We start from the raw sequence: 144,179 nt of genomic DNA on the forward strand, positions 1-144,179 counted from the left end.
GTAGCTCTTTTACAAGATGGATTAAATATAACTTCAGTATATTGGATTCCCAAAGCCTTATTCCTCAAATATAGTACTTATTGATTTCAAGGAGAGGGAGGAAACAGACCTCATTCAGTCCAGCTTTGATATTCTGGCCAATAGCCACCTGTCACATTAATGTAATCCACCTCCAGACAAGAGAGATATGCAAACGCAAAGTCTTCTCAGCATCTATACACTATATACTATGGGCACAATAGTGGACAACTTTGGAAGGTACTAGATAAAGCCTAATATTAGATTCAGCTGAACTTTACAAGTCATATTTACACAGAAATGGATGTTGTCCACATGTCTTACGTTGATATTGCTTCAGCATCTGTGTGGACAGAGAGATCACAGCGACTAAAACCCTTTCAACATAGGTGCACGTGAGTAATTCCCCATGACGTATGTGAACCTTTAAATTAGTCAGTTTTTAAGTTTTATCAATGTTTGATTGATAATACTTATTCACTTATATGAACACTGAGTTAGGGTTTAATATTTAAGGCAGGGCCAATGCTCACAGTTAACAATGCTACTGAAGTGGCCATCATGGGCCTTTTTGAGTGAAGCCATTTTGACATGTTGAAAACACAACTGTAAATAATACAATTAATGTTGGCTGAATTTCCTTTAGCTTCTTCAGTTTCAGGGTCACTTAAATAGAACAGAGCCATCGTCAGAGGAAAACGGACATTAGAGGGAACTAAAACATCGCTGCACGGGACGCTAGTTAACACTACACTCGACAGCAGGTAACGTTAGCCTACTGTTAGCTAGTTAACACTACACTCGACAACAGGTAACGTTATCCTACCGTTAGATAGTTAACACTACACTCAACAGCAGATAACGTTAGCCTACCGTTAGCTAGTTAACACTACACTCAACAGCAGGTAACGTTAGCCTACTGTTAGCTAGCAGCTGGGGTAAACAGAGATGTGTCACCTTTTTCAGCCCTTTTGAGTTTGAGGTATTATTTTAATATAATATTACATTCATTATGGCCTTTAGAAAAAAATAAAAATTGTGGAGGTGGGGTAGTGCAATATAGGCCCCTGTGGGGGCTAAGCTTTTGTCCTTAATGGCATTTTTTCCCCCTTACATTACTTTTACTTTTATACTTTAAGTAGTTTTGAAACCACTACTTTTACACTTTTACTTGAGTAAAAAGCTTGAGTTGATACTTCAACTTCTACAGAAGTCTTTTCAAACCCTAGTATCTATACGTCTACTTGAGTAAAGAATGTTAATACTTTTGACATCTCTGGCCATCGTTAATGTTATTAGTAACACAAGTCCAAATGTCTGCTGTGAGAAATGCCTTTTATTTTGGTGAGTACATGGTTATCATAAATGATAGAAAGGATGGTCAAATGTACAAAAATTAAAGCACAGTTGTAATAAAACAAAAATATATACAGTATAATAACCAAAAAACATAGTAGCACCTTCTACAGTTTTAATATTTGACTCAATATTAATTGAGTTAATTGTTAGAGTTTAATTAATGATTTATGTCATGCTTACTATTAACTCGTTCATTGGGTTTATTAGTTGGGTTTTATATTTAAGGTAGTGTTAATGCTTATGGTTTGCAATTCTACCTATGGGTGCTATCAAGTGGTGGCATGGCGGCTTTTGGTAGGTGAGGGGGAGACACTACACGTGATTGGGTAAACATTTTAACTAATGAATATCACCACGCTGCTTCCCCAGTTGATTACATACATTAAGACAATTATTAATATTATTATCTATTATAAGTTTTCTGAAATGTTATATTTAAAGATGCTATTGAGCCATTATCTTATTAAATATGTGCTAATTTGCATACATTTCCCGAAATCTGAACATTAGTGTCAATAAAGCAGCGATTGTACACACTATACAGTCCTGAGAGGGGGTCTTATTAGGCAATATAAGTCAAAACCCCTGCATGAGTGGGCTAAGTGTATGTAGGGCCTTTAAGGCAAATTTTACAATACATATCTTTAAAGGCAGTTTTCTTAAAATTTGTTTTTCTCATACTCTGAGCCAGAAATCTCCACTTCAGTAGCGCGTACATACACCAAACTTTCATTCCTATCTATATTCTGAAGGTTTGTACAGAGGGGGTTTCTTCATATATCATACATAGCCTAATATTTTATTATTTTATTCATAATTTATGGAGTGATAAAAAGAAAAATCCCAAATTTCCTCTGTAAAAACCATTTGACTCTAATATGTCAACAAAATGAAACAAGAATTTTGAACTTGGCTTTATCTTCCCTCCTCTCTTGCTTCGCACCTGCATAACTTTTGTCTTATTTTTTTATTGCATATAGAGTTTAGTGACATCTTCAACAACAACAACCTGACTAAAAGTGTAATCAGTCATTTAAAACACTTAAAACGTTGGACAAGTTGATACTTTTATAATGACTCAATTTAAACTTAACTCACAGTCAGATGTTACAAAGATGAGTAATAACACAGAACCTCCCAGTTAAGATTCAAGGTTTTAGTAGGAAGTTAAGAATAACATTTGTAGAATCAAGTAATCGTTTGATTATTTGTTTATCTTTTGTGTGTCAAATTTTATGTAGGTTAATAATTTCAATAATTGCATACATTAAAACAATGAAATAAAACAGAGAGAAACCAAAAAATATATGCTTAAATTATGGGCTAACAAAACAGGAAAACAAAAAAAAAACTGACTTACAATTTGCTTACGGTTTAGTCAGTCCATGTCACTTTGGTCATGGTTCAGGATGTGAATAGGCAAGGATTCATTGATTTACAAGTTCACCTTCAGTCGATATACAGGATGTTTTGGTCCTCATATGTATTACAATGCAGTGTTTTGTGTGCATATATTCAGCTGCGAGTGTACTGTACTGACGGTAATAGTAAATACTCTTCCTTTCTCCTCCGTCTCTTTTCCTCTGGGTGAACCGTCTTGAAAATGTATGTTATGGGTCTTGAGTGCTGAGTGCACTTGTAAGTTTCACAAGAACATCAAAACACAATCAAGTCGTGTGGATCCCCAAGGCTCGAGGCTGGGAGCTAGCACTTAGGGAAAGAGAGGATTAAGAGGAGAGAGAAAGATGGCCTTCAGAAACAGGGAAGCGGAGGAAGGATGTGCAGCAAGAAAATAGAATAAGCATGGAAAGGTTGGAATAAATGACTCTCCATCATTTAATACAGTTGAAACCAGCTGATGAGATATTTTAATACAAAACCTAGATTGCATGATATTGCATTGTTCATATCAGTTTTAATAATTATTATAAAGAAGCAGAGTTTATGACTAATTGTTTCCCTCATACATTCATTCAGTAGTTTTTACCATCATCTGTTAAGTATTGAGTTCACTGAATCGTTCCAAAGCTCAGCTGCAGTCCAGAAACCGCTTATATTACAGGTGTCACAATTCACTACTGAGCAGAGTGAACTCTTATAGGCAGAGAGGGGAAGTAAAGGAAATTAAAGTTTTTTTTTTTTTTATTAAGTCAAAAAATCCTGCTCCATTTTGCTTCCTTTTGAAGCCTGGGTGTGAGGAATGGTAATTGAGCCATCACTCCAGGAAAGAGAGAAAGATGAATAGACAGCAAGGAGACAGAGGGAGAAATGGAGGGGAGAAAGAGTGAGCCAGAATTCTGTGAGACCAGCCTGGTCTCACAGAATTCTGTGAAATGATCACAAACTGTTAACATTACGTGGTGGTGGCACGGAATGTGTGAAAATTCTGTGTGTCCATCACGGAAAACAATGCTAATGTAAAGTCAATGAGAAGATGACGTAGCATTAGGAACGACTAGGGTAGCGAGTAGTATGAAAGCTCGGAAATCCGCATAGGGAGATTGGTTGGGGTGGTGGATAGGTCAAACACAGGACTTTCACCCAGGAGACCACATGTCACGTTTCCTAAACCCAACCGTAACCGTCCCGTTCTTCTTTTCCTAAACTCAACCGTCCAGTTGTTGTCCCGCGTGTCATGGAAACGTAAGCCCACCCACGACCTTTTCCTTAACTTAAGGGGCCGTGTTCATTTTACTGAATTTTTCCGTGGGCCCATCGCAGAATTTTTTGCGATTCCGTGAAACTGCCACAGATTTTGAGTTAAGTTATGTCTTTTGAATTTTTGCTCATTTGCATTTACATATTAGCAAAACACATTTTGGGGAAAACACAATGATGCTAAGATTATTACTGATTACTGAGCGTGTCTGGAAAATCTACACTGCTAACTGCTTTCTATATCTTATCGTGGAGTGTGGCTGGGAAAAAATTGTTACGTGTAAATTCCTTGAGATGGTTCAATCAGGTGTAGAAGTTGGAAATTGTTATTTACAGTAAGATCAGACATGGTCGGGGGATTTCAAGTATTGTTTAGGAGTTAAGTTAAAGAGTTTTATCGTGCTTAATTAAGGGATCAAGAACTGCCTTCCGTCTCTGCCCATGACTACTGTGGGAGCCGTAAAAGTGCTGCCTCTTCTGGTTCATTGCTTCTGTTTTAACGCATTTAAGCAGAGCTAAAGAAAAAGTCAATTAACCGATTAAGGCAACTAATTTGCCTATGTGCATATTTGTATGCAGCACCATATTCTAAGGTATGTTTGTTTTGGTCAAGTTCTACTTGTTTGTATACAGCCACCGCAAGGGTAAAGGTTTCAGTGTGGCTGAGCAGCATTTCACAGCTGTTTCAGGAAATCTTAAACTCTCTAACTGTGAGGATTGTGCTCTCTTGATATCATTATTTTTTGGGTGACACTAGGAAAGCAATCTTGGCACCCACCAGAATGGATATTTATCTTAATTTACCAGTTCACTTTATTGTCACAGAGACATTTGTTTCTTCCCATTTTTCTGGAGCAAATATGATTCAGAATTTAAGACCACCGGAATTTAGGATGAAATACTTATATATTTATATTGTGAAATATTCAGTCCAAGATTTTTCTGATACCTTCATGTATTAATTTATCCTATCATATACAGTACAGTAATAGAATGGCTTACGTGATGATCTTATTGTGTGAAGTTATACTATTTCCCACTTTGTTTTTCATTTTGGTGTCATTATATTTTATATCTTATCTTATTTATCTATGTGATGCCACAAAATGATTGTTTTGCATCAGATTACAACAGGCCAGTGTGTGCTGTGTATCATTTATGGAAACAAACAGCAGGCTACATTTTGGTGTTTGGCAGGACACTGGAGTGATACTGCTGTCAACACATTTATTTCAGCTTATATGAGTTTTAAATCTGTTCCTCACTTTATTTGAATGTACAGCAGCATTACACACACACACACACACACACACACACACACACACACACACACACACACACACACACACACAGTATGCTTGTGATTAAGGGAGTCCAGGCCTGTCATTAGACTGTGCGGTGTGGGGAAATGATGTCTCAGTAGACCTCCTGCAAAAGGCAGAGCAAGAGTTAAGACATTAATAGGCAGAGAAACAGCATCACTGTCTACCTCTGTGCTAGGGCTGGCAAGATCAAAGGCTGACTCTGAGAGGGAGAGAGAGAGGGGGAGAGAGGACGGGGGGAGGTAGAGAAAGAAAGCCAGATATACTGAATAGACACAGAGGAAGGGAGAGAAAAAGTCATCCAGAGACAAGGAGACCGAGAGGAGAGCAAGTTCTGAAAGCACAGAAGGGACAGGGAAGCAGGTAAAGAATAAATCGACAGGGAGGATAAATAGAAGACATTTCCCTTCTGCCACCTGCCTTATTGCTGACTTCAGATTATGTGCTGCATTGGCCTCGGTGTCACCTTCTGTATGCCTTGTGAAACTCATGAAACAAGGCAGGCATTCAACCTGTCTGGTCAGCACAGTGACTACTGAGTCATCTTAATTGGAAATAAGCCTGCAGTGTTTTTATTGAGGAATGATGCATGACCCATTTTGCACCAATTACTGAGTTTTTTAAGCCACTGCATGGCTCTATCGATAGCGATGTCAATCTGCTGCTGTCCATCACTTTGGTCCAGACTGAAGTATTTAAAGAAAACTTAAGAATTGCCATGCAATTAAGTTCAGACATTCAGGGTCCCACTCAGGATGAATTAAATAATAATAACTTTGGTGATCCTCCTACTTTTCATCTAGTGCCACCATCAGGTCAACATTTCAATTAGTCCAATATCTGAAAAACTTAAGACATTCCCATCAGCCTCAGCTGTACTTCGTTTTTACTGCTAATCATCAAATGTTATCATGCTAACATCTTAAAAAATATGGGGATCACGATTTCGACTTTTGAAATCAGAAGCAGGATTGGCGATTGCCCCAGTATTTTTTTTCTCTCTCCACATCGGCCTACATGCGCACGTCCAAAAAAACATCTACAACAGACACAGCGTAGCTTACCAGCGAGTAGCATGCAGCTAAAGACACAGTAACGTTAGCTAATTGGTAGCCTGCAGCTTGACTATTCCAGACCCCATGAATGCTGGAGTCGGAGATGACGCAGAAACAGAACTAGAAAATTATCCTGCTTTCCTGAAGCCTTCCTGTGAGTGAGTTATGTAAACAAACAACGCATGTAAGTCGTTAAACAATTGCACTATATACTAAAAAAAACTCTGAGAAACTCAAACTGTTTCTGCAAATTACCCTTCTGCTAGTGTCTCTTATTGTGGCATTGCCATGCCAGTTGAAAAAACAAATTGAATTGAATTGTGACCTTAAAATCAAAAGTCAAATCCAGTTGTGGATTTGGAGAATCATGTTACCCCCACTAAACAAAGATGGTGAACTTGGCAAACATATCTTCTTCATGCTACCTAGCATTGTCATTGTGAGCATGTTAGCATGATGTTGTTAGCATTTAACTCAAAGCAACAGAGTGACAGTTGCAATAGACTATCAGCAAAAGTGGAGCCTCACAAAGCTCCTCTTGTTTCATAACGTGTCAAATAAATTTTTTGGAAAGTCTAAAGGAAGATTCATTGTATTGTAAGAAAACAATACCAGTACCAAACTGTATCATTAAAAGAAAGCTCAAACTTCCCAATGTAGCACAATCAGTGTCATTTTATCAGCGCCAGATTTCAAAGGCAAACTGTTTTTGTGTCATCAAAATAGAAATAAATGGTGTAACAAAATTGAGAGGAGAGAGATAGCATCCTGCAACACTTAACAGCTGCACACAATCCACTACGAGTGAATACGAATAATAAATATATTATGTATAAGTGCTCACATAAAATGTGATGAATAGAGTATTGAATATCCAATCTAAGCATTTTAAAGGTAGGCTCCAGGAGGGGTTCCATTATTTCTGAATTACTGCCAACAACTTCTTAATTTGAGGAAGTGCCACCCATTTAATCCTTTAAATAACGTCTCCCACTAATGTTTTTATGAAGCTTCAAACTGAAAGTATTGGTATGAAATCTATCAGTTTTAATAAGCCCTTTCATCCCCCCTTCTCCTCTGACTTCCTTTTCCCCCTTTCTTCCACTTTGGGTGAAGAATCTATTATTTATGCTTTTCCTTCACTCAGGGAGTGTCCACTTCAATGAGGTTTGAAGTCAGGAAGTTTAACAGAAGTGAAGTAAAAACTGAGATGAGGCAACTCAATCTGGGTACACCTTTTCTGGGTGAACATTTGATTCTTGGCGAATACATACCACAGCGATCCATATAGGGGTCAAATAAGTGTTAACACAGGACTTCAGTGTGTAGGCACCTTTAAGGCAGGATCATATATACATGAACTGAGAAGTACTGGAATGAGAGAGAGATTTTCGTCTGATAATTGAAGCATGCATTCCCCTGAAGTTGAACCGAACCTGCAGCAGTCTAGGCACAGAGAGTGAATGATTATCACGTTAAGAAGCAGAATAATATCGGGATATTGCTTCTCCTTTTTTTTTTTTACATTGCTGAGACCTAATAATTTAAATACATATGCCCAAAAAACTAAAACAAATTCCATGGATGTGTCTATTCAAGGCCTGTCTGGCAGTGTATCAGGTCCAAGTCAAATGGCATGGCCTAATTTTACAGCTCTGTGGTCCTTGTCTGTAAGAAGGATCCACATATCATTGTGTTATTTATGTCATTGAATAAATACATTTATATTAGTGATGTTATTCTGTAAAAAGAGCTGCATAGATTGACTTTCCTCTCACTGACATAAACTCAGTATACTTCACATAGGACGAATAAATAAATTAAGGACACCTTTAACAAGTGCAAATTTTAGAAAAACACTAGAGGTCAGTGCTTGAGATATTTACAATGTTATTTTGGGCCGGTCAAGTTATTTTATGATGTGAAAAAAATCATACTGTAATTCTGCTATACACGTTTTTAATCAGGCTTACATTGTTTTTATATGTTTTGCTTTATTTCCCAATTGTAAAACTGAATGGTTTAATGTTTATTTTGCTGTTTGCCATTCTGTTTCTGTAGCCAGACACATTGGTCACAGGTTACTGTTTGAGCGGTCTCACATCCTAAATTGCCATAATCGCTCCCAATGTTACTGATCTGCTGCTCCAATTTGCATTCATTTGTTGAAAAGGGATGACTTGATACTTAAAAGTGAAAAAAGACCTGGTAGTTTTCTCTCAAATCCCATTTCCCTGCAAGACTGTCCAAGGCTTTTATATGGTTTTTATATCTCACAATCAATTCTTTCTTTTCCTCAAAGGATGAATGAATGTCCAGGCCAGGGTAATCTGCCCTGCCTTCAGCCTGTTGAGCCTGTGCTTTGTCTTCTCATGCAGTTATGGATGTCTCCTTACTCGTAGCGACTGAGGCTCACCTTTTGATGGTGGAGTTCATTAGAGGCGACACTGCAGTTAGCCTTGAAGTGCTCTTGATGCTTGAGTGCTTTTTCCTTGAGTCCGTTTTGAAGAAATGGTGAACTTAGAAAGTCAGTAAGAAACTAACAAAAATAGATCAGCAAGCATTAGCCACCTTATGTTGCTTTAATACTTTGAAATATACCCAACTACAATTCAACTACTATAGTTTTATGTTGTTCTCTGAGACACTTCAATTATACATTTTCCATATTTTACCAGAATCCTCTGAAATGTTGGATCACTGCCTTCTCTGCTTAACCTCTACTCAAATAAAAAACAAAAACACTTTTACTTTTCTGTGGAGTTTCTTTTGCATTTGGAGGCAGTGTGCATGCCACACAAAAAAGTAGATTAAAGTGTGGAAATATCTGTTTATCTTAAAGTTCTGTCACTCACCTTCTTACTTTCCTTCCCATTCGTTTTCCTCTGGCATTGTGTGTCTGTGCTGACATTGATGCCGTCTGAAGTCTCCCCAGGCAATAAAACACGAGAGGAAATTTTCTTTCAGTCTGTCCTTTTTTTTTTGTTATGTATTGTATTTGGATTACACAGAAACTTACAATTAAGTTGTACTGTCCCTTCTGAAATGTCACTGGTCGTAATTTCACATTTGATGCTGGTTCATCATATACTATCTAGCTAGAAGTGGCAAGATGATGACTTTAGTTTTTTTTTTTGCATCACAGGTGTACGGTAGTTGGTAGGCCCACTCCTAGTCCATAATGTGTTTCCATGACTGCTAACCTAGGTTTTCTTGGCGGGCATGTTCACTCTTTGCAGTAGTGTGTGCTTTGGTAAAATGCTGCTGCCTAATTAACACAATTCCTGTGTTTTTTGTGTGTGCACATGGACAAACAAGTGAACTTAACCTCTATAAGTATTCCTTCTTTGCAGACTTTTTTCCCTCAGAGATTAGTAGTGTGGCAATCAATCAAGAGGAGCAATCCTGGTCTCTCACTTCCACTAATGGATTATTGACAAATGATGACATTTGAAATGATGGATACCCTAAAAGGTACTAAATCTATAGACCCACTTGTTAACTGTCTGGCACATTCAGTGTCAAACGCTTTAAGTCAAACATTTGTCACAAGTGGGAAAATATCCGATTGACAGTGTGATTTTTGTGGGTTGAATCTGATTGGATTTAAACGACATAAATAATGAATAAGCATTCACGCCATAAGTCAGTGATGTTCTATACAGTATCCTGTATATGAATATATCAGAATGTGTATAATATTGTGCCCAAAACATTCACTAACTTATTCACTAACCTATCCACTGCTCGTACTGAAAAGCTAGAGTACAATGGGTTTGAGAGCTGAAAACAGCTGCTAGCTGCTGGAAACGGGGTTAAAGAGAGCAGTGAGACGGAGCCATCCAGTACATTTACAGGCTGTGAGTGGAGCTTTAAAGCCTACACATACTGCTAAATGGCTTTCAGTATGACTAACATACATAGCTGCCTAATACCTGTTCTCCTGATGCATCTCACTGTGTACACCACTAAAATAGTAATGTACATAGCAAATAAACACAGAGTGACAGAGCTGAATGTTACCAGACTGAAATGAAATGCCATTCTGCCATTCAGCAGAGCTCAGGCCAGATTAGCCTGCTTAGCTATAGTGTCCTCTGGCATTTAGGACCATCCAATGCTCCAGATGTCTCTCTCATTCTATATACTGGTTTACAATTCCAACCTCTATTTCCTCCTCCTCCTCCCTTTATTGTCAATGACTAGGGTTTTAATGATTACATCTGGCGGTGCCACAAATTAATTCCTGCCTCTCTGGCAAAAAGCTGTTCCCCACCTGATTATGCAAAGCAGGCCTACATTCTCTCCCTTTGAAGTGGAGGAAAAGCTGCTCAGAGATTCTCCCCTTGAGGGAACACTGCAATATGAGGAACATCAACAAACCAGAGTTCGCACAAAGGTCAGCACCACGGTTAACCTCAATGAAGCTCCACTTCATCTCCACATCTCGCTACTTTTAGGTTGTCGATTGTGGTGGTGGTGTAATGATGCACTCGTATCAGAGACTGAAGCTACTTTTCAAAGACACGCAGAAATGCAGCGAAAGTGGGACAGCCAATAAAAATAGCCATATAAATGCACCCAATAATGCTCGTGTATGTGTATGGACACAGAGTAGTGGCATGAAACCGGTGCAAGGCTCTTGTAGCTTACCTATTTCAGTGTCTCATAGGCTGGCTCAGAACCACCAGCCATATATATTTGCGAGGAAGAAATAAGGGTTTTCACACATAAGTGCCTTTGCAACAGCATACTTTGTCAGTCTGTTATGTTCAAAAGGGTAAAAAATATATGAATTATTGTGTGTTATTGTCTACAGTTACTTTCAAAACACCTTTCGGCTTCTGGTCTGAGCAATCACAGCCTGATGAAAAGCTACAATACTGCAATGAAATGGTCTACTTTTCACTCAAGTGTGACACAAGAACAGTCCACCCAGGTAATGTGCCGCTAGAAGAGATGAATCTGCCGTCTCAATCACACTGAAGGGAGGTATAATGACCGATGGAAGATTATTGCTAGTGAGTCTTGTAAAGTCGTCTATCGTTCTCTAACTACCACTCAAACTACTCACGCCATAAGCACTTACTCCTAATAGAATACACTGTGAATTCATTTTTAATATTAAAATCTTGCATCGCAGTATATTGCAGTCTTATAGTATTATCAATTTTATTATACCATGAGGACACACTGTTATAAATGTGAAGCACTTAAAAAAAAAAATTCAGTCAATATCATTGAATCGTACATGTGCAGTGTCAGTAGTTTCTATAGTTGCCATAAACGATAAATCATAAGAATAAATAAAAAAGGGGTGGGTTGCAGAGGCTAAAAAAAACACAATAAAACCTACGATTATTGATTGTTTTTGCCATTTGGGGGCAGCAGAAAAAAAAAGTTGTTAACACAACACTGGTATATCAAATGTGAATTTGTAGGTTTGTCAGTTTGTGTGAGTGAGTTACATGCCAGTTCCATAAGATACTTTGCATCTTAAAAAACCCATAGATGACAAATGTTGTACAAAGCCAATGTGTATGTTTAGCCACTTGTTTCCAAACATCTTTTCCGCACAGGAGGATACACACTATTTCCTTCTTCTGATCCGAGACAAAAACATGGGCCCCCAGGTCTTGCCGGGCTGAGGAACGACTAAAATGCCGAGTCTGTGGCGATAAGAGGACAAAGTGCCTTTCTGTGGCTGCAGGGATGGCTTGTGAGGTTTTTGTCCATGACCAGGGTGAGCAGGGCTAAATGTAAAGTATTTTGCTAAAGGAATGGCAATCTCCTCCCACAGGTCTTCGGGATCCGCCTCTGGACAGTCATTCAGCACTGTCTCAACCACAGCACAGTTCTCAGAGCTGGACAGAGTGCAAGTTGAATAGACCACAGTGCCCCCTGGACGCACCGCTGACAGCGCAGACCTGTAGAGAGTTAAAGATTATTAGGAACACCTGTAAGATTTCTCGTTAATGCGATTATCTAATCAACCAATCACATGGCAGCTGCTTCAATGCATTTAGGGGTGTCGTCCAGGTCTAGACAATCTTCTGAACTCCAAACTGAATGTCAGAATGGGAAAGAAAGGTGATCTAAGCAACTTTGAGCGTGGCATGGTTGTTGGTGCCAGACGGTCTGGTCTGAGTATTTCCCAATCTGCTCAGTTACTGGGATTTTCACGCGTAACCATTTCTAGGGTTTACAAAGAATGGTCTGAAAAAGGAAAAACATCCAGGATGCTGCAGTCCTGGGGGGCCAAAATGCCTTGTTGATGCTAGAGGTCAGAGGAGAATGGGCTGACTGATTCAAGCTGATAAAAGATCAATTGACTCAAATAACCTCTCGTTACAACCGAGGTATGCAGCAAAGCATTTGTGAAGCCACAACACGCACAACCTTGAGGCGGATGGGCTACACCAGCAGAAGACCTCACCGGGTACCACTCATCTCCACTAAAAATAGGAAAATGAGGCTACAATTTGCACGAGCGCACCAAAATTGGACAGTTGAAGACTGGAAAAATGTTGCCTGGTCTGATGACTCTCGATTTCTGTTGAGACATTCAGATGGTAGAGTCAGAATTTGGCATAAAGAGGATGAGAACATGGATCCATCATGCCTTGTTACTGGCTGGTGCTGGTGTGGTGTAATGGTGTGGGGGATCCCTTTTACCTTCAGAACTGCCTTAATTCTTCGTGGCATTGATTCAACCAAGTGTTGGAAGCATTGTTGACCCATATTGATGGGATAGGGTCAAACACAGTATTAGTATGGTGTTCCTAATAATCCTATAGGTGTGTGTATATTGCACTTCATTAGAGAACTTCCTTAATATTACACATTAGACATTTTGTGGCTCCAGAGGGAGCTGTGCGAAGTCTGACAAATTGCCTCAAGTGATGGCACTTGATTCCGTGTCGGTTGGGTCTGAGGACTACAAGTTTGAAAATAGGAGAAAAAAAATCTGGGGGTGTGGAGTCAGAAAAAAGTAAGCTTACCAGACCTCTGTAGCCCGCTCCTCAGCTCTGCTCGAGGCTAGCAGGTCAAGCCTACATAAGCCGCTACTAGCGCAACATTGACTAGTTGATTTGTCAGTAATGTAGGCTACAGGTTTTGAAAAGCAAGAAGAATGTGTGGAACAAAAAAGACAAAAAATGATCTTCGGTTCTGTACTCTTTTAACATTGAAGAATCTATATTATCATTTCACACAATTCTACAAAGCTGTATTATATTAAGTTGCATACAAAAAAAAAGAAAAACGGGTATATCACATATCCTGAGTAATAACATGTAGGAAGATAGTAGAGTACCACAAGGGTAACACATATCAGACCCTTTTCTATGTTGGGGATTGGACTAACCTAAGCAGTTGAGCCTGGAGTGCAGGCAGCCTGGCTCTTTCCTTCAGTCTCTGTTCCCCCTGCTGGCTGCTGCAAGAATACAACCAGCTCCTGTCGTTAGAACATGGAGCATCGACTAAAACCTGCATCAGAGGGAGCAAGAAATGTGAGTAGTTCAGAGTCAGAGTTCAAGAGTGTACTGTAATGGCAGCGGGAGACAGGATCAAAGAAGAAAAGCAAAAGGTAAGAAATAAGAAAATGTAAATAGTTAATTAAGGTAAAAGCAGTACATATTTCCCCCCACATAAACGCCGAAACTTTACACCTCAGCTGAAAATGTTCCAACAAATCTGTCCTCTATACAATACAGCTTGAATCTGTGCAGACTTTTTGTACCGCTCTACTGCTTTTCTGTCTTTGTTCCCACTGTGTCTCAACCTTTTCATTCTGTGCTTTCCTTTTTTCTATTTTTTGGTCCATTATCAGTCACTTTGAGTCCTTTGAAACCTCCCGGCCATGTGTCTGCCTCTTTTTGGTTCCTATTTTGAATAAACGGTTTTCTTCTCTCCCGCTGGGCTTATTAGCTTCTGTTCAAAGGCTTGCTGTTCTCATTCATTTCTAACCATGGCCTTGAAAAAAAACTCAATTTGTTGGACACTGAAGAAAAAAATCAGTCACATGCTGGTATAAACAAGACTCCCCTCACCTTGTCATATGTTCCTGCTTCACTTTGCCCAAAAGACCGTCCATCCTGTGCCGACACAATCACTCTGCTGATTAGTGACTGAGGCAGAAAAGACTCCAGGGTTTTGGCCAGCCAGTCCCGTCTGTGAGAGTCGGGTTCATTACAGCAGAGAAGTGCTGGAAAACAACACAGGGGCAGCATTATTTGTTACCAGTGTTCAATGCAAATAAGCTATGCACAGCAGACATTACACAACCTAGATTCAACTGCAGCAACTTCAGGAAAATGTCATTTGGTGTGCTGTCGAGTCGACACCTTTTTACTAATACAGTAAGTTATGATTTGGTGTCATCTAATTAAGTATAACCATTACTATATATTAGCTATATGAGTTGATACATAAGAGTATTATAAATACCAATATTTAAAATGTAACAAGTCAAGTTATAACTTGATGTATACACTCAGCAGTGTATACATTATATTAATCTTATTTCATCTTCTACTATATTGTGCTAAAAAAAAAGAAAATTACTAAATCCACTATCTTATACCTCTTTGCATGATAAGAAATAAAATCTAATAAAAGTTTGCAAAGTCCTTTGAAAACACTTGTATTACCTGGGGTGGCACACTGTGTTATGGCTAAAGCTTTGCCCCCAGGGGCAGAGCAAAGATCCAAAACCTTCTCCCCATCTCTGACTTGCAAAGCCAGCACTGGAAGCAGGGAGGCAGCATTCAGGAGGTAGTACTGCTTCAGCTGGCCAGGCCTGTGAGCCTGAGAGGGAAACCGCAGTGGATATGGATGGATGTAACATTGTAATGTAGGACGGGGCAAACTAAGAGAAGGCTCTGACTGAAGGTCTTGACAGAGCTCATGAGAGGTGCTGTCAGGTTGGAGATGGGAGTCATTAGGAGGGCACTTGGAGATGTAGGCAGGTGGCAACAGATAGCCTGCTTGGTATTTAGACACTGCAGCACACGGCAGCAATGTGGAAAAGCCCTGTGATTGGAGAATCTGTGTGATGCCTGTCACAGTGGTGAAGCGGTTGAGCATGACCCCATACTGCCAAGAGTGAGGGTCCAGGAGCACTTCTCTGCAGGAGAAGAGCAATCCCGATAAAGGAAGAGTACAAACCCTGTCTGTGTGTCTGCTGCAATATTAATTTCAGAGGAAATTTACCTTGCAGAAGGCCACAGGTCTCCAAGTTCCTGACTGTACTGCTGGTCAAAGCGCTCCAGTACTAGCTGACATGAAGATCTTTCTTTTCTGCGCCTTTCTGTTACCTGTTACAAACAGACTGTAGTGAAAATGTTATCTAAAACCACTGGAAGAGGAATCTGAACATTCTAGTTTAAGGTGGATTTTCCCTATTAGGTTTATAAACACAGGCTGAAAAAAAAACTGCTGTGTTTTGTCTTGTACCCTCGTTACTCCTGGTGGATGTTGAGTGCAAAAGCTGTCCTGTTAGAAATTATTACAGATATATTTGGTTATAGAATTTAAATGGCTAAACGTAACATGAGTGCTCCATAAACCATTCAAGATTAACTGACCTACTGCAACTGGGCCAAAAGAAAGGCAGTTTGGCTATTTTTCATTTAATACAGTATTCCCTTTTCTTGTTTGTTCCACCTCCGGTTATAAATGCTGGCTATAGTAAACACAAGCAAAAAGTTGCGGCCCTAATTGGTCCTACTATACATTTCTTTAAATTGGGAACATGCGTCCACATTAGAGCAGGCCAAAGGCATTAATTAACTACCTCAACTAGCTTTGTGGGTGTTGCAGCAGCAGCTTGTTGTCTCTTTGGTGAAAAGTAACAAGAGCTCTGATGATTAACTTATCAGTAACATGATTTGGATAACTAAATGAACATTATTTGCTATTTTCACAAACAATTACTAAACCAGATGCTATTAACTTTGTTGGTCTCAAACCTGTGATGTCATCAAAAGTATAAAGTCTGGAGCTGCTCCATAGACAATGAATGAGAGAATGATTTTATGGACCCACAGAATGTTTTATTTTTTTGTTGCCAAAATGAGCTTTGTTCTATTGTTCTCAGTTCTGAAACAGAAAGTGTAGCCATATACTAACAACATTCCCCGGGGTGCTCTCAGTGTCCTCTAGAACATCTTTTCCCAATTCATTTTCTATGGAGCAGTTCCACACTTTTCACATTTTTAGCACTATTATCTTTGTGATCCGGGAGAGAGTTGTTTATGTTTACAAATATCTTTGGATTGCCTTAGATCATCATTGGGCACTTAGATCATAGGAATAACATGTATAATACTTTATTTATCCCAAGGGAAATTGCTTTGCATCAATACAGCAATTACAAAGTGGGAAGAGCGCAATTAGATAACAACAATATGGTGCAAATCCAAAATATATACAATATAAACAATGCCAAAACCAAAATTAAGGGCAATACCGTGCATAACTTAGCTGTATCCAAATTCAGCTTTATCAGTTCAGGAAATAGATTTTTAGTAAAAAAAAAACACTGTATTGCATTGCCACACCTATCTCTACAGTGCTGCGAAGGAAAACAAATACTGCATACCTGGCAAAAAAAGGTAACCTGATTTCTTCCCTGACGAACACACATTTAGCCAAACTTTCATAACTACTGGGGTTTTATCAAGCTAATATTCAAGCCAAACATTATTACTGTCATTATTACTATACTTTATCTGATAAAATAAAGAGCCTTTAAAACTTAAAAAGGATTAGTAGACTAGCTTCACGCTATAACCTTATGTAAAATGTGTAATTTGAACGCCAGCTAGCTAACTGCTTTCGAAAACTTCCCTGTGTACGTTATGTTTACCTGGTTATGGGGGGCTCCTAAAACCGCCTCGGGACCCGACGTGTGACAGTTAACAGACCACCACAGAGCTGTCGGTGTTGGCTTTGGAGTTTTGAAGCAAATTATCCTCCACGCACTGCAAGACTGCTGTATTGTGAACATATATTTAGACATTCGGATATCTATTTTACTTCGACATGTCCAATTACATGTATTATTACTGTTGAGTTTCTTTAAAATATCCTCCACGGGCACGCGTACGTTGGTAAAATCCGTCCTCCCATCCACTCTGAACGTCTTTCTTTGGTTCCACCTGACAAACGGCTGACTTTCCTTTCGTCGCAGCGTCTCATAGATATATCTAGCTATGACAGCGTCTTTACTAAGTGTAATAAAACATCACCCCTTCGTTGATGCCTCATCAAACCATTGACTTTAAGAATTGCTCACCTAGCTAGCTAAACAACACCGTTTGTGTTGTTGTGGTTGATGTTTAACTTTTCCCAATTTGCGACCTCAGAACTTCGTACACACATTGGATTCCTAACGGAAAACTTAAAATCAAATTCTATTTCGTTTCCAGTTATTCAGTATCTTAAAATACATTTGCGTGGTCCCACAGATACTCTGCCCAGGATAATAAAATGTTTGCCTGGGTACGTTTACGGCTGTAACCTCTGCCCAGTCCGTGCCGTTGCATCCGTACTGCTTCTTCTCTACGTTATTAGCTAGACGCTAGTTACGTAGCTAAACATTCCGCTGAAATTTGGTTAAACACTTCAACATTTCGCGTAGCTAGCTAGATTGCGGACATCGCTGCACATCGTTGCTGGACAACAGGTGACAGAAATAAGATAAAAGGTTTTTCTTTAGATGTAGCTATGTAGGGAACGCTGTGTGACCAACTTATGGAACTAATAAGTTAACGTTACTTTGCACAGTGCTGAGGTCACAGGAGGGGCTAGCTAACGTTGCGGCAATCTGAATCAGTAAAAATAATTTGACAGTATGTTGAACAACAAGACAAGCTAGCTATCCAGCCATGTCATTATCCCCAAAACAATACGACTTTTACGAACAATTTTACGTGTAACGTTAATGTCGGCCGCAGCCTGAAGTGGCAACCTAAACCGCGAACGGGATGTGAGAGAGAACGTTACGATAACGCTGAGAAACCATAGACAGTCTGGTGCGTTCTTTGTCTTGTAATCGCGACTAATAGCTCGAGTGTGACGTTACATCCATGTCGAAAAACGAATAACCGCGGGTTGTTGCGTTCTTTTTGAGAAAAGATGGATTTTTTTAACATTTAGGATCCTAATCACCCAGTTATTGACATATTACACAAATATATTTCACAGTTTGATACATGAACATTACGTTTTGATTAACGTTAGGCTACTGCTCTGCTTTCTGCTGAAGACTCGGCTTAAATCCATTGTTGTCATATAGCAACCGAGCGTCTCTAGCCATGTGTGAAACAAAGTCAGTTAACTTACTTCTTACAGCGTGTGTGTTAGCGCCATCCTGTGGTGTTCATAGGACGAGGCACTGAAGCAGCACCCAGTGTTCAAATTACCAGATTCACATTTCCTTTTTGTTTTAATGTAGTGGATTAATTTGGAACAGTAAACAGTCAGTTTCACCAGAACTTATTAAGTAGCTAGCTAGGTGTTCTGTTTTTTATAGATACCCTGCAGCCAATCAGAATCGAGTATTCACCCAGACTTAATGTAATATGTATATTTTGCGGGGTGCAAATATTCCGCCAGAACATATTCCTTGTTTAACATTCTGCAGAGCCACCGTTGCTGCGGCCGGAGTTTAGTTCCTCCCAAAACGATTGGGATTGGTTTAAAGAAATGTAAAACAACCCATACAGTTTTTATCCAGAAATGTATGTGTGAAGGGGCCAAACCTTACTCCGCAGAGGCCACAGCCACTTTGAATCTGAATCAACTTACAAAAATAACCCCCACTACCATTTACAAATATACAAACACATGATGAATTAAACATTTTACTTCTGTTGGTTGCATGTTTAACAAAAACATTTGATTAAATTACAATAGAATGGCAAAACCATCATTTTAAATGAACTGGGTTTGCCAGAGTTTCTTACATTAGTGGGTTCACAATCTTAAGAAATACCAATGAACAGGAATGGGCAACACGATAAAGCTGACATCATCGCATCTCAAAACGGCTAATTCTCATTAAAACTGTGATGTATCCCACTGCTGTATCCCACAGCAAATGCCTAACTGGTTTACATGGCAAACAGAATAAGGAATGCAACCATCAAACAGAAAAGACCCATAGCTTCAGACAGCGCGAAGCCCAAGATGGCGTAAGAGAACAGCTGCTGCTTCAGAGAGGGGTTCCTGTTGAGAAAGAGAGAGCCAACTGAGACTAATTGGAGGTACAAACAAAGTGTTAAAAGTACAACTGTCAGACATTTCAGTGAGCAGACAACCCCAGTGGCTTCCAAGATTCCCCATGAAGGACTTAGTACATGTACAACCCTGGAAAAGAAATTTGACACTCAAAGTCAACATTCTTTTCAATTAAATGAAAATAATTTCTTCACCATGTAAACATTTGGAATCAAGTAGGCTATGCCTCGGTTAGTTTCATAGTTATTGCTTTCACTATAAAAAAAATATGTAATGGCAGAAATCCCAGATATGAAGAATCACTAATTAATACTGAGGTTACGTTCTATGTTGAGGTTTCGGAACGTGTGTCGAGAAATCCCAGAAATTTTCCAAATTCACTGCCCTCTGCCCGATTAAACCATTGCCACTTTCCAGTTTTAGAATAATAATATTACCCCTCCTGCCATTATTATATTATGTCCAAAGATTCGATTAACACACATTTGATAGCCACATTCCTCTCAAGGCAATTAGGTTATTATACAATTATGTTATACAATCATTATATACGAGCAGAAAATACACACTACATTGATATAAATGGATTATGTGAAAATTTATTTTTTTCTTCTTCGTTATTTCTAAGCCTTTGCTTTGCTTCAACTTGCCATCACTACTAATTAATTGTTCTTTAACCAAAACCTTATCTGTCCAACTAATAAAATAAAAATTAATTGATAGGTTTTCACCACCGTGCTAATAGAAACATGCAATATCCCCCCCCCCCCACCCCTTGGTGGAGATGTGATAAAAAATAACTGAAAAAAAAAAAAACCCCGAGGGGGCCCCCCCCTTTGCATGCAGTATGGATGTCTCGGCTCACAGCACTAGTCTGGAACCCCCGCAGAGCCACCTGCTGCTGGGAGGCTACAATGCTTTGTGGTGCCAGGAGTGAAGAAGTCTGACAGACACAAAAATGAGCGAGGTTAGTACAAAACAAAAACCGTACAGGATTAAAAAGCTGCACTAAAACATTTTCTGCTAGATGTAGAAAAATCACTGACTTTTTCTTGGCACATCTTTGCACAAAATAAAATGTCTGCAGGGGTTTGCAAGTGTTGCTGCTCGATGTCAAGACACTTTTGTTACCTCATTAGCTGCTGAGGTTTTACCATGCAGGTCAGATCTGCTCTATGCATTTATCTTGAAATGCTCAACATAACTTCTAATTCTATCCTAAGACCTCACAGGGCTATTGTACTTGTTGGAGACATGAAAACCTGCCTGCGTAAAATGAAGTAACTTTGTTGGGTAGCTAAATTAAACAATGTTATAATTTGCAGCTTTGGGCATGCGTCTTGATTACTGTATTTTGGGTAAGAAATACAATATAAATCAAATCCCAATATTAAAATGTACATTACAAAAGTTTCACAAATATTTACTTTTATACTGTAAATTATCCTGCATTAAAATGTATGTTTATTTGTATTTGTCTAGTCACTCTTTGTACGTGAGAAACCATGGAATGGGAATGGCAAAGCAGAATAATGGAGCTTCGATAGCTTCAGAGTGCCCGTCCTCTGTGAACACTTAAAGTCAATAAATCAGTTATAATTCCCAGTACAGATAGCTGCCTACCTCTGCTTTCCTGGCATCGGAGACTACTGCTGCTGAGAGTGGTCTGTACAGTGCCCGAGATCCAGCACGGACCTATATCAAGAAAAAAGAAGAGATTTAGTTGAGACAGTTATGCTCTCATAAGATGCTCCACCAGCACATTGTATTGACATCTGTCTGTATAGCTTATAATACATCTACTCTGCTCACGACAGCATTAAAAGCATGTGGATTTATCTACGGTGACATTCAGCATGTAGTAAATATGGTCCAAGGTGGAAGAAGTAGTCAAATCATTTTACTTAAGTAAAATTAGCATTACCACAGTATAAAAATACTCCCATTACAAGTAAAAGTCCTGCATTCAAATTGTCACTTAAGTAAAAGTACTCATAATGCAGAGAGGCTACTGGCAGTGTTATACTATCATATTATTGAATCATTAGTATTGATATTATTATATGTAAGCAGTACTTTATTGTTGTTGGTCAAGGTGGAGATACCTTTAACTACTTCGGTAGTTTATTCCGCAACAGTGGATCAATCTTTTTTTAAACTAATAAGTTTTGTATGTTATTTATTTGAAAAGTAACTATAGCTCCTAAATAAATGTAGTGACGTGAAAAAGTAACATAGTAGCATACAATGGAAATACTCTAAGTACCTCAGAATTGTATATAAGTACAGTACTTGAGTAATAGTAGTTACTTTCCACCACGTAGTATTGTTGGTAACGTAACAGTATAGCTAGAATCCAACAGAGTGATCCATTATTAGTATTCTGGATTAATTAAACAGCTCAGCTTCTCAATTAACAGCATTATATACTTTTAAAATGTGGATAATAGGAATTCATATTAGCTTCGAAATGGGGGTAAGTTGTTTCACACGGGGAATACAATGGACAGGCTGAGCTTTGACAAGGATCGAAGGACGTCCTTGCAGGTGTGAACACTAGCTGACTTTAGCAGATGGTCAAAGACGGCTACATGGCTGAGTGCTAGTGTTAGCGAGCTAAACTGCTGGTTGTTAGCCCTGAACACGGACTGACAGCTTTTTGCACACGACTATGATTAAGCACACTGACAAAATACTACATGTTATCTCCATTCATTCAAGCAAACGGTTTCTCACCAAAGAGGGCGTAGAGACGAACTTAGCACAGGCGTACATCACGATGGGACGAAGTGGTCAGGTCAACGGAAGGAGCTGGCGTTGATTCAGTAGCTGCAGAAAGCGGTACATAAAATAGCAATGCACAGATTCAGTTGGTTGGCTCTGTAACTGCTAAGTTAAATGAGAAAATACAAAAGTGTAGAAAGTTAACGTTACGTGAACACAGAAGTAACGTTTTAAGGTCAAGATTAGCTGCAAACCGAACATTGTCGCTAAAGAAACAAGCTAGTTGTACAATTAGAAGAGCTGAGCAGGGCGTTGGATAATAGAGCTAGCTACAAAAATTACCTAGATACACAGAAGAGTCGCAATTAAATGTTTAACTCACGCAGGTCGTGACAGGGGAGGTTAGCTCTCACCGGTTTGTAGTAGAGGTCGAAGACACAGAGGCACGAGAAACATGCGCATGCGCTATATCACGTTAGAGGGTTGATTTCCGGTTTCCTGATGCAAGGAGCCCATCATGCCCATAGCTACATCAATGGCCCATAGACATAATATCTATATACTGATGCATAATAGAGTCTATGATCATGCCAGCCAGTACAGCATATCAAAGAAGGACGTAGACGGGCTTTGAGCATGACATGACTAGAAATAACTTTTTACCCAAATGTTGAATCAGCACTTTTGGCAAAGTCCCAGCAGAAAGCTTTACAAAGTTAATTTACTGTGTGTTGTTCTATTTGTCATGCAGAAAGGACCAGTAAATACTTGGAAACATTTGATTACATATGAATATGAAATTATTTTTAATGACCAAATGTGAAGAACTTTTATCTTAGTCTTAGGATGTTATCTAGGATATATGAAAGGCTGATACATCGGCCAATAAGCCTATCGCAGATATAGCTAGTGGTATACGTCGTCGACATTACAGTAGGCCTGAAAGCCAAACTAGGTTTCAGGTAATTTAGAAACAGTGTCACCTTTATATCAAATATCAATATCAGTATTGCCCTCATTACAATGGCCGTTAGGTGGTGACTTAATTATTATTCCGTTAGGTGGTGACTTAATTTACCTTTTAAGAATATTTTTTTTAACAGCTTAAGCAGTCATATTTGCTCTAACTGAATGTGAATATTATGTGTTAGGCTTTAGCTGTCACATCCAAGTTATTTAATGTGAGGTGGATGTACCGGATGTAGGCCTACCACTCATTTTTCACACATTAGCAGTGATTTGACTACAGTCACACTGAATATGCCCTTAAGACCTGCTTTTCATGTCGTCACACGTTACCTTGGCAAGTACCTTTTATACAAACATTTATGATCTGTGGGTAAATCAAGTGATGTTTGACAAAATCTGAGCTAATGTTTGCCTGGAAGTGTGGTCACAATCCTCAAATACCGTGTGTAATATTTACAAAAGTATTTCTACAAGCTGTTACCTCGGATATTTTAAGAAACCAGCACATGTCCAAACAATCCTCAAATGTTCCTGTTTCATGTGGATACAGATCTGAATCAATGCGGATCCCACGAAGAACAGCATGTGGAAGCTATCCAAATACAGAATAAAATCAAATAAAAATACACATAATCAGAGATAACTATGGGATACATGTTTTTAAATTATTTCAATTAAATGAAGTCCAAGACATAATGTAGCAAAAATGCATCTCTAAAGGCTAAGAAATCAAATTTGCAGAAATAGTAAGTGATCATTGTGAGAGTGAAGAAAGAAATTGTAAAATCTAAGACAGCCTCTGAGATAAACATTAACAGTCAAGTAAATTAAAAGTAGGCCAGGCACAATTGTAGATATTAAAAGAATAAATAGCCTATACTATATCCAGATTATTTGTGTGTTGATTGGTTTATTATTTATCTATTCACATTTCTCGCAAAGCAGAAAATAGGCTATATGATAATGTTGGACACACCCATTCAATGATTTTAAAAAGTTAAACTGCGATGTAAGGCCCTAAAGCCACAAGGGGGCACCAACACACCATGCAGAGTCTATGATATAAACTGGACAATGACATTCATAGTGTGTGATGAAAAATATTAAACAATTAAAACGAATGCAGAGATGAACTGAACTAAAGTCATTTGAGCTAGGACAGTATAATGAGATTTGTTTCTATTGATGTGTTACACGGCCTTGATATTTTAAACTGCAAGTATTTTGCATTATTGAACTAGTCAAATCAAACAATATTGGTATAGGCCAGGCCTGTCAGCTGTGAAGAATAATTATGGTTTTGTGTCTGCAGCCTTCATTTTTCACACAGGTGGAAAGATGGATGATTGATAAATGCAATACACCTGTGTAGAATATGCATGCATGTATTGCATTTTCACTGTCAAATGTAATTATTCATTTTCTGCATGTATGCACAAAAAATAATTCAAGTGGGCAGCCACAGACATAATCAATACCAAATATTTAGCATGTTTTACCCCTATGCATTTATAATGTGTGCAACCCCCTCACATTAAAATTAAATGCATGGTAATAATTTTAGCATTGGCCTCCACCTTGCAGTGAGCATGAAGCTCTGAAGCTGATAATCAATTTAAGCAAGACAAGCGATCATATTTCCATTAAAGCCTTCATCTGTTCTATGCATTGCGCCCTAATACACATTAACATCTTGCATCATGTAGATTTATACTTCCACTGTCTAAATGTATCTCCTAAATTAAATATTTATATCACTCTTGCTTTAAGTGGGCTTTCCCTCTTCAAGGATTCATCTCTGTCCGCCCCCTCAGAGGTAAGCTCTCCATTTGGCGATACGGAAGGGAGATTCCTCAGCTCTTCCAGTCATACACCCCCTCCTCTGTATGATGGTACCGTTACGCACCACTATAAAAAACGGAGACGTGATTTTCTGGGGCGAATCCTTGCCGACGTCACTCCCAGTCATATATAAATATTCTCAGCAGCGACTCTGATCAGACTCAAACGAAACCGCTTTTTGGCTACAAGAACTCTTCAAACCAAGGATTATTGGATTGCCTTCTTTGGATTTACTTGCCAGCACCGAGTAAGTATCTTTAATACTGATTAGATATTTTAAGATTTATGCTTATTTTGCGTTTTTATGTTGAGTAGAGTTGAATGAATACACATGTGGTCAAGTCAGATTCAGACACTTAAGAAGAAAAAAGATTAGATATTTGCTTAGTTATAGGCTACTCAGCCTAATATATGTTTTAGGCTATTTTTACAACCTATCATACAATGATCCACGTGTGTGGTATTAGGCTATATATCTCGTTTTCTCTAGGTCTATTTAAATGTGATTACACGTAGGCTAAGAGCACAACTTTACGCATGTCACTATCTATCCACAGATCATCGCCAAAAGCACAATGACTTTGAACAAGGATGACAAATTGCGGAACATGGACAAGAGAAGAGGAAGTATGCCGTTCCCCATGAATTTACCAAACCTACACCGGAGAAGCATGCCCGTGGACGATCGGGACCTGCGCGCAACGATGCCACAGACGGGGCAGACCGACGAGCTGTCCAACCTCCTGCGCTGCACGTCCTACTCCCCGAAGGAGCAGCACCGAGGCAGCTGCGCGTCGGACTCCTCCGACTCGGTGATCTCCACCGGCAGCGAATCGGAGTCCCAGCTGTACAAGGTGGTTCTCCTCGGGGAGCACGGCGTTGGCAAGTCCAGCCTGGCTCGCGTCTTTGGAGGAGTTGATGATGCTGGTCACGATTGCGACCATCGCGATGAAGCAGGTAAATGGTCATGCTGATGAGTCATCAACTAATAGCAACCCGTGCACACACTCATAGACACACAAACCTCAGATGTCTAGTGTCTATGAAGATACATGTCATAATTAGGATTGTCAAAGGTTAATTAAGTGATCCATAATCTTAAAAATTATATAAATACATAAATGGAACTTTATAAGCTGTCTAATTCAGAATATATGAGTACAGTCATAAAGTTTAGCTGATGGATTAGAAAAAAAACAACTAATCTTATCTTTGCATGCAAGAGTGTACATGCATTGATTATTGATATTTCCATCTACAGAAGGCACCAGCCCTGCCCTCAGTAGTGCAGCTGTCAGAAACACATCTAATAGCATAATGTGAAGGGAAAATAGAAAAGGCCTGTCTTGTTCTTGGTGTGTAGACGACAAAAAGAAAACAAATGTGCTAAAAAGAAAAAGCAGCAAAAAAACATGATATTCACATTAATATAAGAGATGCTTTGCTCCTCTCTGTCAGGATGTAAGATAATATTTCTTTTATTTTTCTTCCTCAGGAAACACTTATGACAGATCTATCGTGGTGGATGAAGAGGAGTCATCCATTGTGTTGTATGACATCTGGGAACAGGTGAGTTCTATATTATTTATGCAATGTTTGCTCCATTTATATTGAGATGTGAAAACATGGGACTGTCATGTATGATGCTGAACTTGGTATCTGTTTCTTTCCTGAAGGATAACAGCCAGTGGCTAAAAGAACAGTGCATGCGGATGGGAGACGCCTACATCATTGTGTATTCAGTGACAGACAAATCAAGCTTCGAGAAGGCGTCAGAGCTGCGTATTCAGCTGCGCCGAGCCAGGCAGTCAGAGAACATTCCTATAATCCTTGTGGGCAACAAGAGTGACCTGGTGCGGTCCAGAGAGGTGTCTGCAGATGGTAAGTCAGTATGATTTACTACATTTTGAACCTAAAATGTGCCGCAGATGTATGATGTGTTAAGATAATATAAGTTTTAAGCTCAGGGGAAGTGAGTTATTACGTTTTGAAGCTTAGAAGCTTTTCTTTGAGGTGTTTCATGTTAAAATCTTATAGTACTGGTCATGCTTGACCGGCTTTGGTGGGGTCAGGGCACTTGTCTTACTTGACTGCTCAGGTTCAGGCCAGGCCTACGTTCAAATACTACTGCAAACTAAAGCAAACGTTTGAAATCGACTAATTATAGGGTTATCATTTTCAGTTTTTAGCCTTCATTTCATTTACTAAAAGCACTAATTTTCCTTGTCCATATGTTCATTTCAGAGGGGAGCGCCTGTGCAGTGGTATTCGACTGCAAGTTCATCGAGACGTCTGCATCCCTTCACCACAATGTGCACGACCTTTTTGAGGGCATCGTCCGACAGATCCGCTTGAGGAAAGACAGCAAGGAGGAGAACGCAAGACGCATGGCCAACTGCAGGCGTAGAGAGAGCATTGGCAAGAAGGCCAAGCGGTTTCTGGGCCGCATGGTTGCACGCAAGAACAAGAAGATGGCTTTTAGGCAGAAGTCAAAGTCCTGCCATGACCTCACAGTTCTCTGAGGAACAGACAGACATTTTTTTCCTTTGGCCTCTGAAGACCAGACGCTGTGTGTGTTTTAACACTAACCCTAAAGGACTAATAGAGCTGTACAGAAATATATTTTTTATTTTTTAGACGCCAACCAAAAGCAGAGAGGACTTAATTTAAATAGAAATGACACTATTCAAGTCATATCATGATAATGGTGATAACTTGCATGAAGCTTTGCAAACATTTATTTTATTTTATTATTTTTGTCTGCCTTAAATATGTCGCTGTCATAATATGATCAGTTTGTAAGAGAAATCCACAGAGGCTTGTTTTTCTAATGAGTTGCAAAGATTGCCTTGCTGTTGGGTCATTGTTGTGCTCCTTTATTGGAGGGGATTGCTGTATATACTATAACATGAATGACGCTGAATGCAACATACATCTCATTATCATGAAAAAAACATGGTAAAGGATCACAATACTTGGTCACCTGGAGTCATATTTACTTGAAACGTGGTACGCAGGTTCGTGCTTCGGCCAAGTTGTTGTTGTTCCCGTAACATTGAATTCAGGTTGTGAATGTATGAGTAAAGCAATAAGTTATGTTAGTCTTGTGAATCTTGACATTATTTGGAAATGCTTTGTTTACGTTGATTTCCTTTTTCAATAAAATATAAAATCAAAACATAAAATCTCTGTCATTATTCCTAAATCAAAGTGTTCAGCAGAATGCAACAGAAAAGAAGGAGATGTTTAGGCAATTTACATCCTTATAAATATTCATGTGATCGTATCAGTGGACTGGAACCTCACTGGCCATTGGTTTTACAGGAAGGGAACAAGCAAATTAAGCATGTTTATCTCAAGGTGTTAACCATTAATCCACAAAAGGAGTACAAGTATGCAATTTTTCCACCCAATTTAAACTCCTCTCACACCTCAGAGGGAACACACTCACTTGGAGAAGGTAAGGTACAAAGCCTTTTGTTTAAAATAGGAGGATAATTGAATATGTTTGCTACTAAACTGATTTATTATCCACCTTTATCACTGCTGTTGTTGAGCTACAGTATATCCAGAGTTTGTTGTTGTACTTTAGAGACTTGAATTGGAGTCAGTGAAGTATATAGGGCATTAATGATACTTGTACACTGCACCGTAACCTGTGATTTGGTATTGCCAAAAAAAAAGAAGAATCTGTATCCTGTATCTAAAAGATATTTGACAGACATTAAGGCTCCAGGGAAATTACATATTGTTCGCACCCAACTGGATTTTACCAGACACATGCTTTACTTCCAAATCAAATGTGACTTTATTGGTCTTCTGTGCTACTTTTAATAGTGGAGGCTCAGATGTTGCTTCAAACAGTGTTGTACGTTGTTATGTATTTAAATGCATGTAAAAACTGTGAAATCTATGAACCATTGTGGTGAATCAGTAACAAGAAAGAAATTGTGTTAATTGTTGGGCTGAGGCCATGTGATTTGAAACGCTGTGAATATGCCACATTTACAGGGACTCATGGCTGACAGAGGAGCTACGACAATGCTCATCATAGCTCTCATAGTAAGATGCTTTATTAGAAATTACTCTGAACTATAATACTTTGTTCATTTACAAGAGCAAATGACTGCATGAACAATGTCACTGAGACACACTTAATATCTTGTTTCGCAGTTGATGATACTTTACACATTTGCACCATGCTCTGGGGCAAATGTTAAAATTGGTGTCCCTGAGAACTACGATGGTATTTTTCCATGGTATCTGGCCAAGGTAAGGCGTCTCAATTTACTTGAATTCACCTAACAAAGGGTTTTTCTTGTGCTCCTAGGCTTCTGATAAGAAATGATGTGTGTAGTTCTTATAAGTTCCCCAATTTTACAATCTTATACTATAACTGGTGCTTAAAGCAGGTAGAAAATCAACAAAAGCGTTTTTATCCCCATATGTCATATTCATGAATATAATAATTTGAGATGCAGGTTGACAGTCCACTTTGCCAGACCTACCTCCTCCGCAGCGCTGTGGAGGTACAGTAGGTCTGGCAAAGCGAGACTAACAGTTACTCTAAGCCTAGATGGCAAACAAGGATTAAACACTGTTGGAAACGTCTAAAGCCATTTGGGCCTGGTCATCTTTTATTGGTGAGAAAAGTGGTGAAAAGACCATGATTGAATAGGCAGAAAATGAAGGTATAGTAAACCAGAACTGTGTCAGTCTCTTTTATTCTCTCCTATCTACACTGAAGGTTGAAGATGTATGAACATGCTGTCGTCATCACTAGACTAAAATTGGAGCGTTCACAATGACCCAGCCTCTGCATTCATTCTAGCGTGCAGTGTGGCAAGCAGGGTGTTTTATTCATACAGTACCTGTCACTCAGACATCCTCTGGATTGTGCGGCAGCATGAGTATCTGGCACTCTGATTGGTTGTATTGTGACGTCACATATTGTAATATTTCACATATTGTATGAAACAGTAATCATTTTAGTCTTTGTGTGGGACAGAGTGCCATTCACATTCTTCAAATAGCATGTTAATGGCCAGAATGGAGGAATTGGAAAATAAGCCTACTTTGAGTTATAAATGAAAAGGACATAATGATTGCTTTAGATTAGTTCAAGGTAAAAGCTCTTTATTATAGTGTGTTCATCAGAGAGGGCTACACTTGTCAGTTCTCCTATTTTAACTTCTCAAATGATCAATCTAGTAAACCTTATAAAGGACAAAAACACTGTGTTAATCATCTTGTCGGCTTCTGTGAATGACCAGCCCCATCACACCACTAGACATTTGGATCCTGAGATATATTTGCTTTAAGAGGACCTTTAAGAGAATTCAAAACATCTGAACCATAAGCCTAAGTATCTAGGCTGAAATAAAATTTAAAGGATAAAGTGGGCATTAGACTTTATTTTTGTATTGTCCACAAATCCCTCAAAAAGACTAAAACCAACAATGTCCATCTATTAATACTTTGCAGCTTCCCTACCCGGTCTGTGGCACTCATTCCCAGGCCCATTTATTCCCACTGACGACATAAACCTTTGAAAACAGGTCACATTATACTATATAGTTTATTCTTAAAAACATCTGGGCACAGTAGCCAACATCATTTAAACAGTGTAATTGTTGAGGACAAATTTCAGCAGCAGATTAATACACATTTAGCGAGTATTTCAAGCAGCAGGATGGTGTATGTGGAACTGACTCAAATTATATGTTCATCGTAATTAGACATCGTAATGTCACCCAGCAAAGAAGTGTGGCTCTCTGATGTGTTTTTAATCATTTTTAGATGACATTAGCATCCTATGGCTCACAGAAACCGGCTATATAGCTTTGGCAACACATAAAAAACTTGGTTTATTTTAATTTAACCTTTATTCATACAGGTAGAGACACTGAGACACATGGTCTCATTCTCAAGAGATACCTGTTAAGGACAATACACAACATCAGTTACAGACAAACAGATTTTCAATAGTATACACAGTATGTACTATATATAATATTTAAAAAAAGTGCCAAGTAGAGTGAAAATACTAAAGTACTAAAAACAAGAATATGATTCCGAAGATTTATTTTTCCAGTACCTTTTAAAATTAGTTTAAATTCCCCTAGTGGGATCAAGTTGGACAGTTTTTTTCTGAAGTCTCAATTTGACGTGATGTTCAAATACAATAAATACATAAAATGAAATCACTGATGGCTGCAGTAACTTCTCGCTGCTCCAGTTTGTGCATATGACTTGCTTTTAAACGGGAACACAAACTAATGTTTTTGTTTTGTTTTTCTGTTCTGTACAGCTCCATAGTCTGCCAGGTACCTACAGCGACCTGGTGGTAGGGGGGGATGATGAGGGGATATTTGGAGTCGACGCTCAGTTTCTGTACGCTCTAAAACCACTGGACAGAGAGAAACGGCCGTCTTACTCTCTGCAGGTAGCATATCATATCGTGTCATATCATAGTATTGATTGAACAATTTTCCAAACATGTCTAATGAATAGTTACAAATGAATTAATTCGAGATGCATCAAATTCACATAACATAAATGTTTTTTTCTTCATATTCTTACGTGTTCATCATGTGAGGTTTGTGTGGTTATGTTCAATATTGTATGAAGAATGAATCGCTCTTTGCATCGTTCGATTCTCATGGGAAGGCTGCATGTCAACACCAGAGTTCATTATTCAAAGATACCTACAGTATGTGTGCGTGTGTGTGTTTGTGAAATGCAGGTGTCCTTCAGAACATCAGAGCACCGTCAGAGCTTTACTGTCGAAGTGTGCGTCATCGACAAGAACGACAATGTGCCCACTTTTATAGAGGAGAGCATGAGAGGCAGCGTGCAGCTCGGGCTTCTCAAAGGTACGAGAACCTTTAGCTCTGAGGTCACCGTGTTGCAAAGCATGTTGTAGTCTGGGTCGTATTTGTCAGTCCTACATGGAATACAAAAACTCACTCAGTTTTTTTCCAAACAATTGAAAACATGCTTATTTATCCCTGGAAACTGCAAACTACCCTTAACCCCTGTATTAATAGACTCTATGATGTGGCATACTGGTTCACAATTTGGATTACACTAAAAAAGACCAGCCTGAATGACATGTTTTTCTTGATTAATGTGTGGGACTATTAAAATGTATTTTGTTTTCTTAGCTGATACGTTTTCTTGATAGTGTGTCTAGGAGCATTTAGTTTTGCTTGACTGCTTTGGACTTTTGAATTCAGGAAGGTAGGTACCTCAAACTGTATTTTAGTCACGGCTGTCAATGTTATGGTGAACTGTAATCATGAAATATGCCTCACAGGGAGCTGGATTTCTGTCCAAACTGAACTCAAAGCCACGGTAAAAGCTTCAGACTTGAGTGAAATTCAAAAAGTGAATCATTGGAATTTGGGTGGGAATCTAGGGGGCTGAGCTGTTGATGACAGCCTCTCAGTTTGTTGTCAGGGTTCCCTTTGCTGTGACATAAGGTTTATAGGACTACGGAGAGGTCTGGTGAGAGAGAAATCCTCGTAGGATCAGCTTAGTTTATCTGGATTTCTTGCCCCTGGCAGAGACTCGCTCCCCGTCAGACGCAAGTGGATGACCTTGACAAAAATGTGGCCTATGGCATAGCAATCACATCGGTTCAGATAAAATTTATTTTATTTTATTTCCTCTGTTCTCGGATATGATGGACAATAAAAGCATTGTCAGTATAACATGAAAACTGGGGCTACATGACCCCCAACAGAAAATCCTTTACAGCTCATTCAATGAAGAAAAATATCATCTTACTTGCAGATGCATTTATAATACTAATCTACTGTACAGTATAATTTTTTTATGAGCAAATATTTCAAATGCTTGTATGTCATTGGTTTTGTGCATCCTGATTGGAAAGAATCCATGTTCTATCATGTTCTGTATGAATTGAGAAAGTTAATGTGCATTGAGCTTGTGGTGGAGAGAGATGTCTATGATAAAGACGTCATATTTTTGACCGTGCACCACCTGTGTCTCTCAGGGATCCCATTCATGCAGGTGGAGGCGCTGGATCGTGATGACCGCAACACTGCCCACGCTGAGCTGCGGTTCAGCCTCATGGAACAGACACCCAGGATTCCCTCCAGCCAAATGTTCTTCATCGGCTCCATCACTGGAGAGGTTTCCCTCACGGAGGAAGGTCGGTTTAAACTAGGGTCTGTAGGGAAAGCATCAAGATTGTGTGACACTATTTCCCCAAAGGGAAGTTTTCAGGTGTATGTTTTTTTTTTTTTTTTTTCAAGGAGCTCACAATGCATGTGTTAACTCCCTGCAACTTCAGAGGCCTTTTTTTTTTTACATACACTCAAGAATGCTTTCTCACTTCTTTTTTGCATGTTGGCAATGTTTCAACAAGCCGCTTAGTTATGGAACCATTGGTCCTCATTTCATATTCCATTAGATTTTACCGACATTGCCACAAATATTAAACACAGTCCATTAACATTTTGCAGATCGACATCAGCCAACAAATAGCAATAAATTCCAGTACAGACATCCCCAAGATGTGTTTGTGGAAGTGTAGAATCAGTAGTAGTAAGTTTAATTTTCAAATATAAAATAACCTGCTCTGTACCGTACATATGTTTCTCACATTTCTTTAAAAACAAAACAAATGTAAGGGTTTCTAATAAAAAATTAGTGTATTGATGTTTATGTTAAACAAAAGTGAATATTAGCCGACATATCGTTATTGATATCTGCCTTGAAATAGCTTGAATTTATGACTTACTGAATGCCCCCACACACACACACACACACACACACAAACACACACACACACACACACACACTGTTGTTGCTCATTTCCACAGAGCTTTAGCAGTGAATATTGAAAATTACATCCTTATCTACTTCAGGCCAGTTGTAGCTGATGGTTATGATTACCTTCACAGTGGGTAGTCTGGTTTTTATTTTCCATTTTAGCAGGAAATTCAGTGATGAATAGATTACTCACGGACATGTTAAATTTAGCAGCCATTGTGTGTAATGTCTCAATATCTAAGGGGAAAAAGTCTATTTTAGTTATTGTGTGTTTTCATAAATCATCATATAATACAATGTCTCTTTAAATGTGTTATTTCCTTTGATTCCTTATATACTTTGCTCCCATACAGTATCGTGTCATGAAACACTGCAGAATACTGTAGATGTCTTAGGAAAAGAGGTTAATTAAAAAAATAAAACTGAAAGAATCATTTTGAAATAAGGTGTTCTTGTATCATCTATCCCACTGTGACCACCAGGAGCCTCTACTCTGGACCCAGAGATGTGCGGCCGCTATAAGCTCTCAGTGATGGTGAAGGACATGGCTGGGAAGGCAAACGCTTTCTTCACCTCCGGCATCGTTACTGTCGAGGTGACAGGAAACACGTGGGCATCTCCCGACCCTGTACGACTTCAGGAGAACCTCCCCGGCCCCTACCCCATCCCCATCTCACAGGTAAGGCAGCAAAGCTCAGCCTCTGATCAACATGTGTCTACTCTGAAACACAAACCACTTTAGAACGTAAAGTGTTTTTACCCATCTACATTGAAATCACTTTTACTTATTTGATCTTTACCATAAATCCTGCAAACAACTAGGTACATGCTGACTGTTTTGTTTATGCAGTTCCAGGTATGATATCGTATTACAATAAAACAAACTCTGTCAATAGCCTGGACCGAGTAAAGTGGTATCATATTGCCAGATGCTGTTTTTAGTGGCTCTTGGGTCCTCCTAAGTGACCAAATACTGAATTATTAATGTTGTTGAAATGCCATGGATCCATTCAGGCTACCTCCTGACTGAGTCACTTTAACTCCCATAATCACTCACTCTTCCACCCACTAACCACCACCACCACCACTCTGAGGGGTATTATAAAAAATCCACTCTAAAATAGACTTCACATATGGCTTGTTATTTTAATCATATTTTACAGCTCAGTATAAATATTTAAGAATGTCATGTAATCTAAAGATAAATCCTGGACTAACTCAACAGACAGCCATTAGTATTATTTTTTTGGCATACATGTCTACTTAATATCTTAACTGTTATGTAACCTTGATCCATCAACAGAAAATAATTCAGCAGCTGTTTTGATAATCAATCAATAACTTAAGTCATTTTTGAAGCAAAGATGCCACACGTTGTTTGGTTCCAGGCTCTCAGTTGTGAGTATCAGTTACATCGTTGTAAAGCGAATATCTTTGGGCTGTTTGGATGAAACAAGACAAATGAAAACATTATCCTCGACTGTGGAAACCTTTAATCAACATACTCGACTTTTTTCTTGCATTTTATAGACCAATGATGCAAATGATGTTTGATTGCTGGCCTACATGCCAATAAAGTTTGTAGAAATTGGAATGAAATAAGGAAACAGCTACAACAGCAACCATGGTGAATTTATGAGGATTTAGGCACATTTTGAGATCTATAGCTGGAAATCCTGTGTTCAGATAAAATTTTGGATGTAGTCTCTCCCTCGAAAAAAAAATCAGTAAACCCACTCAGTGTTTAATTGTAAGTGTCACAAAAGTGTCACTTTCTAACAGCTGATCATCAATCAATATGTTGAGTTCCAGTTAAGAGTTTTAATTTTTATCGAAGTCAACACAATTGCTCTACATTACTGCACTACTGTAATGTAAATGTTGTTTAAAGGTTTCCCTCACGTTCTCCTAACATATCACTGTGTTTGTCCGTGGTCTTGTCTAACCTTTTCGTTGTTTTAATATTAGCCATATGAGTTACATTTCTATAAATAACTCAAAAGCCCTCAGAGGTTTTGTAACACATGGCAAAAAAAATCAGCTAGCGGTGGCAGTTACTCTTTACGAGGAAATTTTAAAAATGTACGCCTGCACGGGGGAAAATAGACTTTATTTATTCTCTACTGAGAACTGTGGAAACAAAGAGGCTTGTAGAGCTGAATTAAATGCATTGTTCAGGTTCTGAGAGTCCAGGGGTAGGTACATCACATTACCTCCCCCTCCTCCTGTCTTCTCCCACCTCCCCCACACTCGCCCTCAGCCTCTCATCTCTCCTGTTCTAACAGCCCCTTCCACCCACTGAAAACGTGTGGATTCACAAGTGTAGGCACATTGGATTTTCTTTTTTTTTCATAGTTTTCAAAGGCCAGTTCAAATCTACAATAAAATATTTTGCCTTGTAGGTTTAATACCTAATAGCCAATGCTATAGCACACAGCTTGGTGCTTTTGAAAGGATAATTCATTTTCATAGTATTAATATCAACAAATAGCATTTGTGCCCTTTTATGTAAATGAGGCTATGTGAAAATATTTCACTGAGCGGATTCCTTTTGTGTATCCGCTTTAGTTAATACAAAATGTGTTAAGTGAGTGAGAAATGAAGCCTCTTTTGTTCCATCACTGAACCGTGGACATGAAAACCATTCGTTACATACAGAATCTAAATCACACAAAACTGGATTAGTTTACCGTGGATCTTTACTTGGGGGAAGCCTCATTTTGCCCACGCTGAGTGATTGTGCTGCTGTGCTCAGTAGGTGGTGGGACTAACTGTTGTTATGACACATACAAAGATAGTCATGTTGAAGGGCCCACTCTATGGATCTCACCTCCCCTACTGTCTCAGATAAATGGAGCAGTCATGTTGCACTCCTTGTAACAAATGTTGTCTTTTTCTTGTGCACACATTGTCCATGGTGGGATTACATCTTTGACAGATTCTGAAATCAATTTGCTGCTTTTATGCATTTCTGCCATCATCGTTCTCTGTGTAAAACTCACGTATAAAACTAAGTCGAGATTGCAATTGTGATCAATTTGACTGATTCTGCAATCAGATCAAAACAAGCTCTGGCTGTAATATTGAAATCCTGGCATTTGTTATCAGTACTTTTGCATCATTGGGGCATGGGAGGTTAATTTCAATCTGTTATGTATTGCATGTTTCTGATTGCCTGCCTAAAACTTTGATTGTGTAATCAGTAGAACTACTTGAACTTGGTAATGCAATCTATTGAGACTTTGAAGTGGAAGAGGGACCTCAGAGCCTGTGAATGAATGAGTCAAGGCTCTTAACTGCATTGAATTGTCAGTTTTCACAGTCAAATGAAATCTGATTATTTGTTGCAGAATTAGTTTGAGCCCCACTAGACCTTCGTCATGGCCCCATAATCAGTATTCAGTATTACAAACAATACGTGTGGTGCTTTAGCTAACATTAGTCATCAGAGGCGAACTCATGTTGGCTTGAATAACACACACATTAAAGCCGCTATGACCAAAATGTAATGTTAACAATAAATGCTAATGTTGCTCAGTATCTGCTGGATTTGTTGATAAGCAACTGTTTGCAAATTTGTTCGCTATCTTAAATTGATAATGTGATAATATGTTTAAAATATTTTTGTTATTAACCTGTTATTGCAGGTGTAATGTTTCAAACCCAAAGACAACTCTTCCTTTGTTTCTGTCTCTCAAATACTATTGTTCTGCCTTCCAGCCAAAATACACACTGTAGTTGTATCTGTCACCTGCTAAAGTCAAAATCAACTGTTGTTTCTAGATTTTGATACTGGTGATTTTACAAGCAATAAAAATGCCTCTGCTCCCTCGAAGATATCCAATATTTACCATGTCCGTATCAATTTCATATCATATCTATATTTTATAGAGCTACAACTACTTATTATTGTCATTTTGACCTAATCTATAGTCTTATTTTTAATAAAATGCTTATTGTAATTTTTATATTTTTTGAGTCCAATGTGGCATATTTAAATTTCTTGTTCTATCCAACTAACACTTCAAAACCAAGATAAATTTAGTGTACTATTATAAATGACAAAGAAAGGCAGCAAATCCTCACATATGAGAATCTGCAGCTAGCGAATGTTTTGCACTTTTACTTAAAAAAAACAACTGAAACAATTAGCAAAACAGTTGCAAACTAATCGATTAATCGACACATTGCGCCAGCTGTGATATTTTTAGTATTTCCTGTTTTTGTGTAAAGCAGGACATTGTGTTCTTTACTGTAACTCTCCAGTCCACAGTGTCTTGGAGAAAAAGCACATACACAGTCACCAGGCACTACTCAACGCAGCTCAAACCCAAGCTATCTGAGGAGACAGAACGTGCTCTGCAGACTCAAATACTGACGTAGGCAAAACAGATGACTTCATAGATGTTTTTGTACAGAACTTATATATAGAGTCATGATCATTAATCAGCGCACCTTAAGTTCTCAGCTTAAGTTCTGAGATCTAAAAAACCCACCATAACACTGAGAGGCAGCCAGCTGTGTGAAGCAGCTTTTGTGTATACAGAAGCATAGTGTTTGGGCAGCCATCTCCAAAACAAGGGAGGAGTGTGTGACAGTGAGTTGAGGTGATACACATGCCCTGGGTGTGCATCAGCTGTACTGCGGCTGGGCTTCTCTCCTTCTTGGGTGCTGTTTGATGACTACTAGGTCATTTTCAGCCCCACTGCACAGCCCTCTGTCAAGGGCTGTAAAGCAGAGTGGAAAATCCCCTCCAGCCTGCATAGTTAGTTTTGGCTGTGCTCTCTGTTCCACATCATTGTCAGTGCATTTGACTGGCTCCTTATCATGTACACAAATGTAGCCTAGCTTTTTGCATACATCATGCTGACCCATGGTTTATTCTACATGATACATTTCTTCTTGCACCAAGATAAAAAAAAACACTTTATACAACACTTTTATGGTCAAATAAATAGATGAATATGACGTTAAAATGTTTACCATCTTTATGTATTTAAATATTATATTTAGAAAACTTTTTGTTGTGTGTTTGTTGATGTAGGTCAAATGGAGTGGAAGTCAGGCAGTGTACAGTTTGGAGGGGGAGTTTCCAGAGATGCTCTTCACCATCAGCAGAGAAGGAGTCATTTATCTCAATGCCCCTCTGGACAGAGAGACACAAGACCAGGTCTGTATAACTGCAAGCGGAACACCTTCAGCACCTAATAATAAATGTCAGTTTATGATTTCTGTTTAAGCGTCTAAACATTAGGGCTGTAAGTGCTACACTGTTCCTTTAAGACAGACAGAAGCAGATGTATTTATATGCTTGAACTCTGTTTTTTGTGTTTGTTTCAAATGTGAGAATAAATGAGTGTGTTGGCCTATAATCTTAATATAAAGCTTGCTCGGATTTAAAAGCTCATTATTTTCTGGCTTTCACAAGACATGCTGTATTATATAATACAAAGTGACAAATTTGATGGCACAAAACATTTTCTCGTCTTGTTCATTAAAAGAAAACTCCTATTTTAATAATCTTTTCTCATATTACAGCTTAAGCTTTATTTAATTAAAGGGGCCCTGGTACACATAATTGCAACAAAGCTGAACACAGTTTATTTTCAAACCGATCCGAGGTAATTAAGCAAACAACCCCAAAACTGAAAAGCACAGCTATGTTCCTCGAACATATTCTGCCTGTGGCAAAAAAAGAATTATTGTGCTATGACAAGAACTATAAAGGAAAAAGTTTTTTTCAAAATCTTTTTCACTTAAGGCTAAGGGAAGGATCGTTATTTGTGGTAGGATTACAAATTAAAATGTATCATATGTTTTCATTTTGCTCTGAGTTTTGCAAACAACTTAAGCTCCTGAGAGATTTGAATGGCTCACTGAACATTATATCCAGGCAAAAATTAAAACAACACAGAGATGCGGAGCTACATCAGTGGATGTGATGGTAACACATGCATATTGCATTAGCTGTCTTCTGTAGTGACCGTTTAATGGAAAGGTGCAGAAGACATTATGCTATTTTGCTACCCCTTGTGATGGAAAGATTGTAGTTGCATCATCACTCTAAAAATGATTGATAAGCTGTGGACTTGTTAATGAGCCACTAAATACCAAACTTCTCTTGTCTGAATACAGCTCCATCATTAAGTCTGTATCCTTAATGGGTGATGGTGTTGATGGAGACTTTTTGTATTGTATATATTAAAGTAAGCTTCATGGCCCCACCTGTCAGAAGTGCAGAATGATGAACGTAGAGATGCCTTGTTTCCCACTTCCATCCATCTTTTCTGTTTACTAGCTTATCCCTATTACAGGATCCTATCCCATCATGCAGTGGGCAGGGGAGCAACCTGAACTGGTTAACAGTCACCCAGTCTACTGCAGGCCCGGTTTATCCTTTTCATAACTTGTAACTGTAATTCATATATGAGTTTAAAAGCCACAAATAGGATTTACAGGATCTATAGAAGTCCCAATGTAAAGATACCACACCAGTTGACCAGATATGTCTCTATTTCTTTGATACTCTTTGATACAAATATTGTTTTTGTCTTTTTTTGCCATGTCAGTTTCAGATCAGCATTGTGGTTGAGCGTCCAGATGGCAGAGAGATTGCCAAGCCTGTGGAGTTGAGGGTGATGGTGGGTGACGCCAATGATAACAGACCCACCTTTCCAGAGGCACAGTACCACACAGTGGTCAAGGAACTGGCTGCTCGAGGTAACTCCTGGTAGCTTGTTATATATTTTAGCAGTCTCAAAGACGATTTGGAAATGTATTTGTAAAAAAATGTGTTCATATGAGTCTCACTTTTGCTTCTCCAAGTATTGTTAGAAAATACGGACCAAAACTGCCCTGACAGTTTACAGAAGGATATTTATATTTTGCCTAACTGAGGTGTTAAAGCGCCCATATTATGCTCATTTTCAGGTTCATAATTGTATTTTGAGGTTGTACCAGAATAGGTTTACATGGTTTAATTTTCAAAAAACACCATATTTGTTGGACTGCACATTGCTGCAGCTGCTCTTTTGACCCTGTGTGTTGAGCTCTCTGTTTTAGCTACAGAGGGAGACATCTCACTTCTATCCCATCTTTGTTGGGAGTCGCACATGCGCAGGAGCTAGGTACGGACTACTATCTAGAAGCTAGCGCTGCTAGCGGTTAGCCACCTCGTTCTCAATGACAAAACACTGCTACAACACTATAGAACTACCCTCGTCTGCAGGTATTCCACACAAAGTTGGAAGTGCGCCCTCGTTTAGAAGAAGTCTCCCGGCCAATCCTGCCTTGTACTGACCGAAGTTGGAGAAACAGCTAGCTGATGTGGTATTAGTTACAGTGGTTAGCACACACCAAATGTTTCGGCCGATGACGTTGCCGATTTTGACCAGCTCACCTGAAGGCAGGATACATTGGGCACTTTAAAGCAAAACTAACATGATATTTACAATGTTTCCATGTAAAAATACATTGATGAAATGTATACTTAAAATACTCAAGTCTGAATAGCTTTTTTATTTCTAATTACTGGTGAAATTAGTGATCAGCATGAAACAAAACACAATGAGACCTCTTAACCCTCGTATTATGTTAAGGGTCAATTTGACCCATTTGCGTTTTTGTGTTGACCAAAATACTGGTTAACCTATCTTTTTCTTCATGAAATTGTATGACATTTCCTCATTTAGGGTCATGAACTTGTTCATAAAATCTGGACACACTGATGTGTAGTGGAATGTCTGTTCAGAGTTTGTATACAAAGATGATGTTGCGGGTCATTTTGACCCGAGACTTTCAACACCCATTTAGGTGTGTGTGTGTGTGTGTGTGTGTGTGTGTGTGTTTTGTGTGTGTGTGTGTGTGTGTGTTTGTGTGTGTGTGTGTGTGTGTGTGTGTGTGTGTGTGTGTGTGTGTGTTTGTGTGTATGTATGTGTGTGTGTGTGTGTGTGTGCGATGCTATTGACGATCCGGATTGTGAATTTTCCTATGATGAAGAGGATTCAGGGGACCAGTCTGGTGTAGTATACATTAGCTGAAAACAATGGGCAGCAATCATCCTCAACATGGACAGCTAAAGATGCTAACATAAAATGGTCAACATCACCACACTGACGCCAAGGCAGACTGTCATCAAGATGACTCCAAGCCCCACAAGATTTTCTGCCACACTAGTTGATGATATTCAATCACCATTTCATCTCTTCATATCCCAACCAATAGATAGGATCATAGTGGACATGAGCAACTTGCAGGGGAGGTGTGTATTTCAAAAGAAATGGAAGCCACTGGATCAGATGCATACATTGAAATCCTAGTCCTGCTGCGTCCGCAGCATCCACCCATGCTCTGCAGCGTCACGTTACATCCCGCAACACCCTGCTGTGATGTTCATACGCACAGAGTAGTCAGGATCCGGTATAGGAGACACTACAGTACCGACACGTGTGTCCCTGCTATGACATGAACTTCCATGACTACCTCGAGGTCACTGTTCCATTATCTCTAATGTGACTATTATTTGCCACTGTTCATCACACCCCCAACCGGCCCTGTCAGACACCTCCTACCAAGAGTCTGCCGAGGTTTCTTCCTAAAAGAGTTTTTCCTCGCCACTGTCGCAACAGCCACTGATAATGCTTGCTCTTGGGGGAATTACTGTAATTGTTGGGGTTTTGGAATTTATAGAGTGTGGTCTAGACCTACTCTATCTGTAAAGTGTCTCAAGATAACTCTTGTTATGATTTGATACTATAAATAAAATAAAATTGAATAGTATTAGCTAGAGTGTACAAGTCAAAGGGAGAAGCAATTGTCAGTCTGTGGAATGATGAGAGTGGAAGGCCAATATTTCTAGCAACAATGTCTTTGGAGTCAATTCATACGAAAGCTTGGGTGTTCCGCAACACCAGAGCTGGTCGAGTGAAAGAGACAAACTAGCTGAGATCATAGATGTATGGGATGAATGGGTCAAAATTTTACCTGTCTTGTACAATACTGGTCCACATGTCACTGTAGATGAACACCTTGTTCCATTCAGGGGGCGCTGTCCCTTCTGACAGTACATGCCCAACAAGCCTGCCAAGTATGGCATCAAAATATGGGCATCCTAGGATGCCAAATCTAGCTACTATGCATGGAATATGCAAGTGTATACCGGAAATATTTTCACTAAATAATTGATAAAAACAGTTTTGGGGGAAAAAATGTTTGTGATGAGGAAAAAAAGTTAGTTTTGAGTGTATTTACACTGTACGGGTCATTTTGACCCGTAACATCATCAATGTCATTTTTTTTCAACATAATACGAGGGTTAATAATCCTTTTGTTGTGTTTGTGAGGTCTGGACCCAAGAGCGGACACCGACTAGAGGTTGAGGTAGTAACAAGTCTTTAATGAAAAAGCTCATCTGAACAGAAATCTTGTAACAAAGGTAGGTGGTGATCCAAATGGGTGGAGGAGTGGAGGTAGACGAGGCAGGCACGGAACACAGGGCTGGTGGAGTGGCAGGTAGCATAGCTGACTTTGACTTCAAACGGCTGCGCACAGAGAGACAACAAAGGATTAACACAAGGAAATCTTCGATCACAAAAGGTTCGCTAGAATACTCGAAAGTTTGGCCGAGAGTAGTTACCACGAAAGTGACTGAAACAAACTGGCGCCGGCTGCCTGGACCTCAGGAGTACTTGTGCTGGAGCTTGATTAGAAGATCACATGCAACTGGAGAGCCAGGTGCCCTGGAGAAAGCCACGCCTGCCCACACACTCACACACACACACACACACACACACACACACACACACAGAACACCAAAAAAGGAAACACAACTGCCAGATTCACGGATAGGCCGTGACACCTTTGTCACATTTACTCTATAATGGGAATCTTGATTTCACAACAACGTAAAGGAAACTCTGGCTGGAAGGGACGTTGCAGTGATGAAAGAGAGTGCCAGATACCTTTTGTGAAAGCAGATTGGGATTTTTGCCAGGACATGGGGGGAAAGCACCCTCATTCATACAAAGCACATGGTGTGTTGTGACATATCAGGTCCAATCATAAAAGCTTTTTTGTTGATGGTTTAAAACGCTTGATTCTGGAAAATGAATTAGAATGGACAATATGTTAATCTAAACGGAATTACTGAGTGATCAATAAATTACAAAGCTATTGTTATATTCTTCCTCCTTCTTAGTTCTATTCAGTGTGCTTTTTGACTGTAAGTTATTGCAAAGAGAAAAACATTTTAGGTTCTTAGGTTGTATTATAAAAAACTCTGAGAACCTGTCTGAAGTGTTCAATAGTATTTTCAGATTCTGAGTTAAAAATGTAGAAAATTAGAAATGCAGTCACAAGAAAAACAGAAATTATAGGAGAAAGATTTTCCATTTAATAAAAAACTTTATGTTAAAATTGTATCTTCACAGATCTTATGGCTGTAAATCGGTTAGATTCTCTCGTCTTAGAGGTCCTGTTTTTACTGTTCTTTACATGCTGTGTTTCCCCAGGGACAGAAATCCTGACAGTGCAGGCAGCCGATAACGACGATCCCAAGACGGACAACGTGCGGATCTTCTACCGTTTAGTCGGACAAATTCCAGAGAGCCCTCGTGCCCTCTTCAGAGTGGACCGTGACTCAGGGGTCATCTCCGTCCAAGCAGACAGTATGGAGGGCACAGCACCTCAATACACCCTCACCATCACTGCTGAGGATGCCAAAGGTGATTTTTTTCATCGATGCTAAATACAGCTTTCCTCCCTGTTGTGATGTTTGAAATGCCATTTTAACTGTGACTTTCTTCTTTAATTTGATCTACTGGTATTTCCTGTTGCTTTAGTAGGAACTTATGTTGGGAAGGAATAGAATATTAGAGATAAAGGTATCTTTTTAGAGGTTATCTTTGTATACCTACTTTTTTTCTCCTGCTCCCTTCCATTGTGCTTATTTTGTAGACAAATAAAGACACATACTGTAGAAAGAAACAGTTCAATCAGGAGAGACAGATTATTATAACAGATGATATGTAATATTTAAGTCTTGGTAGAAAGTCTTTGGCGCTTAGACTCTACAGGGAGATTTGTAACTAAGGGGCATCTGCCCTGAGCAGCAGCAAGATAAATTCCCCCATGGAGTCTAGACACTGGTGGTGGCTGATGATTCTGATGGAGCTGAAGAATCTGCGAAGACTGGCTTCGATGGGCAGGCGGAGGGGCCCATTGCCATTTATGATGATTTGCATTGAAATGACAGCTGACAACAACAGAGAGGAGAACAGATTTGAATAGCATAACAGCCGTGAACGTACTGTGCGCATGAATTTACTAAAGGCGGACAGAGAATCATATTTAAACAAGAGGCAGCAGCAGGATATTAGGCTTACATTGTAGGTGTGTCGCTGAACTATTGCATAGATGAGAGCTGATGAGACCAGCTGATGAGAGCAGCTGATAAGATCATTTGAAAGGACAGCAAGAAATAATGAGTGAGGATTGAAAGCAGATGAGTGAGAAATAAAGAAGGCCTAACTAAGCATGAAAAACTATAGTCTTTCTGACTGAACGTATGCTATAGCTTCATTAGCTGTGCTTTGGTTTTCCTGGCTCACTTCTAGGGGGAAAGCTAAATGAAGTATTCCAATGTTAACAATATGCATCTCTAAAATAGACTTTACAGGGCCAGCTTTCCAATCACCATCCGTGTTATATTACTGGTGATTGCGTGTAATACATAGCCAATCACAGTGTCCCTTAAATGTCAGTCATAATGAAGAAATAGTGGGCAATCAGGCTGTAAGCTGGTGTAAGGACATTATGTGTAACGTGCCAATTATGAGGAGAGAGAGAAAAGAAAGCAGTGATTAAAAAAAACAAAAACAATTATAAACTTACTATTAACTTACTACTTACTATACTAGGGAGTAACATGATGTATGGATATGTGAAACAATGCAACAATGCAGGTTTCATAATGACTGTCACAAACAAAAGTCGATGAGCTCAGTGATCTAGTGAGTCAGTAGCTTCATCGACACTACAGCGCCCAGGGGGATGCATGTATGCTCGCCTGTGGGGGGGGATAGATGATGTTGTCTGCATGACTCAACAACGCATCAGGTTGTGATGAAAGCAAGATGAGGTACTTGCTGTTCCTTCAGCATATTTAGTGTATGTGATAGGCTGACCCTGATTTACTAACAAAAGCTGTGATGATGTCCCTGGCAGGTCTTAACAGTTCGTGCACTGTGTTTGTGACGGTGCAGGATGAGAACAACAACCCGCCAGTCTTCTCCCAACATGAGGTACGAGAGCACGTGTTCAAACAGAGACAGAAACAAAGCAACAGACTGCTCAGGACATGATAAACAATACTTTTTGGAAAAAAACATCACAGGTCACCATAAGTGGCTATTGGACTACGGACTGTGAATCCGCTCTGCAGATCACAGATCCAATTTTCCTGGAAGGGAACTAGATATGGCCTCTAATCTCAGGATTATAGCGATGGCACCATGTTATTAGAGGAATTTTATTCAGTTCTTTGTACTCAAAGTGGACTGTGTTTCATCTGATAAAGCTTTCTTTGGAGAGTAGTTTCCACTCATTTGTTTATTGTCAAATCTACATCATGTCTGCACATTGAGACTCAGTGCTGTTAACGTATTAGAAATGATGGGCTTGAAAGTTATATTTTTTATCCTTAATCATAAAGAATAGCAGCTGTGGTCAGAGTGTGTTTTTGTTAATTACAATAGATTCCAATGCTGACAGCGGAAAAAGATAAATAAATAAAAAACAGAAAATCTACAGAAGCTTCTCTGTGATGTTTTCACTGTAGAAAATAAAAAAGTAACAAATAGAAAATTATTGTACCACTCATAGCATTATCTACTTCTTGTTTACAGCCATCTTTAAAGCCTACATGAGCTGAGTCTGCACTCCCCACAAAATGACTTTGGGTGTTTAAGATAAGCAATAGTGGGGTCCCCTGGTGGCCTAGGGTTTGAGGTGCTGACCACAGCCCAACACCCCTCGTTTGTTTCGGGCTGGGGACTATGTCGTTCTCTCTCTCTTTCTCTCTCTCTCTCTCTCTCTCTCTCTCTCTCTCTCTCTCTCTCTCTCTCTCTCTCTCTCTCTCTCTCTCTCTCCTTTCAGTTGTTTAATGAAAGAATAACATAGACTGGGTAAACCCAGCCCGATCTGCCGGCGATTTGATTTCGCCCTGCAGCTCAGGCTGGAAACCTGTACGTTTATCTATCCTGCTTCCGTTACAATTTTGCGGGGACCAATCACAAACTGGCTTATCCACCTGGCACGCTATTGGCGGGTTTAACACAATGACAATAGAGAAGCGACCAAGCAGCTTCTTGTTTACATTCGGCCACCGAAGCTCAGCAACCCGTTGATGCCGCTGTCGCTGCTACGTCACCCGGCTCGTTGGTCTGATTGGTTGAAGGACTATCCAATTGCGTACAGAGTCATTTGAACCCGTTGATCACGCCTCTTGTGCAGTAGAAAATTCTGAGCAGACTCCCCAGACTAATGTTCAATCTTAAAAGATTGAGCTTGGTCTGGTGATAGCCAGACTATGAATAACATGCGCAAATATTAATTAAAAAAACATAAGCAATTGTGTTAATCCTACAATCATTTAATTACATTTTCTATTGCATCCTCATTTATGTTTTTGCAATAACAAAACATGTTTGCGAACTAACGCCAATATCTATTTTTTTTTTATCTCGTAGTGATCCAGTTGATCATTAATGCTGCAGCCACAGGACCAGCATGAAATGTGGTTTCCCTCATTTTGCAAAGCTGCTGGTGTGAAAGAAAAACGTTTTAAGGAAAGGCAGTTACAGAAAATCCCCTCACTTTTCTCCCACACTTGCCACATAATAGAAGAGAAAAAAAGTCATGAGGGCTGGGAGTTATATAGGAGAGCCATCATGCTGTGATAATGGGGAACCAGTCTTGAGCAGTTCTCTTTGTCAGACCACAGTGACACTGTAAGGCTGCACAGACATTATGGGCTGAGAAGGAACATTTCATTTTGAGCAGGAAGAAAAGGAACTGCCTTTAAATGTAAAAGTCGGAATTGTCTGTAGATCTTTTTTTAGAGATATATATCCAGACCTATAACAGGAGACAGTATTGTTGAATACAGACTTGATGAAAGATAACACAATATTTTAGTTTTTATACATCTGTCGTATTCCTTATGTCCTTGCTCCATTCAGACACTTGGGACACAGGATTATAACCACGTATTTCAAACATTGCAGAATGCTCATTTTCAAGCTGTTACAAATGAATGTGCACACTTGCTTAGATAGTCGGCACTACACACACACACACACACACAAACACATATATATATATATACACACACACACACACACACACAGAGGTGGAAAATGCTCTTGAGCAGGTCACGCCTGAGAAGTGCAGCTTTTTCCATGGCAATGTTAAGGCAGCGCTATAGGGGGGGATGTGGGAGGCGAGTGGTGACAGGGCTGGGTTCAGCGGCTCTGTGGATGGGGCAGCCAGATCAGAGGGATGGCTGCTTCACTAGAGGACATCTGTGAGTGACAGATTAAACAGCTGTCCAAACACACAGAGGTGTGTGAATAAAGGTTAGCTAACACCGGGAAGGCAGGAGGGGGCTAACATATACTCACATGTCACAGTTCTTTTCTAAACATATCAGGATCGATATTGTGGCCAAAATCCAGTATCCCTCGGTCGCTATGAGCAATAAAGTCATGTTTTATAATAAGAATGAGTAATAATTAAATACACAAATGCTCCTGAAATCTGTGAAGAAAATTGCTAATTAATTTTATTATAATTTGTTACTATACATGCACTCGTGGGTGCTTTTCTCGCAAGAGTGTCTCAAATGTAGGGTTTGTTTTGGGTATTCATATATTTCCCATTTCCTTCCTATCAGTATGGGCCCTTTCACATTCCAGAGGACGCTCCAGTGGGCACCACAGTAACAGCTGTGCTGGCAGGGGATGCAGATGTTCGAGGAGGAGACAGCTGGAAGGTGGATTACCGTTTAGAGTCTGGGAACGAGGAGGAGGTCTTTACCTTAGTGACAGACAAGCAGACCAATGAGGTCTCACTCATCCTTTCAAAGGTAAACAACACAAACCATGCTGTGACCTCTGTACACACACATTTGTACACAACCTCATTGATTATATACCACAAAGATCAGCTAAAGATTCAAGTCCAAATGAAACTGATATGTTAATTGTTTTCTTTATCCTGTTTAGGCTATGAGAGTACAAACACATTTTTCCTCTCAGGAGCACAAATATTAATGTCAAGGACAATTTTTGGCATGATGCCTTGTGTCTGTCTCTGTGTCTGTGCAGTCCTAAGAGATCATTCAGTAGTGTTGGATTAGCAGTGACATATAACTCAGGTCATTTGAACAAGAACATGGTTTTACATCACAATGTGTATATTTGAGGCACTGGCAGAAAGGTTGGAAAAGAATATTCCAATATGTCAATACAAAAAAAAGAGTCCAGGTGACAATGGAATTTTTGCGCCCAATAATCTCTCCTGTCCCTGGGGCTCATCACCCTTCGCCTGCCCTGTATAATCCAGCAGGACGTTTTAGGGATGCATGAGGGAACGTGTGTGTGTGTGTGTGTGTGTGTGTGTGTGTGTGTGTGTGTGTGTGTGTGTGTGTGTGTGTTTGTGCGTGCGTGTGAGCTAATGGTCTGCTCTCTGTAAGTGGGCCAGGCAGGAGACAGTCTATTATTTTCAACCTCTCTGTGGGAGTTGACGAATGTGATTGAACTGTGAGCTGCACACGCTCCACTGAGATAAAGCAGATGTCTAAAAGCTAAAAATGGATCTCGTATTATTTCCGATTCACACACAAGGACTTCTGTTTTTTAGAAATTATCTTACACAAATTAAATTCTCGTCTCTTTCATCAGCTGTGTCTAAAGCTCGTATTGACCTTGTGAAACGTAACTGTAACGTACTTTGTATCAAGGAATACTGTTGTTCATTTAGCTCACTTTAGTAAAAAAAAAATAAAGCTTAAATCCTTCACAAATAAAGCCCCAGTGGATTAAAATGCACTTGAGTAAATCCTTTTATTCATTGTGTTACAGTATAAGGTCATAGCCAGAAGGCAGACACATTTCATTATTAGAAATTACACACTGTTCACAGCCCAAGTGAATAATTAGATTGTGTGAGCAGACACTAATGGCAGTTTACCGCACAGGCTAGAGGCTGCCGATTGAGGTAAATGTATAATGAACCAGGGGAATTGAGGGGAATCTAATCAGGATGAGGAGAACAGGAAACGTTAGACATTACATCAAATATAAAACCATTTTGTTAGAGAAAAGATTGAATGAAACATTGTTTGACATTTATATGGATTGGAGCTTTTTGTAACAGTTCAATGAATTATGTAAATGTAGTATTTCAATCATTGGTATATGTATTATTACACAAAGATTTTGTTATATGCTTCATTTGAACTCAGACAAATGCTTTAAAGCTATTAAATGGCTTAAATCATAACAGAATAGCGGCCTGTATAACGGCTGAGCCAGCAGCACAGACCTGTGTCTTGAGAGGAGACAGGTCAGCAAAGATTCAAACAAAATAGTTGCTTGAGTTTGTGTACTTAACTGGGACTAATTGGCATGAATCTGTCCACCCAAGACATTCTCACTCCCAACTTGTCACATAGACATTCTTGGTTAGGACCCCTTGGTGTGTTTGTTGCGCTCTGGGGACCCCTTTGGCTTCATTTTGTAACGTGCAGGGTAGGGTTAGGTTTAGGCAACAAAACTACTTGGTTAGGTTTAGGAAAGAAATTTGGTTTGGGTTCAAATAAGTATGTTTATTTACGTGACATTAGTTAAGCACGTTACATAAGTTAGTTCGTACGTCAGTTAAAATCAGTCAACACTGACTTTTGGTTTCACACGGGACACAAACAGTGGTCTCCGATCTTTTCACGGACAGAAAAGCTGATGTAATGGTAGTACAGTTATTTAAAGCGGCTATGATTAGCATTAATGAATCAAATGGCTACTTGTATGTGAAAGGGGTCACTAGTAATGACCACCTGCAGTTCCCATCAGCTTTATGGAGCTTCTTAGCCACTTCCAGTACATTGTTTTGGTTTTTGGCCCGCAACTCTTCTGTCTTGGTTCACTTGGTACTCTAGCTGCTCAGCACCAAATGGCAGACAGACACTGTTTGCGACTAGTTGGTGAACATAGTGAAGCATTTCCCTTAGAGCTAAAAGGAGAGTGAATATTGGACTAACATTCATCAGGTGGCCGGAGACACAATTCCAAGTTAATGATGCTCCATATATGCCGGATGTGTAAATAAGCAACTGTTTGCTAACAAGTTTGCCATGTCAACTTAAAAGATATAATGTATCAGTGTTGTGTTTACAGCTTATTATCACTTTCCCCCAGTAGCCAAAAAAATGCTGTTATTGTGGGTTAGAATAAAACTGAGTTTATTCTATTTTATCATAAAAAGACCAATCAGTACCAGTTAATACTTGTCAGGAAAAAAACAATTGTTTTAGATAATAGCGGTTCACTGATTCCTGATTCAGGGTATTTCTATTTAAGGTTTATTTAGATAGGGACAGATACAAAAAACATAGATAAGCTTAAACAGTCATCTGATGTATGTATCATAGTGTTTTTAGCCAAAGCTAATGCACGACACTTGTCCCTAGTAGGGCTTTTGGTTAAAAATAAAAAATACAGATTAACATTATTAAAAAAGATGGGTAAAAGATGAATAAATCAAAAGTGGTATCATCATGTGAAGACTTTGAGTAATATAGTTGTTTAGATGACTATAGCCTCGAGAGAGTCCATGCACATGTTCTGGTGCGCTGAGTAGTTTGATGCGTCACTTCCAGTCAACGGCAGTACTCATGCACCCGCCAAGGTCTGCGTTTCTTCTCCCTGGCAACAGAGACGCACTCATGCCTGAGCAGCATGATGTCAGCCAGCGCTGGTTTAATAATTTCTTGTTCCAGGGGCAGACAGAACACATTACAGGGTAAAACCTGACAGCAAATACAAGCTGCAGGATTCCGAAGATTACATTCAAATAATCAATACATTCGAGATTAAGATAAAATAAGACGATCCCTTCAGTTTGATTCTTTCGCCTCTAAAATTCGTGAAATCTATAAATGTATGACAAGTATTTCTGCAAACACTATCATACATGCAGTTAATCTTTCCATACCACCACTATGAAACTACATTTGCAATACTTCATACAAAGTCAGCAGGTCACAGTTACTGTTTTAGTGTAGTTCAATTGAATCTTATCACCTGAAATCTGCTACTGCTAATGTTGCTTCAAAAGTGGACCCAAATATAGTTAACACGTAAAAGTGCTAAAGTTTATGGATAGATTTATTTGTTTAAATGTGATTTTATTTTATTTTTTTACACTCTTTCACACTCAAAAATGTATATTGAATACACTGCAACATAATTTCATATATTTTCTAAGTTCATACAAACAGTGTATCGAGCTCATATAGGGGTATTTATTGTCACATCCAGTAGGAGTTGCTCTCAGTGCATCATCATGGAAAATGTTTCGTGACAAAGTGAATCAATTGTCTCATCTCCCTGTGACCAGTCTCTGGCTCATATTGAAAATACAGCAAAACTCTGCCAGGAAATCCAGTTTCCTTAAGTGAGATAAGGGGACTGAACACAGGGGACTGTTCTGTGTCCTTCTCCTTCTGGCAAAGACGACATGCTGTTTTTCTTCAACGTGTGGGTGTTTGACTGAAAGATTGCCTCTAAAATGTAATTGAAGCAAACAAATTCAACTACTTCCCTTATATTTATTTCAATTGGTAATACATTAAAAAAAAAATTTTTAAAGCGTAATTTCCACTAATCTGCTTGGTTTTATGCATTGTATTGCAACAATGTCCTGGTTACTGTGGATGTCACTGTCTAGACTTTTCACTGGGAATTATTTTCTACCAAAGATAAAGCAGAGTACCTAACCAGAAGGTATTCTCTGAAAAGCCACACCGCAATTGGGGTTTATAAATGTGTGTGTAATTTTGTGTGTGTACGTATGTTATACAGGTCTTGGATTTTGAGCGGGAGAGTGAGTACATCCTCGTGCTCAGTGCTCAGAACCCAGTGGCTCTGGTCCGTGGCCGATACGGACCTGCATCCACGGCAACAGTCTCCATCTATGTCGACGATGTGAACGAAGGTCCAATCCTGTCTCAAAGCCATTATGAGGTGACTGTCAGAGAGGGCGAGGAACCAGGACGGGTTATCGCCACCATCCGAGGTTACGACCCTGATTCTCACCCAATCAGGTGAGCCTGAACTGAGCTGATGGATGCTATAGGAATAATGATCTTCTTCCCCAGTTCTAATTCTTCTGAGTCGCATGTGTTTTTTTGCATGCAGATATTCTCTTCAAGGAGACACCAAGAAATACTTTTCAATAGGGAAGTATTCTGGTGAACTGAAGACGGTGCAGGCCTTGGACCGAGAGGAGAACAGCACATACACCATGGAGGTCATTGCAGTGGATGGGCGTAAGTTCATTTTCTATATAAATACATGTATATATATATACTTACACACATACTGTAAGTCAATGCACACACATATACAGACAAACAGAGAGTCTTAAAGGTCCCATGACATGGTGCTCTTTGGATGCTTTTATATAGACCTTAGTGGTCCCCTAATACTGTATCTGAAGTCTCTTTCCTGAAATTTAGCCTTGGTGCAGAATTACAGCCACTAGAGCCAGTCCCACAATGAGCTTTCCTTAGGATGTGCCATTTCTGTGTCTGTAGCTTTAAATGCTATTGAGGAGGAGAGAGGGGGGGCAAGGTGGAGGGTGGGGGTGGTGGCCTTGACCAACTGATTGTTTGCAAGCCATGATGTCTCTCTCTCATGGTTGGGCCAAGTGCTCTGGGTGGGCAAAGCAGAGAAAGGGGAGGTAACTTTGCCCCTTATGACCTCATAAGGGGGAGATTCCAGATTGGCCCATCTGAGCTTACTTTTTCTCAAAGGCGGAGCAGGATACCCAGGGCTTGGTTTACACCTATCGCCATTTCTAGCCATTTGGGGACCATAGGCAGGCTAGGGGAACTCATATTAATGTTGAAAAACCTCATAAAGTGAATTTTTCATGCCATGGGACCTTTAAGAATACCGATGCAGTAGAAGATACAAAGTTGCAGAAGAGTGAGTGCAAGAGAATAGAAAACAACCAGCAGAGAAGGTTAGGCAAGGTGAAGAATGAAAAAAAAATACAACAATTGGATTTAGGCAATGAAGCTGCAGCACCTCATCGTCACGCTCTCTTGTGTTTAGGAAACTCTTCCTTATCTGCGTCCACCCTGGTGACTGTCCATATCCTGGATGTGAACGACAACAGTCCAGTGCTGGTTGGAGACTATTCCTGGAAGTACCTGTGTACACCTCGATGGGAGGAACAAGCTCTGGTGCTGGCCTCGCGGGACAGTGATGGGCCACAGCACGGAGGACGACTCAACTTCTCCCTGCGCAGTGATGTCACAGTCCGGCGTAACTGGAAGCTAACACCTATAAATGGTGAGGCGTACGCAGATTACTTTTCTTCACCTGATGGTTTATGATTCACGGTGAAAAGAGAAGACAGTCAAGTAAGGTCACATTGTTAGGAGCAGCCATCCTAAGGTAACTTTCTACGTTGGTTTGGTAGGTTAAACAAGCTGCGATTAATTGTAGCCAATAATCAAAGTGCACACATTTATAATAAAGGTGTTTCAATTATCATTTGGGTTTTTCGATCAGGTGTTTCAGTTATCAATTATGCTTAAGTACTTTGGTCTTGTTCTGGTTGCCAACATGGTCGTAAAGCCAGCCAGAGTGCAAAATGAATTAACAGCCCAAATCAGAATCCTAAAATCCATCACCCTTTCTACTTTAAATAATTTTATTACTTTAATATGGACAACTTTATACAGTATCCTATAGTTTGAGATGGTTTAAGATGGATATGTGTACGTTGTTTCTTCTAATATTGTCCAAGCAAACCGTCCAAAAAAAAGTCCACTTTGGTAAGAATTAGCATGCTTTTGAATAATGTAAAGTAAGAAAGTTCATTAATTGAAGACAGGTCGTGTCATCCAGCCAAAAGACTGTGCAGTGTGACATCACTGATGAATAGATTTTTAAATACAGCCTGTTCACCACAGTGTGCTAAATGCTTTGAGTTACTTTGACTTATATGAATTAAAATAGGTGATACGCCAGAAAGAAAAGAAAGATCGTCAAGGAAACCTGGCCCTGAAGATGTGCAAATTGCCCTGTTCTATTTTCTTCCTGCATAATTTTGTCAGTCCTATCTGGGAAATGAGGTATAATGTAATTATACTTTTTTTGCCGTTGCAAACTGCTAGTGTTGGGCTCATTTAATGCAAACTATTTATCGCAATGACGCCTGTCATTAAGCCATTCAAAAAGCTCAACCACTTCCCTCTCAGGTTTTTTTTTTATCTCCCTCTTTCACTCCCCTGTTCCTGTTGGTATTGATTGAGTCAAGCTGTAATTATATCTTCTGTGTAATTTCTTTGGCGTCATCGCTGGGTTCCTGACAGCTAATGGAGGCTAAAAGAGGATTCTCCCAGAATGCTTTGCACCTGGTCACAGCAAGTAATGGTCGTACCAATAAAATGTGTACTTAAGCCATTATAATGTCTGCTGTAGAGTTGCACAGTTTGACACAACCTTTCATGAAAAGAAAAACGTGTGTGTGTGTGTGTGTGTGTGTGTCATAGCCATTCATTTCAAGTCTTTCAGAGACTCAAATGTACCATTTTTAAAATAATTTGCAGTTCTTTTCACTGCAGAAATCAGTTAATGAGGCAGCTCATCCTATTTCACTTACGTCCACTCTTAATGGCTGTACATAGCAGTAAGGAGACAAATGTGACACATCCAGTCTTTATGTAACGCATTTAATAGCATTTTAGTGAAAAAAAATCTTTGTTGGTATCACAATCATCCAAAATAGTTCTGCGTAGAAAGGTGGTCAAAGATCCAACCTGGGAAAATGTCACATCTGAGGCGAAACAGTGCAGATAGAGGATAAATTAACAGCCTGCACAGCTCGTGTTACCCTGACTGACGAATGGAACATGAAGGGGAATGATGGGAAGGTGCGAGCGTGGAGTTTGAGACCCTCCGATAAGGGTTCAAACAGCTTGATAAAACAGTTCTTTACGGGACAGGGCTTTTACGTCATGCAGCCAGGCGTGTATTTTAGACTGATTTACAGAGATTAGATAAAGAGTCACACACTCCAGACCGCTCCATACACAGCTCCATCAGTCTCTCTCATTTGGTGTGTTGTGTAGTTATGCAGCTGTATGCATGTGTTTTTGCTTGATTTTTGCTCCTTGTAGAATAAATTGTAAAATGAATGTAAAGCTGTACGTCATTGACATGTGTACCAGTATTTCAGTGACTGCTAAAGGATGTTATAAAACATTAAGCTTCATTTAACACTTTTCAGAATTCACTTTTCTATTCTGTGATTTTCCAAACTGGTACTCAGTTGTGTTTTATTTTTTATTTTTCTTATGAGCAGACATTATGAAAACAGTGCTTATACCATTGTGCTTGTGTTTCTCAATCCACTAAATACAAGCACAAGTACCACGCAGCAGTCATCAAAAATACAACAGACTGCAGTTGTGAATTTAGACCTTTTGTATAGGGTGCAAGTTATCACATTGAGGTTTGATGATAAGTAAATGTAATGAAATAGTGAAAAGGGGCGCCCTGGTAGCCCACCTGGTTGAGCGTGCGCCCATATACTAAGGCTCAGTCCTTACCGCAGCGCCCAGGGTTTGAGTCTGACCCCTTTGCTGCATGTTGTCCGTCCCCCCACTCTCTCCCCCCTTTCCTGTCTTCAGCTATCCTATCCAATAAAAGCCCAAAAATAATCTTAAAAAGACTAAATTGATAATCCTACTGAAGGAGTGGCCTGTGACAACCTTTACCTCATCATTCAAACAAAATGAGAAAATGTTTTAGTCTAATGTGTCATTTTATAACTCAATTGTAATTAACAGCACTTTTTTTTTTACGTGTCATTTATGTGTTTTGTCCTTCAGATACTCACACCAACCTGTCCTTAAACACCCCATACCTGGCCCCTGAGGTCTACACTGTGCCCTTCACCATCTCTGACAGCAGCTCTCCTCCCAGGAGCACCTTCATAAACTTGCCAGGTAATGCCGACTCTCCTGCTGATAAGCTAAAGCGATCACAGGGAGGTTATGGGACCAGAGCGTTGGAACAATCAATAGAGATCAACCCGTGTGTGCCAGCTTGTCCTCACACTGTTCTTGTTTAATAATGATGCAATGGAGCTTTACAAATGATTTTTCCAGGCTTGTGATTACACAGCTCTCTTAAGACTGTGCTCTGCCCAATTCAGCCTGCTGACACCTTATATACATAACACAAAACAGCACATAACTTCTCATGCACAGGTTAGAATAAACTATGTGGTTAAGGGAATAATGTGTGTAGGTGTTGCCTCCTTCTACTACTTCATTTATGATATATAACAAATATAGTCATATGTACGGGCAGGTAAACAATTAACACATTTTTACATTTTATATGAGTTATTTTCTGAGGTCTCAAAAAATAATAAAGTGTTTTTTGTTGTGTTAATGACTTTAAATTGTTTTGAAGAATCTTGGCATCAAACATCAGTCCTTAACACAACACGATTTAACTTTCAATGACTGGTATTTCCTGTTTAGTCAGAACTACCCTCTTGTGTGAGTTGTTTTTATTTTCCCTTTTGCCTCCTCTGTTAGTGACAGTGTGTCCCTGCAACGTCAGAGGGAACTGCAAAATGGCTGCCAAGCAATTGCAGGGCATGCCAACTATTCAGTCTGCAGTGGGGATTCTGCTTGGCACCTTTGCAGTCATAGGTAAGCAGAGAGGCTGAAGAAAACACTGTTAATGCCACTGTGCCATGTAAACACGTGCAATTGAGAATGCATCATAAGCTCCATTACAAGCTTTATAAAACTACTGTTTGGTAGTTTCTGCAGGGCATTTGTACTGGATTGCATTTGATTGTTCAAGGCTGTGTGATATTCTGATCCTATTCATTATATTTTACAGACAAATAAGCAATAACATAGCAATGTTGCTGAATATCTCATTGCTTTTTTCTTTTTTTTAATTCCAGGGACTATCCTCATTGTTGTGTTCGTGAGGCTGTCATACCAGAATCCCAAACAGCCGAGCAAAACTAGCCAGGAGAGAGTTCCCCTGAAGATTTCAATCTAATTAGGATTACACTGTATTGTATGTCCTGCTCACTGCCTCAGCCAACTGGACCAATGTCACAATGTTTTCAGTGCACTGAATTCATTAAGTGAATGTCTAAAAATGAATTTGGTTTCAGTTATTGGATCAAAGTTCAGATGTACACTGACGTGAAAACAAAATATCAAGATTATTAATCAAGATGTGTAATGTATGTTAAGTGCTTAGGTTTGTGCCTGGGAAATGATGTTAACTTATGTTTTAGTTTGCAAACATTTTTATTGCTGTAGAATATGTTTAAAAGTGGTGCCTAATAGAACAACAGTCTAGGGCCATGGTTTGGAAAATTGAGAGATTTGGAGAATAAAGGTATAATATTAAAAGAGAAAAGTTGCTATGTTTCAAGAATAAAGTTGTAATTTTTTAGAAGAAAGTCCTTTTTTTAGTTTAAAGTCATAATATAAAAAAGTTGCAAGATATTTAGATGACCTTTTGACCTTTTCTTATTACACTGAACAAAATTATAAACGCAACACTTTTGTTTTTGCCCCCATTTTTCATGAGCTGAACTCAAAGATCTAAGACTTTTTCACAAAAGGCCTATTTCTCTTCGCTCACTAACACAGATTTAGACAGATTTGTGAACAATATTTGAGAGAAATAAGCCGAGAAAATCCATCCACCTCACAGGTGTGGCATATCAATATGCTGATTAGACGGCATGATTATTGCACAGGTGTGCCTTAGGCTGGCCACAATAAAAAGCCACTCTAAAATGTGCCGTTTTACTGTATTGGGGGGGTCCAGGAAGGGGTTAGAGTTAGGGTTATAGGGTTAGGGTTCATCCGTGAAGAGAACACCTCTCCAAAGTGAGATACGCCATTGAATAAAGTAAGCATTTGCCCACTCAAGTCGGTTATGACGACAAACTGCAGTCAGGTCGAGAGAGAGAGATGGTTGAACCCTAACCATAACACCAGATACTGACTGTTTTTCGGACCCCTCACGGAGCCCCCCAATACAGTAAAACTGCACATTTCAGAGTGGCCTTTTATTGTGGCCAGCCTAAGGCACACCTGTGCAATAATCCTGCTGTCTAATCAGCATGTTGATATGCCACACCTGTGAGGTGGATGGATTTTCTCGGCAAAGGAGAAGTACTCACTAACACAGATTTAGACAGATTTGTGAACAATATTTGAGAGAAATAAGCATTTTGTGTACAGAAAAAAAAGTCTTAGATCTTTGAGTTCAGCTCGTGAAAAATGGGGGCAAAGACAAAAGTGTTGCGTTTATAATTTTGTTCAGTATACGTCTTCGCTTAATATTTCAACTTTATTCTCAAAATCATTTGTTCTCTATCCTCACCCTGGTCATTGAAATATAATGCTATATCCTTGATTCCTAATTACGATAAATTGTTACGAAAAGATTGTTGTAAAACTATAAATCAGGAGAAATATGCCTGTAAATGTTTGATGTGATTTAATCTAATTTAACACATACATTCAGAATGAAAACATGTTGCAAGCTCCATAACTGCATAATTCCATTCCAATTCAAATCTTCATATTGATTCTGTTGTTCTATTAATTTGATCTAAGTATAACTGTATATAAACTGTGCTTTAAATCTGAGCCTGTCAAACCTGTAGCTATGGATTTGTCTCATTCACTCCAATTCTTTTCTTTTCTACCAGCTGGCTTCCACAATACAAACCAAAACACTTTTCTAATCTAATAAGACAGCCTCAAATTGTCCTGTGTTTGTAATTGCATTAGCAGAGCGTTCCAGTCTTTCTTTATAAATGCTGTCCCAGGCGACCTCACAGGCAAGCAAAGCTATATTCAGACCAAAGTGTTGCTATGAATAGCTCAACATTTGAAGGTCCTCTAAATGACACTCACCTAGCAGTGTCCAACACACTAATCACCTCTCATTCACAAAAGACAAAGCTTTACAAATTGAATAGCTGCTACATACTCATCCATTAGCCTGCTGTGACAAAAGTTTAGTTAATTTGGAATAATTGTTCATACTCTGTGAGGGGAAAATACTTACAGTCACGAAAATGTTCTCACAGACGTCATATTGGACACTAATAGGTCAGAGGCTACATGACGAATAACAAGATTGAATTTAACGGTTTTGCTTTAGAATAGAAATTAATCCAATGTTTAAAGTTCATCAAATCAATATTCTTTGTAAAATGGGTAGAAATTTAAATGTTTGGTTCTCGTAGTGACAAACCCACTGAAAGTTATACCCCCCAACTGAACTGACCTATAATAAAGTTTATGACTACATGACATTTCCAGCATGAGAGGGCAAATAGAAAAAGTTTGTAAGTCAAACAAGTAGCAGGATTAAGACAGATTTTTTTGTCAGGAGTTGCTGGAGACCAAACGAGAGCTAAAAGACGAGTGAATATAGCGTTTTTGCATTTCCCTATATCTTGTAGTGCCCCCAAATCAATCAGTGTAGCTTTAAAGTGTCAAGTGTCCCAATAAGCCATGGTAGTGTGACAGTGAGCCGGCATGGACAATACCAGGGACCTGAAATGGAAGCAGCTAAATCAAACTCAGCCACTCATTTTATTATTTGCACCTGTGCTTTTCCTACTGTGACGCATGTCAACGTGAATTCCAGAAAAAAGGCTTTTTACCAAACTGAATATCTAGAGACAGCTATATTAATGTTACAACAGTCCCTATCACCTATAAAACATGGATTTTAAGGTACACATTGTACTGTAGTATCAGTAATAGACGAGCCACAATAGTGGTTATTCTCACAGTATGAACAAATCACAGGTATCACAGATTGGAAACGATGATGACGTACACACCTACACAGGAGCTTGCCTCATTTGTGTGAAGGTTAGCTGCTGTATTTTTTTTTGCATCTTCCAGGTCAGAGTTATTACACTGTTGTGGAATAAACTAACAAACAAGCTCGTTTTCAGATGCTCGTCGCCCCCTTTGTTCCAGCAGGCATGAAACTGAAGAAAAAAAACACGGCAACAAAGGAGCAAAAATGTTATGTCAAATCTAAAAATAAACCACATTTACTTATTCACTATTGTAAATATACGTGTGTAAAGACTAGATGCTCCTTCAACTGGAAATTTTTCAATGTGCAATGACTCACCAAACATACAGACAATGCTGCTGATAGCCTACGCACCCACTGCCCATTTATATTAGGCTATTTATATCTCTGGCTAGCTGTTCCAATCAAAGCAACGTAGCTCCAAGTAAAAGAAAAGTATACACTGAAGGGGAACCCGAGGGAGAAGAGAGAGCAGAGGGGAAGGGATTAGCTTGTGACATGGGGGTCAAGCGTTACGTTTAGGAGGTAATGAGCCTCCAACTTTAGCCTTGATGTGTTCCAATAGATCCTCCAAGGACAGAGACGGTTCAGCTGGCCGACTTGGGGTGCAAGGCCATGGAGAGAAATAGGGGCGAGATTTCCAATCACTTTGAGTAGCTTGGGAAATGAGAGATAATTCACCACATATGGACGGACGCTTAGGGACAGGAACAGTGGAACAGTGGAGCAGTGGAGCAGTGGACAGTTTTCCCCAAGCGGCCGGACGGTTTTCCATTACTCGTTTACCGGCACAGACAAGTGTTTTTCCTAATCCCTCCTCCCTCTGTTCTGAGTTTCCCCACAGCTTCGGCTATTTTAAGCTTGTTTTAAGATTGTGTAGTTTCACTTTGGCTCCAAAGTTGACAGTTTTCCCATCTGTAGCTGTCAGAATATTGCTGTGTATCAGTACTTCCGCAAGACATTACATGCAAGTCTTCCATTATAAAACAAATAACACTTCCCTGGCCAAAATACTTGCATATAGTATCGTTTTCGGCTGCTGCATACAGCGGTTTACAATGAAAGCTCTAAAGCCCACTGTACACTATACCTGGCCAGCACTAATCGATAGACAAAGTTAGAAAATAGTTGGTGAACATACCAGAGCATTTAGCTGCTAAAGACAATTGTTTGCTTAGAAGTCAGCTTCATAAGGTGATGATGATATGTCAGTCTCGTGTTTACAGCTTTTTTTACAAGCAAATGAGAAAGAATATCGGTTATTGCAGGTATAAAAGAATAATTCAAAATTTTTGGAAATGTGCTTATTCACTGTCATGCCGAGAGTTGATGAGAAGAACGGTGTGTCTTGTGCGTGTGTTGTAAATATGAAGCTGCTATTTTAGCATAGCTTAGCACAAAGATTGGAAACAAGGGGAAACAGCTAGCCTGGCTCTCTCCAAAGATAAGAAAATCCACCTACCATACCAGCACTTCTGAAGCTCCCTAATTAACATATTGTATTTGGTTAATCATTTGTTTAAACCTTGTGGTTTTCAGGGGTGTATGTGCTGGATTATTTGTTGGCCAGGAGCAGTAACTTCAGTCTCCACTTGACTGGCTACCACACTGTGATGATAAGACTTTTTGTTTATTGTTTATTAAAGGATCAGGATGCCGTAGCAGTCAGCTAGTCTTCCTGGGCTCCACGCTAACACACAATACATTACATCACAAACAACCCATTACAAGAATATATGTAAAATCACATCAATATGCAATACACTTATCACGCCCACATACATACATATGCAGGTGGGCACCCGCTGTATTTGTATGGATTGTAATGCTAAGCTAAGCTAACCAGCTGCTGGCTCCAGTTTATTTACTCTACAGACGTGTTGATCTTCGCATCAAACTCTCGGCAGGAAAGCATATAGGCGTAATTACTCAAATGTAGAACTTTTCCTCTAACACCACCAGAAACATATTAAATATAATTGTATTAATTGTTCATCCCAAAAGTGGGTCACAGCGTTTTGTTTGTGACTCAATGAAAAATGTATCTCCTGCTCCAATGTCACGGTGAAGATAGAGTAGACATTTTCCTCCTTGGAAGGACTTAACTGCCATGATCACCAGCCATAATCATCTAAGCCCAGCAAGTCTCTACCTGTATGAATATATTACAATTATAAGCAGTAATTTAACCCCTGTTTTTTTCCCTATTTTCATCAATCGGAGGTCAACTTAAGGTTAAAAAACAAGTAAAGAGTATATTGGTCCTGTCCTGATTTGATGCATGTTTAATCATCTCCATCTCTTGTTGGTTTGAGAGAGTTTATGCACAAAATCCAATTTATATTTGTTGTGACACAGATCTACTCAGAGGCTCTCTGTGAGAGACCAGTTTATTGTTTGTCATTTGAGTGATTTGCCGTATCTCCATGGATTGCAGAGGTGTGGAGAGTAGGTACAGATTCATATACACGGCTCATTTGCATTTTGATTGCAATATCTGTGATTACATTTTATCTGAAAGCAAACTCATTTTTACCATCTCATTTACTACCACTGATTGCATTCAGAGCATACATGCTCTCGTTTTAATATCTGTGCAATACAAACTCCCACCAGCGAAAGTGGAGGAGCACGTAGGACTTCTGCATCCTGTTAATATTGTACCTAAATCTTAAAGTGGCTATTTGTAACTTTCAGTGTGTGTTGCTTCCAGATTGACTCAAAGGCATTAATAAAAACTATATAAAAATAGCGTTCTTTTCACTGTTGGTCTCGTTTGCTGGTACAGGTCATTTATGATCATCAGATGAAAAATTACACAGTTTCAGAAACATTTAAATAATTTATATAATTACTATCAAAGGTTAAAATCATGAACACTCTCACTTTGAAATGACCTCAAGAAATGCTGCATTAAATGACCAGCAGAGTGTGGGAATAAACTGGCTCTTAGTTGTTTCAGCATCTCCTGTAAGTAAATCATGTTTGACTAATATAAATTGTCTGCAATTAATGACCATGAAAAAGGTTAGGGTTTTTCCATTTGCATGATAAATTGATTCACTGACGGGAATGGTGCTGCATAACAGCGGCACAAGTCACTTGTGCGTTATGTTGCGTCATTGTGACTGATGTGCTCCAGCTGTCCACTTTTACCGTAACATCACTTTAGCAGTCGATCTGGCAGAAACTCGGAGATTCACTTAACAAACGATGCTCGTCATTGCAAAAGGAATCATGAATGAAAATACCGAAAAATAAACTATTGGTACCAAATAATCCTTCCTTCAACTTTAATATTGGGTTGAGTGGAGTTGACCTGTGATTTTAGAAGGTTGTCGCCATAGAAATAAAATTGTATTTCTATGGTTGTCACTGTCAGCATGAGAAGCTGTTAATCCTGTTTGCTATGGCTCTGCTCTGACAGTGACGGAATATAAATAAGTGCTTTTACTCAAGTACTGTGCTTAAAAACACATTTCAGTTTCAGTTGTGCTTGTGTATATTTTCCTTTTCATTGCTGCCACTACACTTTAGGGTAAAATATTGTACTTTTTAGTCCACTACATTTATTTGACAGTTTATAGTTACTAGTAGATATATAATGTTTAAACCCACAGCAGTTGATGAGAACTTTTACTTTTGATACTTGAAGTACATTTACATTAAAGGGATACTTCACCGATTAGCATTAAGCTTTGTATCAGTAGAAACACGGTAGTATTTTCGAATGACCGTGCTTCCCTCCCTCATGTCCCCCTGAGACTAGATTTCTCTGAATTGTGGGTCTGGAAAAAAGCCTCCGATGATGCAAAAATCGTCATTTTTGCCCAGAGTCTGTGGACTACAGCAAGCTAGTTCCGCATGTTTTCAACCCGCCCATAGGGGGTTGGACTGTTGTCTTTACCCGAAGCTTGCCGAAGCAAGCCGAGTGTCAGCCATCTTGAAGCTTCACTAAAGAGGCTCTGTCTTTTCTGCAGCAAACTTTTACAACAATTATGTGCATTCAAACTACCGCACATGTGTACCACCGGGATACATTGGTACAGATCGGAGAATATGCGGGAAACTTTATTACGGACGGAATACTCGACACACTACGCGAGTTTCGCCTTCTACGGAGACCAGCACCTCAGCCTGCGGTGTCGCTCGATGCCACTAGCCGGTATAAGGGGACATCCTCAGCGGTGAAACGCGGAATGAGGGCAGGAGTATGAGCTAGCTAGGTGGAAAGCTAACGCTAGCCGGCCACCTGTCCCATCAATCCTGCTTGCAAGTGTCCGCTCATTAGACAACAAACTGGACTACATCCAACTTCAACGAAACTCCCAACGCGAGTTCAGAGACTGTGTTTTTGTTGTTGTGGAAACATGGCTGAACAACAGTGTACCGGACTATCCAGCTACTAGGCCTGCTGCTCTGTTGCCGGGTAAGACTCGTGGAGGTTGGCTGTGCTAACACGGACAGGTGCAGAAATGGGGTACTTGTATCCAACTAACTGCTAACTGCTGGTGGAGTTTGTGACTGTTAAATGCCGACCATTCTACATTCCATGCAAATTTACTGCTGTGTTTATACTGGTGTTTACAGCCCTCCAAGCGCTAATGCTAGTATGCGTTAGCTGAACTTTACAGAGCCTATAATGTGTGTGCACTAAATGTAGCCTGTTTCTTATGTCGTTTTTATATAATGTCATTTTTATATATTTTAAATGTGTAACACTACTTGAGCCATGGTGAAATGTTGTTTCGTGTATATGGTTGAAATGACTTGAGTTGAATGCCTCACTGTCTGTCTATGTCTGTAAACAGTAGGCGTGGCTTGGGAGTGGACTCATAAAGCAGCGAAGCAAGTGCATTCTGGGATTTGGTGTCTTTCATCCAAATGAGCCAAAAACAGTTTTTCTGGCTTTTCTCGGCCTAGAAGTCACCAATTTCTAAAAAAAATGTCACATTTCTACTACATAAGTGATCCAATTTAAAGATATATTCACCTTTCTAACGGTATAATATATCCCTTTAAGTACATTAAGTTACATTTGTAATACAGGGCTTTCACTTGCAGTGGAGTATTTTATATTGCTGTAATTTACTTGCTGCTTTACTTAAGTAAAGGATATGTATCTATTTCTTAATACGAAATCTGATTATTAACTCATTTACATACGTGTTAAACTCTTGCATGCTCTATTGAAACAGTATCAATTAGTATCTTGTGAAAAGCATAATAACAATGTGTACAGCATTACAACCACATAATAAAGAGGGGTTGTGTGTGCAGCAGAAGAGCTCGTTGGGACACATGAGAATTGAAATGTTAAGAGATAAAGTCCTAAAAGAGACAGGGTCACAGTTCTGTCTTCTATTTTCTTTTATTCGTTCAATACGTTAATTTGATATCCTGGATAGGAAAACAGTTTAAACTGCTTGTCACATGAAATGGACATTTGACAGAGTATGTGCGTCACTCATGCTATTTATGGCATTTCAGAGAGTGTAATCGCTCAAACATTTCAGGCTACCAAGACAGGAAGCTGGAAATCAACAATTTGATTCGAGAAGCAGCTGGAATATGCACACATAAAAGCAAACCAGACTCTACGGCACTGCACGGTGGAAATGCTGCCCTCACTCTGTAATATGTGGGGTTTCAAAAGTACTCAGTTGTAGAATTGTTATTCATGCGTTGCTTGGTTACATTTATTATATATTACATATTCTTCATAAATTCATGAGGTATAACCCCAAACGCTCCATTGGAGCTGTTCAGTGGCCAGCAGATCAGACTGTGGTTGTACTGGGCAACTTCCAGGTGTGAATGTGTAACTGTGTGAATGTAATCAGGACATTCCTGCATAAGAGAGTTGTGTGTTCTCCCCCCTGAATAAATAAAGGTGAAAGAAATATCAGACTTTGGCTACAATATGTAAAGATTTGGATAATACTTGTAAGTTGGATCAATTAATTGTTTTTGTCTTTTTATCTGATTTGTTGACAATACGACAAATGTGAAATATCACCAGGCTTATCCATTCTTTAAATGTACACAAATACAACACAATTTATCAAACTACAGGACAACAGAAAAAACACATTATGTGTGATTATTATTTTAATTATTCCATGCAGCAGTTGTGAAAAAAAACATGTGAGAGTGGCCGAGGCACTGAGCGATGTGTGCTCTACGACTGGAGAGGAATATGAAAGAGAGGATCACAAAAGATTCATATCATGGATCAGGACAAAGGGTGCTGATGATGCAATACCCAGAAGGTACTGATAAAAGCATGATTTAAAAAAAGATATTCTGTGACATTACAATCTACAATCAGGGCAAAGTATGTTAAATAACAGTTAATGAGTCTGACATAAAAAACTAAACAAAGGAGATGAAAATTAGCTTTCTTATCGCCATCTTTATTTATTTATTTTCCTCGCTTTAATAACTCAGCAAGCTGTTTCTATGGTGACAAAAAAAGGCTTCCACTGTATATGATTTTAATGTCACATGCAATCCAGTCATTAGCTTTTCTGAAGCTTTCTAGCTGACCACATAATCTTCATCAGCTGCCATGAAATTGTTTTCATTTTTTTTCTGAGCACTTTCTCATCAAGGTCTTAAAATGTAAGATTTAAATGTCATTCTTGGTACTGGAAACTGTTGACAAACCAATCTCAATATTCATTTAGTCCATTTAGTTCTGTTCTCAATCATTTTACGCTTAGGAGGTAATGGTCATCATCGCATCAAAATACTTATTAATTTGTAATAAAGTGGACAGCCTCTGTAGAGCACCCACATTCCTATATTTCCTGTTAAGTAGAAACTGCAAATTAGCAGCAAAACAATTACAAGAAAATGTTCCAATCATTCATTCCTCTCAGACTCACTCATCCCACACACATCATCTACATGCGCTGACACATCTCCATCTTGGCACAAGCATTTGCATGATCGCGCCCCTCAGACTCAACACGGATGCAACTGTACAAGATACAAGGTTCAATAAGGAATTATAAATAGAAATGATGGCCACCGTTTTGTCACATGGGTTAATATAATCATTTCATGGAGACCCTGAAAGAGCAACAGGCACTCGTACATTAATAAGACATGGTTACCCCCACATTTTGAAGCTCCAAGGCTTTTAGTGTAACAATGCTGTGGTCTTGAGAAGAGAGTAACAAACCCACGCACACAGACAGACACGTATACACACAGTCCACCTACACCATCTCTAGTCTGTTCACTGTGAATGCGGCCTCTGCCATCAGTCATGAACTGAAGCTTGAGTGGGATGAGACCTTGCTGTCCTTGTGTGGGCAAACTGCTTTGAAATATTCTTCCCAAAAAACATGAGAGAAACGTTAGAAGGAGAGACAAAGATTAGGAAAGGTGGTGAAGGAGTAGTAACACACTCAGTTTTCTTCAGAGTTCCCTTGAATGTGAAGTGCACAGGGCCAACTGATCCCCGACTCCAAAAAGGGTTAGACTTTTAGCAGTTTTAAGCATTGCTGTTTGATCACTCACATGAAACAGGAGGGAGTCTATTGCAAACATAATTAGGCTTATTAGGCTCATTAAACCCAGTCTAGTCCATTCAAATTTGTTGGTGGCCTTTCACACAAAAAAGCTCAAACTAAAGTTTCTTGCAGTGGGATAATTTCTTGTATAGGGAAACTTTAATAGTAGCTCATCATTCCACATTAATACAAACATAAATAAATAAACATACAAAATTAAAATACATAAGACAGATAAAAGAAGATAAAACTAAGCGTTTTTAAGAGCTAGCACCAATATTTTTTTTGATGTACATTGTGTTGTCCTGTTATATTTTTTAATGTCATGACATTTGTCTCTATTTTCAATCAACTGACGTGCACATTCAATGAAAGTGTCAGGTTGTCCAGGTCAGAACTTTAAAATAAATAAATAAACTCCAATGTTTTCACTCTGTTGTCATTGTTATACACAGGACTGAACTACACACACATGCTCAGTACCTATACATGCACTAATGGTCAGAGTAAGGGGGTTGCTCATGGACAGGCACCGTAAGCAGTTGGGGGTTCAGTGCCTTGCTCTAGAGCTGGCACCTCTCCTGCTACCAGTCCACCACTGTACTTTGGTCCATATGGCGACTTGAACCAGCAACCTGCCGGTTCCTAACCCAACTACCTACTGACCGAGCCACCCCAGATGCAGGATGCAAAGACATAACACATCCACTGTTTGCAGTTTTCAGCTTGAAAATGCAAGTTTAGTGTGGCATGTTTATTACAACTTCTTGTGTGTTATGTTGTGACATTGTGGCAGTGTGTTTTGATGCCTTTCATCCAATGCAGTCGTTGTTGGTCATTGTTCAGGGTCACAGGAACGTTGAGCTAATCCCAGCATGCATTGGGTGAGAGGGGACATACACAAACTCAAGGCTACAATAAAAGCACTTAATCTGTGATAGTTGGGAAGTTTTCTGATAATGCTGTCTGCTTTTTTGAAGCCTCCTGAACAACACATTATCCCCATGACGAGGCTGCGTGCTGTAGCAATACACTTATGAAGAACTGAGGCTCTCAATGGAAAAGCTGGGGCTCAGCTTTTATACGCCATGAATAAAAAAGCAAAAGCAAAAGACAGTGACATTAGTCACATAAAGCCACAGTTATGGGGCTTTCTATTTTTACATCACTCATGTAACAATAGTTCTTGTCATTATGCTAATCATCATTTCACAATAGTGGACATGCTTATCTGTCATCAGATGAGAGCTCCATAAACACTAAGTGGATGGAAAGAATCTGAGGGCAAGAATCATCAAGCCATTAACTCAGCAGCTGTTAGGCGGTTTGTTTCTGTAAGGGATGCAGGTTGACCGGCACTGTAGGCCCACAGATTACCGTTTTTTACACGACCGGGCTTTCCAACATCGGGCAGAGGGCTCGGCACACGTGAGCTATTGAACGGTGACTGGAAAGCTTTGCAAGTGGCGCTGTCAACAACAGGACATAAATAAAGCTAAAGATAGGGTGATGTGGCTTCAGCCCAGGTCTCTGGTCAGCCAAAGGCTTTTTATAGACACACTCTGATTTATAAAAGGCTAACGGGAACTATTTTTGACCCAGTGGGCTTGGGGGATAGGGATCTTGGAAACTTGTGACTGACCCCTCTGACTTGAATGTGTCGCTGGTGGTTGGTTGTGGGAGTTGTAGCAGATAGCAGATGGATCAAACTGGCCAAAGGTCTGCGATGTTTTTGGAGCCAATCCAGAGAGACAGACAGAGAGAGGTGATCACATGGGTCTATCCCAGTCAGACCCATTAAGTTATCAGATCTTTCTATAATTAGTCCGTCTGGGGATGGAATTCAAATAAAGCTTTGAGCGAGTTCACTTGCACTGGTTCAGTTGATTTGAAATTAAATTTGAAGCATTTGCCTGATATCGTTCTTCAATATTTACCATCTAGTACATTTCACCAGATACATACAAGCTCTCATAACCAACCAATGTGTTCAAGTTTGCGCTGTTTCTTTTTCTACTTTATTTGTAATATTGTAGCAGTGTCTGCACATACAAACATTCAATATTAGCCAAGCTAGCACCATGGCTCACATGGTCCTCAGAAGATGCATCCTACTGACTTTGGTGATCCTCGACTTTTCCTCTATCACCACCATGACATTTGACATTTGTCGATTTTAGTCAAATGTCTCAATTATTGGATGAATAGCTCAAACTTGGTACACACTCACACACACACACACACACACATTCACGTCAAGGAAATTAAAGCAAAAAGCTGTTTAGACAATTTTATCTCGTGTTTATTATACTGTAATATCTGGGAACACTGGCTTATATCAACTCTCATCAAGCATGCTCTGACTAAATCTTTGATTCTTAAGTATACTTGAGTTAGTTTTACATATTTCCTCAGCAGGCCAAATGTTTCAGACATTGATTTTAAACAGATGTGTATGAAATAAATAGGGGTTGACTGAGTTGTGATAAAGCGCTGACTGTATGTGTTGCTATAGACACCCGGTGCAAACAGTGAGATCTTGGATTGACTCTAGGGTCACCAAATAAAGTCAGATGAGCTCCCTGAAGACCATGTCGGTATCTGTTGCCCACTCAGAATATGTCATGACTCAATGCTGGGTAACCCCACACTGTCAAGATCAGATGTCAGGGGTCAGAGTCTTACTGTCACTAGCAGTGTCTCAATCGACATTTACTGAAGGTATATTAGAGATTAGGGGAAAAAATCAAACACCAAGGATAGAGGAAGCTAACAGGTATTTTCTGAAAAACAGCCCGTAGATCAAAGCCTTTATGGTATATGAGTTGACAGCCAAGGATAGAATTACAGATCATGACCTCTCTCCCATGACAGCGAAGCTCTGTTTTCTTTGATTATCATAACAGACCACCATCAGAGTGCCCAGGAGAGGGAAGCTCATCTCTTCTCCTCTGCTGTGATTTATAATCCACTCTGTGAACCAAGGCCACTGCCTGACAACCTGGTGTATATACACAACCCATAAAAGGGGTTATATTGTTTGACAGGTTGTTACAGTTGAACCTCAAAAACCCGACCCTGAACCTCTGTGAAGGCCAGGTTGTGTGTGTGGTTGGTTTGGATGGAATACGTTGGAGATCACAGGCCTGTTCACTGAAAAATAGATAACATGCTGCTAAATAAAGCTCCCTAATGAATGCAGAAATACACACGTGTAACCACAGGGGTGTTTAGGGGAAAGTATTGGTTTTATTTTCTGACAGGGTGATGGCGATGGATCACGGGCTCATAGACAAGTAGGAGAGATATGAGCTGGCCAACAATTGTGTTGTGCTACATGTGCTGTTTGTATCCATGGCAACTGCACTGTTGGCTGTGTCCCCTGATTGCCAGATAGAGAGTCACTGTCCTTGACAATATTTGAAAACTTTGAAGGATTTAGGAGTGGAGCGTCCAGTTTTCGGCTTTACTGCTGAAACAGAAGAAGCGACTCGTGGTGTCATGAGAACTGTGAGATTAGAAGGTTAGATACAACAGTTTGGTTTACTTGTAACATAAGATAAATATTTGTGCGCAATTTTCTCAGCCTCAACAAAGCTCCTTCAGAGCCACAGGCTGAATATTACTCCACATGACGTTTGGGTTGTAGACATGGAAATACATGTTTGGCATAGATAAAACAATGATGGTGTAAGGCAACAGGAGGAAAGAGAAGGGCACCCCGAGTAGTAATTCATATGTTTCTCATAATTTAAAATCATTCAGCCATTCTCTCAAAAAACTTAATTATTCTGTCTGACTAGCAAATTTTTTTCTGCTACTCGTTTGTCCCGTGGGTTTGTATTACACAAGTTTCTCAGATGTTGCTGTGTCTGGGAAAAATCACTACAACAAGCAAGTAGATATCCTGATGCTAAAAATACGCGTGACTGACTCTATTTCTGAGGCCTGACTATAATATCATATTACATGGCACATCGATTGTGGCTGAGGATGATGTGCCCACTCAGGTATTCTCAGTCTCAATAAAGCTCCCCGATGCTATTTTGGAAGGATTATTTGAGAATATGTGTTAAATATACTTCACACACACACACTTTCAGTCTTTATTCATTAACCTGATACTGAATTTTTCCAAAGCCATCAGCAATTAGATGGAAATGAAACCAGACGGGGTAATGCAACCTCTTGATTCAAACAATACTTATACATAGTGGCATGGAGGACAGACAAAGGCAAGGTCAAGTGTTACTGATAGCAAACAAATATGCTGTCTCCTTGGATGTGAGACATGTGTTTCTGCTGTAGTCAGCCATTGTCTATGAAATACATCATTTTCAAATGAAGCCATTTCCATGTATCCAAGCTGCTGTACAGTTGTCTGTGGTTTATTTTTACTTATTCATATTCAATCCTTGTACCTGGTAAAAGGCAAACCAGAGGTCACTGCATGTGATACAACAAACAGTCACTGCTGCCACCTACAGGAAGACCCACCCAAGCTGAATTCATTGTGTAAATAAGATGAAAAAATGGAAAGGAAAATAGATGTCAAAATAGCAGCACAGAAAACACAAAATCCAGTTTAATAGACTTCATTTTCTTCTAATACAATATGTTTGAACTGTAATTGAATAACTTGTCTCTTTTTTCTGTTTCATGTAGATGTTTGCTTGTGTTACATCATTTTAAAAACCTCAGTCCAGTTCGGGGAGATACTAATACCTAAGTACCTTATTTTCATCACAATCCAACCTTACACAGATCTTGCTGATCTTAAATCTGTTAAATGAAATAACCTAATCTCCATTTAAATTCAAATGTTTTGTAACAATTATCATCTGGTAAACCCAATCCAAGTATAGAAGTATGAAAAGTATACGGAATATAAGAATACACAATATAGACCTCCATCATGCCATCTACTGGACTAATATTGTAGCCACAGACTTTATTGACAGGGAGGGTTTTTCTCTCTATGTACAGTATCTTATTTACAGTAAAAGGGTCAGAGGTACATGAGAATAAATATACCTACTTTATTTCATTATTGGATAGAGCCTACATCATTGATACAAGGACATTATTTATTCGTTCCATTTAGAAAACCAAGACAGAAACACATGTACAGGAGCAAACAGATGTAATGGCCTCCCTACACGTTACAGCCACAACCCATCAGTATTTATTATTTATTATTTAACAATATTGGTCTGTTAATAATATTAACTATAAACACTTTGCCATGCTGAATTTAAGGGCCAAATAAAGCGGCTCAATGAACACAGTTGGTAAATAATTGACCGTGATAACAGCCCATCCTTCTCTCCGTCCCTCACCTCCTCTAGGCTAAAACCTGGCTACTAATTACCTTGAAACCAGTACTACTTCTGATCAGTGAGATAGTTTGAACATTTGCTTCAATGTCGAAAAATATATTGTAGATAGCAGGTACAAGACTCTGCACCTTAAACTGAGGTGAATAATGTTTTTTAGTTAGAAGATAAATTGCCAACTGCATTTCTTGAATGTAAATGTCTGCTTGTACTCTTCTGTTTACCATTTGTCTGTTTTTCAAACACCAAAATAATACAACACAATAAAGCAACAGTTTTTTGGTTGATAGCAGAAGCATAGTTAGAATATCCCAAATGATCTGTAAATGTCGGTCTAAAACAATTGGCTTTAAATGTGAGAAGAAAACTGTAAAACAAAAGGACTTTGAAATTTATTTCATTCAGCACACACAGCAATGCATGCATTACAAAAATATTCAAACCATCCAGAAATTACAATTTGAATGTTCTTTCACATCAACAACATAAAACAATCATAAGTGAGGTGCCATTGTTAATGTGTGCGTTTATACTGTATGTGAACAAAAGTTTTTCCCGGCCATACCGCTGTATTAGTAAAATCCAAGTCCATCTAAAAAAGAACGAGCATTACAAAAAGCTGCCATAACTCACCAAGTGAGACAACAGGGCCTTTGTCAGGCATTTGCATACTGGACTGTGCATTTGTTTGTCTTACAGAGGTGAGCTCTTAATAGAAATGTGCGTCACCTCCTGCATAGTAGAAACACGTGACCAGGAAATTGCGACACCTCAGATAGGATGCAGTTTGAAGACAAAGATTCTGAGTTTGATTGAAATATTGAATTCATTGTCCCCTCGTTAGGGCTGCTGGAGTTTAATGAATCCTAAATGAGAAATAGTTGTAAACACAGGCTTTTGTTGAATCTAGAGAGCATGCTAAAAATAATACCTGCTGGTGGTGAATATCTAAGTCTCTTGAGCTCTAAAGTCAAGTTTAAAAGACCTGAGACTTTGATGCCCTACGACGTCATGGCCAAACAGAGCAGTTTAAGCAAACACCGCGCTAATCCAATCCCACCTCCAGTTGGGATTGTTGGACTGGAAGGGATCTATGGCACAAGGACTGGGAATCCACCAGCAACAGGCTGGATCAACGGGGTATCATTTGGGATCAGTAAGGAGGCTGAGGCCTTGAATCTGCAGACATCAGAGTGGTGTGACACCAGTCTGCAAACAAACAGGCTGTGAGGGTATACAGACTTAATAGTTGCATAGAATAGTTACATATACAGTAATAGCACCTTGCAAGAGCTTGTCTCAGCAAAACTTGTTTTCCTTAAACAGCTATGGACACATCCAGCCTTTGAATCTTCACTAACATATAGTTATTATAATATCTCCAAATACCACATAGTAGTCAAATAACAAACCTGCAAAGTCATAATATTATATTGCTTCAAAACATCCCTTTTTGTTTTTTTCCTAAATCATTCAAAAACTGATTCCTCTGTCTGCCATTCGCTTCTGACTAGTAGAGGGACACAAAAATCTCAATGTGCTGGCAGTGATGAGAATTACTCTTCTGTCCAAAGTATATCAGAAATCCCCAGGATAAGCTACCATGAGGTATAAAAAGTACAATCAAATGAATGCATTCATTGTGATCTGAAAGAGCCTTTGTTCTCTTGACATCTTTAGCTGTCTTGGGGTCACATTAATTGGAGGAACGCACTTTCCTGCCTTTGAGAGGCTGGGGAGGCCTGAAGTTGTTTTCCATGCGTGTCCTCTGATCCTCTTCCTCTCCAGTGAACACAAGCGTTCTAAACTTGCCCAGCTGCATCGGAAGAGACAGAAAGACAGAATGATATTTTTGCAAATAAATTGATTTGTTCACCACCTTTTCTCCACACTAGACACTGGTATAAGCATGTTAAAGGATAATATTTTTTTCTGTATGCTATTATCAACATATCCCATTAAAAGACCAAAGCCAACAGGAGTGGGTTGCTTCTCCCTACGTCTTTTACATTTTCCATCAAAGTCTTTTTATATAATTTTGAAGAAGAGTGCCTTGGATTTTTCTTTTTCTCTACACTTAATTGAATTCACAATCCCAAAGAGCACCTTCAAACATTTGATTGAACTTCCTGAGCACCTGGACTTTTTTGTCTTTCCAACAGGACATTATTCAGTCTTTTTTACTTACTACTTTTTTGACTTTCCTATCCTGTGTGTGCAGCTGTGTCTCAACTCACTGATTTGTTGAGTTGTTTTTGGACAACAATGGAGCTCTATGGCACAGAGGGATAAGATATATCCAGCTTTGGCTAAACATACAATACATTTAAGTAGGATCAATTTATTGTTGTCATGTTCTTTTAATGGCATTTGATAACAAGAAATATATTGAATATTACCTGACTTATTCTTTAATTAATGCCACTTCCAATATGTAAACCTACCCTCACATCACACCCTCTTTTTGGTATTTCTCTTTTAGCTCCATGTCCATTGTGAGGGGAAATGAAAAACAAAATAATACCCTGTTATATAAGGGCTTTTCCCTGCTGGATCTCCATGTAAGCATTTCTCAATTAAAGCCCTGCACCCATCCACTCACCCATCCGTCAAGATAATCAGCTGGAAGGGATCAAAGGCTTGAGGCCTGGAGTCATAGGTTGTGAGGCCAGTTGCCCAGCTTACGCCTCACCCCCAGCTATGTTACGCACATGGGTTTACAGGCGGACCAGTCACAGCTACACTCGAGGTGCCACTGTCATTAAAACCGGATTCCTCATGTACAGTCCTGGAGTTAAACATGGAGAACTAGACTAGAAAAGATCAACACAGTGTGCAAGTATAATCCAGAGGCTGGCAGCAGTCGCCACAGGGCCAACTCACAGGTGGACCTGGAAGGCATATGTGCTGCAGAAATCTGGTTACTCACCTTAACTTGTCAACAATATACCAGACCTACATTTTCTGATTAATTTCAGAATCAGAAAAAGATTTATTGCCAAAGTAAGTTTTCACTTGCATGAAATTTGCTTTGGTGTCCCAGTTGACTGGAGCAGAGTACTGCAACAGTTAAAGAACATAAATTTGACAATAAAAATATGTAAAAAAAAATAATAAAAAAATAATAAATAAATACAGCAATATAACGGTTTTAAGGCTTTACAGTTTTGTTCAGGTTGTGCTAAATATTAATCTGGATGTGCAAAAGTTCACAATTAATATACAGTATGATTCAAAGGTTTGGGTACACTTTCCCATTCACTTGAATGAGAAAGTGTGTCCAAACGTTTGACTGGTACTGTAATATGCGCAATGGTAATAGGATGTGTGTGTTAATGTAGCGTGTACTGACTGTGCCGTTAAGAGTCAGTGCTAAGAGGGGTGGATAAAAAGAAGTTAACCCTAAACACGGCATCCCCCATGAATGATGCCTTCTGTTCTGGCCTGTAAATATAGCACCATACTCAAACAGTACATTTCTGGACATGCTACAGCACATAGGTAAGCCCCATCACCTCCCACCCACCCCCACACCTACTGGCATACTGATGTAGTGATGCTCAACTGTGGTTTGACAACACGAAGGCAGTGGATCCTAGGAGCCTAGCCTAAAACTATACAGGCCAGGAAACATGGATGTCACAACTGACTGATCAACTGCAGCATCAATGCCTTGAGCTCCACTGACTTACTGTACAGATGAAACATACAATTTCTGTTTCCAGATAACTGTGTGCCACGGTGTTATTTAACTCAAAAAGTAATTTTAGTCGATCTCTATATTTAAAAACTGTACATTTTGAGAAAAGATCACACTTGAGAGGAGAGAAATATGTGTGCAGATCATTGGTTACACAACAATGTGAAAGCAATCAGTAATAGTCTTGAGATGAACACACATGTGCAGTCAGGAAACAAGGAAATATAATCATAGTCAGTTTTGTTTAAAATCATATCACTGTCCTACTTTAGATATAACTGTCTATTTGAATGATTATTTCTCTTTAAGGCCACAATGTATTCATCATGAATGAGAGAGGTTTGGCTGTTATACTATTTTTAAGTAGTGATAGTAGATCTAGTTGTAGTAAAAAAAAGAAATATATACAAGATAGAGATCTATCTATCTATCTATCTATCTATCTATCTATCTATCTATCTATCTATCTATCTATCTATCTATCTATCTATCTATCTATCTATCTATCACCAGAGGGGTTGCCCACTAATGGATTGGGGTTAATACTGTGCATGAATGACCTGGAACAAGGAATAACTACTACAGTGTTTTACGTGTTGGAAGCCTGCATGTATTGTGTTCAGAGAAACATGTTTGCAACATACACCTGTTTTTCAGACACTATGATTGGATCCTTTACGATGATCCAGGTGACACTCTCGTACAGGGGGGGTGTGGTCAGTGATCCCAGGTAGGTCCAGTAGTGGAGGCTGCTGGGCAGAAGGCACTTGGGGTTGAAACCTTTGAAATCTGTGACACTGCCCTGTAACGGAAATACAAAGACAACAGCTTTTATACTGAGAGCAGTTCATAAACCACAGGATTACTACATGTAAGAAAATCCAGCAACAACCGTAGTACTCACCTTAAACTTGACAGTGTACAGAACGTCTGTGATCGTGTGGAGCCATCTGTGGTTGTCACCTGTCTTACGTAATAGGCAAGATTTGAATATGATTTGTGTCTTTTGGAGGGAATCCATAACAAATCTTTATATATAATCTACAAAATATTACATTCTTGTTGAAGCTTACACATATCAACACATAGGTTGCAGCACCACAACACTGGTGAAAGGAGCAAATACTCTCCTCACAACACTCAGAACAGCACTAGGTTTTCAGCTACACACAACTGATGTCACGTACTCAGCTTTGTGACTAATCCTTTTCTCGTACAACTTGTAAAACCTTTTGAAATCAGCGCCCACATCTTAGATTTGTGTGAGCGATTTAAAATGTGAGGTAAAATGAAATATTAATTCAGTCTGGTTACCATGCTATGCAGAAATGGTTTATGTACACAAAAAGAATGCAAATAATTAAAGTGGCTATATGTAACTTTCAGTTTGTGTTGATTCTAGCGGCCATATTGGACAAAAGCAGTAGTGTTTTTAACCACACCTGTTGTCGTAAAGGTCTTTTCTTTACAGTGCTTTATTGCCCACTGTAGATTACTGAGTTAGCATTACGGGGAGGTCATATAGTCGCAATGAATGTTTTGCTCAGACAAAAATTCATTCATTTACAATAAGAGAATACGTTATACATGCATCGTTGCATTTGAAGTGTTGCATACGCTAACTTAGCCTACTTTGGATGTCTCGTGAGCTAAACCGGGTGTCACTGTCACTGTGTCACGAGCCAAAGTATTAAGAGTTTGTTGTAGCAACCAATGTAATAATTTTGATTTATATAGTGCATTTCATGAAACCCAAGGACGCTTTACACAAGTAACATAACAGGGGGACAAGGGAAAAGAAAATAGTAGGCCAACACAAACACGGAGTAAAACATCCGCGCTAAATGGAATGGTGGTGTCATTTAATCTATGCTACTGGCGTACAACCACATCGCACATTGTAAAGTTATTTTATGAATGAAATAGACAGATTACATACCTGAGGACCAATTTTGGGTCAGTTTTGAATCATTTACAATCCCATAATCTGTTAAAAGCCCGACCGAAGTTGACTCGCGTTATCGCCCATCTTCTTTCACTTTCCCAATTAGCTTTTAGTTGTTCTTTGTTTAATTTCCTTGTTTTCTGCGATGGCCCTGCCACAGTATCAGCCATAACTACAACAGATAACTTGTAAAATTAAAATACAATTAGGCCTATATAAAGAAATCTCCTGCTTCCTTTTACCTGGCTGGACACAGGCTTTTCCCTGGGTTACAACAAATGACCCTTCAGAATGTGTTAATGTAGTGTCATCTACCTGCCGCAAATCATTCTGTGACTGTGAAAAAAAAGAAAAAACTATAAAAATAGCATTCTTTTCACTGTTAGTCTCGTTTGCTGTTACAGGTCATTTAAGATCATCATATGAAAAATGAAAGAGCTTCAGAAACATAAAAAAAAAAAAAAATTACATATAGTCACTTTAAGTAAAGATAAAATTCTGAATGCGTGCAGAATTGCTGGACTGCAACACATCATTCTGCCTTTGTTTCTGCTCAAGTTGCCATGACCTAAAAAACAACTGCGAAACTGTTACACTGATATGAAACGGAGAAGAAAGGGGGCACAGGGATAGAAAATGTGATTGCACTGAAAAGAAACATCTTAGCGTACTTCTAAAAAGATGCCGAGGACAGCAAGGCCGTCAGGAGCTGTTGCCGCCTCCTCAAACGTCTTGTACTTGACAGCATTCCAGTGTACTAAATGAAGCTGGAGGGGGCAAATAGGAAGAAAGAAAGACAGAAAGAAACAAAACTTTTTTTGTTAAATTAAATGAAGTCACATACAATATTGATACACAGATGGAAAACGAAGCCAATTATTAGCATGCAAAGCTGTTGATTTTATTTCATACAAAATTATGTTACCACATATACCTTACTACAAACCTTAGACACAAATGTGTTATTCTGTGTTTAGGTAATTAGACATGGACACACTGAAGTATTCAGACACTGACCTCAGATGCATAGCTATTCCCTGCAACAGTGTGCTCAGACCCATGGCAGTCCTTTCCGCCCCAGTGGAAGTGAAACTGTTTCAGCCTATAGGGGTTGCCAAGCGGGCCTCCCTGGATCACTGTAGAAGACGAGATTTAAAAAAATAAATAAATAAAAAAAACATGAAAGAAATGTTCACCCACACCACTCTGTTGGTGTTAGACAAACGGCTTTCCAGGCGAACGTGGCAGAGGGCATCCTGTGTGCAGCATCATCCAAACTGTTTGGTAACACTGCAGTATGAGTCAACCTGGTATACTTTATTCAATTCCTAACTCAAAGCTGAGACATGAGCACCAACAGAAAGGTCGCCTTCTTCACTAACAAATCGATCATTAGAGCTTTGTGGCACAAGCTTTAGTCAGAGACACAAATAGCCAATTTTATCCTAAATAAAGCAACATTAAAGCTACTTTTAGCTTTCCATTCAAGTCCATTGGCCAACGAAAATGTATGTATGTATATATATATATATATACACACACACGTATATATAAGCTACTTTTAGCTTTCCATTCAAGTCCATTGGCCAAGGAAAATGTATGTATGTATGTATGTATGTATGTATGTATGTATGTATGTATATGTATGTATGTATGTATGTATGTATGTATGTATATATATATATATTTGTATATATATATATATATATATATATATATATATATATATATATATATATACACACACACACACACACACACGTTGGCCAATGGACTTGAATGGAAAGCTAAAAGTAGCTTTAATGTTGCTTTATTTAGGATAAAATTGGCTATTTGTGTCTCCGATAGATAGATAGATAGATAGATAGATAGATAGATAGATAGATAGATAGATAGATAGATAGATAGATAGATAGATAGATAGATAGATAGATAGATAGATAGATAAAAGAATAAACTGTTTTCAGAGCCTATGGCTTACACTGCTGGGTATGAACACCAGTCTAATCTGACTGTTATTCATTGTGATGCTGCTGACATCCTTCTGACAAACAGGTCACACCAGTCCAGGTCAGATTAGGGAGGCATAAATGGCACAGAAAGAAAAACACTTATCTGGTCCATCTTACAATATAGATGTAGATTAACCACAAGAACAATGTGATTTAGTAAAAGGAAATCTGTTAACAGCAAAATTGTGATAGTATCAGGTATACGGTAAAGAATACAATGTGATTAGTGGATAGCTACTTATAAATAACTGATGTGCTAAATCAGGTAGTTAAAGGTGATATAATGTAAATCCTGACTTTGGTAATGCTAACGTTAATGACTTCCTGATGAAAGAAATGCATTCCTTATAATTAACCTAACCCATTCAAAGTCAGATCTTTGAGATTGTAATATGATATATTGTTAAACGTTTGAATGATTGTACATCGGTCTTAATAGAAGCTTTTATCTATTTTATTCTATCTTCCTTTTCTTACAAAAACAGTGACACAGAACACTTTCAGATTGTGAATATATGCATGTGTACACCCAGACCAAACTGACAACAGCAGGCTTAGGGGATTTGTGTACCTCATTTGAACTGCAGAAAAGTGCTGAGGAAGTGCATTAGTTTTCCTACAGGTCTCCTCTTTCATTAATTACTTTTGGTGATAGCTACTTGCTTGCTCTGAGCCAAACAGCCCCACATTTCTGAGCTTATCATTCATGGTAATGACAGGGTGGTTAACATGGATCCACCCAGTGATAAAAGCAAATAGGGTCATAATAACCATTGAGAGCACATGAGGTTATTACATCTCTTGTCCAGCAGACAGATACTCATACAGTTAACTGCTGGCTGCAGCATAATCAGGGGTTTATGTGTAACCTTTGATTATGGTCAGTTATGTGCGAGGTTTGCACTTTTCAAAAAATAAAAGGTAATCCCACCTTTCAAACGTATGTTTATTGAAAGTAAACTTGTATAGTGCAGACAGATTATCCCTGAACTGTGATCTGTCAATAATTACAAATCAGTCAATAACCTTTTAATACAGTTGTAGGTCATGTCATATCAATGCACATTGTTCCTTGCCGTTACTATCCCTGCTTTCTTTAAAAAAGAAAAAAAAAGACTCAACTTGAATTGTTAAGTAAACTCAAATAAAGACCAATTTTTTCTCACCTGAACGGTCATCAGAGTCCTCAAACTCCACAACAACAGAGTGTCCATTGTTGGCAATTTTGATGGAGGTACACTTATCGTAGTTCAGGACAATCGGACCCAGACTGGGGTCATGTGAAGCCTGATGAGGGACGATGTCAATGGGCGACTGCCGGTCCCCCTCGGCAACAGGGTAGTTTTTGTGCCATACAGAAGGACCTTAGCATAGAAAGAACATAATCAATGAACAGAAAATGTTCCACAGCTTAGTACTGCACGTATGCCTTCAGCTCTAATGCATGGGGTGATGATCAAATGTACTATAAAAAATATTACATTCTTTCCAAAGCACAGTAATAGTTTCTAATTTAATACAGCCACTTAGTTAAAGCTAGGCTACTGTAAAACACTGACTGATCAAGGGCTGTTTCCAAAGCAATCATCATCAGGCTAAATAAAAGACCACAAGTATCAAAAATAAATCAGTGAAAGTCACTCAAGACTGTCTCATCCACACTAAACAATGTAGCACAGTAAAAAAAAGAGCAACTTGGCAATGCAATGTCTCTCACTCAATAGCCCAGGACAAATCGGGTGGAAAGGCAGTAAAGGTGACAGCAGGCGTCTCTTTAAGCATGTAGCTAATCTCGCATTAACAGCGTTGCTCCACTGGATAAACACGCAATGTCCCCCAGCAAAACGAAAACAACAGTAGCCTGAACATGCATTGTGGGATAGAGGTTAAAATGCCTCCAGTATGGATGGGGAAGCAGTAGGAGCCTGGATGCTGTGAGATCTTACCGTCCTGTTTTCCATATCCCCAGGGATTCCCTGTCATTGTCCCCGTAACGTTTAGTGGATTCACGTCTGGCCAAGCTCTCAGTGTTTGACTCCCGCACTCCGGTGCGCACGTGGACAAGGTCAGCAATCACACGGGGCAGCTATTGATGAAGTTTATGTAGTGGCTGAAGGGGACTGGCAATTATCCCTTCTTGACACGCCCCCACACACACACACACACACACACACACACACACACACACACACACACACACACACACACACACACACACACACACACACACACACACACACAAACACACACACAAACACACACACATACACACATACACACACACACACACACATTCACACACACACACACACACACACACACACACACACACACACACACACGATAAGATCAAATCAATGAAAATGTAATGATATAGAATAGATGATGGATTGAGAAAATAACCTCCAGATTAATTGATTATGGAAATAATTATTAATGTTCGGCTAGCTGTTTGATTATTATTATTATTATTAGTATTATTATTATTATTATTAGCCTATTATTATTATTGGCTAGCCTAACGTTACTAATTATGAAACCCATGAATGCATCCACTTCTGGATATCAAAGAGTAACTTTAAAACAATATCATAATTGCTGCTCTGGTTGCCACAAATGTCCACGAAGTTCCCACTTGTCAGATTTAGCTCAGCATCTTGAGGGAGATCCGCTGAGATGCGAGATATCGTTAATATAATTATCATCCATGGATGCTGCTCCTTTGTTTGTTTGCCCCCTTCCTCCGGGAGGTCTACGCACACCGCAGTCTCCAACACGTTTTATTTTTTACAGTAGGCTATATATTCAGTAAATTTGCAGGAAAGTTTCAAGAAGCTTGTCGTACTGACACATTATTTATAGGCTTTCACAATTTAACAACCTTATGCCAGTTCAGGTCTCCATTACATGAGTCAGAATTTGTGTCGAAAGTGTGCAGCTGAATTTTCACGGGCGAATGTTTGTGTCGAATCTGTCATTGAGGAAGTTAAAATGCGTCCGTAGCTTTTTACAGTCACTGGTCTGTAGACATTGGAAATATACAAATATAGCTACTATGGCAGCCACTAAAGCCTCCAAAGAACAGAAATACGACAGACAACTCAGGTAAATGTAAACTAGATCGTAGATCTCACAGATAACTTATGATATTTTAGCTAAATGTTGAGCGCATTTCTTTTGAGAGGACACAGCAGAAACATTGTTGGGGCAGCAGTGCCAACGTTAGTTAGCGTTAGCTATGTAAAAAACAGCAGCTATTAGCTATACGGTTAATATGGTAATATGATTGTTTTTTTGCACGTTCATCATAACCACCAGCTTTTCTAATGACAGCCGTCACTGAAATCATTCATATTCAATGTGTTTGATGGTTAAGCAAGTAACATGGTAGCATAAGTCAAAGCTATTGAAGCTGTCACAGCACTAGCTAGCTAAGTCATTCCTGCAAAGAGGCTCGCTGTGTTTTTACAGCGGTGGAGGATGGCTTGTATCACTAAGTGGCAACACATGTCCATGTTACTGTATGTTTCAGACTGTGGGGTGACCATGGTCAAGAATCACTGGAGAATGCACATGTTTGTCTCATCAACGCCACAGCAACTGGAACAGAGATACTGAAGAACCTCGTGCTTCCAGGTAAAACCAGCTGTGGCTCTGTGTCGGTGCAGCAGGTACTGATTTAAAAGCATCTTTCTTATTGAATGCATTCATCTCTTTGTCAGGTATTGGAGCATTCACCATAGTGGATGGACACACAGTCTCTGGGGAAGATGTTGGAAACAAGTAAGACAGCACTTATTTTTTTTGAAAAGTTGATCTAAGCTATAACGAATATGTGTTAGTTTTACTTGTGTGTTCAAGGTTGACCTCTTGATCTTGTTTTGCAGCTTTTTCCTTAGCAACAACAGCATTGGAAAGGTATGTTTTGCTAAAATAAATTCATTATGTTTTATGAACATTTGCAAGTGCGCGCACACAGACACACTATTTCCTATCCTGTTTTGGCTACCTACATCTGCACCTCTCCCCCCTTGGTAATTCATAAAGTCATTTTTAATATTCTTTTTAGAATAATACATCATATAAATGCATTGTATTTGCACATTTGTATTAGCCCTGACCTTAGTTTTTATGTATGTTGCAGAACAGAGCACAGGCTGCCACTGAGCTGCTACAAGAACTTAACAGTGATGTCTCTGGAAACTTTGTAGAGGAGGTTGGTATTGTTTAGGTTTTGACATGGTGCCACAGATGTTTTCACAACAGTAACCAGTGATGTTTCAGTAGGAAGGTATTGAATATGCGCTGTGTAAATATGTAAATGTATTGATCGGTATCATCGCTCTGATAGTGACAGAGATCCCTCTTGTATTTTCTGTTACACCTGCAGAGTCCAGACAAGCTTCTAGACAACGATCCAGAGTTTTTCCACAGGTTTACCATAGTGATCGGTGTCCAATTGCCAGAAAGGTATAAGATATAGTTCTTTACTTCCAAATTTCATTATAACAAATGAGTTAATGATCTTAGCAATATAAAGTATGCTGAACTAGTATTTTTACTGTAATTTCAAAGAAAATATCTGTGCAATATAATGAAGATTGCCACCTTTAAATGTATAGAAATGATTTACTTCTTTTGTAGAAACCTTATTTTTTAATTGCCTTTTTTATTAACAATATTTTCTGCCAAATTAATTTTGGAAAATCTTCTCTCAAATCCAACAGCACATGTCTGAGGCTAGGCTCAGTTCTGTGGAGTGCCTCTGTCCCTTTCCTAGTCTGTAAAAGCTACGGCCTGATCGGCTACATGAGACTAGCGGTGCAGGAGCATACAGGTTAGTTCAACAGCATTTCACTTTGATTCTACTAATCATATTATGACACGGTTACACATTAAATAATAATAACTTTTAATTTGTCATATTTATACATGTGTAATGCGTTCAGTTCACAGTGGAGCATGAACCCATGAAATTGCTAATGCAGTACTGTGATAAATAGCATTTCATAACTCACCCTCTATAGTCATGAGTATTTACATGAGATTATTCTTTTTAGAACATCGTCATTTTACTGTGGCTTGTAGTTTCTATGTAAAATTTGAATTTTTAAAAAGGAATATTGACATTTTACCGCTTCAGTGATTGAATCCCACCCGGACAATGCCTTGGAGGACCTGAGGTTATACCAGCCTTTTGCCGAATTCAAGAACCACATTCAGTCGTACGACCTTGACAGCATGGACAAAAAGGTTTGTACTTTGGGGTCAGCACATTTGTCTGTGGTCATTAGTCAGTTTAAACTATGTCAGTTTTACACAGCTGATAGTTCTCCTCTGCATTCTTTATTTAATCCGCAGGACCACAGTCACACGCCGTGGATTATTATTGTTGCTAAACACCTGGAGAAATGGCTCAGTGAGGTACCGTACATTTTCTGTGCCAAGACAAATTCACCATCACTGATATTAATGCCTGACTACTTTTGTTGGTGTTTCTGTACAATAAAACGTCACTCTACTTTTGTCGTTGTAGCACAACTGTCAGCCACCGAAAAATTACAAGGAGAAAGAGGCCTTTAGACAGTTCATTCGAGAAGGTATTTGTGGACCTCTAGATTGCATTTGCCTAAATGCAGTGACTTGGCTGTATAATGCAAACCTATCTGTGATTTTATTTCCTTCAGGGATCCTGAAGAAGGAAAATGGTGTCCCAGAGGATGAAGAAAACTTTGAGGAAGCTATTAAGAATGTCAATACTGCTTTAAATCCAACCAAGGTGCCGGATCTCAAATACTCTTAGGGTTTTAGTAGTAGTAGTAGTAGATAACTTTATTGTCCCCGTGGGGCAGTTGGGTTTGCGGCACAATCGCAAGGCACTTTATGACAAGACATCAGACATATGACACAAACAAATACTCCTTGCATCAGACTCCGACAGACAAGACATGACAAATGACAAATTTTAAGAGTTTTCTTGTGTCCCATTCAACATAAGTCACCTTTTAAACCCTGTCTGTTTTCAGAGATGGGAAGTAACAAAGTACAAATACTTTTCTTACTGTACTCAAGTAGATTTTTCAGATATTTTTACTTTACTATTTATTTTTGTGCCAACTTTTTACTTTTACTAATTTTTAACATGAATATCGGTACTTTCTACTCCTTACATTTTACAAAATTGGCTCGTTAATTTAGTTTCAAATAATTTGCGTCATCTATACCAAATTCAATCTAATTGGATGGGAAAATACATTGCACTTGACGCACCACTACAAGACGACTCGACAGATTTGGCGGCATTCATTCGCGGCAAATCATTGCGGCTTGATGGCGGTAACGTTAGCACATATTAGTATGGACGCCGACATGATTGAAAATGAAGAAAACACATACATGTAGATTCCTTTAAATTTTCAGGGGAAGATTAAAAAAGAGAAACTGGATCTGTGAATTCTCACAGAATCACAATTAAATTTAGAGTATTCAGAGTAATTTTTAACAAAAGGATCTGTACTTCTACTTGAGTACGGGAAGTGAGTACTTTTTCCATCTATAGTGTCACAGTTAACAGTCAAGTCCAGTGAGACTCGTCTAGTAACGTCTCTTGTTTCTGCAGATTCCTAGTGCTGTTGAAGACCTCTTCAATTGTGAGCAGTGTAACAACATCACATCACAGGTTTTGACTTTTTCTTCTGAGAATGTTTTTAAAAAGTACACACATTAGTTATAATCATAGTTTCAGATAAGTTGTTTTTGAGGTGGTTGCTTGTGTTCTGTTGGTGCGTGTTCACCAGAGCCCGTCCTTCTGGGTGATGCTGCAAGCTGTCAAGGAGTTTGCTCTCAAGGAAGGCAATGGAAGTCTACCTGTACGGGGAACCATCCCAGATATGATCGCAGACTCTCAGAAATTCATCAACCTCCAAAATGTGTAAGTGGGGAATATATGGGTGATAGATTTGTAGAGGGCACGAGAGCAACAGAAAAGTACTTCGTTATCTTATCCAACAGTACATTCGGTTCTATATCTTTCTTTCTAACAGTGCATGATTTAATAATGTTAGTTTTGTGTTGCTGTTCATTTTTGTGCCTTTTTTCAGTTACAGAGAAAAGGCCATGCAGGATGCATCAGCTGTTTCTAAGCATGTAGAACGTCTATTGCAGTCTGTTGGGAAGGTATGCTGTAGCCATGTAGTCACTGAATAAGAAGTCTGGGTTTGTATTTAGGGCTTAATTAAATCAGTTAATTTCTATCCAAAATAAATGTTTGATAGGTCAGATTAATGAGGTGTGACTAGGAAGCACTCGATTTGATGTATAGCAGCAGGAACTTTAAAATCAATGGGACAATCTTACTGTTGTGGCAACAATCAAAGGCTAACAATTAGCTGCTTAGAGGGTTAATATAGGGACATCTATCCAGTAAACGCTAGTCAAAAGAAATATGTGATGTGCCCCTACAAAAAAAAACATCCTACAACTGCATCCAAACAAGTTTAACTAACTCTGGAAACCAAATCTGTGATAAACTGTTCAGACCTACAACAGAATTGGCGGTTGGCAACTTTTGATAGGTTTTGCCCTGAACTAGTCAAAATATGACTATTACATATAAATATTACAATTCATTTGACTGAAAATGGATTTCCACTGAAATTACCTTTTCCTTTCCACCAGCCACCAGAGAGCATCTCTGAAAAGGACATCAAACTGTTCTGTAAGTATTATGAAGTATACAGTTAACATGCATGCAATTCAACTTGATTAATGCAACATGCTTTCCAAATACTGTATATACTATATAAATAGTTTTTAGAGGCATTTATTTTGTATTATGATGCAGAGTTGGGGTTTCATTATGTCACGCTTCTAATCTTCTAAGTACATTTTCACATGTTATGTTACGCCTGGAAATTGGTAAAAATATCTGCTTCAAATAATGCACTAATTAATTACACTGTCGGATCTGATTATTCATGGCAGTTAGTGTCTTATCCATATAAACGTACCTACTGAGGACCTTTTAGACAAACGTGTATGTGAATTGAAACTGCCTCACACTGTATTTTCACCAGTAACATTTTGTTACTAATGTAGCAGCACTTGTCTTGCTCCATGTCTGTCATGGGTAGCCTTCTCTGACTTCAAAAGTTTTCATTTCTCTGAGCACAGACAGATTAAGATTTGTAATGCTGTCACTGTATGCTCCTGCAATAAGTGTATTGCTAACTGTAAGCATTTGTGTTGGTGTCTAGGTAAAAACGCATTCTTTCTGAGGGTGGTGCGCTGCAGATCTCTGGCTGAAGAATATAGTGTGGATTCAGTAAACAAAGATGAAATCAGTAAGTTGGAGATGAATGTCCTTTCTTATTGAACTGTTCAGTCTTGTTTATTGTTATTTGTTTGTTTCCTGGTAAGCGTAAAGCATAATCGCCTATTAACGTTAGCTGTGTGTCCTCAGCCTCAAGCATGGACAATCCAGATAGCGAGATGGTGTTCTACCTCATGTTTCGCGCTGTTGATCGCTTCTATCAGCAGCACTCCCGCTACCCAGGTACGGCCAAGGATCATACTGGTCGTTCTTGAAAGACTTGAACAAGATGTGAAACTCCTCCCATGTAACTGACTTGAAACCTTCCAGCTTCATAAAATCAAACATATCATAGTCTGATTTTATTCTGCAGAATAATGTACATTTTTCCTCCTGATGCCAGTATATAGAAATAAAAGGATTTTATGAGTCTCAGTTCCCCATCTTTTACCACCATCTTTTTATGTCCTCTCTTACCAGGGGTTTATAACTACCAGGTGGAGGACGACATCAGCAAACTGAAGCTGTGTGTGAACAGCTTACTGCAGGAGTACAGCCTCAACGTCAACATCAAAGACGATTACATCCATGAGTTGTGAGTCATGGCCACTGCTGGGTTTACTGATTGGACTGGTTGTTAAAGACTGTGCCAAATAATTATGATCTTTTTTTTTCTTCATAATATGCAGCTGTCGATATGGTGCAGCAGAGCCACACACAGTTGCTGCTTTTTTGGGAGGTAATATTTTAGCTTTCTACATGAATGTAAACCTAAGACAGCATATCTCACCTGTACAGTGCTAATAACTCCAAGATGTTTATTTATCCTTTTTCAATGGGGTTTCTTTAGGATCTGCTGCTCAAGAGGCCATCAAGATCATCAGCCACCAGTTTGTGCCCTTCAACAACACTTTCATTTACAACGCAATGTCACAGACCTCCGCTACCTTACAGTTGTGAATACAGTTACTGATCCAGAGTTTGCTTCCAGATATTATCAGAGGAAACAGAGCAAGATGAAAATAGGCATTTACCAACTTGCTTTATTAATCTATACTGTAAACTGAAAGTATGAAGAAAGATTTTTATCACATTTGAATGAGATAACTGTCCAATTGTGTGCACTTAAACCCAAAAATGCTTCTCACGCAGAAGATCAAAGGTCAGAACTCTTTAGACTATCGACCATTCCAGTTCTTGAAGGGGGAGAAATCAGGATAGCACCCACGGAGGATTTCTTCAAACTTTTCTTTGTGTGGCAGGCAACATTAAACAAAGCTGGAATTTAAACTAACAAATTCAAAACCTTAATGTAGTATTTTCATCTGTGAAACTCCACATTTGTGTATGGCATATTACAATGTAGCAGCACTTTGTATACTTTAATCACAACAGTCTTTTATTGTATTGTGTTTGAAACAAGGTGGAAGATTTGGGGTTAAAATTAAAAAATGAACATGCTGTATGTAGTGTTTAACCCTCATGCATTGCTATAAAGACATTGAATATTTAACCTGAATGTGTTTATTTTATGACAAAGGTTAAGTTATTCAGCAGACATGTCTTGCGGTGTGCAAAAGTGATTTGTCCCTTCTGCTCATCTGCCAACTTTTGGGCTTGCACGGTTTCATCTCTGTTCAGCTAGAGTCTGGTAAACACTTTGAGTTAAACGGCCGTCACATGTTGACTTGTAAAAATGTTGAAACAAGGATTACACAGTTATTCAGCGCTTCTTGAGAAGCTTGTAATGTGACTTGTCCCCAGGTTAAGGTTAATGAATTTTGTCTGGAGTTGATGGTATTATTCTATCCAAACACCAGAGGGCACCCTGGCATGTTTTTACTATTCATAGATCAACATGTAGTTCCAAGTTTGTTTAACATACCTGTTCATTGACCAATTCCTGAACACTGACCACTGGATACAGGCTGCATTTCACGTATTCAGCTGTGGTATGTTAACAAAACACTTGCAATGTTACTTATTAACCAATAGGTTGTTTCACAATCGCTGTCTTGAGATGCCTTTAAAGTGTAGAGGATGCTGGTCTTCTTAATGACAACGAGGCAGCACAGACTCCTGAGAAAGCGAGAATTATGTTATGAGGGTCATTGTGATGTAACTGTTGGGCAGGGTGAAGGTTTTTTTTCCCCAGACTTTGGCAGAATGGAAATTTGCCCTCAGCAGATCTTTTCCTTTCATCCCTCCCAGCTTTCCCCATGCAGTGATCTTTCTCATATTCTCACACACACACTCACACCCTCCGTCTGAGAAAGGATAGAGCAGGTTGCCAAGACGTATTCTGGCCATTTCCTAAATGAAGAGTGTTGTCCACTGCCTAAAAGATTATCATGTTGCCATCCATCCACCCACTGCCTCTTAAGATTATCCTGTAGTCACAGTGCCAGGTTTAGTAGGCCAAACCAGACTGAGTTAGAGATGCAACCTACTAAATAACTTTAATTTAGTCAAATACTGTAAATAATGTCATCAGATGTAGAATAAGTGTTCATTTGCCTCTGTAGCCATTACCTCTGTTGTACAACTCTGTTTCAATCCGGCCAGGTTTTTTTTTTTTTTCTTTCTCACAGTTCTCTCTGTGTCTCCTAAATAAAGACAACACTGAGGGAATAGGGTTTTCCTTAAAACAAACTAAACATTTACATTATTTGAACAAAGTGTGTTATTGGTCATTGTATCCCGTAGTTGCATGAGACATCTATGAAGGAAGCTCTTTGTCTCTTGAGTTTAATTGTTCTAATATTGTGGGTCAGTAATCTGCTGTTCTTTCTATAGCGGTTTTTCCTCTGGTGTGTTGAAGCAAACTTCTGAATTGCTTTTAAGCCCCCTTTCATACTCTTCTCATTTTGTTACCTTCTTATCCTATTCAACATCTTCTACCTCTGTGCCTCAAAGACACTGCAGAGTGCAGAGGGGGCACAAGGTCAGATTTTGATTATTGTGCATCCACCAATTTGTATACAGCTGTGTCAACATCCCAACATATAACATTCAGTGCTGACCATTTTAAACTCACCAGTATGGCTTCAGCCATTGCACTGTATCTGCTTCACTATCACAGACCTTACGGTGACGGGTGTGTCTCTCTAACCCCCACCCTTGTAAGAATGGTTACTGACGAGATAACAGAAACAAACAGGCCAAGGAGGTCAGATCCAAACATATTTGGGCCTATTTCTTTAAGTGTTTATATGGTAAACAAAGTCAAGTACTAGAGCAAATGGTATATTTTGATAGAGGACATAGAGAGAGAGAGGACACCCAAACATGATTAGTTCTAAAAAGGTTAAAAGGGCTGTCCTCTGATATAAACAGCAGGCTGGGATTGTCTCCACAAGGCTCTCACAGACTGTTCCCAAATATATAAAATACCTGCTTTTTCCACGGTCACATGCACTATGCGCGGCCACCGAAATCAGTACAGTAGGTACAACAAACGGTCCTTTGATGCAGTAGGGCTAATGAGGCAAACTAACATATTTGTTTTTCAGTCACCTGTTAATCTGATTGTTCCTTTTGTCTTGATGGTTTTAGAAAGAACTGGAATTGTATTTTTTTAAATACCTTTCAGTGGATTAGTCATGCTTAAATACATTCCAAGAAAAAGGAAAATGTGTCTGTATTATGTAATAATTAGGCAAGTGATACATGTGTAATGTTTTAGTAAGCAGCAGGTTCATGGTACGTTAGCATGCGGTTACTAGTTTCCTCTTAGAACTAATTGACAAATTAAACACTTAATCACACATTTGAACTTTAAAAAGAGTGGCCTTGCTTTTCTAATAAAACGTAGAAGAAACCTGAATACTGAATTGATTTATTCATTTCAAATGGATCAGGTCTATATCCTTTGATTATGGCTTTTCTTTCCTATCTCAGTTCCTGCTGGGCCGACCTGACATTTTTATTGTGTATTATTTTGCTTGATCGGAATATGCACCAAAATATTGATATTTTCTTAGTTATCCCCATGGCTATCGCATGCCTGCAGGTCATCATTTCAGGGCTTATAAAGCACACAACCACTACCTTCAGTTCATAAAGTACAGTGTTTCTCTTGGGGTGACAATATATCCTGAACAAGCAACACAGTATGCAGCAAATGGTTGATTCAAATCAATAGTGAGAATTAGGGCCTTATGGCCAAACACATTTTTGTGAGCCTATGTATGTCTCTTGCTGAACAGCAGAAGCATGAATCGCTATGGCCACAAGTGACAGTATGGCACAATGGTAAAATGCTAAAATATAGTGCAACAGAAGCAGAGAGGAGTTATAAAGTCCGCGAACTGACTCAGTAATGTCAATTACTTGTCACTTGTCAATTACACGGCAGGTTTGCAAATATTAACCACAACCTACTGGTCATACCAGACCAAATAGGACTGTAGCTGCAAAAAAAACAAGTTGAAGCTCACTATAAAACTGCAGATTCAGATGACAATTCTCTGTAGGAGAATCAATGTATCATTTGATACATTGTAATGATAAAACATATTGATTGTAGCCGCTTTCAGGAGAGATTATTATCCACTGCTCTGTAATCTTTTACTTCAGATAATGCCAATCACACTACAACCAAATCAACTCACTGATTCGTCAACCAAATATGCAATTGTAAGAAACAGGTGACAACTAACTCTACATATGATTTCTGTTTTACTATGAAACAAGAGTGAACATACAGCTAATAGAAACAAGATGGAAATTCACCTTTTCCACACTTCAATGCACATGTCTGTACTCTGCCTCCTCTGTTGCATCCAAGCATTATCAACTGCTTTATCTCAAAGCCACAGGAGAGACCCAACAATAGATTGTGTGTGTGTGTGTGTGTGTGTGTGTGTGTGTGTGTGTGTGTGTGTGTGTGTGTGTGTGTGTGTGTGTGTGTTTTGGGGGTTAGTTGGGAGGAGGGGCTAGTCAATAATGCTAAAATCAATCAGTAAATCAAGAAGCACGGCCAACAATGATTCTCACTAGAAGCTTTAAGCAATAACAGGAGAGAAAAAGGGGGAGGGAACTGGATGAGTCATCTTAGGGAAATGATGGAAATTGCACAGCAAAGGTGGCAGACTGCTGCTCATATCTCCCTCAAGGACGAGGGCTGTATGTCCCCTTGTCACACCCTGTCACTGGATAAAAGGTTGCATTTTACACTGAAGGCAGCGAGAGGCAAAGGCAGGAGGAGGTTGAGAGCGATGTCTTCTGATGGCTCATGGCTGTTAGTTTGAGCCATTTACCTGGCTGGGGTCCAACAAGTTCACCTCCTCATGAGGCCCAGGCTGAATTAAAACCGGCCTGCCAGAGCAGAGTGGAGTTTTCAGTGTGCTTGCTTGGAGACTGCAGGAGGCCGGCATACTTTAAACCTCTCAGGGGTCTGCTGAGGGCCTCTCTATTCTTCCTACAAACAGATGGAGCTGTGACTGAGGAATGTATATGTACAATACATACAGATCCTTGTGGAAATGAAGGAAAGACACAAACAATGCAACAGCAACAGTTGTGTTTCCTTGTTACCAAAATGTAGAGGACTGTAAAACCATTTGGATTAAAACCATACAAATGATTTGCCTGAGTGAGTGAGAATTAAAGTAGATTAGTAATAAATTAGTAACACTGTGCATGTTTCACTGTACTGCCCATTACAGCTTGTACAAGTGGTCTATAGGCTTTATGAAATGTGCAGTTAACAGCGGTGCAGTTTAAGCCAGCAAGAGTCTGTGAGGGTGGATCTGTCCCAGCTGCCAGACCTTAATGGTTATAGTATGCTTGCAATGTTAATGAGTTCATGTATAACACACAGACGCATAGGACAGTATCCAAACCACTGATTGAGGAGGAGATATGACTATGACCTCTGCCAAAACTGGAAGGTATTTGAAGACCAATCCACCTCTCTCCTTGTTATATTCATTAGAAATATGGAATGCAGTGCAATATACAGTATACACAACACATGCATGCATACAAGCAAGCACGGAAGAGAGTGCCGCGCTGCTTTTCAAGTTTAGCAAAACAAACACAGTTTTCAGTGGGCCTCAGATTATTTGAGCTGGAGTTGTTGATAAAAACCCTCCTTGTGGAGCCGTCAGTAACGACACAGAAAGTTGTATATCTGTACACTGTACGATTCATTTTCTCAGCTTAGTTGTCGTCATCTAAATATTCTGCTATTTGAAGACAAACATTTCTGGAGCTGAGGTGAGAAAACAACTCATACTTTTCTTTTAATGACAGCCATCTAAATACAGTATAAAACAGATACTAATGATTGTTATTATAAGCATTGTCAGATAATATATGTGTCTGTTTGTGCTAAACTTGTCATGGAATTATTCTGTAAATTAACAACACAAAACAGGCAATGCTGTGACAAAAGGTAAACATCCTATACTTCCGCATAACTAACCCAAACGTGTGTGTGTTTGTGCAATGTGCATCTGTGCGTGTAAAATGGGCAACTGCACAATGTATCGGACATGCGGGCCACATGAGGTAACAATGATGTAATGTGACTGCGTGATTATGATAGCGTGTGCTGATATTATGAATGAGTCAAAACAGGACAGAGGCAGAAAAAAAACAATGTTTTTGAGGCTCCTGCCAACATTTCTTTGACCATTTGAGGATTAAAACATTGTGGGATTATAGGCCTTTGACACTTTCTGACTTGTACACAGTAAGAAAATCACAAGTAATAAAATTATTGATGGCTGAATTCCATTTAGCTGCTTCAGTTTTAGGGTCCCTGGTAATGTGCATTATGGCTCACTGTCATGGCTTACTGGGACACTGGAACAGAGCCAAATTTTAGTATTATTACTATCACCTGTTTCCTGCTATGAACAGTCAAAATGTCTGCTGTGAAAAGGTCTAATCACATCAAATCTAATCCGCATTATGCCCTAAACCTTTGACACTGATTCAGGAATATCTTTCGGTGTCATACACTGCCTTCAAACTCTTTGATTAGCCATCTTCTCTTATTGTTTAGTATTTTATATGGGATGACGTTGGTGGAGGCTCGGGGGATTAATGGGTTTATTGTCTGTACACATCTACCATACATTCATCAGGATTCATGTTCCATTAGCAGCCGGGCCTTTGGAGAGTCTGGAAGTCAACATCTCCAGATGGGGTCAGAGATTCAGTCCCTGCGAGACCTATGGGTATCACGTTACATTACTAAAATGCACACTTTACAAGCACACACATCAGTGTATGCACAGAATGGAGCACAGTACACATATGCTCACAGGACACAGGCAGCCACTCTGATATACAGTATGCAGAACATTCATATGATTAGTCTGCAATCTTCCTAACTTCTTGGTCCGAAGTGAACAATAGACAAGGGTTTACATTTCAGACATTCAGCATGATTCTCATATCTTCCTTAACAGGGCTGTGTAGAAAGGTCTGCAACGGTCTTGTATGCGAAAGCATGTTTGCTCATTTCGAGCATATCATTTCCTTCAGAAGTACATGAATGTGCTTCAGAGTACATTCTCCAGGTGCCATTCTTATCTCTGTCGTCATACTCTGACATTCTCATCATCACTGAGATCAGTCGGAAACAAGGCGGCCGGAATTCCATTTTGGAGTAAAACACAACCTTCCTTTGTGCCACCATGTCTATGTGTGTGTTTATGCTTTTGTCAGATACTCATCTGCCCTTGTGAGGTAGAGACTAACTAACAATGCCCTTACCCCAAACAAACTATTGTCACTTCCTGTAAATGTGTGTGAGGTTTATACTGGTCGGTAACTCCACCAACATGAACATCACGAACACCATCACGAGAGACGCTTGCACGTGTTACTCTTTGTCTCGACTCATTTTTCAAGACATGCATTAATGAGGACCACCTGTTCGGTGAAGCCACTACACTGAAAACAGAGACAGAGAACTATGTCAGCAATGTGGGCAGTGTATGGAAGTTCCAGGTGATGTTTGTGGTTGTGTAGGGTTTGCATGATGGATATTTATATTTCATATTTTTATATTTTAGTTAATAAAGACCTCTTGTATAGCTTTTGCTTTCTGCTATTCATAAAGCACAGATCCAGAGGGGTGTGTATATGTGTGTGAAAGAAAGAGACTTTGTGAGCGAGGGATGAGCTCCACAGGGGAGTGTTTATGAAGAGGAGATGTTCAGGGTGAATTCCTCAGATAAGTGACATGGCCTCTTTCTGTTCTGGATGAAGGAGAGAGCACAGCACACCGCAGGCTGTATATGGTAAACCTCAGGAACACATGCGTACACAAACTGGAGCTTGTTGGCTCGGAGTGTACAGTGAGAAAGTGGGTTGTACATTTTCTTTTAGAGTGATGCAACTCCACTACCGCAGGAGCAGTCTCCAAAAATCTGCTTAAATATCAGGCAAAGTTAGTGATCTACCACATTGGTATGATACATGATGCCCGGAAAACTGTGGAAAAGGTGTAATTTATAACAAATGGCACCCGCCAACACCAAGGTCAAAATCTCCCACATACACCCACGCACTCTGGGAGTGGGTAAATCAGGTGCATGGGTCCCTTTACTTGGTGTCAGGCTCAGTTCAGATCACAGCATTCTTCAGATTCCTGCCTGTAATTATACTGGCAGGTTTGATTCAGATTTATGTCTTTTATCGACAAACTGGAAGGATGGTGCTGATCATCCTGATATCCTGCTATGTTCATACACACTCACAACACACTATGGAGAACCACCAGCTTGTGAGGGGAAAACAGAGGCACCCCTATTTACAGCATGTTCAAAACCAAAACATTTGGAGCCTAAAGCCTCTGCTGTGTGTAGCCTGGGTTTTGTGTTAGTGTATGCATGAGTTTATGTGTGTGTGTGTGTGTGTGTGTGTGTGTGTGTGTGTGTGTGTGAGTGTGTGTAGGCATTTCAAGGTTGTATTTGCGCGTGCTTGAATGTTTGTGCTTTGCATGTGTCAGCAGGCCAGTAGATACTCTATTGAACCACAGACCGATAAACACAGCAGTGTGCCTGACAGAGTGGAGGAGGAGGAGACAGAGCAAGGGAGAGGAAGGGGTAACCTCAACAGGGGATCGTAACAAATATTTAGTGTCTAATCCTCTCATTAGACAGCAGGGGGTGTGTGGCGCAATCAGATTCAAGTGGATGATTGCACTGCCATGTTAGGAGACTGAGGCCTGGCAGAGCTCTTGGGGAAGATGTCTGTGGCTGTAAGAATATTATCTAATACAGACAGACACACGCACGCACGCACGCACGCACACGCGCACACCACACACACACACACACACACACCAATTCAGTTTTATTCAGCCATTCAACAAATACCTTACAAACGGCTTAAATCAGTCATGTATTTTCACATATGTTGATGTGTTATGAGGTGTTGTATTCAGCAACTTCTGGAAAAGATGGATATTACAGAGTTTAAGTAATAGTTTGACATTTTGGAAACTATATTGGGAAGTTACTGTTCCTGGCCAAAAAATAGTCCAGCATATATTGTCCCTGAAAAAAACATAACTTGTTGCATTTGTAATTTGTATGAATAGATAAAATGATAAAATGTGTCAACTAGTGAGCTAGATATATCTAGTTGGACGGGTTCTATTACTGTTAGACAGAGCCAGGCTAGCTGTTTCCCCTTATGTTAAGCTAAGCTAACCAGCTGCTGGCTGTACCTTTATATTTACTGTACAATTATAAGAGTGGTATCAATCTTCTCATCTAACCCTCTGCAAGAATGCAAATAAGTGTATTTTCCAAAATGTCAAACTATTTATTTTAAGGATAATTCTGGTTTATATTCATTTGGATCTTTTTTTTCCTTTTTTTTTGGCTTGTCCATCCTTTGTCCCACCAGGTTAATTGCTGAGATCTTGAAACAGAGCGACAATGCTAAAAATAAATCAAATGGGGTAAGAGGCATGAGTGGTCAAATGATCATGTTGTAAACAAACCCACAGGTCAGTCAAACGTATTTTGAAAAAAAAAAAAAATCAACAAACAATAAAACTATTACACGAACTGTCAATCAATAAATCAATTAATCGATCAATCAATACAAAAAATGGTCAAATTAATTGTACAAGGTACAATTTCAGTCAAATGTAATCCCATCAGGTCTGTAAGTCTGTTGTCTTATGTTGAAGTTTGCGCTTGAATTGTGTTTCCATAAACAGTTACAGTTCCCATACAGCTGCCCTCCATTGTTGGGATTAAGGCTTAAATTAGGTTATAGTTAGACCTCACAGAGATAACTGGTTAGGCTGAGGTTGGGGTCAGGTTTAGATAAGGGGAAACAATAATTGATGTGGAAACATACTTTGACTAGTTGTAAACAATCATCAAAGTTTACAGACTTCCTACTACAATTTTGGCATACCATACTTGCTGTATTCATTGCCTGTGTAATGAGGGATTATTGCCAATTTTACTGGTGCTGGTAGTCAGATTTTGTTACTGTCAGACAGAGCCACGCTAGCGGGTTCTCCTTGTCTTTATGCTAAACTAAGCTAACCGGCTGCTTGATATGGCTTCATAATTACCAAGCAGACATGAAAGTGGTAAAAATTTCTCATCTAACTTGCGAAAAGAAAGCAGGTAGGTTTATTTCTCAAAATGTGGAACTATTCCTTACAAATTATTATGATCAGGATGCCACAGCGGCCCTTTCATAGTGAGCATATGTGGCCATCTCACAGTAGTCTTCAAAAGAGCCACTTTTGTTCTTTTGTGAGTTGATTTCAACATGAGAAATCCTCAAGTAACAGTAACTTGAGTTGTCTGTCCACCTCTGCCCTCTACAATCTCTGCCTGCCCTCTCTCTCCCTCAACAAGCCTCCCCCTCCTCACCCCTTTCCCTCTTACAGGCACACTTTGAAGAAAAACACAGGACGTCTCATCTCAAAGGAGTGTTTTACATTCCATGTTCTGCAGCAGGCTGCGTCTGCCGCTCTGAATAAAAGAACTTTGTTTGTAGAGTTTTCCACAATACAGTAAGATCTTGTTAACATTTAAGAAGGTTAATTAGCTGTAATCTCACATTAGTGTGAATTTCCAAAGTACATACATACAATGTATGCACGGCACGCTGTGTGTAATGCTGCATTCCCACTTCTTTTGCACATGCACTCGTGTAATCTTATCCTTCTCCTTAAGCCTCAATAAGCAATTCTGTAAAGGTCAGGCGAAAGTCAGCAGCTTGATCTTGTAGCTGTACAGCAAAATTATTAAGGATAACTCATTGTTATTTTTTGGAAAGAAACTTATTGGGAACCTTTCTGGGAGGTTACCTCTTAAGACACACACAGTCTTAACACACACACACACACACACACAGTGCTGCTCTCCTCCTACCTCACCCCCTCTCTGCTCTCCCCTGAGCATCAGCTGAGTTGGCTGTCTTGCTAAGTAGTGCCAGAGAAGCTGTTCCTTCGTTGGCTCTGAATGTCAGTAATAGTTTGAAGTGATGGCAGGTCCTGACCTGCTTTATCTGACACTTCTCAATCAGAAATGCACAGCAGTGGTGGATCTGGGTCGCGTCCCAGTGCCCGGTGCTGAGTCACTCTGCCGGCTCTACCTATTCCAGCAACTCGCCAGGCTGGTTTGCAAGAGGACAGAGCAGCCCAGTGAAGGGGAGCGAGGGGGGACCCATCTTCATTGTTCACTTAATCCTGCCTTTCCCCTTATCATCGCTCTTTGTTAACATCCTTTCTGCCTCAAAACTCTGCTCTATGTTTCGTCAGCATGTTGTTCTTATCACTATTTATGGGAGGGAATTAGTTTTTAATCTCAGATTTATTAATGTACTGTATGTACGGTATATACATTTTTTTTTATATATATAATGATTGTATATGTCTTTTTTGACATGGCCATATTGACTCCACTGTAAAAATGTTCACAGTTAGCCTATTCGTTCTCATCTCTGTGAAAAAGTCTAACAACATAGAGCTGGAGGGGTTCTTTGTTCATTGCTTTATTTCTGTTCTGTTTCATCTTTGATTCTCACTCCACAAGGCAGATTGTCTTACTGATCTGATGGGTTTATTTCAGAGTAAGACTCAAATGTTTCCACAACACACAAAGCCAACATAAAAATACCCATCCTATTGCATAAAAAGAAGATAACAGCCAAAGTGAGTGTTACTTTCTCAAATCCTTGTGTGTTCTCAACTCAAGTATGATTTCTGTGGTATCTTGGTATCCAAATTTTCTCTGATACACAAAAATGATGGGGCCCGTTTGACCAACTTTCTAACATACAAGACATGATTTGCAGCATCAGATCATTTCCTCTCATGTTAATTTTAACACTTTTCGTACCAAAACAAACCGCATTCTTGCAAGCCATGCATGTATTGATATTGTATCTGCAATTTGAAATGTTAAGGTCATTTGTTAAATAATTAATTAATATAATGCTGGCACCATTTCTTTGGATAACGGATCCCTGGATTTTAACCATTAACCCTGAACTGATCACAGGGTTTAAAGTAAAATTAAGTTACTGTTAAAAAAAAGTTACTTCATTACACTTTGAAACAAGATCCTGAGTGACAAGAATACACTGGACTCTTGTCAATGGTTGCCATGACCTAGATGATAGAAAATCAACGCTGTCAAATGATTATCCTGCTGCGGAGATGGTGGTGATTCTCACTGAGTGCAACTTGCACATAAGGTGTAACATGTAACATTAGAGGGCAGTAGAAGTGGCTCAGTGAGGGGCAGCAGGTTACACATTACCAAGGCTTCAAGCGGTAATAATCCACTTATGGCAGTGCATTGATTTCTCTCTAAGTAAAACAAAGGTGAAAGGATCGTTTTCAGGATTTGACATTTTGATGTAGAATACATCAAAGAACTTTATAAATACTTTCCACAGCACACACAAAGTGAGTGAGAAAATAAGAGCTTGCAGAAATGTCCCAACTCAAAAGGGAATTTGTCATCCATTAAGTGAAAAAACTGCCAAAAATGTTATGAAACAAGGTTTTCAGTAGATAACTGTTGCATCAGATTGTGCTTGATTATGTCTATACCAATTGAACAGTATTTCTGTAAGGCAACAGTGGGATCAGCTGAATCACCATCTTTCACAAAAGCCTCGGGTGTTTGGTAGTTGCCTGCCAGTCGTTCTGCAGGGTCTTTCTCACATGTTGCAGTAGGTTGAAGTGTGCAGAGAGTACAAAGCAGTGAGGAGCTGCCAGGGCCTGCATGGTGGACATATGGCAATGCTGTGGGCCAGGGGCATCACGGGGGGTGGAGGCACAGGGCACTGTGTGTGTGTGTGTGTGTGTGTGTGTGTGTGTGTGTGTGTGTGTGTGTGTGTGTGTGTGTGTGTGTGTGTTGGGATGAATCTATGACAAAGTTAGGGGTTTAATGAGGCGTGCAGGGGGTCAGCGAGTGAAGGAGGTCCTGACACTCGCCCAGTGATTCTCTGTAAGTGTATCTAAAGGAGGGGCCAGTTTGAAGTACTTGTTACTCTAATACAATAAGACCCCTCCTCCCCACTCCCCCCCACAACCTTCCTCTAACCCACACTTTCCATCTCAGTCCTTTCGTCCACCGCCTTCACTTCAGTTTTGTCTTTCATGGACACTAGTGCACAAATGCAGGCACCAGAAAATACTTTCTTAAGCATATTATTGAATATGTGTAAGTGCACATGGAAGCAGAAAATACTATGACCGCAATTGTGCGTTGGGGGTGGGGTGTGTTTATGTGTGTATCTGCTCTGTTGCCAAGCTGGCGGGATTCCTTTTTTATGAGACCTGTTTGCCACAGTCTGAAACAATAGCTGCAATTTTGTCTTGTATACAAAATGAGCTGCACACCAACAGTTAAATGGTATATATATATTATATTTATATATATATATATATATATATACATATATATATATATATATAATGGCTCATCTGTGGGAAAATGCATGGTCTTAACGTGGTATAACTAATATGGAGCCTTGCTGGATAGAGGACCTAGTGTTATTTTACAAATGATCATTGTGTTCTACAAAAATGTCTGCAATGTTCTTGTTTATGGTTATGGTGGTAAAAAATGTAATAGGGTTAGGGTTAGGGTTAGGCCGAAATTGTAAATGCTTATTTGTTACTAATTGGAATACAACAAAAAAAATCCCACTTTCTCTCTCTCCATTTCTCCTGTCCCTCTCTGTTGACATAACTTGGACGTGAAAGCTGGGATGACGATCTGCCACAACACTTTAGAGTCCTCTACAGTTAAACAAATGTTGACAGGCCATGACAAAAGGATCACAAAAAACGCTCTACGGCTGATGTAAAACAATAATTGGGTTTATTAGGACATGCATGAATTCAGATTGAGAGATATTGAGTCATAAATTCAGTTTGCCAATTAAGCTCTAACTTTTCTGGAATGCATTTCTGGAGCTCTTCTCTCCGGTTTGTATGCAGTGCTTGTGCTTCTCCACCATTATGGTAATGGTAACTGTTGTGCAGTTGTGTCAGCTGTTATTAATTTATTTTACCTTTAGTTAGTACAGCTAAAAACCAGGGTGGCCTGCCTTTGGGATGTGTGGAGAAAATGAGTCAAATAAATCAGACAAAACCACATCATTTTATAAAAGTCTTAAAAATGTAACCATAATTCAAGGCCCTCTGGTATGTTCATGTATGTCTGTGACTGCTGCCCATGTGCGTGCTGCAGCTGGACTGTAGGTGACAGATGCTTTAAGCTGCTATTTCTAGTTGGCTGCTAAGAAAAGCACTTTTCTCATCTACCTGCCACAGAACAATCATCAGTGTCTAATAGTCTCTACATGAAGTGGGTTGTATGTAGAGAGACAAAGAGAGAGTGCATTGGGGTTGGTGCATTTGCACCTTCAAAATACCAAAATGTCTGTCATTCCCATTCCTTTCTGCATGGTAGTATTAACATTTTTTACCTTATCTAAAACCCACTAACATTTGTGTGTCTGTGTGTGCGTGCGTGCGGCTTGTGTGAGTTCATTGCAGAAGAATGTGGCATTTCAAGCTGTCATACCAGTTAGCCCCCCTGTCAACTTTCCTATTCTAATGTTGTCCTACACATCTCCTTTTCATGGTTGGCTTCCTGCTGTGTTTGGTGCTTGTTGTTTTCAACATAATTTGACCTGCCAAACCCTTTACTTATAAAACTTCCCATAATGACTGAATGGACAATCTCACACTATCAATTTGCTACCAAACAGGAGTGACACATTCCAGTGTCAGGTTTAGTTAGAGTGTAAGAATCAACCAGGTAACACCAGCTAGACAGGAAGGTTCATATTCAGCCTGCCATTGAACCAAGTCATGCATATAGCTGACGAGCCAGCTGCTCTGTCGAGCTGTCAGTCATTGACAAGGTTTGCAGGTAGTGGAAATTATGGAGAATTCTTTTCTGCTGCCTGTCAATGCCCTTATCAGGTTTAAATCCACACAGTGACAGTCAGTGTTGATACCAACATGTAGCTGCAAACACAGATCCGCTCCAGCCCGTCACAGTGCATTGTAATTACACTCATATACAACTATTTTTCATCTGAAAAAAATTGGGTAAATGCAATGATATCTGTATGTTTTCCTTTTCTGTACCAAGCAGAACCCTTATATTTAATTCATTTTTAGTGCCTTTTAGTACTTTTATTGTACCCCTAGGTCACCTATGTAGCCCCAATTTTTCTTAAAATATTTATGAATAGAAATTACGGTATAGTTCAAACAACTTTACTAACCCACATGGTTAGGGGAAAGTCATGGTCAAGGTGAAATAACAACAGTGGCAGTATGAGACGTAAACACAGGAATCTGGAGCCAAAGGCAAACACCTACACAGTCATCCATTGCCCCGACCTGTCACCTTACTCTTTACTGAGCTAACTTCCTGCACTGCCGCTTACTGAAGACTCACCTCCAACTTGTATTACTAATGCATAATAGCATATGAATGGAATTTGCAGGAAGCAGGACTGGTCTCTATTTGTGTGTGTGTGTGTGTGTGTGTGTGTGTGTGTGTGTGTGTGTGTGTGTGTGTGTGTGTGTGTGTGTGTGTGTGTGTGTGTGTGTGTGTGTGTGTGTGTGTGTGTGTGTGTGTGTGTGTGTGTTACATAACAGAATATCCTATTGAATAGCTTTCAGACGGATGTTAGCAGAGTTGACCACTCTGCTTGTAAGTAGACTACTGCCTCTTTCAAGCAGACACACACAGGTATGTACTTACTTGTGAGGACCCTCATTGACACAATGCATTCCCCTAGCCCCTAACCCTAATATCAACCATCACAACTACATGCCTGACCCAGTCTCTTACTTTATCCTTTATCTAAAACTAAGTTTTGACTTTCAAACATTCCTGTAAAGAAATCAAACCTACACTAAAACCCTTCTTTGTCTCTGCCCACCCCCTACCTTTTAGTCTGTCTGTCTTGTCCTTGCACTATCCCTGCTGTCTTCAAAGTGCCAGAGGTCATTTCATTTCATGTATAAATAATTCACCAGGGGCCATGCAGCCAGTGTACAGTGGCTGTCTTAAACAAGCAGCAGCTTTGATTTAGCTCTGTCACCAGAGGCACAGTGAAGGTCATCTCTCCCCAATGGACACTCCTCTGCAGCCATGGTGGCTGGGGCTGAAACAATTTACAGCACGAATTGTATTACAAGGGCACAATGTATTAGTACATTTATTTTATTTAAAAATAGAACAGTCAAAAGTGCTTTCTGTATTATTTTTTGATTAAAAAAAAGTAGGTTGTGTGATATGACATGTTTCCTGTAGGTCCAGCTGCTACTAAAAGCCAACGGCTATTTCTTATCACAATCTATTGATTATCATTCTGATTGTTTTTGTTGTAAGATAATAAAGGAATTCTGCCTTCCCTTATTTGTGCTCCATTGGTTCACAGAGAAGCAGTTAGTCTTTTCGTTTCTCCTCTCTTTTCTTTACCATTTACATAACACTGCTCCAACTGTTTTGGCCAACTTTCTGAATGGTCCCCATTAATCTTCAGGTAAGAAAAGTTGAACATTTTAAGTAAGTACAATATGCTCTGTTCTGCCAGAGTTTGGTTTGTTCCTTAGTTAAAATGAAATGACAAGTGCTAAGTGCTTGAGTCAAGAAAAACCTAGAAGGCTAAAGAAGTTAAAGAGAGGAATGAACTTCTCACTGCATGTTTCCTTGAGACTTACAGGGCCCGGAGGCTTGATCAAGGTGACTGCACACAGAATGAGTTTCCATGTCTAATCTAAAACACACACTGTGCTTATGCGCTCACGTAAGCAACCTCTCTTTCATTGACTAAGCTGAGATAGCAGGTGTGTGTTCAGTGTACAACTTTGTAGATTGATTGTTTCTTTTTTGTGAGGATTCAAAAGAGCACTCATAACACATGATTGTCATTAGTACAATTTTGGGGTTTTTTGGGAACCCTTTAGTTGGGAAAATCGGAACTGAAGGTCTGCGGATAGAGGATGTCGTACGGTATACAGATTGTATCCCTTCATTTTTTATTTTGGATATTAAAAAATAAAGTCTTGACTGAACATAACTACAGTTTTGGTGAGTGTACAAGTGTGTACGTGTGTGTATCAATAACTCTATGGTGTTGAGCTAACACAATAAGCATTTAGTGACATGCGGGAAGTAAATTTAAGACTACAATATAAAGTATAGTGCTGTAGAAGCTCGCAATAATGTAGGTTTAGAGAGGGGTATGAAATAATAAAGGAGGTATAGGCCTTTTTCACAGAGGACATTGTGTCATGTGGGAAAAGCACAGGTGTAAACAATAACGTTAATGATGGCTGAATTACATCATGCAGCTTCGGTTTCAGGGTCTGTGTCTGAAATCACCCCATATTTACTGTATAGTGCATTTCCTTTACTGGCTGCCATTTTATTTGAGTTGAATTGTATGCTCTATATCTTTTCCTCTCACAAAATCCCACAATGGAACAAAAAATGTGTGTCAACCTTGCGTGTACACACTGTTAGGTTTGGAGATCTCACACTCTCTTTTTTGGGGTCCCCCAAGGATCTATTCTGGATCCCCTTTTATTTACTATATACTGTACATGCGATCCCTGTAGCATATCATGCCAATACATCATATGCTAGGCAGATGAGACATAACTGTATGCCCTGATAAAGCCAGGTACCACCGATGTGTCCTTTATTACGTCCTGCCTTGCTGACATTAGGAATTGGATGTCCAAGAAATACCTGCAGTTGATTGATTCCAAGTAGGAATAACACTAACTACGTCTAGTGAGGGTGCCTTATCTAATAATTAAAAAAAAATTTTTTAAAAAAGAGGCCCTTATCCTGGATGTCATTTTTGACTCAGAGTTCATCCATATGTTTATCTCCTCCAGATTTGATTTGGTTTTACTGTAAAATCACTTGTTTTGTAAGGTGCATGAATAAAGTTATTATTATAAAATCCAAAGATGATGAATGTAGCAGTTGTGGATGCTGTCTCAACTTTCATTTTGGTGCTACCCAGCAAACAGCGTGACATTGAATACTTGCTGATACAACGGCCACTAAAGATCTAAGCAGATGTTGAGCCAAAATGAAAACTGAGATGACATCCACACTGCTACCTGCTTCATTTTGTGATGTCAAAACATTAAATAGGTTTCAGAGGTTTCTGAGGTTCTTGTGCTAGTTTTAGTTGACTACTAGTTCTGTGTATGTGGCCCTGAATCTTCTGGTTGTTCTTCTCTCAATAGCCCGGTGGAAAAAAAAATTTATATAGGGGGGGAGGCCCCCCCCGCCTTTGAGTTCTTGTAAGGACCCAGTGTCATTTTTTTCTCTTCCTCTTACACACACACAAAATGGGCAACTGTAAAGTGCTCACTCAGCACAGCAGCTGCATCAGCAGAGTGAGACAGAATATAAAGCAACGTCTTTCTTTCCGTTTGTGTGTGTGTGTGTGTGTGTGTGTGTGTGTGTGTGTGTGTGTGTGTGTGTGTGTGTGTGTGTGGTGTGTGTGTGTGGCGGGGTGAGGAGTTGAGGGTGATGGCAAAGGCGATGGGATCTTTGAGCAGACAAAGGGGAATCACTGCTACTCTCAGCGTCCATTAGACTAACCCTACGGATCAATATTGATCCTTACTACCACCGAGCTCTGACTAATAGCCTTCTGCCCGCCCTGATAAAATGACAGCATTAGTGCACATATCCAGATGGATGGATTTGGAGGTGGCCCACCCCCACCAGAAAAAAAAAAAAAAAAAAAAAAAAAAAAAAAAAAAAAAGAAGCTAAAAAGATGTACAGGTCTAAAGGAGAAAGGAAAGGAGATAGTAAGGCTGATAATGTGTGCAAGACGGACACCAAAAGCGAGAAACTCTTAACCAGACAGAACATTTTAAAAATCATAGTTTGCTTATGTAGGCACAGTTTCAACCAGGAGATTAATGCATAAAAAACACTCTTGCTTTTTCAGCATGTCAATTATTATCCTGACTAACCGTTTTAGAGAACATAAATGGAAAGAGAGGAAGTCGCTGTACAGCTATTGTAGTAAAATCATTTGACATCAGTGTGTGTGTGTGTGTGTGTGTGTGTGTGTGTGTGTGTGTGTGTGTGTGTGTGTGTGTGTGTGTGTGTGTGTGTGTGTGTGTGTGTGTGTGTGTGTGTGTGTGTGTGTGTGTGTGTCTCTGGGATGAGAGAGGGTGAAAAGGGGAGAGTGAGTTGTTTGTTTTCGGTCATGTGTGTCTTGTGTGTGTTTTCCTGTCTGTACTTCGAGCTCTGACACCCTCTTGCTTGAATAATAAATAGTGATCAGCTGTTGCTGTAATTTGGCCACCTGACTCTTATTATCTCCCCAGCTGGCTGAGGAGATGGAACGAGGGAAAGAGTATCAATTATATCACAAAGCATTTCAGAAGTCTGAGTATTCTTCCCTCACACACTCACATCCTCCCTGTTATCTCAGTAATAATCAAGAGGAAACTAAAAGATTCCTTCCCAGAAGCACACAGGGAATTGGAATCGTTAAATATAACAGCTCTCTATATAGGGAAAGGTGTGTAAATACAGTTGTGTTAAATATTGTATTAGGAAAGTTTGTCATGAGGTAGAGTCAGTTCAGCGCAAGCAGATCTATATGGACCATAACACTTTATACTGAAAACACATTTTCTCAATGAGCTTCTTATGAGCAATGGAGTTTTACATTACCAAAAATATTTTCAGCCAAAGTTAAAAACTGTTTTGGTTATTTCACATGAGTGATTTTTGCATTTTAAAGTGGGCAGTCAACCAAGATTTAACATATTTTTTATCTAAATCTGACGACAGCTGTGGGGTTGTTTTTGCTTATGGTGCCAGGCCACTGTCAACTGTCCTGATAATGCAGTGAGTTTGTGAATCTCTAAATAACTCTCTTTTAATAACTAAGTGTGTTTTCTTCATGAACCTTAAGTTAAATCATTGCTTTATCTCGCCTTCATTCATTCCTTTAATCACTTGTTCCCTACTCCCTATAATAGACACTCAACAGTTTACTCAATAGCCAGCTGTAAATTGAGATTTCGGACACTTATTAATCATCATCATTTTGTGTCATTGCTGACAGGTGTAGATTTTCTGGATCTATGAAATGTAGAGCATTGTGAGATTAGAAGAAAGTAGCATGCATGCCCAAGACTCTACTTATTTTTGTTTCCGTTTCATTTTGAGGGCACCATTATCTGCACTCTGGATTCTGGTACTCAAATAAAATAGCGGAGAGTAAATACTGTATATTGCAATATAGTCGATGGAGATTTCAGATATAGCAATAAAGAAATACTGTAATTTATTGGAAACCAAGTTTTCATGAGCTTTAAATAATCAATAGTAACAATAGCTGTATCTAATTATAGTAACTAGTATATTAACTATCATTCCTGCACACATACATTAACAATTGATAAACCATTAAAGTACCCATAGTGTATGGATGAGTTTGTTAAAAACAGTGATTTCTAGATCTGTGTCTTCGACACTCTGCCCAAAGAAGAAAACAAACAAACTTGACCTAGTAGGTCAGTACCTCATGAATTTCCTCATAATATAGCCTTTGGATTTAGTTCACGTTTTCTTTTTCCTTTTGCTTCTCAGAGGCATCAATTGCGGAAAGCTAAAGCCTGCAGGCTAGTTTTCACACAGGGAAAAAAGAAGCTGGAACACAGTCTGAGCTTTGTGCAGGAGCTTGCATATAGAGCACATAGTGTTGGGGTAACCAGGCAGCGCAGCTGGCCTTTCACAACTATGCAACTTTAAGGCAGTGTTTAAATCAAGATGCAAAAGACAAGAACCCTGTTCTCTCAGACGAACACACACAAAAAAGGGGAAGAGAGTGAAGGAAAGTGAAACAGGGAAGTGTAGGAAATGATGAGCCTTCAATAGGACTTCAGTAGTGACTATATAGATGTCCATTTTGCCAAGAATAAATAGCTGTAGCAATAAAAGAAAAATTGGTTACTACCATTACTCCTACTACCACCACTTGAAAGGTCTCTCTTTTTACCTTGCTACCCCTGGATAGCTATTGTTCATTGAAGGTTAGCAGATCATGTGCTGCCAAACAGACTTTTTTTTAGAAGTGCAGTTCATAAATAATGAAGGCCTTTAAGTTTAACCATTCGCGATTTAAAACTAAAACCATTTAAAAGCGTGCACCAATAGTAGAAATTGCAGTATTTTAGTGTAACACTTTGTATTGTGTGTTGTCATCATAAAAAAATAATAAAATATAATTGCAGAATGCCATGTACTGCATTTTCAGGTATCATCTTTCTGTAGACCTGATGTTGTTGTTGTTTGTTTTGTTTTTTACAATAAAATAGTTTCCAAACCAGCGACCTATGGCAGCAACCCATATGCGTACAAAGTAAGTCATTTTGGCAAAACTGTTCAGTAAGAGAGATGAAAACATGCCAGCTAGTTCATCCTCCCGGCCCCCAAACCCTCTCCACAACATTCCTTTTATAAATGTGCAGTGCTGGAGTTTTTTTTTTTTTAAGAAACAGAAGAGAGCTGGTATGTGGATGAGCCCATTATGGAGCTACTTCTATGGGAGTTTACCGTTATCCCTATTAGATCTCCTCTAAAATTCTGACCCATGGCCCAGTAGTTATTTCAAGGTTGGATGATCATACTCCACTAAGGCCCAGATTCCACCCCATACACCCACCTCGCCTTTTGTCCATATATGTACACACACACATGCACAGAAACACAAATATAATTTTACTCCCTCTTTTTAATGTGCATTAGCACCTGTATGACAAAGACCCTTCAGTCTCTGACATTAGTGTGAGCAGCAGGCGTGGCAACATTCTACAACAAGGCATCAGGTAGGTGTCAAAACATGTTTATCCCCACTAATTACCATCAATTTATATTCATCCTTATTGCTTGTCTAATTTCAATCTGTGAAATAGTCTGAAAATGTTTGTAGCCAGAAGAGAGAGTATCTATCTATCTTCTTGTCCTCTGTACAGCATCATAGCACTTGCTTTCATCCCAGAACCCCCTCCCCCAACACCCCCCCCTGCCCCCTCTTCCTTTTCTCTGCCTCCTGCAAGAATTCCTGCCCCTCCCCCATTTAGTTCCCCTTGCCGGTATGGATCTGTGAAATGTTGGCAGGGTGTGCTGCTTTGGCCTCAGCTGTAGGCATGGTGATGTGAATGAGAAAGAGGTAAGGGGGAGATTAGACTGATTTCTCTGGGTACGGTGAAATCCTTTTGTATGCACAATCATGATGCTGCCTGCATACATCCATGCATACAACTGGCAGCCATGTTCCACTATCCAAAACATGTGTAATGTGGCCCATGACCAAAAGGACATTGCTCTCTGTAGATATCTATGATCAGTCAAACTCTGACCCACTAGAGCTAACATGAGCTGTAATGGGAGTGGATGTCAACAAGTGGATTGTAATTAACAGAGCCTAAATAATGTTGCTCTGCTTCTTTTGCAACTACAGTAAAAGCAACTTATTCTTGGATTTTATGGTTCGAAAGGAGCAAGGATTTACTGATTCAATAATAAGAAAGACAGATCCAAAGCTTAGTGTAAAGTCAACTAAATCTTACTAATAACTCAGTGCCTCAGACAATTGTAACACGCTTGATGCCGAGAGAATGCATGGAAAGAAAAGAAGATCAGTGTAGGCTATAACAATCTCTTTTTATTCTCTATTCCGAACAATCAATTTAAAATGAACAGTCCTCACAGGTACCATTATTATAAAAGGCCAAAACATTTATGCCATGTCTCTGCATATAGGAATAGAAAGGATATATGACATTCCAAATCAGATAATATACTAATAATGAATGCTGTTCCAATAAACCACTTTGTAATAATTATCGGGCTCACACACAGATTTATTCATTCCATTCATTTACATTCATTTACATTTACTGTCCAGTATGTTTGCTCTGCTGTCCAGTTTCACTCTGTCTGCACCCTTCAATTCCAAACTTAAGTCTTCTCTCTGCACTTTGATCTCTCTCTCTCTCTCTCTCTCTCTCCCTCTGTCTGTCTGTCTGTATGTCTCTCTCTCTCTCTCTCTCTCTATCTATCTCTCTCTCGCTCTCTATCCAAGTAGTTGCATTTCATTTTTGGTTACTCAAAGGAAAACATCCTTTTGCCTGAGTTACCACTATAGACATTGCGGTGTTACAGCATTCCAGAAAGCCTAGCTGTGTTTGTGATACCTTGATAGCTTTCTCGCACCCTCGGAGGATTAATCTGAATTCACATTGATTTTTAAAGATGGCTTCCTTTTCAGACTGCTTGGGTGACCTCAGTGCTGAGACCATCTGCCATTTCGGGGACTGCATCGGGAACTTCCTGGACATCCTCGCTCAGGTTCAGCTCCTTTTTTAGTTCAAAGTCACTCTGCTCCTTGATTGGTGTTTCCTCTGGCTTTTCATTACCATTAACACATTCCTCTGTCTGTATGGCAGCAGCATTTGTGCAATCTCCATTTACAGTTGGAAGTGCATCTACTTCTGCCACATCCTCTGTACCAGAAGGGTTCTTTATATCTCCATTTTCTATCTTGCTCTCTACCTCAGGCTCTGGGCAAGGCACCTCTTCACCTCTACCAGCTGCCTCTTCAGACTCAGCAGTAATTTCACTGGCAGAGACAGACTCTGAGATGACAATCTCAGGGACAGGTTCTGGTGCTTCTGGCTCAACTGTCGCCTCAGTGCTGTAGGCTTTTCTTGCAACAGATTCCTCTTCTACAGGCTGATGTTCAATGGGGACATCCTCTGCTGCAGTCTCCAACAACTCAGGTGCTTCTGCTTTCACAGTTTCAAGTTCAGTAATGTCAGGTGTGGCTACAATTGGTTCAGGCTCAACTTCTTCTACTTGTTCATCTGCTGCAGATTCCACTGCATCAGCCATTTGCCTAGGTTCTGGCTCTAGCAGTTGCTCTGGTTTTGGCTCTGGTGATTGTTCAAGCTCTGTCTCTGGTGCTTGCTCTGGTTCAGGTTGTGGCTCGGGTGCTTCCACTGACTCTGGCTCTGGTGCTTTCTCTGGCTCTTCTTCAAGCTCTGCTGCTTGCTCTGGCTTGGGGGTTTGTTCTGGTTCTGGGGCTTGCTCCAGCGCTGGCTCTGCAGCTGGCTCAGCCAATGGCTCAGGTCCAAGGACAGCAGCAAGAACCACTGTCTCCTCCACAGTGACTTCTGGCTCAGAAACAGTCTCTGGGATGGGCTCTGGCACTTGGTCCTTGGGTGCTTCTCCTGCGCTGATGGGAACAACCTCTGGCACAGATTCTACAGCTGCAGCAGGTTCTTCTACAGGGGGCTCTTCTTCAGATTTAACCTCACTTAGCACAGGTTCTTCTGATGCCAGAGCAGAAGGTTCCTCTGCTGCTGCTTTAGCCTCTGGAAGCTCTACTGGAGCTTGCTCCTCTACTACTGGGTATGACTCCACTGCTGCTGGAGCTGGTTCTTCTACAGCTGCAGCTGGTTCTTCTACTGCTGCAGCCAGTTCTTCTACTGCTGGAGCTGGTTCTTCTACAGCTGCAGCCGGTTCTTCTACAGCTGGAGCTGGTTCTTCTACTGCTGGAGCTGGTTCTTCTACAGCTGCAGCTGGTTCTTCTACTGCTGCAGCTGGTTCTTCTACAGCTGCAGCCGGTTCTTCTACAGCTGGAGCTGGTTCTTCTACAGCTGCAGCTGGTTCTTCTACTGCTGCAGCTGGTTCTTGTACGTCTGCAGCTGGTTCTTGAGCGACTGGAGCTGCATTTTCTGCTGCTACAGCTGGTTCTTGAGCTACTGGAGCTGGTTCCTCTATTGCTGCAACTGGTTCTTCTACTGCTGCAGCTGGTTCTTGTACGTCTGCAGCTGGTTCTTCTACTGCTGCAGCTGGTTCCTCCACTGGAGGTGGTTCCTTTACTGCTGCAGCTGGTTCTTGTTCTACTGGAGCTGCCTTCTCTGCTGCTACAGCTGGTTCCTCTACTGGAGCTGCCTCTTCTGGAGCAGCAGGATCTGGTTCCTCTGTAGGTGCGGATTTGGGCTCTTCTGGAGCTTTTACTACTGCTTCAGTTACTGCTGCCGCAGCTGACCCAACAGCTTCCTTTACCACATTGCCTGCCTCTGCTGTCACAGCAGCTTCTGTGGGTGGGGATCCGGCCTCCACTTTAGCAGACTCATCTGCACCAGCAGCCGTCACTGTGGTCTCATCCTTCGTCTCTTTGGGATCGCTCACATCATATCCCTTCCTCTTCTTGCTCAGTTTGCCTCCCATGGTGTCTCCTATAGAAATAATTAGATGAAGGTGTATATGAGAGATAAAACATTGTTCCAAAAGGACCCAGCTGGCTGGGTTCAAACGCAGGATCTTCATGTTGTGAGGCAACAGTGCTACAAATATGCCACCCAAGCACAAAGATGATCCTACTTAACTGAGGTACTTATTTTAGGTATTTAAAATGGATACACCACATGTGAACACTAATAATGTATTTTGTCACACTTTCTAAAATGCAGCTTGGGTTCGACTTTCGGTTCAACTTAGTTTCTTCAAATGTAAAACCGTGTTGTGTCAGAAAGGAGAATGGAGAGAAGTCTTTTGTCTAGAAGTGACCTAAAATGTTAAATTGGAAACTGCTCTTTGCCAAACACAGTTTGGCTAGAAAACAAATGTAAATGCATGGGAACCTTACTGAGATCAGACAACTCCACAGACTCTCTACCCTTTCAGGAATGTTGGGTCAGGCTCAGTGCCAAATGAGCCCACAACTCTGAAATGCACAACTATGATGTAGATGCACAACTATTCTTCTTTCAGCATGACAAGCTACGAGCTTTAGTTCAGAATTGCTATTCAGAGCCTGCCGTTACATTCACATACAAGATATGAATTAATTATAAGTGGATTTTCTGTGTGAAGCGCAGATTATTGTAAAAACAAAACTGGCACATTCTGTAAAAAGAGCAAACGTGTTAATGGGGAACATTGTTGTGGCTGTAAAGGAAGAGTTTGTGATTGCAACAGAATGTAACTTCCTATCAATGACAGAATAGAGAACTGGAAGTTCAACTTTATCTTACTGATTGTATTTTAGCTGACCCTGAGAAAATCAACCTGTTTGAATATAAGAGAGCACTATATGGTTATTTAGAATAGAAATTACATGTTTATAATTACATTAATTTTAAATGCAACAGTCTGCTAATTTGGTTAGCCTATTTTGGTTTGATGGATGCTTTTTTCTATTAAATTCCATTAATTAATGCCACAAGTGGGACGTTTACCATGCAGGGCAGAATAAGGGTACGAACAATCTGGGAACTGTCCATAGTGCTGCAATGGAGCAATCAAGAAAGGATGCGCCATACACCATAATGGGATATAAACTGCACATCCGTTACACAATTTACAGTAAAATGAACAGGCCAGTGGTAAAAAAATATTCATTATGAATTATTTTTTAAATGTATTATTATTATTGCAATTGTTATGTGATTGATTTCTTATTTGCCTATTTTTCGCCAAATCATCTGGTGTCTCCGGCCTTCATCAGACAAAGCAAAAATGAACAGTTTGAGGGAAACCCTGTCAAGCTATTTTGAGATCAAATCATTGTGGACATTTTTTCAAGGCAATTTTCGAGTAAATGCGAAAATCAAATGTACAGTAGACACAAAGGTTTACATTTGGAAAGATAAAGAAGACACAAAGGTAGGGCAGCATGCATGTGCCGACCGGTAACAAAGGATGGGTATTCCTCACCAGCAGATCTCACTGACAAAAGTAATGGCTTAGGCTAAATTGGCAACAAACACTGGGCTAATCTGTACAATAGTGTAGGATATGGGCTACTAATACAAGGGAATTACACTATTGCCTACAGTGGCCACGAATAGGCCTACTTGAGTGATAAAGGCTGTAAAGGGGTCTCCATCCCCCATTTCAACCCGCCCACCGCTGCTTCTCTCAGCTGCTCTGCCCGTTTTGTTCACAAGCATTTGAAAATGTCGTACTCACAGACACATGCAAAAAGAAAACGAAATTCATCACAATAACGCGTTAATACCTAATAAGCACCACAACTTCATAACTTTGTTTTATGCTTTTCTTTATCCCACAAGTTTTTTTTTTCTTTTTTTTAACAGCCTGGCCTACTTAAAAAAAAAAAAAAAAAACCCAGCGCTGCTGCCTGAGACGACGCACGAAATCAAATTCGACCGCTGAGGACGGGAGAGAATAAATCCTGCCTTTATTGTGCCAGCCTTGAAATGTTCACATTTGCATAATAGGAGAAAGGCAGAGAGTGAGAACAATGGTTAAGCTGCAGCTCACAGGCATCTTTCTTTCTAACTCACTTCTTTTCTTTCTTTTAACCCGCAGAACATATATCATACACACGTTGCAACTGAATAATGAAACATTAAAAAAATGAAACAATGCTCAGATGAGACCGACCTGTATTTCTAGAGAGTGATCACTTAGGCTTCTTTTCCAGGCTCCGGCTGGATGTGTTAATGGAGGTAAACCTTTGGAGTGACAGCTGCAGATTCCGCCCCTGCTCTCCGAGGTGCAGTGTGGGACTGTGTTGTAACGGAGGAGTGCCCCCTCACAGTTTTCTAGACATCTGTCGCTATCACAATCCAGCCTACCCCACTACTGCTCCGTCTGCAATCTATACCCTCCCAATCTTTAACCCCTCCTCTCCCGCACACACCCACTTCAGTACATAGACTATTTCTCTGTTGTGTCAATACATCTGCGGACTGAACGTGATTATCATGAGCGCACTGCCACTAATTTCACTTTGTAAAATGTCCATTTCTCCTCTGCTTTTGCTTCGCCAAAGAATAATGCCACAGTCCTCTGTTCACAGGAGTATTAATATAAATAGGAGGCATTATGTCAGTAACACCACTTGTGCAGCCAAGACACACACACACACACACACACACACACACACACACACACACAGTGCTCCTTGATGTTTTTTCTTCTTCTGTTGTTACATGCATGTTCATCCCTACTTGCATACATAGTAATCATGAAAAGAACATACCACGTTTAAAATATTTAAATTATAAAGCAAACATATTTTTGGAGGGTTTAAAAGCAGGCTGAATGGAATGATGCAAAATCTGACTTATTCTTGAGCTGTGGTAAACTGTTGATATATGGGAATCAATGTTTGGATCAATGTCTTAATCCTGTGACATCATAAATATACATGTACAGGCTGTTATTTATGTGCAACCCCATGTTCTTGTTAGGGATATAAAGAGGACAAACGTTCACTCCATTGCAAAGTGTTCTGATGCATTGGGCTTCTTTGCTATTTGCCTTCCATGTGTTAATGGGACAAGGTTGGTCCGGGGTGAGACTTAATGAAATTCAACAACTGACCCTTCCAGGTGAACAGATTGTCTACTTCAACAATTTGACCCACAGCATGCCACTGACACACTGCTATGTTGAGGTATCTGATAACCATTGATCACTATCAGGTATAGTATATATTAACTTAATAAAGTTGAAGACTTAATATTTATGTTGTATGAAGCCTATCTCATATCTCTTACTGCAGCATATCTCTTACTACTCCACTTGTTGCCACTGGGAGAGTCTTGAAAAAAAGATGAGATTGGCTCTTTTCGCCGACAATTCACATAAACACGTTTTTCTTAACAGTTTCTCTCAGTGAAACTAGAAAAAAGGCATTACCAATCACATAGCAATGGGACTGACGATCTGATTACATCACTCAAAGCTCACCAACCTGGTATTTAATCAAAAAGTGCTTTGGAAAGCAGCCAAACAGGGTTTTTTTTCCTGGTTTAGGCCTAGTCGAGGGTGATTTGTAAGGACATTTTAAAGAATAGTGGCTACTTGTATAGTATAAACTCAGGTGGCAGTAATGCAAGAAATGTGTCTCAGTGCATATAACAAATATACATTTCAAAATATATTTTTTGAATTATGTTTTATATTATTATATGCGTTCATTTAACACAACAGATGTTAAACTCAGAAAAATAAAATAAATGCATCACTCATGTTTTATAAAATTAATACCAAACAACCATTACTGAGGAGACAGCACCCTCTCCTGTTACAAGAGCTCAGCACAACACAGCATCAATGAAACCTTGTTGTGCATTATGATAATGACACGTAGTAAACATTTTAGATGTAAAAATAAAAATGACACAATTTCAATGTTTTATGCAAATATACATTGTTACATTGAGCATTGTGAGATATCCATTAAAATTGTGTATGACTCTCTGTTATACACATGAACTATTCCTGATTCATACAGTGAATGTCACCACAAACAAAAAATCTGTCAAGAGGATAAGTCAAACAAAACTGAAAGTGACAGTAATATTGAAATAAGCAAATGTCTGTTATTTAGTTGATCTTGCTAGACCTAGGGCTTTATAGCATTATAGCATTTTATAAAATGCTCTGCTATCTATTTTTTTCTGCTTTCCAGATGCCACTTGTTTCTATCTGTTCCACCTAGTTTGTTTTCCTTGCTGGCAGCAGAGCTAAATAGTGACAAGGGGGCAGCAAAGGCTGAGTTTCACATGATGCAAAAGCTCTGGAATGCATTCCCAAGAGTACCACCATCCCAGCCAACCACGCTGCTCCAAATAGACAGAGGACTCACAGACATATGGGGAGGCCCCCCTCCCAAAACACTGAAGAAGTGGAGAAAAAAAGAAACAGGAGTTGGATGCCACAACATGCTACAAACCAATAGCTCAGTGTGTGCAGGAATGTGAAAAACTGCTGGGCTTGTGTAGAGGCTTTGGACAGGTTAATAACAACAGTAACTTGATTTCATCTAAACATTTTTGATCTTTAAATTTGATGTTCACTTCAGAACTTACAGCCAATTTCCTAAAGTCATTCAATAGAGATAATGTATACACTGTTATCACCAGAACTATCAACATTAATGAAATGGCCTGTGGCCTGAAATGGATGATTTTGAGCATATTTCTAGGGTGCGACAAACACAAAAACAACACCTATAAAATATAATGGTGAAAGTTGTTGAAAGTCATTGTGCTCCTCATTAGAGCCCTTTTTTATTCATTTTACAAGACAAGTTAGTTGATAACTGTTCTGCTTGCTTTTGCGATGGTCTGGGCTTTATTCATTGAAAGGCATAGTAGTTCACCAACTAAAAAAGTCAGCAGTGGCAACAAGAGCATGGTTATAGGCAAAACATGAGGTGCTCTAGAAGTGCATTAAAAATCAAAGTATGATAAAACCAACATATTAAATCCACTGGTAGTTTTTACCAATAGCTAAATAAAAGTACTAAACTAAAGTACCCAACTAAAGTGAAGTTATAGGTTTGCTTCATAAATATGATGAGAGTTCAAATGTGTAAAATACAAGCCTTTGCAGGAAAGGGAGGAGAGGTGCAGTAAATGGTTTGGTTATGATTTCTACCCATTCAATTTCAGAGAAACGTGAAAAGCACCCTCTACTGGAGACCTTGGGAAATAATATGAATGGAAATGTATATGCCACAAAGCCTTATTGGAGGATGCTGAAGGTTGGTGAAGATTGGGCTTGAGTTATGACACAATTTATGATGGCTTCCAAATGAATTGGTTCAATTTATATTTCTTAGACCCATCTTAATCCAAGGAATGCTGTAGAAGAAGCTGTTTATTGATAACAGGACCAGGTTCTGAGTTAAAGGCCTGAGGTGACTTAAGGCTATACTCTAAAATAGGACTTAACCTCTGGATTGATGGTGGCACTAGAGCTGAGGTGGTTGGCACACTAAATGTTTGTCCTTGCAACCCCTTTGACTAAAAGTTATTAACCATCTAACAATCCATACTGGGACAATAAACATTTCAAACTGTGTTTGAATTTGACACTCCTCTTATCATTCTTGGCCCCATGAAAGTGTCCTTTTACAAACCAACATCCTTTGACAGAAGTAGTTATTGAATCAGTGACATTGTGTTCAAATGTATCTATGGATACCATCATGGTATGTGTTTATAAAACTGCTGGGCAGCCATGAGATCCCCTCAAAGCCCACCGTCTTGTGGTGAAGACTAGTAGAGAAAGTACAACTGTGCATTAAGAAAGCTCATAATAATACCTTAATTAATTGGCTGAAATTGACAGACTTTAAATCCACACTAGAGCATGCAATACACAAGTTAATTCTTACTATCACATAGCACTCTCATCATTATTTTCTTTTCATTAACTTTATTGTGTAAAACATCAATAATAAAACAATTTGACATTATACTCATTGAAGATATCAAAACAGCCCTGTCCTCACTCCCAATAAGGCGATACATTTTTATATTATCAGGACATAAGATACATTTAACATATCAAGAAAAGTTAATAATTAAATAATAAAAACATATAATAAAATATGTAAATAAATAATAATAAAAAGGTAGGCAATACCATTACATTACTCTAAAAAAAATCCTCTAGCATATCAACTATATTAACACATTTCACGTTATTTATAATTTAGATAGACTCAAATATTTCCTGAATTCAATGGGTCAAATGCCGGCCAAGACTTTGAGAATTAGATTTGTGGATGTGAAATTGTTCCAGTGGAATTAATAGGCTAAATTTACAATCCTGTGTACAGTCTTGTTTTTGTTTTCATAGTATAATATTACATCCTTGGCTTTCAGCCTAATTGAGTAATTGTTTTGAGAGTTAAAGTAGTTCCATTTTTTTCAGACTGGTTGTATTCTCATCATCAGCTGTTGCACGGGGGAAAAAACACTGCTATGACATCAGTATTGGCACGCGTCCAGAAGGGCTTGAATCCACGTTTGAAGATTTAAACCACACAGAATAGTCTACTTGTGTCAAATCCTCTTTATTCATATATTATTATCACATATTGTACAAATACAGTTTAACTTCCCTCAGAATAATTATTAAGACGACAAATATCACTGTTTAACAACTTTACTGATCGACAGATGTAGCTACAGAGGTGCACCCAGGGTCCCGGCGCGGCGTAGCAGTCAATGAATGCAACGTACCCTTGACTACTCGGATGAAGGCGGTGCTAGATGTGCCCAGGCAGCAGCAGGGCCTTGCCTTTGTGGTTGTAGAAAGAGAAGATGGCTCCCGTTCTGGAGAAACAGCTCCCGGGCGCAGCTGGGGCAGGCGACAATAACAACGAAGAGGAAGAAGGACAAAACCTTTGGCAAGTTCTGTAATTCTTTTTACGACTTCATGTCTGACCTTGCCATTTTATTTTTTTTTTTTAGAAAAAGCACACTCGTTGTGGTTCTGCTTTGTCACTGACGGGTGCTCACAACCAGACACCGGCCCGGCTAACAGTAACATTAGCACCAACCGAAGCTGGGCGGTCAGTGTGCTAACGTTACTTGTGTTAGCAGCTCAGCTAACGTCAGCAAAGTGGGATACTGCTGATTAGCTAACGTTACATTGTAGCTAGTTAGCCAATATTGTCCATGTTAGCGAGTTTTACTAATACAAGGCATTATGTTGAATTAACGAGGCAAGTTTGAGAGAGCCATTCATAGTATCTGGGGCTTTGACAGTTCATGTCAAGACAACACCTAAATACTAACGTTAGCTCCTTAATGCAATAACGTATAACGTAACAACAAGTATGCCGAAAAAAAAAAAACTCTTATCATAAGGGCGAACTGTTATGAGGCTTCAACTTGTCAGGTTTTATGGTTTCAGTTCCCTAACCTTAGCTACTTAGCTAGCTAGCTAGCTATATCTAACGTTAACGTACCGGTCAGTGGAAATGACTTATCATTTCCTGCTTTTCTTTGTGTTGTCGTGGACACATCACTGGGCTAACTGAAAGAGTGGAATACTCTTCTTGAACGTTAGCTACATGGGTGCAAGGGCTTTAAGCTGCACTGCTCCCAGGCTCTGGAACTCCCTGCCTCCACACATTTGACAGTCTGACAGCATAACAACATTCAAATCCCACCTCACATCTCACCTGTTTAAACTGGCCTACCGACCCTCTCTGTCCGAGTCCCTTTAGCCCCACCATTTTTTATTTATTTGTTATCATCTCCCCTTCTACACATGTCTGCTCACCCTATGTCTCTTGTTTTTCGATTGTCTGTGCAATAACAATAGTTAGGTTATGTTTTGGTAGCAACATATGTTTTTATATTCGGGAGCTGTCAATGTGCTACTTGACTGTCAATATAACGGCTATAGGTCATCTCTTTGTTATTCTCAATATCTGTCTTGTTTTTTCTTGTAGGACCTCGATATTGAGTGAAGTTTCAACTAGATCGAGTTCAAAGTTGCCATCAGGAAAAAATATCCTGATATTTGGTAAGTATTAGTTATTCTACATGTCTATGCTTCTGCACTGTTTGTAGTGTGTTTGGTGGGCAACCCTGAGGGGAGTGGAGGGCCTGCAAATTGCACTGAACTCACAAAAGCTAATGATAGCAAATTAAAACATTTCTGACTTTCTAAAAAGCCTGCACTTTCAGCGGTGTTTCTTCCCACACTCTTAAAATGGAGCATAATAAACATAAAAAATACAGAGAGGTCTTCTCGGGCGGGGGCATACTTATTTGGGTTGGGCTTCCAAAATGTGAGAAATAGCCTATTGCTATTGACCAGAACGATTTGTGTGAGACACTGCAGCCTCTGACAGTCATGGGAACACGAGTGTAGTCATTACATTTGAAGTGGAAATATTGTGAAGTCTAGGTAGGTTCTTGTATAGGCTGGAAGTTGAAGTGATGATTTCTTGGTACATCATATCCATTATTATTGTTTTTAAAATATCCATAATGATATGTGTCAAACAATATTACAACTATGAATAATATTATATCCAAGCTAATGAATAAAATATCTTACAGGTGAGGATGGATCAGGAAAAACAGCACTTATGTCCAAACTTCAAGGAGCTGATCACAACAAGAGAGGGAGGGGACTGGAGTATCTGTACTTAAATGTGCATGATGAGGACAGAGATGGTGAGTTTACCTGCTGTAGCTTTACTCGTGGTTGCTGTACAGCAGTAGCCTTTACAAAATAAAATATTAAACTAGTATTTTGTTTTTCCTTTGCAGATCTAACTCGCTGTAATGTGTGGATCCTGGATGGAGACCTATACCACAAAGGCCTACTTAAGTTTGCTGTTTCAGCTCAGTCACTACCTGACTGTCTAGCTGTGTTTGTTGCAGATATGTCACGGCCCTGGACCATTATGGAGTCACTGCAGAAGTGGGCCAGTGTGCTACGTGACCATGTGGACAAGCTCAAGATCCCTCCAGAGGACATGAGAGAAATGGAGCAGAAGAGTAAGTAATGTTTTGACTTTATCTACCTATATGTGACTTGCATTGTGGATGGTATTGAAATTAAACATCAACAAGGCTTTTATTTTGAAAGCTTAGCTCTTAGCTTTGATTTAGTTTACTTTCCAATAGTACCCCCAATTTAGAATATGTACATTTTCAGCCTGTTCCTTGGTGGAGCATATGGCCAACCTAACATGGAGATAAAAGGACTGAAGATTGAATTGAATGAAATATGTGTATGGCAAAAACTAGTGTAAATCCAAACGGGTCTTTGTTACGTTAAAGCAGACCATTGGTTAAGCTATAAGGTGTTGATTTTATGTCTTGACATGCAAAAATATAAAACTTAAAAGAAAATATGACATGAATACATTTAGTTGAACTGTATGTCAGAAGAGGGATTAAAGGAAACGGCACTCTGAAAAGGTGCCTGAAGCATCCTAGGGTAGAAGCAATGGGAGTCTTACATAATAAGAGCCTCATAGCTGACTGGCTACAAGGAAAAAAGAGCATGGAAGGCAAGCACTGTATAACATTACACATTGTCGTGGATGTTTCTAGATCATCTTCAGAGAGGCCCATGATCCTCAGCTGTGCACTCTGGCTGGAGGCGAGTTCTGCAGATCAATGAGTGTGATGCACTCAGATGTTGTTCTCCTGTTAATTTTAGAACCGATCATCTCTCGCTTATGAACAGGTCTTTTGTGTTTGGAAAAATGCTTTTGCAAGTTAGTTCAGTCTGCAGGGTTTTACAGAAAGTTAATGTCTGTCTAAGATTGCTTGCTGCTGTTGCTTTCTGAGTCTGAAATGACTTATCACAGTAAAGTCAAATTGTTTAATGATTTCAGATGAATTTGACAGAACAGGTATAAAAATGTTCTCAACATATAACATGCTAATACAGTAACAAGTGGTAACTGTCTGTTGGTAAATGTAAAAAAAGGAAAAGGGAATCTGTCATAAAGGTTATGACTAAAGCACAGTTTAATTAAAACCCTTTTAAGTGGGTATAATGACTAAAATGGGTCCACATTTTCAACTTGCTTTACTAACGTAGCTGTTTTAAATATGCATAGTTACAATGCAGTACAAAAGGAAATACTGCCTGGAGTTTATACATTATAACTTTTGTTCAGTAGATTTCAGCTTGAGCCTACATTACAGTTGTAAATGCAATCGTAGTGTTTGTACTGTAGAAGTATTTTTTCTTAAAGTCTTCACACTTTGCTTTGGTAATTTTTTTTAGGCTCAACTTTCAATCGGTTTGTCAGATTTCTCTTGGGTTCCTCCTACTTGATATCTTTCGCCAAACCCTTTGACCCCACCCACTGACATGGTCAGATTTCCAGTCTAGCTGAGGCATGTCATCCACAAAAAGTATCTTGCATATGAGTTGTGATGTCCATAGCAGATTGGTGAGACAGTCAGTGTGTGTGTGTGTGTGTGTGTGTGTGTGTTTTTTTTTGTGTGTGTGTGTGTGTGTGTGTGTGTGTGTGTGTGTGTGTGTGTGTGTGTGTGTGTGTGTGTGTGTGTGTGTGTGTGTGTGTGTGTGTGTGTGTGTGTGTGAGAGAGAGAGAGTGTGTGTGTCAGACTGGAAGTGGGTGTGAGTGGCTTTTGTCCAGGGAGTCTTGCAGGCGTCTTGCATCATGGTTCCCTCCCCTCTAACGGCAACGTCAGGGAAGGGACGTAAACTGAGTGGGTCTGAATTCAGTCAGTGGGCCGGATGTTCAGACTCCTGCTGTGCTGTAACTGAAGTAGACTGGCTGCCGGAGTCGTCTCATGTTTAATTACAGCATCAACCTATCGCTGCCTGGACCACACGTTGAAATGAGAAATATTTCACTCCGAGACTGACTTCTGTGGTAGTGACGAGACAGGGACTTTTCTTTTAGCCAAAGTATCTGGGAATGCTGTGTAGGCAAACCTTGTTTATTTTGTTTTCACTCTCGGTCTGTTTTATTTTTACTCTCGGTCTGTTTTACTTTTTAATAAAAGTAAAACTCAGTAATAACTTGGGCTTGTCTTACAATAGCCAGTTAGACTAAATTTGCTTATTAGACATTTAGTTGGCCAGAAACAACACCTTTTATTCGTAGCTAAACTTTACTGATAATGATTTCAAGAAATTAATACACCTTGTAAGGATCTCCTTATTAATGCAGGTCTATACATGCTTTTTAAAATCATCTTTTAGGTACTGTTTCAGTACTTAAAGTACAGTATATTTAATTTATTTAAGGCTGAGCAGTCCTTGATATGTATTTTGACCCCACCTTTGTTTGAGTACAAAGTCTGTCTTGTTTCAAAACATACAAGATACTCAAGTCATTATCTTAGCATAATCCATTGCTCTACTTCCTGACACCGTTGTGGTGGAGACAGGGCACCCTGATGAATGGACGGCAGTGAAAATAATGTTTGAGTGATGTCTTTTTCTAATAGTTACTCCTATTTTATTTTTTGTTCTTCTATATATTTGTGTGTGCTATGTTGAGGCCCATCAGACCCCCTTTGTAGTTTAATGTATCTGCACTGGAAATGATTAGATGAAAGTCTGGCTTCTTTTAGCAGTCATTCAATATTTTGTCAAATTGGGTTTAAATCTGTTGTCATCTGTATATAAACTTAAGCATGGGATAAAAGGTCAGAGATTTTCATTTATAATCCCTTTGGATGGCGTAAAGTCAGCATGTTAAATTCCTAGTGTACATATCCCAATCTATTTGTGCATATGCACTGGATTTATGTAATCTTGTTCCCTTTTAGATTGCTTGTAACACCAGCCCTTGCTGAATATACTAAATCCCATGTTTGAAAGTAAAAGTTGGCAAAGGTTTTGTTGGCTTTTCCCAACTGCATTTCCAAAGCTCCTGAGGAAGTAGGCCAAAGCTTTACTGCATATAACTCCCACACCACTACTACCTCCAACTCATACCACAGTATGGTAAATGTCTGGGCAGCACAACAGTAAAGTGAAGGATGCCATGTATTTATCTTTTTCTACCTTTCACCTGAGGCTCACCATGTAACCGTAGAAATATCATTCAGTGATACTAAACTACCAGCTAAACTGCCAGTAGCTCAGTCCGTAGGGAGTTGGGTCAGGAACCAGAGGGTCGCTGGTTCAAATCCCCTTACAGACCAAAATACGGAGTGTGGATTTATAGCTGGAGAGATTGTTGAGGGTTGTTGTTTGGACAGACCTGCTAAACAAAATCCTAAAGGAAACACTGTCCTGGGGACTGCAAGGGCACCCCCCCTAGTCCATGCTGTGTTAGAAGACTTTATCACAGACAACATAGAGCAAAGTTAAGAAAGGCTCAGTAATTTTGCTAAATTTGTTGCTACTATCTGATGCATTTACATTTTTGGAACAACAACTTTTTGTGAACATAATTTGTCCATTGTATCCTGCCATTTGTGTTATCTCTACACCGCTATTAAATGCATGTTAGTATGGGTCATAATGCTGAGAGAGAGAACATCCTAAAGTGCAAACTAATTGAATGTCAGTTGGGTAAAGAAAACATTTCATAAGAGGAGCAGAGATGCAGGTTTACTTAAGTCTGCATGGCACTCTTGGTTAAATGTTTTATTTTTGCATATTACATGATGCGATCTCCTTTCAATATACACTTTGCCAGAACATTTTCTTATAAAGATACAAATGTTTTTTTTTTGTGATTTATTAAAAAATAGGGGTCAACTGGAAAACAAGGTGAAAAAGTATTTGTCTATTAACGAAAGAGAGAGGGTTTGGCAGATAAAGACAATGAAAACTGAACTTGTTTATTATGTTATTATTTTCACTAATGGCCTCTCCTCCTGTGTTTTTGCTCCCTTTGTCTTTCCACTAGTGGTGAAAGCGTTCCAAGAGTACACAGAACCGGAGGATGCCACCCCATCCTCCCCACAGAGACGGGCCCCAACAGCAGGGGAAGACGAGGCTGTTGTGTTACCACTTGGGGACAACACACTCACACACAACCTGGGCATTCCAGTGCTAATAGTTTGCACAAAGGTAAATAATTCCTACATCCCAAAAGTCTTTCTATAAGAGGTTTTACCAATCAACCTATCAAAGATTTTCAGAGGTACTTTTATTGGTTAACCTTTCTCACTACTTAAAAAGTGCAACTTCCCATAAATTACACATGCAGCCTCCACAATTTTGTTTTTAGAAATGATACTTACCTTCTGTTTAGAGGGTGTGTCCAATGGGTTTAGCAGTTCCTCAAAGTTCTCGTACTTCAACAGTATCCACAGAAAAGTGGGCAGGCCAAAATTTATTGTGAACCTAAATTGATATGCGGGCCGGATCAGAATGTGCAAGGGGCCGGATTTGGCCCAGGGGCCTTGAGTTTGACACATGTGGCCTAAGTAATGTCCTGCCACTCTCTCTTTAGTTGCTGCTGAATGGTTTCTAGAAACTCACTCGGGCCACCTACGGCCATGGTCCATAGCTTCTCTACACTCCACTTACACCCTTGGATCTACTTTTGCAGCCACAGCCCTTCTAGCCTTTAGGAACCCCTCTCTACTTGAATCTCATTTCTCTGTCATATCCCTTCCCCTTACCCCTGTGTCTTACCCCTAGCCCTTGTGCCTCGAAACTGAGTGGTAAGGGGTAGGGGTGAAAACATACCCCTATGAAATGAGATGCCACTTGGTTATGTAATCATACATACTTAGGTCTGTTTGCAATAAATATTTCTATATACACTGCATGGTGTTGTCAGTTATCACTGTTTTGAATGTCTTTCACTACGTTTACAAGCAGCCAATAACCCATTCAAAACCGGAATATTAGCAATAACCCGGTCGCGCACGGCCATGTAAAAAAAACGAATATGCTCATATTCCTGTTTTTAAAAACCCAAAAATGATCCCTGGGTTACCCCTTTTCTAACCCGAAATTTTGGTCATGTAAACGCATATCGGCATATCCCCATCAAAAGGAACATTGATTTGTGTTCTGCGCATGTTCTATTCGCAAGGAATCTTGGTCTTTTGAGTAGAGGAACTTCTTGTATGTGCCAGAAAACCTGCTCGCAGTATACCGGAAGTAAACAAGAAGTAGAGGTAAACATGGCGAGACGCAGCACAGCACCACACTTTTGGAGCGAGGAGGAAACCAATTTCTTTATTAGTGTGGTGAAAACCATGAAATAATATCTTTTGTTGATGGCAGAAAGTACCGAGATAGTGAGATTTATAAGAAGGTGACCGAAAAGTTACACGAAGCAGGGTTTGTCACTACGTCCAGACGCTAACCGTGCGTCGCCGTTTACATCGGGATATTGCCAATTGATTACAAATTCCATGTATACAGGAGTAACTCTCGCTGCTCACGCATGTAAACGGGTTATTCCGAATGTTTCAGAAACCTGAATAGTGACCTTAACCCGACCATAACCCGAAAATTGACAGCTTGTAAACGTAGTCAGTGATATTCAGAAACACTTTCTTTAACAAAAATCTGTCTTTATTGCCCAATAAAGTAAACACAACATTATTACAACTATTAGAACCATAACTTACATGTCACACGCACATAAAAAAGGCACTCAAATGTATAAAACTAAAAAAAGACCCAAGACCACAAACAAACAAAAAACTACAGCTATTCAGAAATTCCAGACCACAGTCTGATGTCTGTTGGCCAGTAACCCTTCTCTCCAACCCCCATTTCTTTCATTAGTGTCCTGTATCATAACAAACAACAATGTGCAGGTGCATGAACAGGAATGAATTGCACATGATTACAATAGTACAGTACCAATACAATAATGAATGGCTACAATATAAATGCAGAAACTTCTGCTCGTTTTCAGCCTGAAAGTGGATGAGTGTGATACGGGACGGTAAATGTAAAGCACGTATCGATGTCTCCAAAGCAAGTAGTGTTATGCACTGACATCAAACGAAATTTGCTGCTAATGGAGTTTAGTTAACACTCTAGACATGCATGGAGTCCATTCAAGGCAGAGAAATGCAGGACTGTTGTGCAAATAAGCAATGTAACGTTAGCGTAGCAAACTAGCGATTTTTAAAAACGTTTCAATTACAAACATGGTTGCAAATATATATGTACAGGACTGTGTAGCGCACAAAACAAGACTTTCGTAATTTTTACATCAATTATTTAAGCAGAAAATACTTACATTTATGGGTCTCTCTGGTTGCTGGTTGCGCAGTGTATTCTGGGTACCCCTTGCTTTCAAGTAAGCTCGCGACTTTGCTTAAAACTAAGGGGTATCTACCCCATCCCCTTAGCCCTACCCCTCGATCAAAACGAGAATTGGGATAGCCCTTACTCTCACGTGAAGGCACAGAGAAATGAGACGCAGCCTTAGACCTGAGTTGCCTGCAATAAACAGGCAGAAACACACAGAAAGCCTCCTTTAACACCTTGACAGCCTGGCTCACTGCTGTTTTCCTCTGTTATTTTTTATTTTATTTTTTATTTTTTTTTTAAATTTCCTCCATGAAGAGCACATTTGGGCTCAGACCCTATGAACTTTCATGTATGCTTTTTGATGCTGTGCTTTGAGCCAGTATCCTCAAATAAAAAGCTGCCATTATACTTTTACCCTCCCAGGCAAAGACTTGCTGAGAAACACAGTGCAGCCATCAGCAGAGCTTCACATGCTAGCTGTGTCTAGAAAATTGTGAATTGTTTACTCTGTGCTTAAAAACAACAACACTTGGAACATAAAATCCCTGGGGGGGGGCATATTGATTTGTGCATCGCACCTGCGTCTGTGTGGATTGACAATTTTTAGGAATAAAATCTAGAAACACAACAGAATACACTGTCAGCAGTGTAACATTGTGCATATTTGTGATTGCTGGCATTTTAATGTCTGTGTGATTTTTATATATATATATATCTCTATCTCTCTCAATCAATCAATCTCTTTCCAATGTTTTATCCTTCAGTGTGACGCAGTCGGCGTACTAGAAAAGGAGCATGACTACAGAGAGGAGCACTTCGATTTCATCCAGTCCCACATCAGGCAATTTTGCTTGCAGTGTATCCTTTTAATAATTGTTTGTAGTTCTATCACAATGGTCATTTATAACATTCACTGTTCAGGTAGAAATGCTGTTTATATGGCCCATGATATTTTATTGATTTTAATCAATTAATCAATCAATTCATCATTAATAATGTCATTACCCCAATAATTGCTGCCTTAACTGAATTAAACAGATGGAGCTGGCCTGATCTACACATCAGTCAAAGAGGAGAAGAACCTGGATCTGCTTTACAAATATATAGTGCATAAGATGTATGAGTTCCAGTTCACCACACCGGCCTTAGTGGTGGAGAAGGATGCAGTGTTCATGTAAGCGAAGATAGCTTATTTAGTTTAGTGTTTCTTTTGGTTTCATAATTGAAACATTTAGGTAATGTTGTTGCCAACTGCCATCTTTCCTTTTGTTTTTGTTATCAGTGATATACCAATAACGAATTCTCATTTTGATTCCAAGGAAGTACTCTACATAATTATCTACAACAGAGTTTACATCATTGCACCGACTGTAATTAGTATTCCTTCCTTTCAGTCCATCTGGATGGGATAATGAGAAGAAAATTGGGATTTTGCATGAAAACTTAACAACAGTCCGACCCGAAGATCCATTTGAAGATTTTATCACGAAGCCCCCAGTACGAAAGGTAAGTTAATGCAAATACTGAGAAAATGTAAACTTTAGAGGACGACAACACAACCTAAAGTGCCAGTTAAATAACCACATGCTTTCCCTTTTGCTCTCCTTCGCAGCTGGTTCATGACAAAGAGATAAATGCAGAGGATGAGCAGGTATTCCTGATGAAGCAACAGGTACGTGTCAGTCTTTCTAGCATATTTCATGATTCTTTTGTCACTAGCCGCAGAGATTGACTGTGTGTCTGAAAATAAATGTTGATTTTAAAGGCAAGCTTTGAAAATTGAAATAAACATCCAAGATCAAACTGGATAACATGATATGGAAGTTGTAATGGTGTGAGTGTTATTGGTAGCATGAGAAAAATAAGTTGTAAGGAGGATATCTTACATCCATGTTACAAAGATTTCAAAGAAAATAAACACCAACAAATTTGGCTCTAATTTAGTGAACAGCTGGACCCAAGATCCATTCCTTTTTTAGATTTTAGTGGTGATTCTGAACTGGCATTTCACTATTAAAGGTGCCGTAGGTTGGATTGTGAAGATCCAGGACTTAGCCAAAAATGTTTAACATCGACAACTTCTTAGTCCCCCCTTCCGCTAAAGCCCAAAACGGTCTCCTAAGCCCCTCACCCCACAAGGGACAATGAATGTGTGTACATGAGCAGTGATTGACACGCAGTTAGAACCCCCCACTGGCCCTGATTGGTGCATCTGAACAGGGGGTGGTGGATTTTTGCAAATCACACTACAGGCTGTAGGTGGTACCAGAGGAGCCATATTTTGTTTAAATTACCAGCTTCATGTAGTTCTACTGGAACATAGGGTCAGTTTCAGCAAATATGACAAAGTTTTATTCTGTCATATTTGGTTTTTAAGTCTTACCTACTGCACCTTTTAAACAAATGAGCATACAGTACTCATGTGCTGGTGAATATCTGAAACTTCCACATTACAAGTAACATTGCCTTCACTTCCTATTTTGTAGGAGGGCAGTCTAAAAAAAACAAAACAAAAAAAAACACTCAACTGATGCTTTAGTTTTGCAAGTTAGAGAATTGTTCAGTGTTTGTTGAGGTTTCTTTCTGCCAAATTCGCTCTACTTTTATCTGCACTGACCACTGTAAACCACATCTGAATTAAGCCATTCACCGTGTAACTTTTCTTTCTCTACAGTCTTTGTTAGCAAAGCAGCCAGCCACGCCAACAAGAGGAGCAACAGTAAGTGTCTTAACACTGTCCTCAAATGTGGAATCTTTTGTAATGGATTTATGTTTTCCTTTTTCTTTGCAATGTATCCTTTTTTTTTTTCCTGGATAGACAAACCAAGTTATTTGTTATTGACCACAGTCTTGGTCTGGTTTCTGTGTTGCAGGAGTCTCCAGGACGGACAGCCTCAGGGTCTCCCAGGCCCGCGGGTCGCGCCGGCCAACCCAACGTGACTAGCGGCTCACCAATGACTGCTGTCAAAAAGCCTGACCCTAACATGAAAGGTAGGAGCTCTATGAATGCTTGTTTATTTTCATACCTGATTATTGAGAATCATCCTTTGCACTCCAGAACTCCCTAGTTTGCCACAGTGGCTTGGCACAGTCCTTTCTATTCTCTCTTTAATCATCCATATTTATTGAAACCGATGTTTGGTCCCGCAATAAAACAGTTTTGATCGCGGTCTTTTCATTCATTTTTTATCTTTCGTCTGTAATGTGAAGACACTGCCCCCAAGAGGTAAAAACCAAAATAATTCACATAACAACATATTCCTGCGCAACTCCTGAGCTGGCCACCCTTAAGCTGAAATACTGACTTTTTCTTCTTAAGTGCAATGGGGGGCTAGTGCATTCCACTAGAGTGGGTTTAACTGGATTTAATAGAGGTCGCCTATTGGTGGTTTTGAATTGTGATGTTGTTAGTGGAGTTAAAATTGCAGACTAGAAAGGATTCTTTAGACTTTTTTTGTACTCTGTATCAAAGCAAATCATATCTCAAAGGATAGTTCTCTGTGTTTATAGCAACTTTATCAAACACATTTTCCTGATAAAAGACCTGGAGTTTTTCCTTATCCAAATCATGGCTCCTAAAATAGTGTCATATGATGAACAGATTGTAAAGCTCTCTGAGACATCCTGTGGTTTTAGGGTGGTGCACTTTTGTCCTTGACTTTACAAGAAGATGACGTGGGCTTATTTAGCAAAAAGGTGATTATATGTGGCAAGAACAAAAGATATTTAAGTAACTGAAGATATCCCAGACTGCTAATCTGGAGTCATAACATTATAAGATGTTAGACATGAAAGCAGATAATCTGTTAAAAATCAGCCTACTATATACAGTATGTACAACCTATTAAAAACTCCTGTTTGTAATATTGTTATCTTAATATATATAACATATATTGTTATTGGATTGTTATTATATTGTTATTGTATAACCTTCCTTTCAGCGGGTGCTGCCAATGAGGGAGTGCTGGCTAACTTCTTCAACAGTCTGTTGAGTAAAAAGACTGGAGCCCCAGGGAGCCCAGGGAGCCCAGGAAGTGGAGCAGTTGGAGCTGGAGTGCAAGGGTCCGCCAAGAAAACAGGTACAATCTCTCATTCCAGCGCTCTCACCTCTGATCTTAGTAAAAAAACAACAGCCTCTCTATTTTCAAACCTTCTTCCTTACAGGTTAGCAGTTTTCCTTTTTAGTTTTTTCGAAGCAGTTATAAAACCTTATTGTTCACAGGATCCTGTGAATGTAGATCTATCCCAGAGCATGGGCTCCATGCACACATAAGTCGAGACCAGAGGAAAGATAGAAACAGGGCCAGAGAGAGGGAGAGAGAGGGAGAGAGAGGGAGAGAGGGAGAGAGAAGGAGAGAGAGGGAGAGAGAGGGAGAGAGAGGGAGAGAGAGGGAGAGCGCTTCTGGCATCTGAGAAAACTTGCGACAGGCCTGTATGCACCAAATCTCCAAACATAAGTGCCATCATGAAACTAATGTCACTCACTCCATGTCATATCCCACTGCTTTCTTGGTCAACTCATTTATTTTCCTCTTATTTTGCTTGAGTAACCTCAGCTGTTTTGCATGTCAACACCGTTCTTATGTTCAGCTCAACCTTTCTTTTTTTTTACTTTGTTATATCAGGTAAATATAACAAAGTCAGATACAGTGAAATGGCTGAATGTACCCAGTGAAAAATGGATGGAAACATGGCATAACTCATCTCTCTGTCTGGGACCACTGACATGTACTTTTTGTTCCAGCGCTGAGCAGCGTTAACATCTCTCTGAGACCCAGCTGAAAGGATTATGCATGAGTGCATGTTCACTTTGTCTGATGATTAGTTTTGCATGTGTGTTAACTGTGGCAGCGAGCCGCCAAACTCCAGCATGGGACCGCAACCACATCCAACCCTGTTCCATCCGCTTGCTGGCCGTAGAAAACCGCTGTTTCTGAATACACACAGACAGAAGCTACAGGAGATTACTTTTGGACTTTGTCTCCTGTGTTTTCCAAGGGCAGAAGCCGGGTTTGAATGATGTCCAGGCGGAGTTGGACCGGATGACTCGCAAACAAGACTCCATGGTTTCAGCTAACAACATACCGCCGCCGACTGAAAACGAAGCGTGAAGGCAACAAAAACCGCTGCACCGTCCACTGCGTTAATACTCTGGAAATATACATGTACATGTGAGCGTAAAAAAATTGACCAAATTCCCAATGTCAGTATCAGTCAGCACACACAGTGGTTTCACCAAAATGAGTTTCAGATGCTATCAGATATTTTGGTGTTCTGGTAAGATGGTAAGAGAGAGATAACAGAGATTGTGGTGTTAATGAGATGATAAAGGAGTGCTGAAGGCTTGGCTTTATTTCTGTCCTCTCCTAAAAGTTATTTAGTGAGGGATGTCAGATTATGGAAATGTGTGCACACTCCCTGTCAGCCAGCCTGATGCGCTGGGCTGCATGCCCCCCCCCCCACACACACACTTTCTGGGGTAAAACACACTCTGGTTCAGCTTATCTTGTGGAAGGAATTTGGTTGCGATTGGAAAGGTATTTAAACCTTAAATATATTCATTGAAAAAGCGTAATTTAAAAAACATATGTACTATGTAAAAAAAAAAAAATGTTAGATATGATACTGATGTATTTATACAAAGCTCCTTTTTTATTTTGTGCCCCATTTATCGGTTAAAGGAAACCTTCATCTGTATCACATAACATGTTAAATAGCCACTGACGTCATGACACTAATACGTCCCGATAGCTGATATCATATCATTTGCCCTATTCATCTCAAATGATTCTGTAAATATAAATACTAAAAAAAAAAAAAATCTATTCAGGTTAACTTTGATTTAGTATAAAATGCAATTCTGTCCAAATTCTGAAAATAGCTTCTTAGAATAGATGAGATTGGTTGGGATTTGATAGGCTTAAAGGTTGCAATGGAACTGCTTCTTTAGCTACAGGTGTGTATATTTGGGGATGGGGTTGGGCAGCATCTTTCCTACTATAACTCCTAAGTGCCTCGCACAGTTAGCTGTTTGTGTCATAGTAGAGGTGCTTGTCTACATAAGGGGAAATGCACTGTAGCACCATCGGTTAAAAGGTTTTTGTCCATTTCTTATCATCCGTATAATTTATTTCGCTTTTACATTTTTGTTAATGTACAACAAGCCTGTGGTCTGTTATTTTTGAGAAATAACATTTCTGTGGCCTAAGTTAATGGTGTTTAATAGAGCAATATATTGAATGCCTTCCTTCGAACTGGGCTGCTGATATAAGAGGAAACCACATGATGATACTTTTGGGTCCCCCCAGAAGAACACTTACTGTGGTGGAAACCACTCACTTTGCAGCCAAAAGACACACAATGATTTGCTGTGGTTTGAACAAAATGAGATATTGTGTTTCACAGCACTGTCCTCCTTTTGATTTCACATGTTTTATTCACACTGTACTTCACATGTCGGTTCAAACATTCCCAGTTTCTACATGAAGTAGCTGTAGAAACACAGCCCTGTAGTAAAACCTGTTTGTCCTGTCAGGTCTTTCTGTTCAGTCTCTTTCAGTGCCCATTTAAAATAACGACCTTTGCCTTCAATGTACAGCTAACAGTTTGTCACACTGGGCACCCTGCCTTTACAGGAATGCTCCTAATTAATTTGTGTGTCCTTAAGGGGTTGCTTAATTGTGTTATGTAAATTATCTTTTTTTTTTCTTTTTTTTTATATAAAGTAAAACCATTATACTCTACCATATCCAATCTGTAATAATAATTATGGTTTCATGAAACCATAATTTAATCAAAATTAATTAAGTGTACATTATCATTAAGTCTGTATGCAAGGCCCTACTTAATCTTATGGATAGTGTACATCAGTAGCTTTCACAGAAGTAATGACAGGTGTGACGAGAGCAGCTATTTGCTATTTAATAGCAAAAAAGGACAACTGGAGTGAATTGGGATATGGAACCAAAGATGCATATTAGTCACTCTTTTCTGCTTTTATAGTTGATAATCCTCCATAAGATTAACCAGTGGCCATGTTGTGTCCCACTCTTGCATGGAGCCCTCGCATTCCAAACTTCAGACCTACCTATGAACTCGTTGTTGTGAATAACACCCTATAACACCCTAATGGTAGAAATGCCTTACTCCACTCAACCATATCTGGGGTTTTATGAGTCAAAGGAAGAAAATACCATACTTATGTACAGTAGATTATGGTAAATTCTCTAAATTGGTCTACACATTTAATGCAATTAGGGTTTAACTTTAAATTTGCTCTGTAAGGGAATAACCACAAGACCATATTGGTGTACAGTCTACGTTATGCAGGCTTTGATTTATTATCAAAATTATGCTACACAACTGTTCTGGATTTACTTTTGATCAAAATGAAGATCTTTTCATTTCTCCTCATCTTTGAGTTTTTTTTGTGACTGGGTGGAATGTGCGCCTGAGGGTCTGTTGCCGAAGTGGATGAAGCACAATTTAAGAACAGCCAGGAGCAGTATCGCCACATGTTGAAATAAGCACTTTTCCTTGGACACTTGTATCAATTCCCTGTTGCTACAGTTATCGATACAGAATGCATTTTTTTCTTTCTTTTTTTTGCCTTGCCTTTGTTAGAAGATTTAGTAATGAACCTAGAAGTTAATCTCAACAGTAAAACTGCATTATTTATCTGCATTTGCTGCTTAAGTTATGGAAGGTGCACCTGATGGTTAACTATGGAATAGCCACTTTCTGCTGGTGATACTGTAAATTGAATCAATCCTCTAGACATGTCATTACACCTTTGCTAGGGATGTTTTTTGGGAAATCTTGAAGTAGATAAACCAAATAAATGTCCATTCATTTTCAGGTTTGACCTTTTTGCCCATGAAACGTCCCCTTGTTTATGTTTACATCCTAATTAGGCATGTTTTGTTTGTGTTGTCAAATATGGCTTTGCCCATTGACACTTTCTGTTTTAAAAGAATTTTGAAATGCCACCCTAATCTGACAGACGACCACACTGATATTTCTTCATCAAACATGGCCACAATTGTTAAATTTGGCATTTAGCTGAGTGGAATGAAGTGCTCTCATGCTGCTTGGTTTCAAAGTTGCAGCCGCTTTTTGTAAATGTTGGATGTTGCTCCCAAGATTGAATAATGAACAGTTGTAACTTTTGTAATCCAACGTCAGTTGAAAGCAACTGCCTCTTCACATCCTAACTGAATTGCCTTCAACCACTATTGACTATATTGTCTACATCTGTATGAGACTTTGAGCTTCTGCTTCCAGTCCTTTTGTATTCAGGATATCAAGACATTGTAAGCACATAGACTGGCTGCATTTTTGTGTCCTGAATTAATTCAGAAGTTGATTGTATGACTTTTAACACAATTCTGTAGCCTTTAAGCTGCAATGTGGATTCTCGCTTCTTACGCCGACAAAGATAAGGAAAATGTTTATCAGACCCCTGGCTTCAATAAAACCAAGAATCCAAACTTTGGTTGACTTTCACATTCTTGCGTCTATTTTTACAATGTTTATTGATTTGATTGATGTATTAACTGTAATAGCTCCACAACCCCTAACTCTTACCACCACACTAAACACAAAATATAAAAGAGTGACATTGCTAATTAATGACAACTATGATGCTGATTGCTCAATCAAAAATAGAAATGAACATTTAAAAAAAAAATCACATATGTAACAAAAGCAGTAAAACAATTACAGATTACAAGCATCACCACAGATTAAAAGATTTGAAATATTTAAATTGTAGTTGTAACAAATGTGCCGGCAGACAGAAGAAGCCCCCCCATCAAATATGAAAGTACTACTGTCCTAATGTATTCCATCAGAATCACATTATTGGTGTTAAATTTCGTACTATTTTAGTCCTAAACAGATTATTTCTCAAATCGTAATTTATTCAACTGAATTTGTTTAGTATTTGTTTTTAAGCCAGTCATTCTTGTTTAATTGCCTCTATCCATCCTACTACTCCAAAGTCGCCTTGTTCAAGCCACACCAGTTTGCAACACTCCACATTTTATCGGCTGAGGCACTATGGGTGAATCTGCACATTTGAGCAAAGTCTTTATTCCTTGTAAATGCATGGCCACTTTAAGAATTGAACTCTCCCGAACTGATAATAATCACCAGAGAACGGCAACACTACATTGGAAGGTTAATTACTGTTTGAATGCAATATTTAAGGACCAGATAGTCCTTAAACAACAACATATCTACCCTGTGCAATCACCTATACAACCTTTTAATATCACTACCTACCATAGGAGGGCAGTAAGGTACAGGGAAACACAGTTTATTTAATTTGGAGAAAATGATAGGCCTATCCCTAAATTCTGAAAGTTTACTTGATCTGATAAAAAAAAAAAAATCCAGGATATTTTGCTGTCACGCCTGTATTAATCAATTTGGAGAAATAGCTGTAGCAAAGCAGTTATATGTAGGCTTTTTTTTTTATATATATATTTTGATATTCAAGGTTTTGCGTTAGACTGACTTTTAAAGATTATACAGCAAACACTCTTATGATTATTATAGTGATATGCTACCCCGGAAGATTAAGTACTCTATAAACTTATACTGCAATAATGTAATCATCTAGAGAAAACAGAAACAATGCCATCAGGCCTGACTGGAGGTAGGCTATGCAGGCTGCAGAGGCATACCGACGATGAGAAAGGACCAGGACAGTAGAGGAGGCAGACAAATGCAGCAGAGCCCGGTCCTGTCGCCGTGGTTCCGGCTGGATTCGCTTTGCAGACTGTTTGGGAATACTTAAAAGGGGCGCAGAGCCTACACAAGAATGTGCAGTTTTCAGAGGGGCGGAGACAAGCTTGCCTCGCATCCATAGCGAGTAAAAGCGGCGTCCGGGCAGCCTCACTGCGGGCTGCTGTTAGAGACTAGCCTATAAGTTTACAATAGGAAACAATAAGGTTCTCTCTCGGTTCTTCTGGGCCATAATGGGTGGATGTTTTTCAACCGCAGAGACGAGTCACACAGCCGGGTAGGCATATTTTTTTTTGTTGTTGTTCGGTGCTGCTGTAACGTTAACCAGAATCGTCCATGGTGAAGTGACCCTGGGTTTCGAACAAGTGACCCGCCTAAACCCAGTTAGAAGTGCTTAGAGAGACGCAACATTGCAACCGGGACGAAAACTGCGCAGGGTTACATTAAACGGATCCCAGCCTGATCTCCCCTGCGCGCAATGATAAAGAGCACCCTCCGCGGCTGTTTCCCCGTGGGGTGGCTGTGAAAAGTGGACAGTCTGGTTTGTTTTCTCCATCCACTTCCAGCCTGCATGGAACAAAGTGTGCTTTCTGAAGCATAACCTGCGCCCGTGAGGTGGATCCAGGCGGTTTGTCAGCTTGGGTTTATATGTCGCAACAGCGCTAGGCGAGAGTCCAGACCAGCTTCTCCCGATCAATCATCATGAGGACCACCGAGGAGACTGAGGGCTTTGACGGCGAGGCCTCCAACACTTCCATGATCTCCGGGGCCAGCAGTCCGTATCAACCCACCACCGAGCCCGTCCATTCAAGGAACGTTTTGGGGGGGATTAGGTGCGACATGGAGTACCTTAAGTCATACTTTGGGATTTTAAAGGCGGTTGAAGTGGTAAGTTTGAGCATTGAACATACATTGCAATGTTCAGAGATTGTTGGATAACGTACTGAGCAGCCACTAACATATGGCATAGCACAGCATAACCGTACCTTAAGGGAAAGTAGGCTACTATTCTTCTTTAAAGCAATACCGTAAAGAAACTACTGTATTCTGAGTATTAGTAGGCTACCGTTTACTCCCTGAAGTGGTAAACCCATAATGTTAATTCAAATAGACGTGGCTCTACAGGTCCTGGTTTACCCTGCACCTCATCCCTAAAATAGTGAACAGTCATGGTTTACCCCTTGACACGTGAAGGTACAGGGGTTTCTAAGGATCCCATTTCCTAATTTAGTAATGCTTTGCACACCTTGCCAAGCATGTAGGCTGAATGTGTAGGTTATTTCAAGCAGACTCTTATTTTGAAGGATGCACATTGGCTCCAACAAAATAGTACAGTAACTCAATGTTGTCCCCAGTATTGCCTTCTATATTGATCTTATTGTGTTTTGTGATATTTTATGTATCTTGTGATAAGCTAGTATTTCTGTAGGGACTTCATCACTTTTGGTTTGCATGTTCGCAAGCAGGTAGAAAAATTACCTTTCCAATGTGTAAATGCTTGCTGCTATTCCACTGCTACTCTGAGTCCTCAAATGTGTCTACTGTGGGCCTACTCACCAATGCACACAGTGATGCCTGTGTATTTGATTAGTTCCTGAATTGCTCTTAGAAAAAACAAACAAAAAAAAAACACATCATTATTTCTTAAAGTAAAACAACAGTAAAACAATGTTTTACTGTTATTTTAAATCGATACACTTAAACCAGATGTCTGAACTGGGACATAGGTACCAAGCAAAATGAGGGCTCCCAAAGCACTGACAATTCACCAGAGGAGGAAATAGCTATCGAGCCAGAACCATTTCTCTTCTTCTGGTGCCAAAAAACCACACTGGCCTGCATACTCATGCACATGATGTAGTGTGTCCACAACAGGAAAAACCATGGAGTTAAGGAAGCTAGCAATTTTAACTAACAATGTTTATGGATAGCACAAGCAAGCTAGCAGTCCAAACTGTTAGAAGAGAAGATTGCAGAGCTCTGGATTCTGTGCTTCACTTTTAAAACTTTTGTTTTTGCTCTAGAAAAAGTTTGAAAATAAAATTCAGCTTGTGGGTGTCTGCGTGTCCCACTGGTCCCACAGACGGCCTGTGCGGTTTCACACACCTGTGATGTTTACCTTGGTGTAGGTGGGAAGTTAGGATAGGAAGCCATCTGTCATCAGCGTGGGAGAGGTTTGGAGCGGGCAGTAAAAAAGGATTCACAGTCTTCATCTTTTTCACAGCAAATGATCGAATATTGTCTTTGACTTGGCTGCTCAATGGCTGCACAAACTGAATTTTTATCTCTGTTTTTCTTGAACATTGCTTTAGCTGCAGAAGGCTGCCCACTGATAAATAAATGCAATACAGTAAAAATCGTGTGTGTGTGTGTGTGTGTGTGTGTGTGTGTGTGTGTGTGTGTGTGTGTGTGTGTGTGTGTGTGTGTGTGTGTGTGTGTGTGTGTGTGTGTGTGTGTGTGTGTGTGTGCATGCAATGGTGCTGGTGCTTGGCTTCATGGTTCTAATGTGATTGCCCTTGAATGTACAATATAATTTTAATATCTGAATAGTAGGGATTCCTCTCGTGCAACACCATAGTGATATGGGCACACAAGTAGGGCCGGCTATCATTTCAAAATGTTGATACTTGGGCTGACACCATACCAGAATTTCAGTACTGATACAAAACATTTTTGATACTTGAAAACAATCAATTTATTTCACAAAAGAAAAGCCAAAGTTCTTAGATGTAAAGTTGAAACACAAGCAGCCATACAAAAACTTTGCCTGGATAAAATACAGTGAGGCTAAATCTGACGACACTTTTGATGCCGAAAAGTATTTTGTTTAAGTTCAGTTGCTAGCTCCACAAGTGAGCCTTTGTTTCAAAACATTTACCACCAATGCCAACTTATATGGTAAATAAAAAAACCTGCACACAATATTACAAAGGCACTGATACTAATGTATGTGCAGTAACATAACATCTATGGTACAGCTAAGGTAAATACAAGCATTACCTTAGTTCCTAATACTAATATTCTGTTTACACTTTCTATGTACTTGAATGGTTTGTTCAGTGCTGATACTGACTTTCCAAATAGACCTAGTCATATCTCCTTCACCTACAAGGACAGGACCATTGAAAGTCATTCAAGTTTACATTCAGTACCTTAGAAGACGCCTACAAGGCTGTCTGCCAAACGTTAATAGCTTAACTGGCTTGCATTTTTACTGTCCTCTAATCGTTTAGGTCTGTGCCAGCTGAGGCTGTGCGATGACCTTCGAGAACTGATTGATGACAATGCAAAACTGACTGCATGTGATGTACTGTACATAGACAGGACCGGTTCTGTTTAATCTGGAAACACTGCGAAGAGGTGTTGTGTCTGTTATTTATTCATATACT

The 144,179-nt window shown here is 39.5% G+C and overlaps 8 protein-coding genes across 10 annotated transcripts in view; 5 read left to right on the top strand and 3 right to left on the bottom strand.

Moving 5' to 3' along the window:
- Positions 1 to 11,519: 11,519 nt before the first annotated feature.
- On the bottom strand, positions 11,520 to 18,437 carry nsun3 (NOP2/Sun RNA methyltransferase 3). The gene is made up of 6 exons (XM_039796254.1): positions 17,283 to 18,437; positions 15,626 to 15,729; positions 15,064 to 15,539; positions 14,464 to 14,618; positions 13,779 to 13,900; positions 11,520 to 12,339 (listed from the first exon to the last, which is right to left on the bottom strand). Exons 1-6 carry the CDS (start codon positions 17,433 to 17,435, stop codon positions 12,003 to 12,005), a joined length of 1,347 nt encoding a protein of 448 aa, XP_039652188.1. The 5' UTR covers positions 17,436 to 18,437; the 3' UTR covers positions 11,520 to 12,002.
- A 2,068-nt stretch (positions 18,438 to 20,505) lies between these two features.
- Positions 20,506 to 58,865, top strand: cdh16 (cadherin 16, KSP-cadherin). 2 transcript variants are annotated; one of them, XM_039794478.1, is made up of 18 exons: positions 20,506 to 20,624; positions 29,204 to 29,254; positions 29,366 to 29,464; positions 31,503 to 31,637; positions 31,938 to 32,067; positions 33,213 to 33,371; positions 34,477 to 34,673; positions 39,039 to 39,164; positions 40,564 to 40,714; positions 44,503 to 44,715; positions 46,217 to 46,293; positions 48,945 to 49,136; positions 53,134 to 53,375; positions 53,470 to 53,600; positions 54,391 to 54,630; positions 57,180 to 57,296; positions 57,897 to 58,013; positions 58,277 to 58,865. In XM_039794478.1, the coding sequence occupies exons 1-18, from the start codon at positions 20,616 to 20,618 to the stop codon at positions 58,375 to 58,377; spliced, it is 2,487 nt and encodes an 828-aa protein (XP_039650412.1). In that variant the 5' UTR covers positions 20,506 to 20,615; the 3' UTR covers positions 58,378 to 58,865. The 2 variants fall into 2 exon arrangements, with proteins under 2 accessions (XP_039650412.1, XP_039650411.1); XM_039794477.1 differs by lacking the exon at positions 20,506 to 20,624 and having other exon boundaries at positions 28,457 to 29,254.
- Positions 25,289 to 28,295, top strand: rrad (Ras-related associated with diabetes). The gene is made up of 5 exons (XM_039794480.1): positions 25,289 to 25,439; positions 25,750 to 26,149; positions 26,688 to 26,761; positions 26,869 to 27,073; positions 27,437 to 28,295. The coding sequence occupies exons 2-5, from the start codon at positions 25,768 to 25,770 to the stop codon at positions 27,712 to 27,714; spliced, it is 939 nt and encodes a 312-aa protein (XP_039650414.1). The 5' UTR covers positions 25,289 to 25,439; positions 25,750 to 25,767; the 3' UTR covers positions 27,715 to 28,295.
- Positions 58,866 to 73,726: 14,861 nt separating the features above from the next.
- On the bottom strand, positions 73,727 to 83,801 carry ca7 (carbonic anhydrase VII). The gene is made up of 7 exons (XM_039794482.1): positions 83,651 to 83,801; positions 82,871 to 83,068; positions 80,710 to 80,828; positions 80,364 to 80,459; positions 78,652 to 78,714; positions 78,394 to 78,549; positions 73,727 to 75,863 (listed from the first exon to the last, which is right to left on the bottom strand). Exons 1-7 carry the CDS (start codon positions 83,685 to 83,687, stop codon positions 75,744 to 75,746), a joined length of 789 nt encoding a protein of 262 aa, XP_039650416.1. The 5' UTR covers positions 83,688 to 83,801; the 3' UTR covers positions 73,727 to 75,743.
- Positions 83,802 to 84,665: 864 nt separating this feature from the next.
- On the top strand, positions 84,666 to 91,528 carry nae1 (nedd8 activating enzyme E1 subunit 1). Its single transcript, XM_039794481.1, has 20 exons — positions 84,666 to 84,809; positions 85,237 to 85,340; positions 85,427 to 85,487; positions 85,592 to 85,622; positions 85,849 to 85,920; positions 86,095 to 86,174; positions 86,432 to 86,541; positions 86,848 to 86,957; positions 87,066 to 87,128; positions 87,241 to 87,304; positions 87,392 to 87,483; positions 88,324 to 88,383; positions 88,502 to 88,635; positions 88,805 to 88,880; positions 89,382 to 89,421; positions 89,960 to 90,046; positions 90,166 to 90,258; positions 90,496 to 90,610; positions 90,705 to 90,754; positions 90,866 to 91,528. Exons 1-20 carry the CDS (start codon positions 84,760 to 84,762, stop codon positions 90,973 to 90,975), a joined length of 1,602 nt encoding a protein of 533 aa, XP_039650415.1. The 5' UTR covers positions 84,666 to 84,759; the 3' UTR covers positions 90,976 to 91,528.
- A 21,676-nt stretch (positions 91,529 to 113,204) lies between these two features.
- On the bottom strand, positions 113,205 to 118,180 carry si:dkey-56m19.5 (fibrous sheath CABYR-binding protein). The gene is made up of 2 exons (XM_039795939.1): positions 117,979 to 118,180; positions 113,205 to 115,805 (listed from the first exon to the last, which is right to left on the bottom strand). The coding sequence occupies exon 2, from the start codon at positions 115,795 to 115,797 to the stop codon at positions 113,827 to 113,829; it is 1,971 nt and encodes a 656-aa protein (XP_039651873.1). The 5' UTR covers positions 115,798 to 115,805; positions 117,979 to 118,180; the 3' UTR covers positions 113,205 to 113,826.
- A 4,483-nt stretch (positions 118,181 to 122,663) lies between these two features.
- dync1li2 (dynein, cytoplasmic 1, light intermediate chain 2) lies at positions 122,664 to 139,534 on the top strand. Of its 2 annotated transcripts, none has more exons than XM_039794746.1 (13): positions 122,664 to 122,749; positions 123,803 to 123,876; positions 124,419 to 124,535; positions 124,632 to 124,862; positions 128,720 to 128,883; positions 131,805 to 131,898; positions 132,079 to 132,214; positions 132,435 to 132,546; positions 132,653 to 132,712; positions 133,715 to 133,759; positions 133,914 to 134,031; positions 134,982 to 135,119; positions 136,039 to 139,534. In XM_039794746.1, the coding sequence occupies exons 1-13, from the start codon at positions 122,664 to 122,666 to the stop codon at positions 136,149 to 136,151; spliced, it is 1,488 nt and encodes a 495-aa protein (XP_039650680.1). In that variant the 3' UTR covers positions 136,152 to 139,534. The 2 variants fall into 2 exon arrangements, with proteins under 2 accessions (XP_039650680.1, XP_039650681.1); XM_039794747.1 differs by having other exon boundaries at positions 136,044 to 139,534.
- Positions 139,535 to 140,666: 1,132 nt separating this feature from the next.
- cmtm4 (CKLF-like MARVEL transmembrane domain containing 4) overlaps positions 140,667 to 144,179 on the top strand; it is an 18,044-nt gene continuing 14,531 nt past the window's right edge. The window contains exon 1 of the mRNA XM_039794748.1: positions 140,667 to 141,678. Coding sequence (XP_039650682.1) covers positions 141,493 to 141,678 — 186 coding nt within the window. The 5' untranslated portion in view covers positions 140,667 to 141,492. The remainder of the gene's footprint in view (positions 141,679 to 144,179) is intronic.

The sequence above is a fragment of the Perca fluviatilis genome, chromosome 3 (genome assembly GCF_010015445.1).
Source record: "Perca fluviatilis chromosome 3, GENO_Pfluv_1.0, whole genome shotgun sequence".
Lineage (NCBI taxonomy): Eukaryota > Metazoa > Chordata > Actinopteri > Perciformes > Percidae > Perca > Perca fluviatilis.

Coding starts and splice junctions, on each gene's coding strand:
- nsun3 (XM_039796254.1), bottom strand. CDS start 17,435: ATGTCTAAATATATGTTCACAATACAGCAGTCTTGCAGTGCGTGGAGG. Junction 14,619..15,063: donor AACACAGTGTGCCACCCCAG/GTAATACAAGTG, acceptor GTTGTTTTCCAG/CACTTCTCTGCTGTAATGAA. Junction 13,901..14,463: donor AAGCAGGAACATATGACAAG/GTGAGGGGAGTC, acceptor CCTCTGATGCAG/GTTTTAGTCGATGCTCCATG.
- rrad (XM_039794480.1), top strand. CDS start 25,768: ATGACTTTGAACAAGGATGACAAATTGCGGAACATGGACAAGAGAAGA. Junction 26,150..26,687: donor CGACCATCGCGATGAAGCAG/GTAAATGGTCAT, acceptor TTTCTTCCTCAG/GAAACACTTATGACAGATCT. Junction 27,074..27,436: donor CAGAGAGGTGTCTGCAGATG/GTAAGTCAGTAT, acceptor TGTTCATTTCAG/AGGGGAGCGCCTGTGCAGTG.
- cdh16 (XM_039794477.1), top strand. CDS start 29,189: ATGCCACATTTACAGGGACTCATGGCTGACAGAGGAGCTACGACAATG. Junction 44,716..46,216: donor CACTGCTGAGGATGCCAAAG/GTGATTTTTTTC, acceptor TGTCCCTGGCAG/GTCTTAACAGTTCGTGCACT. Junction 53,601..54,390: donor GGTCATTGCAGTGGATGGGC/GTAAGTTCATTT, acceptor TCTTGTGTTTAG/GAAACTCTTCCTTATCTGCG.
- ca7 (XM_039794482.1), bottom strand. CDS start 83,687: ATGACAGGGAATCCCTGGGGATATGGAAAACAGGACG. Junction 80,829..82,870: donor GGACTCTGATGACCGTTCAG/GTGAGAAAAAAT, acceptor CGTCTTCTACAG/TGATCCAGGGAGGCCCGCTT. Junction 75,864..78,393: donor TCATAGTGTCTGAAAAACAG/GTGTATGTTGCA, acceptor CTTCCGATGCAG/CTGGGCAAGTTTAGAACGCT.
- nae1 (XM_039794481.1), top strand. CDS start 84,760: ATGGCAGCCACTAAAGCCTCCAAAGAACAGAAATACGACAGACAACTC. Junction 84,810..85,236: donor AAATACGACAGACAACTCAG/GTAAATGTAAAC, acceptor TGTATGTTTCAG/ACTGTGGGGTGACCATGGTC. Junction 90,047..90,165: donor AGTAAACAAAGATGAAATCA/GTAAGTTGGAGA, acceptor GTGTGTCCTCAG/CCTCAAGCATGGACAATCCA.
- si:dkey-56m19.5 (XM_039795939.1), bottom strand. CDS start 115,797: ATGGGAGGCAAACTGAGCAAGAAGAGGAAGGGATATGATGTGAGCGAT.
- dync1li2 (XM_039794746.1), top strand. CDS start 122,664: ATGGCTCCCGTTCTGGAGAAACAGCTCCCGGGCGCAGCTGGGGCAGGC. Junction 122,750..123,802: donor GAAGAAGGACAAAACCTTTG/GCAAGTTCTGTA, acceptor TTTTTCTTGTAG/GACCTCGATATTGAGTGAAG. Junction 132,713..133,714: donor TATTCCTGATGAAGCAACAG/GTACGTGTCAGT, acceptor CTTTCTCTACAG/TCTTTGTTAGCAAAGCAGCC.